Source organism: Salvelinus alpinus, chromosome 10 (assembly GCF_045679555.1).
Source record: "Salvelinus alpinus chromosome 10, SLU_Salpinus.1, whole genome shotgun sequence".
In the NCBI taxonomy this organism is placed as follows: Eukaryota; Metazoa; Chordata; class Actinopteri; order Salmoniformes; family Salmonidae; genus Salvelinus; species Salvelinus alpinus.
The window spans coordinates 58,095,783-58,216,362 of NC_092095.1; the positions used below are offsets into that span (position 1 = coordinate 58,095,783).

The 120,580-nt window shown below is 45.7% G+C and overlaps 8 protein-coding genes across 46 annotated transcripts; 4 read left to right on the forward strand and 4 right to left on the reverse strand.

The window, feature by feature from the left end:
• The first annotated feature begins 4,009 nt into the window (after window positions 1-4,009).
• Window positions 4,010-45,416, forward strand: inpp4ab (inositol polyphosphate-4-phosphatase type I Ab). Of its 19 annotated transcripts, none has more exons than XM_071329874.1 (25): window positions 4,010-4,167; window positions 22,522-22,734; window positions 22,975-23,019; window positions 23,107-23,225; window positions 23,674-23,790; window positions 24,037-24,098; window positions 24,396-24,413; window positions 28,172-28,286; window positions 28,422-28,512; window positions 29,069-29,216; window positions 31,136-31,266; window positions 31,423-31,527; window positions 31,613-31,721; window positions 32,414-32,431; window positions 33,247-33,433; window positions 34,047-34,265; window positions 34,548-34,854; window positions 35,250-35,282; window positions 35,574-35,746; window positions 36,444-36,567; window positions 36,643-36,910; window positions 36,991-37,088; window positions 37,202-37,314; window positions 37,489-37,643; window positions 38,776-39,757. In XM_071329874.1, the coding sequence occupies exons 2-25, from the start codon at window positions 22,629-22,631 to the stop codon at window positions 38,954-38,956; spliced, it is 3,042 nt and encodes a 1,013-aa protein (XP_071185975.1). In that variant the 5' UTR covers window positions 4,010-4,167; window positions 22,522-22,628; the 3' UTR covers window positions 38,957-39,757. The 19 variants fall into 19 exon arrangements, with proteins under 19 accessions (XP_071185975.1, XP_071185978.1, XP_071185977.1 ...); XM_071329877.1 differs by lacking the exon at window positions 24,396-24,413 and adding an exon at window positions 26,519-26,536; XM_071329876.1 differs by lacking the exon at window positions 24,396-24,413 and adding an exon at window positions 26,944-26,961.
• An 834-nt stretch (window positions 45,417-46,250) lies between these two features.
• On the forward strand, window positions 46,251-51,003 carry LOC139532386 (inosine-uridine preferring nucleoside hydrolase-like). Of its 6 annotated transcripts, XM_071329900.1 has the most exons (9): window positions 46,295-46,576; window positions 46,844-46,952; window positions 47,102-47,390; window positions 47,912-48,003; window positions 48,097-48,296; window positions 48,426-48,605; window positions 49,719-49,830; window positions 49,992-50,128; window positions 50,425-51,003. In XM_071329900.1, exons 4-9 carry the CDS (start codon window positions 47,916-47,918, stop codon window positions 50,773-50,775), a joined length of 1,068 nt encoding a protein of 355 aa, XP_071186001.1. In that variant the 5' UTR covers window positions 46,295-46,576; window positions 46,844-46,952; window positions 47,102-47,390; window positions 47,912-47,915; the 3' UTR covers window positions 50,776-51,003. The 6 variants fall into 6 exon arrangements, with proteins under 6 accessions (XP_071185997.1, XP_071185996.1, XP_071185998.1 ...); XM_071329896.1 differs by lacking the exon at window positions 47,912-48,003 and having other exon boundaries at window positions 46,251-46,576; window positions 50,452-51,003; XM_071329895.1 differs by lacking the exon at window positions 47,912-48,003 and having other exon boundaries at window positions 46,253-46,576.
• Window positions 51,004-51,091: 88 nt separating this feature from the next.
• unc50 (unc-50 homolog (C. elegans)) lies at window positions 51,092-55,808 on the reverse strand. The gene is made up of 6 exons (XM_071329901.1): window positions 55,599-55,808; window positions 54,694-54,962; window positions 52,819-52,939; window positions 52,462-52,601; window positions 52,269-52,376; window positions 51,092-51,547 (listed from the first exon to the last, which is right to left on the reverse strand). Exons 1-6 carry the CDS (start codon window positions 55,712-55,714, stop codon window positions 51,411-51,413), a joined length of 891 nt encoding a protein of 296 aa, XP_071186002.1. The 5' UTR covers window positions 55,715-55,808; the 3' UTR covers window positions 51,092-51,410.
• Window positions 55,809-58,118: 2,310 nt separating this feature from the next.
• cracdlb (cracd like b) lies at window positions 58,119-77,803 on the reverse strand. Of its 4 annotated transcripts, none has more exons than XM_071329903.1 (11): window positions 77,609-77,803; window positions 64,502-64,579; window positions 64,135-64,291; window positions 63,862-63,997; window positions 63,603-63,764; window positions 63,276-63,344; window positions 62,951-63,145; window positions 61,348-62,809; window positions 61,017-61,061; window positions 58,947-59,560; window positions 58,119-58,783 (listed from the first exon to the last, which is right to left on the reverse strand). In XM_071329903.1, the coding sequence occupies exons 2-11, from the start codon at window positions 64,548-64,550 to the stop codon at window positions 58,619-58,621; spliced, it is 3,054 nt and encodes a 1,017-aa protein (XP_071186004.1). In that variant the 5' UTR covers window positions 64,551-64,579; window positions 77,609-77,803; the 3' UTR covers window positions 58,119-58,618. The 4 variants fall into 4 exon arrangements, with proteins under 4 accessions (XP_071186004.1, XP_071186003.1, XP_071186006.1 ...); XM_071329902.1 differs by having other exon boundaries at window positions 61,017-61,085; XM_071329905.1 differs by lacking the exon at window positions 63,276-63,344 and having other exon boundaries at window positions 61,017-61,085.
• Window positions 77,804-81,427: 3,624 nt separating this feature from the next.
• On the reverse strand, window positions 81,428-91,096 carry tsga10 (testis specific, 10). Of its 5 annotated transcripts, XM_071329910.1 has the most exons (19): window positions 89,997-91,096; window positions 89,822-89,887; window positions 89,548-89,700; window positions 89,249-89,457; window positions 88,120-88,275; window positions 87,820-88,005; window positions 87,612-87,689; window positions 87,331-87,482; window positions 87,053-87,168; window positions 86,688-86,842; window positions 86,406-86,461; window positions 86,080-86,248; window positions 85,571-85,681; window positions 84,856-85,041; window positions 84,467-84,634; window positions 82,664-82,845; window positions 82,390-82,494; window positions 82,081-82,233; window positions 81,428-81,653 (listed from the first exon to the last, which is right to left on the reverse strand). In XM_071329910.1, exons 4-19 carry the CDS (start codon window positions 89,327-89,329, stop codon window positions 81,623-81,625), a joined length of 2,085 nt encoding a protein of 694 aa, XP_071186011.1. In that variant the 5' UTR covers window positions 89,330-89,457; window positions 89,548-89,700; window positions 89,822-89,887; window positions 89,997-91,096; the 3' UTR covers window positions 81,428-81,622. The 5 variants fall into 5 exon arrangements, with proteins under 5 accessions (XP_071186011.1, XP_071186007.1, XP_071186010.1 ...); XM_071329906.1 differs by having other exon boundaries at window positions 89,548-90,198; window positions 90,679-91,096; XM_071329909.1 differs by having other exon boundaries at window positions 89,548-89,887.
• Window positions 91,097-92,361: 1,265 nt separating this feature from the next.
• lipt1 (lipoyltransferase 1) lies at window positions 92,362-93,713 on the forward strand. Its single transcript, XM_071329912.1, has one exon. The coding sequence runs from the start codon at window positions 92,551-92,553 to the stop codon at window positions 93,688-93,690; it is 1,140 nt and encodes a 379-aa protein (XP_071186013.1). The 5' UTR covers window positions 92,362-92,550; the 3' UTR covers window positions 93,691-93,713.
• Window positions 93,714-95,425: 1,712 nt separating this feature from the next.
• LOC139532395 (putative nuclease HARBI1) lies at window positions 95,426-98,489 on the reverse strand. Of its 6 annotated transcripts, XM_071329924.1 has the most exons (10): window positions 98,410-98,483; window positions 98,146-98,322; window positions 97,994-98,055; window positions 97,825-97,911; window positions 97,696-97,737; window positions 97,454-97,627; window positions 97,339-97,374; window positions 96,686-97,240; window positions 96,293-96,404; window positions 95,426-96,198 (listed from the first exon to the last, which is right to left on the reverse strand). In XM_071329924.1, the coding sequence occupies exons 1-7, from the start codon at window positions 98,471-98,473 to the stop codon at window positions 97,339-97,341; spliced, it is 642 nt and encodes a 213-aa protein (XP_071186025.1). In that variant the 5' UTR covers window positions 98,474-98,483; the 3' UTR covers window positions 95,426-96,198; window positions 96,293-96,404; window positions 96,686-97,240. The 6 variants fall into 6 exon arrangements, with proteins under 6 accessions (XP_071186025.1, XP_071186021.1, XP_071186020.1 ...); XM_071329920.1 differs by adding an exon at window positions 96,501-96,616 and having other exon boundaries at window positions 96,686-97,627; window positions 98,410-98,489; XM_071329919.1 differs by adding an exon at window positions 96,501-96,616 and having other exon boundaries at window positions 97,339-97,737; window positions 98,410-98,489.
• Window positions 98,490-99,258: 769 nt separating this feature from the next.
• Window positions 99,259-119,601, forward strand: eif5b (eukaryotic translation initiation factor 5B). 4 transcript variants are annotated; one of them, XM_071329915.1, is made up of 24 exons: window positions 99,259-99,628; window positions 102,984-103,106; window positions 103,262-103,328; window positions 105,851-106,595; window positions 106,730-106,759; window positions 106,941-106,979; window positions 107,109-107,329; window positions 107,448-107,697; window positions 107,796-107,882; window positions 108,017-108,088; window positions 108,196-108,497; window positions 108,660-108,878; window positions 109,555-109,622; window positions 109,709-109,850; window positions 111,233-111,364; window positions 111,873-112,055; window positions 112,298-112,459; window positions 114,805-114,936; window positions 115,554-115,685; window positions 115,812-115,888; window positions 116,020-116,184; window positions 117,715-117,853; window positions 117,975-118,136; window positions 118,371-119,601. In XM_071329915.1, the coding sequence occupies exons 1-24, from the start codon at window positions 99,594-99,596 to the stop codon at window positions 118,476-118,478; spliced, it is 3,792 nt and encodes a 1,263-aa protein (XP_071186016.1). In that variant the 5' UTR covers window positions 99,259-99,593; the 3' UTR covers window positions 118,479-119,601. The 4 variants fall into 4 exon arrangements, with proteins under 4 accessions (XP_071186016.1, XP_071186018.1, XP_071186017.1 ...); XM_071329917.1 differs by lacking the exon at window positions 106,941-106,979; XM_071329916.1 differs by lacking the exon at window positions 106,730-106,759.
• The last annotated feature ends 979 nt before the right edge of the window (window positions 119,602-120,580 follow it).

Consider the following 120,580-nt stretch of genomic DNA (forward strand, 5'->3'; position numbering starts at 1 on the left):
GTAGAAGATAACAACGCCTTGGATTGACTGTCTAAACAAAATGATTGATAATAAATTGGTTATCCAGCTAGCCAGCGCTCTACCTTCCCTGATGTGAACCTTGACATTAATGGTGTTTATGTTGCGATTGGTCATTAGAATGTGCACTAATTCCATCAAGGGCCAATTGCCGATACCCTGTGTGAAAGGTCAGAAGTCACACAACTGAAATCCTCTTCATATCATATTTGCATCAACTTGTTTTTGTGCACCGCAGTGTTCTGAATGGACTAGCAGTATATATCCACGGGCTGCCATGATCAGATTCCATACCTGGACGAAGACAGTTAAAATGATGGTGGCGATGGATGCAGTAACAAATCAATTATTTTGCTGGATGTTGTCTGGCAAGGTAAAGACTATGGCAAAGCAGATGGCCCCTCGCAGGCCATGTTGAAGGGAACGGTACAGAAAGGGTTAACGATTTTAGTCAAGACTCGCACACCAGGAAGAGAGCGAGAACACAGAAGAAGGAGTGGAGCTGTGTGTAGAGTATATGAGCGCACACGCACGCACACACACACACACACACACACACACACACACACACACACACACACACACACACACACACACACACACACACACACACACACACACACACCCATTAAGTGACATCAACAAGGGATCATAGCTTTCACCTGGATTGACCTGGGCAGTCTATGTCATAGAAAGAGCCAGGTGTTCATAATGTTTTGTACACTCAGTGTATATGTGTGTGTTAACACACTCCCACCATGATGCTGGAGATGGAGAACAGCTCAGCCACCAGATAGGCCGGGTAAGTGTACATGAAGACATAGAGCGGTTTGATCTTGAGGACGTTAGCCGTAAAGCGCATAGAGATGGAGGAAGAGAGCGTCATCATCAATTATTGACCTTTATTCTATCGGGTGCAAAATTCTATCGGTTGAGAAATATTACACTTTATAGTCAGGAATCAAATACCACCCACTGCAAAAAAACTACACTTTCACTGACTAAAGGCATCTGAAGCATCTGAGGGATCTGTCTCAGAAAGGTACAGTGTCAACCAAAGCCTTCGCTCCTTTTGGTTTACTGTTCCAGTGTTCAGGTCAAACCGTAGTGAAAGTAATAGATGTATCACTGTGGAAGAAGGGTAAAGCTGCTGAACAATTCCAATTAACAATTTATCTTTTCCAGGCTTAAACTCAGGGGCTATGTCTTAATCAGTGTTGAATGGCTTCTTTACCTCCTCTCCTTATCTCCTCTCCTTTCTGCCTCTCCTATCTTCCTTACCATCGATCTGAACGAACATGAAATGTGAAGGCAATATGGTGGAAATATATCCAATTGTTTCAGTTTTTAGTGATCACGAAGCAAAGGAAAGGAGGCAAGGGGGCGTGGAGGAAAGGAAGAATTTAAGGAGCATTGAGACACGGCCAGGGCCTCTCCAGTTTATAGTGAAACTCCTTGTCATGCTGAAACTGCAGCGCAACAAAGACAGCGAGATACCCACAGCCATTCACTCTGGGGAACAGGGAACAGCATGACGACCATCCATGGAAATACACGCTTTGTAACTGTACGCCTGAGGCTACTGAAGCTACAAGCTTAGACCACTGAGGCCCGACCCTAATATCTTTAGACACCGCAAACATAGCTACCGGGTCCATCACAGAGATGATGGAGGCAAACAGCAGGTTCTCCTGCAGATCGGTGTCCTTCAACCAGAATGCCTTAATCCGGCAGATGACATAGAGAGACAGGCCAATGCCAATGCTGTTCCACAGGGTGCACACCACGGCATAGCACAACACCGTGCCCACGTTCTCTAAGAAGGTCCGGGTGGGCAGGAAGTAGCTGTCGTTGAGGACGATGAGGGGCAGCATGTAGAGGAAAAAGACGATGGGGCTGAGGACCGCAGGGGGCTCCTCCTTGAATGAGTGCACGCCAAGAGTGTGCTAAGCTGTCATCAAGGCAAAGGTTGGCTACTTTGAAGAATCTAAACTCTAATATCTATTTTGATTTGTTTATCACTTTTTTGGTTACCACATGATTCCATATGTGTTATTTCATAGTTTTGATGTCTTCACTATTATTCTACAATGTAGAAAATAGTAAAAATAAAGAAAAATCCTTGAATGAGTAGGTTTGTCCAAACTTACAGTACCAGTCAAAAGGTATGTCCATCCAATGGAATGTCAAAATGAAAAAGAAATGGCATCACATAATTATGCACAATAAAGTTGCCGTTCTAACATTATCGCTGACCTATCAAATGTTGATATAACTTTTGTCCATCCAATTTAATGTCAATATGAACAAACAAAAATTGCATGACATAATTATGCACAATAAAGTTGCCTTTCTAACATTATTGCTGCCATGTCTGTCACTCTGTATTAACATATGAAAGACTACAAGGTTATTGAGGAGGTGCTCCCCACCTAAGTTTATTAGCTTTCTAGTGATGTAGGCTAGCTCAGAAAGCACAGGAGCTTGGCTGAATACAAAAACACTAATTCCTTGAGTTCATTTTACTGAAGAAGATGTTTGTACTATTCAAATCATATTGTTTGTCAGGTTTAAAGGAAAATGATTACACCATAATACATTATTGATGTTTCAATGATAAATCACAGAAGGCTACCAAAGGGTTCTTCGGCTGTTCCTAGTAGAACCCTTTTTGGTTCCAGGTCGAACCCTTTTGGAAAGCGTACTACATGGAACCCAAAATGGTTCTACATTGAACCAAGAATGGTTCTTCAAAGGGTGCTTCTATGGGGACAGCCGAAGAGCCCTTTTAGGTTCTAGATCAGTGTTCACCAAGCCTTGTACACCCAATAGTACACATTTTTATTGTAACCCTGGACCAGCACACCTCATTCAACTCATTGAGGGCTTGATGATTAGTTAACAGGTTGAAGCAGGTCATCTAATCATCAAGCCCTCATTGAGTTGAATGAGGTGTGCTGGTCCAGGGTTACAATAAAAATGTGTACTGTTGGGTGTACTCGAGTACCAGGGTTGGGAAACACTGCTCTAGATAGTACATTTTCTTTTAAGAGAATAGAGACCACACAAATGTGAAAGCTGCGACTGCAAATTGTGGCCACATGATGGTAGTACAGCTTAATCTAACTGTGAACTGAAGAAGAAGAACGCATACTTAATCAATAAGGCCCGAAGATGTCCAATATACCACAGCTAAGGGCTGTTCTTACGCACGACGCAACGTGGAGTATACTGGTATATCGGCCATATATCACAAACCCCCAAGGTTCCTTATTGCTATTATAAACTGATTAGCAATGTAATTAGAGAAGTGAAAATACATGTTTTGTCACACCGTGATATACCAAGGCTTTCAGCCAATCAGCATTCAGGGCTCAAACCACCCAGCTTGTAATAGTAATAACCAGTGATATGCTCAGATAATGACATATGATAACATTTGAAATTACTGTAATAATGACTGTCTATGCAGGGCAGGAACATAATGCTGGACCATGCCTTACTGGAGCCAAGATGTTGCAAAGATAGTCTTAAAACAAGGATTTAGCCTTCCTACAGGATTTAGCCAGGATTCATCACAGGCCTGACTGAGCTACTGTACAGCATCCCTCAATCACAAGAGAGTGACACCATTTTTATTTGATACAGATAACTTTTATAATAATAATGATAATTCTAATAATAATGTATGCCATTTAACGGACGCTTTTATCCATGTAAGTGTATTTGTATCAGTTCAATCATAGCATAGACTCATATCTTGATTATATTCTGTAGCCTGATTTTCCCAATGTCATTGACTTCTGTTTTGAATCTAAATATAGTTCTTCATCATGCCTTTTATTGGTCATTCCAAAATCTAATTCGATTTTTCCCAGGACACTGTACAAAGATGTAGCCTATCATGATTTACTGAAAATAGATTTGTCTTCAATAAAGTTGTGTCCTTCTGAATGTGCCTCAGACTCAAGTAAGGGGAGGTTCCTTTGATGAAGTTGCAACGTCACATGATACAATGTAGCAGAGAGGCGAGGCGAGATCACACTGCGGAGTTAACAGACAGGCTGGAAACAAATGGAACAAGCGAGCGTCAACACCAACGGCTGTCTCTTTCCCACCAAATGAATTGTCATCAAACGTCGTAGAAAGGTTTGTGTCTTCATCTTGAAATGCAGTTATCTGGTTAGTTATAGAGGCAGGAAAAATCGCCATGAGAAGGTTAGCATAATAGCTAATTTGCTCATTAATTCTTTACACCTCCTTGCAAAAAAGCTTCAACTTCAAAGTTGTAGTCTTCTCTGTATAGTCAGTTATCACCCATATGCTTTTTATTTATTGTGGTCTAAAGCTAGTTATTGCCTGTGATACGTTTAGGTATGAACACCACCTGCAATTTAGGCTAGTCGTCTTATTTTCACGCAATGTTTTCATATGGGAAGAGAGGAGCGAGCAGAGGATGCGCACTGCATCCAATGACCAAGACATACGGGTCTTTTAATGTCGATGGACATTGTATTCTTTCCTAGGCATCCTATGTATTCTTTTTTATGACTGTATCTGCAGTCAGGCTGTGAAGTTATATCCGTAGCCCACTGAGTGCCTGTCTCATTGTTCATCCACTTAAACACTCTTGGTCCATGATAAACCATATTCTAGTATTTTATTAAATAATCTATTACCATGAAATTCTCTCAGCTAACATTCATTATCAACATGACGGGTTCTTGGCGTTGCCAGAGAACAGTTGCCACAGTCTATGACGACTGTGTTTTGTGTTGGCTGATCTTGAATGGTGGAGTTAAGGGGGTTCTAGTTACTGAAAGTGGAAGTGGTGGGTTATATAAGCCTGTTGGCAGAGTGGTGGTGCGGTTGACAGCCCTTTCCTACAAGCCTCAGTTCGTTCCACATGGCTAAAAGGAAAACAAACGGTGCCATGTGTCAGCTATACAGATGGGTGCATTATTGAACACTCTCTCAGCATCATCATCACCACCTCCTCCTGTGCAGTCTTCTACCAACGCTTTAACTGTAACTCTGTTTTCTTGTAAGATCACTATTGAATTTATTTTATACATTTATGTGTGTGTTATCAGTATCAACACAGCCACTGTAATTGTATTGTAAATCATCCCGTTGTGACACAGGCTGAAGTGGACAGTGAGCGTCCAGAAGAGTTCGTTATGAACCGGTGAAACCTCATCAATGTGATTTATCACCATTCATCCTCAGCAGTGTTATCTCTGACCTGGAACTGAGAGTGTAAATTGTGTATATGCATGGCTCCCTTGTAAAAGAGACCTTGGTCTCAATGGGACTCAGCAACAGGCCTACCTACATAGGCTCCTATCACACAGCTTGTTGAAATCCCTGAGAATACCAGGAGGCTGGTGGCACCTTAATTGGGGAGGATGGGCTCATAGTAATGGCTGGAACATGATCAATGGAAGGGTATCAAATTCATCAAACGCATGGTTGCCATGTGTTTGATACCAGTCCATTTACTCCATTCCAGTCATTATTATGAGCCGTCCTCCCCTCAGTAGCCTCCTGTGCTGAGAACCCAGTGTCTCTGTCCCATCACATCACTCAACTGTTTGTCTACGTTCAAATTGGCACCGTATACCCTAGTATATTTTGCACAACTCTTGACCAGAGCCCATAGTACACTATATAGGGAATAGGGTGCATTTCAGTTCACTAGGGAATAGGTTGTCGTTTCGGACACAGCCTTTGTACTGCTGGATTAGCTCTGTCTCACATGGACCAGAGTGGAGATAATGTGTTAGTGGTGATATGATAAGAACAACTGATGAACAAGAACATGACCAAGTGAAAAATGACATCAGTTTGAGAGGCATACTTCAGTGTGTAACTGATGTGAAATGGCTAGCTAGGTAGCGGTGGTGTGCGCTAGCAGCCTTTCAGTCGGTGACTTCACTTGCTCTGAAACCTTGAAGTAGTGGTTCACCTTGCAGAGGGGCTGCGGCTTTTGTGGAGCGATGGGTAACGATGCTTCGTGGGTGACTGTTGTTGATGTGTGCAGAGGGTCCCTGGTTCGCGCCCGGGTTGGGGCGAGGGGACGTACTAAAGTTAAACTGTTACAAGTGCATGGCCAGAGGCGACGGCCCTTAGCTGCCTTTGCTGTGTGCTAGTTTGTGTGCATAATCACATTAGCATTATTTACTAATAATTCATTCAACTTTTGTAGTGCTATTTATTCCATAATGATTCTCAAAGAGCTTTAAAGAAAGAAAAAAAAGACACCAGTCATGAGATGGACAGTCATTAGAGGGTTGGGAAAGTCCATGGCTTGAGTGGTTATCTGAATTGATGATCACTATCTGATTTGTAGTGAAGACTAGAGTGGAGTGAGGTCGTAAAGGCAGACTCAGTCAGTGGTTTCCTGGTAGGAGCCATCAGAGCCAAGGTCAAGGGGAGGGGACATGCTTATTGATTGAGAGGAAGCTTACGAATTACGACCAGGCCTCTGGAATGACCAGGAACCGTTTGTGAGACTACTCCCAGTTGGCGACTAGGCTATTGCGCACATGATTCTACAGTGATTTGTAAACAACTACAGTACTACATTGTACTAAGTTGGGCACTGTAGTTTTGCGATTCACTATAGTAGCTAGCTACCTCGCGCGCGCATACAGACCCTGAGACCACTGTGTATGTACTGAATTAACTATGTATGGGGGAGTGCTGTGACTCAGCGATGGGATTTTTCTCCCACTGGGCTCAGAGGGCAACCAGGAGCCTGTTGATTCATCCTACACTCTCTCTCTCTCAACAAACAACACTCACTCTGTAAACAAGCTCAGAGAAGACACTTAAGATTCATATCAGTATTAAACACAGTGAATCTGACACACACACAGCCAGTTGAATGCTCTGCCTACTCTGTTGCTCTTATAAGCCAATAATAGCTTCCCACATAAACACACGCTCAATCCTGCAACACACTACACTCAACTCCTCTGCACTCTCATGTCGTCATACACTCTTCTCCAACACACACACACACACACATTGACACACTTTATATGGTTGCTATCTTACTAATTACTCTGCTATAATAATCATGTATTTTTTTTCTCCGGAGCCTTTGTCATAAAAGTCTGCTAGTAAAACTCTCCTTTCTCTTTCATTAATTTACTTATGAGCGACATTGTAAATCCTGCTACTTGGTGGATAGCCGGTGCCTCAGACAGCAATAGCTAATCTGCCTCGCTGCATTGCCTTGCCTGTCTTTGCTGTTTTACACTGAAATCGATTAGACCTGAACCAAAGTTGTTGTTTTGGGGATCTGCGCTGACGGGTCTGTAGTCAAGTAGTGGCGGGTGCTACCCCGAGTCCACTGTCTCTGGCTGTGTCTCAAATGACACCCTGTACCCTAAGATGTGCACTACTTTTGACCAGTGCCCATAATGCTCTGGTCAAAAGTAGTGCACTTTATGGGAATAGGGTGCCGTTTGGGACATAAACCTCTGCGTTTCCCTCTTATGCAACAGACTGAATTATTGATGATGGCATGCTAAATGGAGACCATAAATCCACATGTGCAGAAAAGTGAAACCTGCCGTTGGTCAGTCGGTCTGGCCCTATACAAAACAATACTAAGGATAGGACCCATGGAGAGAGGGAGAGCGTGACTGCAAACATGACACAGTGCAGGGAGCAGGGAAATGTTCTCCAGCCACCACAGTTGAATATTTATTGGTCTGGGAATCAACATGTGACAGGCCTACAGCATACAGCCCTTTCACAGTTTCTTCCTGGAAGTTTCCCAAATCACTGAGGAGGTTCTGGAGCAGGGTTTAGGATGGGAACAGTGACACCTCTCCCCTTCATTCCCTTCCTCGTCTGGACAAAGCCCGTCTGGGTCCTGTCAGCCCAGTTTGTCACGAAGCATCCACAGTCCCATCTCTCCCTGTCCCACTCTGTCCCTTCCTGTCCCTCTCCCTGTGTATTTCTGCTGGTGAACAGTGTCAGCCAGAGAGAAAACAGGACCTTATCAGTCTGCTTCTCTTAGCTACTGCAGGAGTAAGGAGGGAGAGAAATAGAGAGGGACAGGTGGGGAGAGGGAGGGCGAAGGAGGCAGAAAGTACGAGAGCAAGCGAGGAGGGGATGAAGAAAGTGGGAGGGAGGGAGAGAGATGGGGGAGAGTGTAAGCAGTGATGATGACGCTGCTGCTGCGTGTGGGTTTGTTTACATGCTGCTCTGCTGTGAGGAGACCGCATCCACCGTCGGGCCCTTCACTCGCTACTCAGACTGTCATCTTACCCTATAGACGAGGAACCAAGCTCAGCTGTTAGGAGCAGAGATGTACTAGTCTGTCTGTACAGCTGTGACATGCAGCCGGATATGGATTAGCCCTTCTACAGGCCTGCACTGTGCTGTGTCACTCGCCACCATGCTGCTTCATTTACTAGCTGCTATGCTAATGCTACTATCTACAGGCTGCCTGTAGCATTCCCTGGATAAAGGTAGGGATTTTTGAGGAGATTTTAAATATAGTCTATGTATTGTATCTGATTTATGTGCTGACTGGACTGGAACCATTTTGCAAAGATTACTACTTAGCATCCCTTCTGTCAGTCTGTAGAATTAGGCACTACTCTAACCCCCTATGGTGGTTTTGGCTGGGGTGATGCGCTCAGATGGGCCGTTGACAGGGAATAAATAATACCCAGAGTCCTCTGCATGCTGTTCTAAACGGCCGCCTTCGTTGGCCGTAATGAGTGAGTCCTCTTCAGACTGCCTATGAAGGAGGAATCTTATGGCAGAAACATGCATTTATCATAGTGTGGGTTTATCTATTGATTAAATAGGAAAACAGCTCCTTGCTGCTCTGTGGCAATGTTTATCTAGTCTTTGTTGCAGTGTTCAGTGTTTGTCTGTTAATCTCACCAGTGGGAGTTATGTGCCTAGCTTCTCGGCTACGCCAACATTGGGTTGAATCGGATGGGTTAGCGCTGAACAGTAACAAAAGCCTACACTCACTGGGTCCCCACGACCAGGCTTGAAGAACACTGGTCAATGCCAACATTCAATAACGTGACTAATGCCAGTGATCTGAAGACGTTTTTAGACTGTCGGTTAAATTGGGGATGTGTTTCTTCCTTAAAGTAGACTCAGCGGCGAAATGACGTTGCCACAAGCAGAACCGGAGATATTGAGATGAGTGAGATGTAACACTTCGCTGTCACACACTGTATCTTCGAATGTGCATGAGTTTGCTTCACGCTGTGAACAGTGTGGTAGCCAGGGGTCCCAAAACAGTGGAGAAGTTGAGCCTCGCACTTCAACGCTCTAAGTTTTAGCAGAAATGTACCCACTATGCTGTACACTTTCTGCATATACAGTTGCAAGAAAAAGTATGTGAACCCTGTGCAATTACCTGGATTTCTGCATAAATTGGTCAAAAATTGTGATCTAATCTTCCTCTGTCACAACAATAGACAAACTGTGCTTAAATTAATAACACACAAATTATTGTATTTCTCGTCTATATTGAGACATCATTTAAACATCCACTGTGTAGGTTGGGGAAAGTATGTGAACCCCTAGGCTAATGACTTCTCCAAAAGATAATTGGAGTCAGGAGTCAGCTAACTTGGAATCCAATCAATGAGACAAGATTGGAGATGTTGGTTAGAGCTGCCCTGCAATATAAAAGAAACTCACATAATGTGAGTTTGCTACTCACATGAAGCATTGCCTGACGTGAACCAATTGTTGACTTGCGTAAAGCTGGAAAGGGTTACAAAAGTATCTCTAAAAGCCTTGATGTTCATCAGTCCACAGTAAGACAAATTGTCTATAAATGGAGAAAGTTCAGCACTGTTGCTACTCTCCCTAGAAGTGGCCGTCCTGCAAAGATGACCGCAAGAGCACAGCACAGAATGCTCAATGAGGTTAAGAAGAATCCTAATGTCAACTAAAAACGTACAGATATCTCTGGAACATGCTAACATCTCTATTGACGAGTCTACAATAGGTAAAACACTAAACAAGAATGGTGTTCATGGGAGGACACCACGGAAGAAGCCACTGCTGTCCAAAAATACATTGCGGCATGTCTGAAGTCCGCAAAATAGCACCTGGATGTTCCACAGCTATTCTGTGGATAGATTAAACTGAAGTTGAGTTGTTTGGAAGGAACACCAACACCATGTGTGTAGAAAAAAGGCACAGTACACCAACATCAAAACCTCATCCCAACTGTAAAGTATGGTGGCGGGAGCATTATGGTTTGGGCTGCTTTTCTGCCTCCGGGCCTGGACAGCTTGCTATCATCGACGGGAAAATGAATTCCCATTTTGCAGTAGAATGTAAGGCTGTCTGCCAATTAAAGCTCAACAGAAGTTGGGAGATGCAGCAGGACAACGAAGTAAATCAACAACAGAATGGCTTGAACGGAAGAAAATACGCCTTCTGGAGTGGCCCAGTCAGAGTCCTGACCTCAACCCAATTGAGATGCTGTGGCATGACCTTGAGTTGTTCACACCAGACATCCCAAGAATATTGCTGAACTGAAACAATTTTGTAAAGAGGAATGGTCCAAAATTCCTCCTGACCGTCGTGCAGGTCTGATCCGCAACTACAGAAAACGTTTGGTTATTGCTGCTAAAGGAGGATCAACCAGTTATTAAATCCTAGATACTCCTACATACTTTTCCCACCCTGCACTGTAAATGTTTACATGGTGTGTTCAATAAAGACACAAAAATGTATAATTGTTTGTGTTATTAGATTAAGCAGACTCTTTGTCTATTGTTGTGACTTAGATGGAAGATCAGATCAAATTTTATGACATTTATGCAGAAATCCAGGTAATTCCAAAGGGTTCACATACTTTTTCTTGACATTTTGTTACGTTGCAGCCTTATTCTAAAATGGATTAAACGTTTTTTTTGTACTGGGCTCTGTAGCGCCATACGAACAATCAGATGCCGAGCAGTTGCCATACCAGGCGGTGATGCAACCGGTCAGGATGATTTCGATGGTGCAGCTGTAGAACTTTGAGGATCTGGGGACCCATGCCAAATAGGGGAAAAGGTGTTGTCGTGACCTCTTCACAACTGTCTTGGTGTGTTTGGACCATAATAACTTGGGAATAGGGTGAAACTCTCGACCCGCTCCACTTCAGCCCCGTTGATGTTAATGCGGCCTGTTCGGCCCGCCTTTTCCTGTAGTCCACGATCAGCTCCACTGTTCTTGGGGCCCTTAAATGCTGCAGACATTTTTTGGTACCCTTCCCCAGATCTGTGCCTGGACACAATCTTGTCTCGGAGCTCTACGGATAATTCCTTTCGACCTGGTTTGGTTTTGCTCTGACCTGCACTGTCAACTGTGGGACCTTTTTTTATATAGACAGATGTGTCTTTCCAAATCATGTCCAATCAATTGAATTTACTGCAGGTGGACTCCAAGTTGTAGAAACATCTCAAGGATAATAAATGGAAACAGGATGCACCAGAACTCAATTTCGAGTCTCATAGCAAAGGGTCTGAATACTTATGTAAATAAGGTTGTTTTTTTTATTCGAAAAACCTGTTTTGACTTTGTCATTATAGGGTATTGCGTGTAGATTGAGGGGGAAAATTTTTAGAATAAGGCTATAACGTAACAATGTGGAAAAAGTCGAGGTCCTGAATACTTTCCGAATGCACTGTAACATTCACTGAGCTCCCATCCGTATACAATAACGGTTATTCTTGTGTTTCAGTTTGTAAAAGTTTGTCACGTCCAGCTCACCACATTGAGTTAGGCATTTAGGATAAAATCAAAAGAGACAGACGTTTAATCATAATAGTTCAGAGCATTTCCATAGTAATGGAATGTAAAAAAAAATGTATACCAAACAAAAACCATTGATTTCAACATTTAACAAACGTTAGAATTGTATGCACAAAGACTACTTTTTAACAATTTAACACAGAACATTTTACAACACATTTACAGGATGAACTGTGCAGGTACAAAACTTGGTAACAGAATAAAACTGAGGGAGATTTTACCCTAATTCTGTTACCAAACCTTGCATCTGCTGTTTTAAATCATTTTATTCATTTATTTACTGTGTAAATTGTTCAAAGTAGTCATTGTGCATAGATTTGTATGGCTTGTTAAACTTTGAATCAATGTTTTTTGTTTGGCATACATTTTTAAAGTGAAAAATTGGGGTCCCTACCTGGCCTGTGCCCAAATGTAGGCATATAAATGTGTCCATTTGCGGATCTGATTTGCTTAATGCACCACAACTAATGAACTGTGGAGCTTCTCAGAGTAATGTTTATTTCACCTCAAACAGAAAGCAAACAAAGTCTGTTTTTACATCCATTGAGAATTACAATCGTTCCTCAATGTATTTGAAAAATCTTTTCCATCTCTCTCCCTTTTGGTAACCGCTCAGCGTGAAAGGGAAAAATGTCATGCTCTGATCCAGTGGAAACTTTATGAAATAGACCTCCTGATTACTTCTTATCAGTGCGGGACTTGGACTGAAATACGTTCAGTAACTCATTTTGGGTTCTGGTACTGTTCATATTTAGGTGCAGGAGCTCCATAATACTTTTGAGCTAATATTCTGTAAGAGGAACAGGAGCTCAAGCAGTAGACCATTTGAGGTGCCGGGACTCAGCGTCAGTGAGCTTTTGCCCAAGTCCTGCTTCTTATCCCTTGCACAAGTAGCCTACAGCTGTGTCTGTCCCGAGGTCACTGGTTGGGGAAACTCTGACAGCCCAGAATATTACATTCAATGTTGCTAGCAGCGCAAGCTTTGGGCCAGACTCAAGTTAATAGTTGATACAATGTTTCAAGTTCATTGCAGACGTTGTAGCCAATGTGATTTATAGGATATTTATTTTTATCGGGATATTTTCTTCCTGCAGGCTGCAATGTTTTTATTTGTTGGCTTAATGTAGGCTGTTTTTACATAGTTGGCAATGGCAGTAACTTTTTAGGCGTTTCATTTAGATTTGAATAGAATTTTGATTAATCACATGACAATGATTTTGAGATATGAAGACGTTATTCAATTGGTTGAAAGAAAAGACGACTTTCGGTCGACAATATATATTTTTTCTCCCGAGGACAGCCCTAACACACACCGTGACAAAAAAACACACACACACTCCTATTGTGTGTGGAGAGGGTGGTCCGGCGGCTCCAGTCCATTGATCAGTGTCTCTGACTGATGATGCAGGGACCATCTGGACTGAGATATGCAGGACTGCTTCTGAAATAGAAGGAAGCACACACTTGCCTTAATCGAGTTGCCTGGGGAGCAGTTGGTGTTTAACTGCCTTGCTCGAGGCCAGAACAGAAAATGTTTCCACTTTGCCAGCTCAGGGACTCGAACCAGCAACCTTTCAGTTACTGGCCCAACGCTCTTAACCACAAGGCTACCTGCCACTCTCTGCCTTCACCACTGACAGTAAGTACACCTGCACACATCTCAGGCACTTTGTTATGGTGTATATGAGGATGCTGTTGGGATGTGGCATCCTAACATGACCCTGAGAGAAGGCTGGTGACTGGAAAGCGAGAGAAATGGAAAGGGGGGGGCAAGTACAGCCTGAGCTGTTGAACAGTCCCCTCACGTCAGTCCCTCAGTCTCCCTGACATGAACAAGGCCTTGATTTGTAAGTAAGGCAGACAGAGCCTACTGTAGGAACTAGGCAGCTAGTCTGGAGGGCTACTCTCACTACTGTAGGAACTAGGCAGCCAGTTTAGTCTGGAGTAGAGGTCGACCGATCATGATTTTTCAACTCCGATACCGATTCTTGGAGAACCAAAAAAAGATTAATCGGACAATTAAAAAAATTAAAAAATAAAATATATATAAATGTGTATATATATATTTTTTAAATAATATATATTTGTAATAATGACCATTACAACTACTGAATGAACACATATTTTCACTAAATATAATACATAAAACCAATTTAGTCTCAAATAAATAATAAAGTGTTCAATTTGGTTTAAATAATGCAAAAAAGTGCAATATGTGCCATGTAAAAAAGCTAACGTTTAAGTTCCTTGCTCAGCAGCATACCACCCTGCATACCACTGCTGGCTTGCTTCTGAAGCTAAGCAGGGTTGGTCCTGGTCAGTCCCTGGATGGGAGACCAGGTGCTGCTGGAAGTGGTGTTGGAGGGCCAGTAGGAGGCACTCTTTCCTCTGGTCTAAACAAAGATCCCAATGCCCCAGGGCAGTGATTGGGGACACTGCTCTGTGTAGGGTGCCGTCTTTCGGATGGGACGTTAAACGGGTGTCCTGACTCTCTGAGGTCATTAAAGATCCCATGGCACTTATCGTAAGAGTAGGGGTGTTAACCCCGGTGTCCTGGCTAAATTCCCAATCTGGCCCTCAACCATCACGGTCACCTAATAATCCCCAGTTTACAATTGGCTCATTCATCCCCCTCCTCTCCCCTGTAACTATTCCCCAGGTCGTTGCTGCAAATGAGAACGTGTTCTCAGTCAACTTACCTGGTAAAATAACGGTAAAATAAAAATAAATAAAAAAAAACATGAGAATATATGAAAGCTGGTGGTTCCTTTTAACATGAGTCTCAATATTCCCAGGTAAGACGTTTTAGGTTGTTGTTATTATAGGAATTATAGGACTATTTCTCTCAATACCATGTTGTTTTCCATGTACCTTTGACTATTGGATGTTCTTATAGGTACTACAGTATTGCCAGCCTAATCTCGTGAGTTGATAGACTTGAAGTCATAAACAGCGCAATGCTTGAAGCACAGCGAAGAGCTGCTGGCAAATGCAGGAAAGTGCTGTTTGAATGAATGCTTACGGGCCTGCTGCTGCCTACCACCGCTCAGTCAGACTGCTCTATCAAATCAGACTTAATTATAATATAATAAACACACAGAAATATGAGCCTTAGTTTCCGGATTTGACCATGTTAATGACCTATCATTTCGGTTTCAGTGAAATATGGAACCGTTACGTATTTTATCTAACGGGTGGCATCCCTAAGTCTAAATATTGCTGTTACATTGCACAACCTTCAATGTTATGTCATAATTATGTACAATTCTGGCAAATTAATTACGGTCTTTGTTAGGAAGAAATGGTCTTCACACAGTTCGCAACGAGCCAGGCGGCCCAAACTGCTGCATATACCCTGACTCTGCTTGCACAGAACGCAAGAGAAGTGACACAAGTTCCCTAGTTTAAAAGAAATTCATGTTAGCAGGCAATATTAACTAAATATGCAGGTTTAAAAATATATACTTGTGTATTGATTTTAAGAAAGGCATTGATGTTTATGGTTAGGTACACTGGTGCAACGACAGTGCTTTTTTTCGTGAATGCGCTTGTTAAATCATCACCCATTTGTTGAAGTAGGCAGTGATTCGATGATAAATTAACAGGCACCACATCAATTATATTCAACGCAGGACAAGCTAGTTAACCTAGTAATATCATCAACCATGTGTAGTTAACTAGTGATTATGTTAAGATTGTTTTTTCATAAGATAAGTTTAATGCTAGCTAGCAACTTACCTTGGCTCCTTGCTGCACTCGCGTAACAGGTAGTCAGCCTGCCACACAGTCTCCTCGTGGAGTGCAATGTAATCGGCCATAATCAGCGTCCAAAAATGCAGATTACCGATTTGTTATGAAAACTTGAAATCGGCCCTAATTAATCGCCCATTCCGATTAATCGGTCGACCTCTAGTCTGGAGGGCAACACTAACTACTATAGGAACTAGGTAGCCAGTCTAGTCAGGAGGGCAGCTCTAACTACTCTACATCATACAAATGGTGAAGGTGAAGAATATGTAAGACTTTTTGCACCTACAAATTCATCTGGATATTTATTCAGGAAATGAAAATGGCAGGGAAGTCTAAGATTTTAGAGATACTATTTTGATAGAGATTGGCTATTAAATTATATGATGAATCCAGTGCTATTTGACCCTGATACAGGGCTTACTCACAGCACCTCATTTAGACAGATAAAATAAGCACTGTTGGTGTCAAAAGAGATTTTTATTTTTTTAATGAATGTACTCTGTTTGCTCTCCAGCAGTGTTTACCTTCTCCATAGTCAGTGACACAGATACTGGTGTGGTGCAGAGTTGAAGTCTGTTTAGACAAGGCTGGGGCTATAAAAATAACTAATGTGGGCTGGGAGTGCAGGAGGACGACAGTAAGATGGAAACTAGTGACATGGAGGGAGAGCCGTTATCCTGTCTTCTGTATATGTGTGTTTGATAAGGCAGAGATGGGAAGTCAAGATCTGAGGAAACTGAGACCGTATGTTTTTAGCTTGTCGTCGTTTGTGTGCGTGCGATGATGCCTGGCCTGGACAGTCAGCACCTTGGCAGTCAGTCAACACAGAAACTGTTTTTTGCCTTTTAAGGGCAACAGGACCGAGCTCTCCTCCACACTGCCCTTCTTAGGCTTGGAGACTGAGACTGAGAGCAGAGAAACCCTTGATACAAACATGTCCTCATTTCCAGGTGTGGTTGGACAAGACCCCTCTGTGTGATAGTGTCAATCACACTCAGAGGAGCTCTGGAGGGAGGGTCCTGAAACCAGCACAGAGTGGGAAGAAACACGGAGCCTTGAGGTGCTTTCACAACCAAGGCAAGCTGAGATTTTTAGATTCAAGACAAATTAAAGAATGATCTTGTCGCTTGGCTGGTAATCCTGATGGAGTCACTGAGTCACACGGCTGAATTAGACTCATTAACGGTGGAATTAGCAGGAGTGTAGTCTGCTGGGAAGGAGAGGGAGTAAACAGGGAGAGAAAGGAGAAATCTGATTTCAGGCAGTACCGTGGACGCCTCACAGGGTCCTCAATGTCACAAATGCGCTCACTCACCCGGTTCCTTCATAGAGAGCTTTCTGGTTGCGTGTAGCATTAGACTTAACATAACAGCAGAAGTGAAATCCACTAAACCCTGCCAGTCAGATCGGACGCCAGTAAGACCAGCTGTTGCCGTTGGTGTCACTCCCCCCCCCCGCCCCCCCTTTAAAAAAAAAGTTAAATCAGGTAGAAACATATGCTTCGCATTGTAAGTCCTTAGCTTCTCTGGTGAGGACAATGTCACAAGTGTCAATGTCTTTGTTTACTCATATCTGGTTAACCTACAGTGCCAGGTGCCCAGGGTAAAATGAAGACATCAAACCCGTATTCGCAAAAACCTAGAAACCGGTTTGAACTGAGTCTGGTTCCGGACCAGTCTGTGCGGTATTCTCCAGTTGTTACTGGGTGTGAGAAACTACGTCAGAAACCCAGCAAGGATTTGTTAACCTAGCCGTGGAAGCTCCGAAAGCCCATGTGTCCCAGTTCATGTGATTTTACTAATCATCAGGGTCTCCTCACTCTGGTGCTATAAATCAAATATTATTTGTCACATGCTTCATAAACAACAGGTGTAGACTAACAGTGAAATGCTTACTTACCCTTCCCAACAATGCAGAGAGAAAAATATAGAAAAAATTTGTAAAACAAGGAATACACAATGGGTAACAATAACATGGCTATGTACACGGGGTACCAGTACCGAGTCGATGTGCAGGCTATGTACACTGGGTACCAGTACCGAGTCGATGTGCAGGCTATGTACACTGGGTACCAGTACCGAGTCGATGTGCAGGCTATGTACACGGGGTACCAGTACCGAGTCGATGTGCAGGCTATATACACGGGGTACCAGTACAGAGTCGATGTGCAGGCTATATACACGGGGTACCAGTACCGAGTCGATGTGCAGGCTATATACACGGGGTACCAGTACCGAGTCGATGTGCAGGCTATATACACGGGGTACCAGTACCGAGTCGATGTGCAGGCTATATACACGGGGTACCAGTACCGAGTCGATGTGCAGGCTATATACACGGGGTACCAGTACAGAGTCGATGTGCAGGCTATATACACGGGGTACCAGTACCGAGTCGATGTGCAGGCTATGTACACTGGGTACCAGTACCGAGTCGATGTGCAGGCTATGTACACGGGGTACCAGTACCGAGTCGATGTGCAGGCTATGTACACGGGGTACCAGTACCGAGTCGATGTGCAGGCTATGTACACGGGGTACCAGTACCGAGTCGATGTGCAGGCTATGTACACGGGGTACCAGTACCGAGTCGATGTGCAGGGGTACGATGTAATTGAGGTAGATATGTACATATAGGTAGGGGTAAAGTAACTAGGCAACAGTATAGATAATAAACAGTAGCAGAAGCGTATGTGATGTGTCAAAAGATTTTGTGCAGGGGCGTCAATGCAGATAACCAAATAGCTACCTTGACTAACTATTTAGCAGTCTTCTGGCTTGGGGCTAGAAGCTGTTAGGGTCCTGTTGGTTCCAGACTAGGTGCATCACTGCTTGCTGTGGTAGCAGAGAGAACAGTCTATGACTTGGGTGGCTGGAGTCTTTGACAATTTTTAGGGCCTTCCTCTTACACAGCATGGAAAAGAGGTCCTGGATGGCAGGAAGCTTGGCCCCAGTGATGTACTGGGCCGTACGCACTACCCTCTGTAGCGCCTTACGGTCAGATGCCAAGCAGTTGCCATTCCAGGCGGTGATGCAGCCAGTCAAGATGCTCTCAATGGTGCAACTTTTTGAGGTTCTGAGGGCCCAGGTCAAATCTTTTCAGCCTTCTGCGGGGGAAGAGGTGTTGTCGTGCCTTCTTGACTGTGTTCGTGTGTGAGGACCATGTTACTTCCTTAGTGATGTGGACACAGAGGAACTTGACTCTCAACCCGCTCCATTACAGCCCTGTCGATGTGGATGGGGGTGTGCTTGGCCCTCCCTTTCCTGTAGTCCACGATCCTGGCACCATTGTCGTCTGTGATCAGGCCTACCACCGTCTGCTACCATTTGGCTCTTACCAATGTGGCCCATATTCCCATGCAATTACAGAACAGTTGTAGATAGTAGCCAAAGAACCTGACAATGAATTCAATCAATGTTGATCCATTGTACAGAGAGCACATACAAGACATTTGGATTCATTCCCTGAAGTGCACCCTATTGCCTATATAGTGCACTTTATTTGACCAGAGCCACATGTGCTCTGGCAGGGCAGAAGAGGATCTGTGATGAGTGTGCTAACCAGACCTGTATCTGCTGAGCTTTTCACCACCAGCAGCATCCGCTAGCTATCGATGGGCTCTCCTCCAGCATTTCTGCCTGATTAGACAAGACAGGCCTCCAGCACCTTGTACTCCTGCCAGGAAAGCCCCCAGCCCAGCCTCTGTGGAAGGATGCCCAACTGACGGCACTCTGAGGATGTGTGTCTCTACGACAGGGTTTCCCCTATGAATGCTTAGGCGGGACGCCCACCCCCCCTTCCCTAGCTCTGTTGCACACCCCTGCCTAAACATAGACCAAAATATTTGAGGCTATGCAGTCCGGGTATTTAGTTCCCTTCCTTTCTTTTGATGCAACCTAGGAGAAACACTGGCCTGCAGGGGAAGTTTACCTACTTGATCAGAGCAAACATCATTAAGCTAGCAGGATGTCCTTGATGTAACCTAGGAGAAACACTGGCCTGCAGGGGAAGTTTACCTACTTGGTCAGAGCAAACATCATTAAGCTAGCTGGATGTCCTTGTCCTTCTGCTCCTACTCATCATAACACACAGGAATGTGCCTTCCAGTCAAGCTGATGACCAACCCTTCTGCCATGTCTATGTCCTTACAGTCCAACTAAATAAGTAAACCTTTTTCTTCAGGAAACCTGCTCAGTGTGTTTCATTGAGCAAGGCCCAGAGTGATACTTTGAAGAGCGCACTGTTGTTACCATGGAGACGATCGGGGGCAGATGGAGTGGTTCCATCAGAATCCCTAGAAAAAGATCCTGCTGTTTGTATTATCTCGCCACAGCTGAATCTCTGGGATAGTCCACATGCAGGCTTGAAAGGCTCTCTGCATAAAGGATGCCCTACATATCAACCCAACACTTGTCATTTAACCCAGCAGTGGACCTGTGGTATCACAGAGGAACAAAGCGTTCAACGGAACCTTGATAAGTGGTTTTGTTCATACGGTACACCCAGGCAGTGTTGATCATCTTGACTAAGCTGGGTATTGTCAATAGACGTATGTGAAAGCACGCAGCTCTGACTTATTCCTCCTTGCCTGACCTAGTCTCTCTGAGGTGTTCTAGCCTTGGTGCTGTGGGCTGTTGATAGCTACTATACTCCAGCTGTTAGCAGTGACAGAAATAGTGTGGATCTCTATTGAAGCTGTTAAGTAGACCAGGGCTGGTCTATTACCCACAGCCTCAGTGTAAATGGGCTAATTGTTCCTGTTTGAGGAGAGGCCAGGTTCCTGGGCTAACTGGCCAATGGCTGAGGGCCTTCCCTGGACGAACTATGTCCCCTGAAAGGGAGGTGTGGGGAGAGGATGAGGAGTGGGAGGGACATTGGATGGTTTTGTGATGAGGAGTGAGAGCAGAAATGCGCTCTATATTTGGAATACGCATTACTGACATGAAAGTGTCAGTTCAACATTGAGAAAAACATCTGTCACCACTCATTGTTATTTTGTTTGAAGGGCACCTGTTGCTCCATTTATCCCTATTCAGACCCTTCTTCAGTTGATGCCAGCTTATACAGTGCATTCGCTGCACAGCTATTCTCAGGTCTTTCCAGAGATGTTCAATCGGGTTCAAGTCCTGAAGAACATTCAGAGACTTGTCTCGAAGCCACTCCTGCGTTGTCTTGACTGTGTGCTTAGGGTCGTTGTCCTGTTGGAAGGTGAACCTTCGCCCCAGTCTGAGGTCCTGAGCGTGCTGGAGCAGGTTTTCATCAAGGATATCTCAGTACTTTGCTCCGTTCATCTTTCCTTCGATCCTGACTAGTCTCCCAGTCTCTGCCGCTAAAGAACATCCCCACAGCATGATGCTGCCACCACCATGCTTCACCGTAGGGATGGTGTCAGGTTTCTTCCAGACGTGATGCTTGACATTCAGGCCAAAGAGTTCAATCTTGGTTTCATCAGACCAGAGAATCTTGTTTCTCATGGTCTGGGAGTCCTTTGGGTGCCTTTTGGCAAACTCCAAGCGGGCTGTCATGTGCCTTTTACTGAGGATTGGTTTCCGTCTGGCCACTAGCATAAAGGCCTGATTTGGAGGAGTGCTGCAGAGATGGTTGTCCTTCTGGAAGGTTCTCCCATCTCCTCCCTGACCAAGGCCCATATTCCCTGAGTGCTCCATTTGGCACGGCGGCCAGCTCTAGGAAGAGTATTGGCGGTTCCAAACTTCTTCCATTTAAGAATGATGGAGGCCACTGTGTTCTTGGGGACCTTCAATGCTACAGAAATGCTTTGGTACCCTTCCCCAGATCTGTGTCTCAACACAATCCTATCTCGGAGCTCTACGGACAATTCCTTCAACCTCTTGGCTTGGTTTTTGCTCTGACATGCACTGTCAACTGTGGGACCTTATATAGACAGGTGTGTGCCTTTCCAAATATATATATTTTAGAAAAATCAAAACCTTCTCACTTTGTCATTATGGGGTGTTGTGTGTAGATTGAGGGGACTAAAATATCGTATACATTTTAGAATAAGGCTGTTGCGTAACAATGTGGAAAAAGTCAAGGGGTCTGAATACTTTCTGAAGGCACTATGCTGCCATTATTTAAGATGATACGTTTTATAACTCTCAGTTCCTCTATGCTATCAATTAACTGATGAAATATGTGCGATTTGACACCTACTCCATCGCGGCTTCTCTCTGAATTAATGTGATAAAGTGCCCCTTGAAATAATAGTGTGAAATTGTAAGCGACAGTTTTGAAATAACGGGAGACCGTTGTGTAAACAGGACGAATAACATTGTCGTATTCAGAGCTTGTCCCTGTCTGCTGGCAGGCTAAAGGACAGTCTGTGTTTACTGCATGTTGTACACTTTGTGCCCAAACAAAGACAGTGCATCCACTGTATCAAAACTCTGATATCTATGAATAATGTAGGACTCCATGGACGAAAGCCTTGCTAGACAGTCAGACTCGAGTACACATATAGACACACACTGAGGGACAGACGGACGCGTGTGCACACACACACACACACACAAATAAGCTAATTTGTCAGATGTGGTTGAGAGCAGATTGTGCAGCAGAGGGATAGATGCAGTGCCCTCGGGATGCTGCTGAAGCAGAGTAACGATATCTAACTGCATGTTCACAGACACGTGCTGCTCTCTCTGTCGATGTCCCTCCATCCCTGTCTCTCTCTATATCTTTCCGTCCATCCCTCTCTCTCTCTGTATGTGGACTAGCCTCTCCTCTGGGAGTCCAGCCACCTCCACAGCCTGCAGTGCTCCTGCACCAAAAGCGAAATGTGAGCGGGGTAGGTGAAGGGGAGGTACAGAGATGGAAAAGAGAGAGAGAGAAACAATGGTCAGAGTGGAGATGTGAATGGACGTATAATTGGTGTGGTCCCTTATGTTTATCATTGTCCCTTCTCTCTCCCTCTCTCTCTCCTTCTCTCAGCTCGTAGAGGAAGGCCCAGGCGGGGCCCTGGAGTGGCTCAGTACAAGGGTGTGTGTTCTCACCACCACCACCCGCGCCTCTCCTCCCCCCTGGAGAAGACCAGCAGGATGTCGGAGGCTAGAGAGCGTAGCCCCCGCCACCAGAGACCCTGGTCAGTGTACCGGGCCAACACCTTTGACCTCTCCTCTGAGATGATCGGCCTGGCGCTCGCAGGTGAGAATGGGAAAGGGTTGTGTGTTGGACACAGACAATATCAAGGAAACAAACAATATGAGAGACCATGTGATGAACAATTGGTAATGGAATTACTTCCTGTCTTGTACACATCCTGTTTATCCAGTCTGTATATCAAGGTACACCGACATGTTTTTATCACTGTTGTCCTTTCATTTCTGCCAACTGAATTAGTGGAAAATGACTTGTATGAGTTAATGCTACTTTGCTGTTTTGTAGGAAACAGCCAGGATCCAGATGAGCCTGTTCTAGAGTTCAGTGTGGGTGAGTACAGTAAATTAACTTCTATAGGAATTTGTCTTTCATGTCTTGTTCCGTGCGTTCCAACGTGCTGTGTCCCTCCCTCCCCAGCCTGTAATGAGTTGGTGACCCCAGCTCTGGAGCGGAAACCCAACAGCTTTGTGGCAGTGAGCTGCACCACCCCTCCCCAGGCCTTCTGGACCAAACACACCCAGACTGAGATCATCGAGGTGAGACAGACCATCATCCCTCTGCCCCCGAGGGGCCGTCGTCCCTCTGCCCCCGTGGGGCCGTCGTCCCTCTGCCCCCGAGGGGCCGTCGTCCATTGCACTGCACTGTTGTGTTCCTATATGATTGTAGAATGTTGTTATCCGGCAGGTAGCCTAGCAGTTCAAAGTTTGAACCAGGAACTGAAAGGTCGCTGGTTTGAATACCCGAGCCGACAAGGTGAAGAATCTGTCGATGTGCCTTTGAGCAAGGCACTTAACCCTAATTTGCTCCAGGGGCGCCGTACTACTATGGCTGACCCTGTAAAACAACACAATCTACTGCACCTATCTGGTGTATGTGACAATAAAACATGATTTTAGCATGTTGTTAACTAATATCTTTCTTTATGTGTACAGTTTAGAAGAAGCAACAATGAGAGCTTCATGGATTGGTTGTTTCCCCCTACAGGGCACCAATAACCCTATATTCCTGAGCAGCATAGCCTTCTTCCAGGACTCTCTGATCAACCAGCAGACGCAGGTCAAGCTGTCTGTGTACGACGTCAAGGACCGCTCTCAGGGCACGGTGAGTAAAATGGTATTGGATAAGATGACATTAAAACACCAAGTAATATGTCCTGCTCACATCAGATAATAAACCAGTAGGTCAGTCCCATTCCTCTCATCACCTCCCTTCCCTCACCAGCCACCTTGGGAGTGTTGTTTTCTTCGACGTCTGTCTCTGTATCCTTTCTCTCTCGCTCACTCCCTCGTTCTCTCCCTCGCTTTCTCTCTTTTTATTCTCTCGCTTTCTCTCTTTCTCCTGACCTAGATGTATTTATTGGGCTCAGCTCTGTTTCCTGTGAAGGAGTTGCTGCAGGAGAAGAACCACAGGTTAAACCTGACCCTGAGGTATGAGAGACACAGGTTAAACCTGACCCTGAGGTATGAGAGACACAGGTTAAACCTGACCCTGAGGTATGAGAGACACAGGTTACACCTGACCCTGAGGTATGAGAGACACAGGTTACACCTGACCCTGAGGTATGAGAGACACAGGTTACACCTGACCCTGAAGTAGGAGAGACACAGGTTACACCTGACCCTGAGGTATGAGAGACACAGGTTACACCTGACCCTGAGGTATGAGAGACACAGGTTACACCTGACCCTGAGGTATGAGAGACACAGGTTACACCTGACCCTGAGGTATGAGAGACACAGGTTACACCTGACCATGAGGTATGAGAGACACAGGTTACACCTGACCATGAGGTATGAGAGACACAGGTTACACCTGACTCTGAGGTATGAGAGACACAGGTTACACCTGACCCTTAGGTATGAGAGACACAGGTTAAACCTGACCCTGAGGTATGAGAGACACAGGTTACACCTGACCCTGAGGTATGAGAGACACAGGTTAAACCTGACCCTGAGGTATGAGAGACAGGTTACACCTGACCCCGAGGTAGGAGAGACACAGGTTACACCTGACCCCGAGGTAGGAGAGACACAGGTTAAATCTGACCCTGAGGTATGAGAGACACGGGTTAAATCTGACCCTGAGGTATGAGAGACACGGGTTAAACCTGACCCTGAGGTATATGAGAGACAGGTTACACCTGACCCCGAGGTATGAGAGACAGGTTACACCTGACCCCGAGGTAGGAGAGACACAGGTTACATCTGACCCCGAGGTAGGAGAGACACAGGTTACACCTGACCCCGAGGTAGGAGAGACACAGGTTAAATCTGACCCTGAGGTATGAGAGACACAGGTTAAACCTGACCCTGAGGTATGAGAGACACAGGTTAAACCTGACCCTGAGGTATGAGAGACAGGTTAAACCTGACCCTGAGGTATGAGAGACACAGGTTACACCTGACCCTGAGGTATGAGAGACACAGGTTAAACCTGACCCTGAGGTATGAGAGACACAGGTTACACCTGACCATGAGGTATGAGAGACACAGGTTACACCTGACCCTGAGGTATGAGAGACACAGGTTAAACCTGACCCTGAGGTATGAGAGACAGGTTACACCTGACCCCGAGATAGGAGAGACACAGGTTACACCTGACCCCGAGGTAGGAGAGACACAGGTTAAATCTGACCCCGAGGTATGAGAGACACGGGTTAAACCTGACCCTGAGGTATGAGAGACAGGTTACACCTGACCCTGAGGTATATGAGAGACAGGTTACACCTGACCCTGAGGTATGAGAGACAGGTTACACCTGACCCCGAGGTAGGAGAGACACAGGTTACACCTGACCCCGAGGTAGGAGAGACACAGGTTAAATCTGACCCTGAGGTATGAGAGACACAGGTTAAATCTGACCCTGAGGTATGAGAGACACAGGTTAAACCTGACCCTGAGGTATGAGAGACAGGTTACACCTGACCCTGAGGTATGAGAGAGACAGGTTAAACCTGACCCTGAGGTATGAGAGAGACAGGTTAAACCTGACCCTGAGGTATGAGAGACACAGGTTACACCTGACCATGAGGTATGAGAGACACAGGTTAAACCTGACCCTGAGGTATGAGAGACACAGGTTACACCTGACCCTGAGGTATGAGAGACACAGGTTACACCTGACCCTGAGGTATGAGAGACACAGGTTACACCTGACCATGAGGTATGAGAGACACAGGTTACACCTGACCCTGAGGTATGAGAGACAGGTTACACCTGACCCCGAGGTAGGAGAGACACAGGTTACACCTGACCCCGAGGTAGGAGAGACACAGGTTAAATCTGACCCTGAGGTATGAGAGACACAGGTTAAATCTGACCCTGAGGTATGAGAGACACAGGTTAAACCTGACCCTGAGGTATGAGAGACAGGTTACACCTGACCCTGAGGTATGAGAGAGACAGGTTAAACCTGACCCTGAGGTATGAGAGAGACAGGTTAAACCTGACCCTGAGGTATGAGAGACACAGGTTACACCTGACCATGAGGTATGAGAGACACAGGTTAAACCTGACCCTGAGGTATGAGAGACACAGGTTACACCTGACCCTGAGGTATGAGAGACACAGGTTACACCTGACCCTGAGGTATGAGAGACACAGGTTACACCTGACCATGAGGTATGAGAGACACAGGTTACACCTGACCCTGAGGTATGAGAGACACAGGTTAAACCTGACCCTGAGGTATGAGAGACAGGTTACACCTGACCCCGAGATAGGAGAGACACAGGTTACACCTGACCCCGAGGTAGGAGAGACACAGGTTAAATCTGACCCCGAGGTATGAGAGACACGGGTTAAACCTGACCCTGAGGTATGAGAGACAGGTTACACCTGACCCTGAGGTATATGAGAGACAGGTTACACCTGACCCTGAGGTATGAGAGACAGGTTACACCTGACCCCGAGGTAGGAGAGACACAGGTTACACCTGACCCCGAGGTAGGAGAGACACAGGTTAAATCTGACCCTGAGGTATGAGAGACACAGGTTAAATCTGACCCTGAGGTATGAGAGACACAGGTTAAACCTGACCCTGAGGTATGAGAGACAGGTTACACCTGACCCTGAGGTATGAGAGAGACAGGTTAAACCTGACCCTGAGGTATGAGAGAGACAGGTTAAACCTGACCCTGAGGTATGAGAGACACAGGTTACACCTGACCATGAGGTATGAGAGACACAGGTTAAACCTGACCCTGAGGTATGAGAGACACAGGTTACACCTGACCCTGAGGTATGAGAGACACAGGTTACACCTGACCCTGAGGTATGAGAGACACAGGTTAAACCTGACCCCGAGGTATGAGAGACACAGGTTAAACCTGACCCCGAGGTAGGAGAGACACAGGTTACACCTGACCCCGAGGTAGGAGAGACACAGGTTACACCTGACCCCGAGGTAGGAGAGACACAGGTTACACCTGACCCCGAGGTAGGAGAGACACAGGTTACACCTGACCCCGAGGTAGGAGAGACACAGGTTACACCTGACCCCGAGGTAGGAGAGACACAGGTTACACCTGACCCCGAGGTAGGAGAGACACAGGTTACACCTGACCCCGAGGTAGGAGAGACACAGGTTACACCTGACCCCGAGGTAGGAGTGACAGACTGGTTCCACCTGACCCTGACAGTCACGTGTCTACCATAAACACCTCGCTGATCAGTCCCAACAATGGAATTGAATCAGAGAGGATTCGTATGTGATTATAATTATCTTCATATTGCTCCCGAGTGGCGCAGTGAACTAAGGCACTGCATCTCAGTGCTAGGGGTGTCACTACAGACACCCTGGTTCGAATCCTATCACAATAGGCCGTGATTGGGAGTCCCATAGGGTGGCGTACAATTGACCCAGCGTTTCCGGGGTAGGCCGTCATTGTAAAATAAGAATTTGTTCTTAACTGACTTGCCTAGTTAAATAAAAATTAAATATGCCATGCCTTTGGTAAGGCGGCAGGTAGCCTAGCGGTTGGAGCGCTGTGCCAGTAACCCGAGCCGGCAAGGTAAAACAAAATCTATGTGCCCTTGAGCAAGGCACTTAACCCTAATTGTTCCAGGGTTGCTGTTGTATCAGGTGTGTCCTGCTTGCTGCCAACGCTCACTAATCCTGTTTCATTCTTTAGTTATCAATGGCTGACCCTGGCCGTGACCCCGCTCTGTGAGGGGGGTGTCAGGAGGAGTGGGGATATGGGAGAAGGGAAAAAAATCAATTTCACACATGTATAATATATTCTTGTACATTTGTGAAATAGGACAAGTGTAAGCACCCAAATTATTATTGTCTTATAACAGACGAGGATGCTTAAATGTATGGCTCCATAGTAATGTAAATATGAAGCCTATACATTTTTCCGCTAGATTGTTTTGGGTCTGTCATAGTTTTTTGCTGTTTGATCGTTGCTGCTTGACTGTAGACTGTGTGATCCTGCGGGATGCCGTTGACATTCCTATTGATGTGTGTTATTGATGAACAGATCTGCAGAGAACAAGCTCGTGGGGAACATCACCATCATTGCCTGGCAGATAGAGGAGAAGAGGGACCAGAGGACTCTGCCTGTTGCCAGGTTACCAGACACCATCAACGGCAGGGTGAGCTTCCGAGACTCTCGCCGGATCCCTACCGCTGACACCAAATGTCAGACACCCGTGACCTGTGAGACCGTGGCCAGGGTCGTGTGTGTGTGCATCCTGATTGTGTGACTCTTCTATCCCTGTGTGCCACAGACCGTGCTTCCGGTGGATGAGAGCCTGACAGAATCCATGGGCGTCAGAGCCAAATATGCATCTTTATGCAAAGACACCCTGCTGACATCAGGTAGGAGGGACATCTGGGTCTGTCCCATTATCTCAGCCCACTGGCACCACCTCTACCAAAGCCCACTAGAAGAGTCTGTCTCCCCACTGAGATGCCTTGTAAGCAGGCGTGTGACCTGAGACGAATGCAGTTCGGTATCATCTTCCGTAACATTTCACCTAATGTCATTGGCTGTTCTAAAAAATAATTTCTGCTGCTCTAAATGATTTGATTGGACATCCATCCGATCCGTCCCTCATGGCGGGATGTTAGCAGGTTTCACAGAGAAATGTCATTACCCGTACGCTCAGTGAGAGATTGTTGCTTTTCTTAGTCACCACTCTCAGATGTGAGTGTGTGTGTCTGGACAGACATCTGTATACAATGGAATGGCTTATTGTCCTCTGGGAAGGAAATACTTTTTCACACGCTCCTCTTACACTTTAAATCATCACCGAGACAAAATATCACCTTCGAAATATGCAGGTCCTTTATCATGTATTACTCGACTGTGGAGCAAAATAAATGATTCAGAGATCGTGTTAGATGATGAGTATTTTCCGTGTGTGTCTCTCAGTGTTTGGAGGCACCATGTCCAGAATGTACCGTTTCCCCACCACGGACGGTCACCATCTGCGGGTGCTAGAACAGATGGCTGAAAGTGTGTTGTCTCTCAACATCCCCAGACAGTATGTCAAACTACTGCTGGAGGAGGACGCTGTCAGGTACACTACACACACACACACAGACATATACATACATACACACACACACACACACACACACACACACACACACACACACACACACACACACACACACACACACACACACACACACACAGACAGACACATATATATATACACACACAGACACATATATATATACACACACATATATACACACACACATATATATACACACACACATACACACACACACACATATATACACACACACACACACACATATATATACACACACACACACACACATATATACACACACACACAGACATATATACACACAGACATATATATACACACATACACACACACAGACATATATATATATACACACACACACACACACATATATACACACATACACACACACACACAGACATATATACACACATACATACATACACACACACACACACACACACACAGACATATATACACACACACACAGACATATATATACACACACACACACACACACACAGACATATATACACACACACACACACAGACATATATACACACATACACACACACACACAGACATATACACACACAGACACATATATATACACACACACACACATACAGACACATATATACACACACACACATACACACACATATACACACACACACAGACATATATACACACACATATACACACACAGACATATATACACACACACACACACACACAGACATATATACACAGACAGACATACAGTGGGGAGAACAAGTATTTGATACACTGCCGATTTTGCAGGTTTTCCTACTTACAAAGCATGTAGAGGTCTGTAATTTTGATCATAGGTACACTTCAACTGTGAGAGATGGAATCTAAAACAAAAATCCAGAAAATCACATTGTATGATTTTTAAGGAATTAATTTGCATTTTATTGCATGACATAAGTATTTGATCACCTACCAACCAGTAAGAATTCCGGTTCTCACAGACCTGTTAGTTTTTCTTTAAGAAGCCCTCCTGTTCTCCACTCATTACCTGTATTAACTGCACCTGTTTGAACTCGTTACCTGTATAAAAGACACGTGTCCACACACTCAAACAGACTCCAACCTCTCCACAATGGCCAAGACCAGAGAGCTGTGTAAGGACATCAGGGATAAAATTGTAGACCTGCACAAGGCTTGGATGGGCTACAGGACAATAGGCAAGCAGCTTGGTGAGAAGGCAACAACTGTTGGTACAATTATTAGAAAATGGAAGAAGTTCAAGATGACGGTCAATCACCCTCGGTCTGGGGCTCCATGCAAGATCTCACCTTGTGGGGCATCAATGATCATGATGAAGGTGAGGGATCAGCCCAGAACTACACGGCAGGACCTGATCAATGACCTGAAGAGAGCTGGGACCACAGTCTCAAAGAGAACCATTAGTAACACACTACGCCGTCATGGATTAAAATCCTGCAGCGCACGCAAGGTCTCCCTGCTCAAGCCAGCGCATGTCCAGGCCCGTCTGAAGTTTGCCAATGACCATCTGGATGATCCAGAGGAGGAATGGGAGATGTGGTCTGATGAGACAAAAATAGAGCTTTTTGGTCCAAACTCCACTCGCCGTGTTTGGAGGAAGAAGAAGGATGAGTACAACCCCAAGAACACCATCCCAACCGTGAAGCATGGAGGTGGAAACATCATTCTTTGGGGATGCTTTTCTGCAAAGGGGACAGGACGACTGCACCGTATTGAGGGGAGGATGGATGGGGCCATGTATCGCGATATATACACACACACACAGACATATACACACACACACACACAGACACCCAGACATGCACATTTATGACCATGTCCAGGGATTTGTTTTATGGAGTGTGCATTAATAAAATGTCACTTAATGCCTAAATTGCCAAAGTGTGTGTGTTTGATGTGTGTTCAGGGTTTGTGAGCTGGAGGAGCTGGGGGAGTTGTCACCATGCTGGGAGAACCTACGACGACAGATAGTCACTCAGTACCAGACCATCATCCTCGCCTACCAGGAGACTCTCTCTGACCTCACCAACTACAAGGGTTAGTACTGTACACACACACGACTACAAGTAACACACTCACTAACTTATTTCAGCCTCAGATAACTATGTCTAAGGTGCTTGGTTTGTTGTGGTTTAACATGAGAATCCTACTCTGTCTATTCCACCCCTCTGTTTTCTCTGGTCTTTCCTCCAGGTCCGTCGTTCAAGGCCAGTAACCTGAAGGCAGAGAGGAAGCTGGAGTTCATACCCACCAACCTTCATGTCCAGAGGATGAGGGTGCAGGATGAGTCTGGCTTTGGTGAGCTGAGCCCCATTCCCTGTTTTTCCCCTCCTGGATGTTCATGCATCTCTCCACTTTGGCCTTAATAGTTGTGTTCCCCCAGACCACACGTATGACGTGGTGACTATCGGGGCTCCCGCCGCCCACTGCCAGGGCTTCAAGAACAGCGGCCTGCGCAAGCAAATCACCAAGTTCGAGGAGGCCAAGAAACAGTGAGTACAGAACCTCACAAAGAGGTGGAACCCAGGTGGAACTGTGGTAGAACCTTGGTTAGACCTTTGTATTAGGTGTATCCTTCTTGCTGCCAATGCTCACTAATCTACTCAGCTAACAACCCTACTGACTATCTGGCTGTGTACTGGCTTGGCTTTTTAAGTCTGCTTTTTAACGGACACATTTCTAATCAAGTGAATCCTAAGTCTGCTTTTGGTAGAGAAACACCCTTGTACCTCTCCCCATCCCCTTTTAAAATGGTATTGTAACGTTGGACTACATCGAAACATGTTTACAGTGTTTTAACAGGTTTTAACCATTAGGCAGAATGAATACCTGCATTAAACACAAACCACTGCTTTCGTCGAAACATTAACGTCATTATACAGTTGAGAATCACGTCCTGCGAATGATATTATTTATGTGGTTAATGAATGATACCCCACAACATGCTGTCAAATGCAATGCTTCATTTATCAAATCCGTGTACGTCTGTTTTCCCTTGTTCCTGTGCTACTGCATGGTCCGTATTTTGACGGCCGACTTCCTGTCTGTTTTGCCGTTTTCTCATTGTACACTACATGCTATGCTGCTTTTAGCCTGGGCATTTCCCGTTAATTATATTTCAAAGACGATTTTCAGTTTTCTGGCTTTTTAATTTTTTCCAATTGCATCTTTATTTTCTAATCAGCGTTTATGAGGAAGAATGGTGAGTTCCTATGTACTCTGATTCTGTTCTTTAGTCATTTTATTCTCCCCACTGTTTGTTTGGTTCTTTCTGCACGGAAATGATTGTTTGTTCGCCGTCACTGAGTTTGTCGTTTAGCTGTAAGGCTGAGTCACTCAGTCACCTACCTGTGTTTCACCACTGTTAGTGTGAATCCACAATGGCCGCCTGTGAGTACCATCGTAAGCTACTGTGTATGGACAGAGGGTGATCTACAGTAGAGCGCTTGCTATGGGGTTTGAGGCATAGAACTACAGAGACCAACAGATCCATAACAATAGCATTGTACATACTACATCTTAAACAGAGTCTGTCTCACTCTGAACATCTGTGGTTCTATGTCTAGATAGTGTTGTCTGTGTTCCAGGTGAGGAACAGGCTTGTGCAGCAGATGTGGATGCTCACCTTAGTCCCAGACCTGCAGAGTAGAATATTCTAACAGAGTTGAATTATTCAGATATGAATTGTATGCAGCCAGGTGTGTAATCTGTCAAGCAGTGTGAGAGAATGTTGCAGAAATACAATCTCCTTCAGTTCCCAGAATGCAGTGCACATTCAGTCTCACGATCCTGTGTGTGCTCTTACCATCTTTGTCTACACATCTGCGTCTATTGTCTCTTGTCTGTCTCTGTACGTGTCTACTGTCTCTGTCTGCGTCTACTGTCTGATTACTGTCTGTGTGTCTGACTACTGTCTCTGTGTCTACGTGTCTGTGTCTACGTGTCTGTGACTACTGTATGAGTGACTCATGGTAAATGCTGTGTTCTCTTAACACCCCACCCTGTCCGTCCCTGCAGCAGTGCCCTGTCCAGCTGTCAGTCTATAGTGTACATCCCCCAGGACATTGTCCGGGCCAAGGAGATCATCTCCCACATCAACACCCTGAAGACCCAGGTCAGCTACTATGCTGAGAGGCTGTCCCGCGCCGCCAAGGACCGCTCTGCCAACGGTCTGGAGAGGACCCTCGCCATCCTGGCTGATAAGGTGAGGGAGAGCCTCTAGCCTGGTACCAGGTCTGTTTGGGAAGGAGAGCCCCTGGCCTGGGTCTGTTGGGGAAGGAGAGCCCCTGGCCTGGTACCAGGTCTGTTGGGGAAGGAGAGCCCCTGGCCTGGTACCAGGTCTGTTGGGGAAGGAGAGCCCCTGGCCTGGTACCAGGTCTGTTGGGGAAGGAGAGCCCCTGGCCTGGTACCAGGTCTGTTGGGGAAGGAGAGCCCCTGGCCTGGTACCAGGTCTGTTGGGGAAGGGGAGCCCCTGGCCTGGTACCAGGTCTGTTGGGGAAGGGGAGCCCCTGGCCTGGTACCAGGTCTGTTGGGGAAGGGGAGCCCCTGGCCTGGTACCAGGTCTGTTGGGGAAGGAGAGCCCCTGGCCTGGTACCAGGTTTGTTGGGGAAGGAGAGCCTCTAGCCTGGTACCAGGTCTGTTTGTGCTGTTTTACTGACCTTTGTGGGGTGTGTATTTTGTCTTCAGTCATAAACCCAAAGAGATTCATAAATTATTTGACCAATTTAATTTGTCATCATGTGGACAGAAGAGAATACAGAACGGCCTCTCGCTTGGCTCAATTCCCGCTGTGTGGTTCGTATGACCTTTACCCTCAGACTCGCCAGCTGGTGACGGAGTGCGACTGCAAACTGCTGGCGTCGGCCATCCAGGCACTGAACGCTGCACGCCCCGAGTTTATCGCCTCCAAGGCGTCACCCTCCGCCGACGCCACCGATCAAGTTGTCCTGCGCAACGACCGAGACACGCTGCTGGCCAAGTGGAGCGGATGCAACAGCCGCTCCTCGCTGCACGTCGGCTGGCACGAGGAGGAGTGGGTAAGGCAAGGGGTCACCAGGGCTCAGGGGTTCACAGGTCAACTCCAGTTTAGCCTTCGTGGTTTAGGAGCACTTAAATACAGTTCTAGTATGTAAGGAAGAAAGCAGTGTGAGGGATTTGTTGTGTTTTTGTTTGGTTTGTTGGTCCATCAGATGTCTAGACTGGAACTCTAGATTTGATTGGCTTTTGTTTATTCTCCTCTCTCGTCTCTCCTCCCTTCTCTCCCTTCCCCTACACTATTCTTCTCTTTTGTATTCCTCCTCTTCATTCCCTCCCCCCAGGAGAAGGTGTGGGTAAATGTAGACAAGAGTCTGGAGTGTATCATCCAGCGGGTGGACAAACTCCTTCAGAAGGACCGTCTGCCTGGCGACAGCAGCCAGGGGGACACTACCCCAGACCACCAGCAGGGCGGCAGTAGTAAAAAAGGTAACCAGAGTACCAGGGCGTTCTGGATCAACCCCGACTGCATGACCCAGGAGGAGCCTTCATCATCATCATCATCACTACCTTCCTCATCATCCTCCCTCCTGCCTGCTCTCACCCTGAATCTGACTCATGCATGCCCACCCAGCACTGACAAAAACCCATGTAGGTTTCTTTCTTTCTTCACTTCACTTCACTTGCTTTTTTGCTTTGTCATGCACATTTGTCCTATCATCATACTGCTATCATATTCATCATATCTCAACCTATTAGAATTGGTCTACCTTGTTTTTGTGCAGTATTTTTTCTTAAACATTCCAAAGATGTATATTTCCTATTTGTGAATGGTTCATTTCTCTGTGTTAGGTAGGTCTGTCAGTGCTTGTTGTGTCCTGGAGGCCAGCCAAAGTCCCGTTGCTGTGGCCTCCTATGTGTCAGCTCAGCCTATGTACTGTAGCCAGCTAGCTTATTATGTGCTTACTGTACTGTACTGTGTGTGCTGTCTGCCATGTTGCGGATGGCGCTCCCTAACATGCATGTGGCACCTCCACCCCTTCCAGATGGCAGCCCCAGTGGCGAGGAGGCTTTCCCAGGTAAGAGCTCTGTCCTCTCCCCAGCTTCTGTCTCTCTGACTGCTTCTAGCCGCAGCCCAGCTCAGTGCTACTGCTTCGTCTAGCTCTATATATATCACTGTCTGTATGACACCTCTGTTTCTAGTACCTTATCAGAAATGAAGGACTTAAAGTCCAATGTGTTGTCACATGTTATTGTCTCACATTATATGAAGGAGTTGCAGCAGCAGTTCAAGGGTCTCTCAGGATGCTTTCAGTGCAGAAGAGTACATAGTGTGTGTGTGTTACTGTTGTTGTTTGTGTGTGGCCCAGGGGAGTGGAGCGAGGCGCTGTACCCTCTCCTCACCACGCTGACAGAGTGTGTGGCTATGATGAGTGACAAGGCGAAGAGCTCCATGGTGTTCCTGTTGATGCAGGACAGTGCTCCTACCATCGCCATGGACCTCTCCCTGCAGTACAGACGAGACGTGGTCTTCTGCCAGACGGTCAGCACAGGACACATGCAGATGCATACACACGTGTGCACGGACACCCATTAGCAAACACACATGTGCGCGTACATACAGACACACAAGCAGGAAAGTAGAATGTGTGTAAATAAATTAAAAATGTATGTGACGTTGAAGTGATTGCTGATTGTTAATTTACACTGAGGATACCAAAATTAGGAACAATTCCTAATATTGAGTTGCACCCCCCCTTTTGCCCTCAAGTCTCAATTCGTCAGGGCATGGACTACAAGGTGTCGAAAGCGTTCCACAGGGATGCTGGCCCATGTTGACTCCAATGCTTCCGACTGTTGTCTTGTTGGCTGGATGTCCTTTGGGTGGTGGACCCTTCTTGATACACACAGGAAACTGTTGTGTGTGAAAAGCCCAGCAGCGTTGCAGTTCTTGACACACTCAAACCGGTGTGCCTGACACCTACTACCATACCCCGTTCAAAGGCACTTCAGTCTTTTGTCTCGCCCATCCACCCTCTGAATGGCACACATACACAATCCATGTCTCAATGCTTAAAAATCCTTCTTTAAACTGTCTCCTCACCTTCATCTACACTGATTGAGGGGGATTTAACAAGTGATCATAGCTTTCACCTGGATTCACCTGGCCAGTGTCATGGAAAGAGCAGGTGTTCCTAATATTTTGTATACTCAGTGTTAATGTTCATATCGGTTTCCAGCTCACTGCCCTCATCTGTGGCTTCATCATCAAGCTGAGGAACTGTCTCCGTGACGATGGCTTCCTCAGGCAGCTCTACACCATCGGCCTGCTGGCCCAGTTTGAGTCTCTGCTCAGCACCTACGGTAAAGTACACACTCTCTCATTCTCTCTCTCTGTTTAATAATTGTTCACTTTCTCACATACCTCCCACCTCCCAGGCGAGGAGCTGTCCATGTTGGAGGACATGTCGGTAGGCATCATGGACCTACGGAACGTTACCTTCAAGGTGACCCAGGCAACCTCCAGCTCCTCCCCCGACATGCTGCCGGTCATCACTGGCAACCGGGACGGCTTCAACGTCCGCATCCCGTTGCCGGAGACCATGTTTGACGCGTTGCCGCGGGAGATCCAGAACGGCATGCTGCTGCGCGTCCAGCCGGTGCTCTTCAACGTGGGAATCAACGAACAGCAGACGCTGGCAGAGAAGTGAGCGGGGGGGAGGAATGATAGAGGGATGAAGAGTGGTGATGTCCCTCTATTGTTGACATGTGTCCTGTTTGTGACAGGTTTGGAGACACGTCTCTGCAGGAGATCATTAACCTAGAGAGTCTGGCCAGACTCAACTCCTACTATCAACAGTTCAAGGAGGTCTTACCTGAGGACTGTAAGTCACCATAAAGTAAATGGCCCTATATGGTCCTACCTGAAGTAAATGGCCCTATATGGAGAATATTGTTAAGATGTAGCCTATAACATCCCCCCCTCTCCTGGTCTCAGGCCTGCCCAGGTCCCGTTCCCAGACGTGTCTACCAGAGCTGCTGAGGTTCCTGGGACAGAACGTCCACGCCAGGAAGAACAAGAATGTAGACATCCTGTGGCAGGCAGCAGAGGTAGGCCCATTTTTCGCTGCAGGGCCATGAATGAATTATTGGAGATTATCCTTTCGAGTCCAGTCCATTTCATTCCGTATGGATGTTACTAATGAGGATCCAGAGCAGGCCTGAAGAATAATTTTGTAGTGAGCAGCCTGCTGTCTATTATTTCCTGGTGTCTCTCCTCCCCAGATCTGTCGTCGTCTGAACGGTGTGCGTTTCACCAGCTGTAAGAGTGCTAAGGACCGCACGGCCATGTCTGTCACCCTGGAGCAGTGTCTGATCCTACAGCACGAACATGGCATGGCCCCACAGGTCTTCTCCCAGGCCCTCGACTGCATGCGCAGGTAGGTGTCCAGCCCACTGCCTGAACTAAAATGAAACACATACATATTGCTCGCTCCATATGCTGGGACAGTGCCAACTACAGGGTCCCCTCTCCCCCATTTAAAAAAAAAAATAAAAAAATAATCATAATATATAAAAGTTATATTTTAATTCTCTGTAATTAGCATTGGTTTCTCACGCAGCATCTGCTTGTCAGTTTGTCCAGCCAGTTTGTGGAGAATGCTCCCCCATGATGACAGAGCTCGCTTTCCATACCCCCACATCTTCCCCCTATCCAGCTCTCCTCCAACCCCATCCCCCTGTTCTGACACTGCTTGCTGAGAAGATAAGAAGGGCTAGACGAAGTGAAGGAGGGTAGAAGGAACAGAAACCTTGTGTAAGGATGTGACGACTCCCAGAACAGAAGCCCTGTAGAGTACAGTAGGTTATGTGAAAGATCTGTTGGGTAGTAATGCAATGCTGTCCTGCAGCTCCGTGCATGGTCTCTCGCTCCTCTCTTCACCTGCCCACTTCCTGTTCCTATTTGGTATGGGGAATTTTAAGTGCATGGCTTGAGGCTGGCATACCCCCCCACCCCACCTGCTATTCAGGAAGTGAATCCAAATTCAATGACTTGACTGAAATGAAATGGATTGGAGTACAACCCCCCCCCCCCCCCCCCCATATATGTTGTCTGTGGTATGAACATGGAGAATCATCACTGTCTTCTCTTCTTACATCTTGATCTTTTCTTTCCTAAAGATGCAGAACATTTCTCTTAATTTTCTCCTTTCTCTCTTTCTCTTCCTCTTTTATGACAATGTATTTGTCTATAATTTCTCATGTTTTGGTTGGAATGATTTCCGTTATCCGTTTTTAATTTGGTGTGTTTCTTATCCTTGTTTGGGAATGGAACTTTTCACGTTCCATTCCACTGGCTTTGTCCCTAACCTTAATGTTATCACACCCCACCTGCACCATCACTGGTATCTCTCTTTGTTATCCATGGCTGATCATGGCCACCACATATCATTCATATTGTTTATTACCGTCTCCTCCACTCTTATTGGCCACTTCATCCCTGTCCTATCCATCCATCCATGCCACCTGTACTTTTTGGCCCCGGCTTCTCCTCCCTCCCCCTCTCCGCAGCATTGGGACCAGGGAGGGGGTCACCCAGAAGAACCTGAGTGGCCTGTTGCCTGTGCGTGATTTCAGGCTGGACCCCAGCCTGCTGTACTCCCTGCCCCTGCTGGCTCTCAGCCCCAACCTGCTGGTCGTCTGGCTGTTCCTCAGCGTCGCCTACTTCCTGGCCAAGCTCCGCTGCAGCTGAAGGCACAGCCCCTCTGCCACCCAGCCCCACCTACTCTCGACCTCTACTCACCTCTTCTCTCTGCCCGTTCCCCCCAGTGTGTCCGTCAGTCAGTCAGGAAGAAAGGCAAAAAGTTAGTTTGTCAGTCAAGGAGGAAGACAGGCAGTCAGGGAGTCAGTCAGTTGCTCTATGTCAGTCTGTCTGGAGCTCAGCCGGGAGAACCCTCTGATTGGTCGAGGGCAGACCGTGTGTACCTGACTGGACTTTATGTGCGTCACTCGGGCTAAACTGCCAGCTGTTCCACCTAATGGGCAGCCAGCACTCCTCCCGCCCTGCTCTCTGTCCTAACCAATCCAGTCAGAGCAGGAGGCTGGTCTAAAGGTCTATGTGCAGTACTGTATGAGACTGTTACTGTCAGTGTTCTGACATATTTCTCAGTTTAACACCCATTGTTTTACAACAATCAAATACAAACAGAGTATGGGGAGAAACTTTGAAATAAAGACGGTAAGAAGTTTTAGCTGAATTTAATGGAAGTTTTGTCCCAGTTGTCCTTGAGTATTTATAATGCAGCTTCCCAACTCATGACATGATTATAACCATGCTATTATGATAATGTGATGTCATGGATCCTTTGGTTTTGCACAGAGCTTATTTTCAGTCATGCAAATGTTCTGGCTTGCTTGACGTTTACGTCTTCCATAAGGTTTGCATACAGCATAAGCCAAGGGATGGCTTGGCCATGCAATATCAAGCTGATGTTGTTTTGATCTGGCCATTTTGTTGTTGTTCCTCAGGCCTTCCTACTCTTACAGCAGGAGAGACTTGCACTTTAAACCAATGCACTTTATTTATCAACGTTGTCATCTTAATGAAGGTTATTCGCTTGTCTTGCCAATTGACACAGTTTCATCTTGGTCGGAGCAATTTGAATTGGCTAAATTTGGGAATGTATGATATTTCAGGGGAGCTTTGTTGGCTTGTTTGATAATGCAGTGTAGTGTTTCCGAGGTGTTTATTTTTTTAGTTGATATCAGATATATTTGTTTGAGAACCTATAAGTGTTGCAGTTCTAGGGAAATGACAGAGAAGATGAAGAGAATGTACATGGGCAAACCTCAAATGGCTCCCTACCACCAAACGATGCACTACCTCTGACCAGTAGTGCACTAAATATAGGGGATGATTTGAGACACAGCCCATGCTTGTTGTGCCAAATGATTTAGCCAGGTCTCAGATGCTAGATACAGGTCTTGGATCTTTATTCCAGGTCAAAGTGTTACTTCCAGATCTCCCAGCAGCCCAAATCCATCCCGCTTCCACAGAGAAGTGCCCTAGAAAGGGAGATTTGATATCAGACTCTTTGGGTTACTTCCAAGCCTTGCACTCTGGACTTCCTGGTCTCTGCTGAGAGTCCATACACCATTATCATATACAGTAGTTGCTATCTAGTCCCATAAAAACATGATTAGCTATCTAATGGTATATGCACTCATTAATATGTAGACTAGTGGTATTATCGTTTTCCAGCCCCATAGCCTCTCTCCATTTGAATCAGTATAATACCTGTCTTCAGTGCTGTGTTACGTCCCAAGACGGCCACACTCAATCCAATCTAAAGTGACCTACTAAAGAAATGGACCATCCGTCCCAAAATAGCCTCTGTGAGATTGTCACGCTTGTATTACATTCCCTCCACCCCCCATTTCCAACTTCTAGACCCCCACAATGGAAAACTGGAGGGATTCTTTTGTCCTTGTTGGTTGAGCTATATGCAAGCTTCTTATAGGCCTCTCACCTGTGTGACTGGTATGGGAGAGAGGCTGGGTTTAATGGTGTATTTAGGTTAGTTCAATGGTTTGGTTTTGAATATTCAGAGTTTTTTTTTTTTACTGATTTTGTGCAATGTTACTGTTTTACATTATCGACAAATACGTAGGTACATGCAGTATTTATTTCTCAGTATTCTACAGTATTTACTTTTTCAATCTTGTAAATCCATATTGTAAATAATAGAAATGTATAAAGTCAGATCATCTATTGATAAGTATGCTGGTGTAGAACTACCTCTATTGTCCCATAAAACACCATCTGACTGTCAGCCAGGGGAGGAGAGCTGAGGGACAGCCAGGGGAGGAGAGCTGAGGGACAGCCAGGGGAGGAGAGCTGAGGGACAGCCAGGGGAGGAGAGCTGAGGGACAGCCAGGGGAGGAGAGCTGAGGGGCAGCCAGGGGAGGAGAGCTGAGGGGCAGCCAGGGGAGGAGAGCTGAGGGACAGCCAGGGGAGGAGAGCTGAGGGACAGCCAGGGGAGGAGAGCTGAGGGACAGCCAGGGGAGGAGAGCTGAGGGGCAGCCAGGGGAGGAGAGCTGAGGGACAGCCAGGGGAGGAGAGCTGAGGGGCAGCCAGGGGAGGAGAGCTGAGGGACAGCCAGGGGAGGAGAGCTGAGGGACAGCCAGGGGAGGAGAGCTGAGGGACAGCCAGGGGAGGAGAGCTGAGGGACAGCCAGGGGAGGAGAGCTCTGAGGGGCAGCCAGGGGAGGAGAGCTCTGAGGGGCAGCCAGGGGAGGAGAGCTCTGAGGGGCAGCCAGGGGAGGAGAGCTCTGAGGGGCAGCCAGGGGAGGAGAGCTGAGGGGCAGCCAGGGGAGGAGAGCTGAGGGGCAGCCAGGGGAGGAGAGCTGAGGGACAGCCAGGGGAGGAGAGCTGAGGGACAGCCAGGGGAAAATGTGCTCCATGAGAGCAGCACCCAAGGTCTGTCCCAAATGGCACACTATTCCCTACGTAGCACCCTATAGGCCATGGTCAAAGTAGTGTACTATATAGGGAATAGGGCACTGTTTAATAGGGAATAGGGCACTGTTTAAGACGCAGCAGTATGTACAATATTAGGATGGCGTTTGCTTCAACCAAATGTGAAATAGCTCATCCTGCTGGTTGGTAATGATACTACAGAAGCTTGTCACCCAGTAGGTCCTATGAAAAGTTGGATTGCTCCGTTCTGGGGATACATGCAATTAGGAGACCATTCTTCAGTTGTAGAGAATTGCAGAATGTGCTGGTGACAGTTTGTTCTGCCGGTGTATTTAATTCCGATGAAGAAACCCACTGCGTTAAATATGTTGTAACCATAGTGATGCTAAATCCAGGAATATTCCAACTAAAACCAAGTTCATGACTCAATTCTCAAGTTTTATTTTTCTGTTTCTCTTGAATTCCTTAGCGCTTTTGACTATGGAGAATATATTTATATTGCGTTGCATTATATTTCCATGCTTGTATGTCTAAATGCTCACGTTTGCTAAATATATGTATTCTTATAGAGAGTTTGATGTGATTACATCATCTTCATGCAGGTGTCACTTTATAATGAGAGGGAGAAATTCTAGTTGCTGTTCCAGATATCTTTGTATTAACCCTTGTCTGGTACTTTGCCAAGTTCCAACCCAATATCAGGATTGCTTGGATAACCATTTATGAATATGCTCTGAAATACTATACGTTTCTCCCTTTCTCTCTAATGCTTCTCTCTGAAATAGACTTTTCTCCCTTTCTGCTTCTCTCTGAAATGGTATGCATTTCTCCCTTTCTCTCTGAAATAGTAGACTTTTCTCCCTTTCTCTCTAATGCTTCTCTCTGGAAAGTGCAATAGCAGTCAATTAGTCAGCAGCCCAAAGAATCAGCTTTAATGTTGTTATATAATAAACGTCATGCCAAATGTATCAGAGGAGAAGGTGTATACTTCACTATAGAGTATTTGAATAGTGCAGTTCTGTTTGTTTTCCCTGGAATGGAACTGTTGCATTGAAATTAGAATGTAGAACATTTAAGTCAGTGCGTTTTGCTATTGCTCTTGTTTCACTTTATCTGTGGTGCTTGTAACTCCATGTAGAAAGCACGTCTTCTGTACACAGTATTAGTGTTCTGTACCCCTCCCTCCAACATTCCGATATTCCCCATGTCCCGGAACCATCCGTCCGACCGTTCGCTTTAGCTGTTGCCCCCATGTTTCTCTGACAGTGGCGTCAATGTGTTGGTTGGTTTTTGGGTTTCTCATTGTCTTTTAACACGAGCCCTTTTTTGTTTTGTTTTCTTCACTTTGCTGTCATCCTCTCTCTCTGTGCTTGCCCTCCCTCCCTCCTCCTTTTTCCCAGTGAGGGCTGCAGACGGGAGAATACCATGAAGAACGTGGGATGTCGCAAGTATGCTTTTAACTGTCTGCAGCTCAAGGCCTTCCCCAAACATTACAGGCCCCCCGACGGAACGTTTGGGAAGGTTGAGACTTGATTTGGATCATATTCTATTGTAATAGGGACAGCAACAACAATGGCAGCATTAAAAAAATGAATCAATGGTTAGATGGTCTTCAACCTACTGTAGCTGCGGAAGTCCTGTGGTAAATACCTGTGCACAGAATCGATGCATATTTTCCATTTCGAAGACAAATATCAAAAACTATAGAATTGGGAAAATGCCAAACCACTACTAGTTGAGAAACGATATATAGAATTTATTCAGACCTCACATACATACCTTTCTAGATTGTTCTGAAGTTGTAGATAAGTCAGGTGGGACTAGTAACAACACTGTCTGGTTACTCACGTTTTTAGGGTAGTCAAGATACAGCAAGGAGGTCGTTTTCCTGAAAAGACGGTCACTGATTCTTTACCACTATACACAGTGATGACTTTTAGTTCTTTTCAGAGCCTCAGGCAATCTATAGGTCACCAAACGTTCATACTGGGACGATGCTACTTCATGCTGACTATGTTCAAAGTTGTCTCTCAACCCATAGTTAACATGTAAACTGGGATTTGTACATTTGGTTGGCGTCATTGGCCAGAGCCTATGCATTTCAGAGTCCTTATTTAGGGAGTGTTTTACGTATGGACTACACATTGTGGAAGTCAAGCCAGTCTGATGGACTTGATGAAGGATTCCTTCCCCACGTGGATTTAGCAGTACTCTAATCCTGTAGAGCAGGGGATCTTTCAACGGTTTCAGCTCCAGAACTAAATAAGAAATTGACCATCCTCCTGTGACCCAAATGGTTCACTGGCGATCCAAATGAAGATAAAATAGTGCGTGATTAGAGATGTATTCTCATAACTCACGACCCACCTCTTGCATACCCAGGGCCCACTTTGGAACCCGACCCATAGTTTAAGAAACCCTGTAGAGAGACGTCCCACAGACTGCAATGGCAACCCAAGACCAACCAGAGCTTTCAGTGTCTGATGCGTACCTCACCTATGTACTGTTTCCCTTTTCATATCTGTAAAGCCTGCGTTTAACTTCTTTGCCAAATGAAGGGTTGTGATTGTGAATGGATTTAGCTGGGTGGCATTATCTGGCAGCGCACTGTGAAGTCTTAGCACTGTCTTAAAGGGATAGTTTGGGATTTTGGCATGAGTTCACCCGGGAGTCGGGTGAAGTTAGCTCACCCGTGAGTCGGGTGAAGTTAGCTCACCCGGGAGTCGGGTGAAGTTAGCTCACCCGGGAGTCGGGTGAAGTTAGCTCACCCGGGAGTCGGGTGAAGTTAGCTCACCCGGGAGTCGGGTGAAGTTAGCGAGACAATGCTAACTAGCTTAGCACAAAGAGGGCCCCATTGCCAAAATCCTGAACTATTCCTTTAAGACTTAAAGAGGAATATGAAAAAGCTATGAATGTTCTAGAAAGATCCACTTCCCTCTTTTTCCAAGTTCATTTCTGGAAAAAGTTGGGTTTGAGGGTAACAAAGGAAACATAATACATTATATAACATTGACTTGTAAAGGAAATCGAGTAGATTATTTTCTGTTCTAATGTTGAACCAAGTAAAGGCCAGTAGTAAACCATTTAAACACCCAAGAAGCACTTTTCTTTAAGATCATTTTCTGCATTTGTTGCACTGTTATTTTAGGATTGTCTTGTTGGCAGGCGTTGACCAGGGTAAAAATAAATAGTCAGTAGAATGTTATCGGTATGGGAGTTACATTGTACGTTAATCTGGAAACTGTGCTGCTCAACAACTACATATTTGTCATGTCTATTTTCACCACCAAGCGGCAATGTCGACTTTCTGTTTTGCAACATTTAATGAGATTGCAATTTGATACACAATTGAGCCAGAGGAGACTTGACCCTACAAATGAGTCATATGTGTGTGTGTATGTATCAAAGCTTCACATATGTTTGCTTTTCAACAGGCACCCATAAACTCAACTGTGAGATGCAGTTTGTGTACGTTTACTGTAGTGTCTTTTCATGCTCATAAATATTTTTAGTATCATTGGAAACATTCTGCTATCTGCAGACTTTATTTAGCATTTATGTACTATACTATAGGGTATAATTCAATAAGTGTTGGGATTGGATTTGTATTTCTTTCTATTGTAATGAGCGCATATCTTGTATCCTGCACAAAGAGGATAACTGTATAGGCCTGACTGTTGCTTTAGATGAAGCTTTCATCAATATCTGACGCTAATAAAATAATGTTCAACGTCTTTGTTTTGTCTTTGTAATGGAAGACTTGAAAGTTTACATCAAGATGTTGGAATGTTCCGTTCTTCTCATTGCAATTCATTCTATTCCAGAATCTTATCTGGGTGACTCTAGCTAGAGTGAAATGTCATCCAGCTAGGTCACAGCCACAGTAAAACAAAAGACCTTGTGTCTGGCTACTAGGATTTGTTTTTGTTCTCTGCAAGATGCCACTTGTTATACAGTAGCAAAGCTGTAGAGATATGAAGCCTGTTATAATGTCTGTGGCGTGATCCAAAGACGTACTCATAGTCACAACTAGAAAGAAACCAGGTTCAACACATTTTGATTCCTAAAATACAGTGCTACTTGAAGACAATGGCAGCACCATTGGCATACGGCACACTATGGAGATCAGCGTCTCATTTCCAGAGGTGGAGGTAATTGGGTTTATTTTTCACTTCTCTTACAAAGGAGTGCCGGGTTGAATTCCTTGGACAACTGTCAGGCCCATAATGGTCACGCACAGTGAATGCACATCTACTCAGCCTTAAGCCCCATTTGTAACCCTGTATTCTTTCTATTTGATCGTTAATATTGGACACATTTTATTTTGACTAAAACATCTCTGGAATGTATAGATATTTTCTTCCACTGTTCAGGATACGTCCATTGGTATTTTAATACGTTTGACTGCGTTAGGAAAAGGTTTTGGGGAACTACACAGTCTGCTAAGAACACAACCTTGGCAGACATAAGCAGTCCACATTCATTGTCCACTATTACGCTCAATCACACTCCAGTCCAGACGGTGGCAGTAATGCACTCAACATCTGGTTTGCACACTTCGGAACGAACAAAAAGGGGGTAATAAGAAGAACTCGGTAGTAGTGGCTGCGGTTCCGTGAAAGGACGTCTTTGTTTCGCGCAGAGGAATGGCTTCTCTTAATGTTGGATCGTCATACTCAAATTATACAGACTTTAATAATGCGGTCACCGCATTCGAAAATGAGAATTTTGTCCAGTTTTACCGCCGCGACGCAAGAACAATTGAAAAAGTCAAACGATTAAATCCAAGGCACCATTACAATCCTGAGTTGAAGTATGTGAACATACATCTGACTTGTATACACGGTGGCAGAAATTTCTTATCACATTCTAAAGGAGTGCGTCCGAAAACGAGGTAGCTAACTTCCATTTCTAGATGACTTTTTTTGCTTGTATCCATGGTCATGTAGCCTACATATCTGCTAGATCTGCTGACAGGGGGCACTGTTTTGCAGCCACCGTCCGTCATAATAAGAGTAGTTCAGTGTAATGTTTTCCAGGACAAGAGAGCATATTTTTTGTTGTTGTAGTGGGGACAGTATAAAAAAACTGTTTTTAATTAGAAATGTATTTCGTTTTACATTGTTCGAACAATGTTAAAGTAGGCTCGTTGTCTCTACAGTACCTGCAGGGTTGGATGCCCAGCTTTAATCAAAGTCAAAACTACAGAGGATGGAGAGAGATTAGTTGTAAAGGAAATGGTCAAAATACACAACCATGAAGTCAGTGAGGTGAGTGGTCAACATAATGGGTTCAATTCCAGTTGGCAATACCATGATGCATTTTATAGTCTTCCTGTTATGATAAAATACAGTAGGACTATCACATAATTACTGGTTGATGGTTGTTCACACATGTATAAAGGAATGTTCTTGTACAGGCTGCATTCAAGCACTACCCCAAGAGGAGACAACTATGTCCGGCTGAACGCGCCAAGTGTTCAGAATTGCTGACAAAGTACGATGGCAACAAAAGTTTGGTGATCGAAGAGCTCACCAAAGTAACTGGAAAAGTCATCCTACCGAAGGACATTCACAACATTGCAGCGACAATGAACTGTCCTCCAAAATGTGAGCGAAAGAAACAAGAGGTGACCAAAGGGATTCGAATGGTGATGGACACCGACACAAAGCTAAGAGAACAGGCAAGAAAAAGGCGGCCTGGATCTGGTTAGTATTTCTGACATAATACGGGATATTATGTTAAGGACGGAGCATTGCCATTACGTTGCCACTACGTTGGGGATGTTACACCCTCACATACAGCGGCGTAGTGGTGGTGGTTTATTTTTTTGCCTGACCTCGAACAACCACCCGGAAGTCTGGTGAGCTTACACTCCGGTTCGCTACGTGGACTCCAGTGGTAATCACCTTGGTAATAACAGGCTACAGTTTACCAACCTTTTGACCTGTGTATCCACCTACGTGCGCAGGACATTGGTCCATGGGTTTCGTGTAGCACAGAACCATGAGAAATATAGTTATATTTCTATGCACAGAACGTTAGCCCGGTCAATTCCAAAAATGCATTGAGAAGCCAGTTCCAACAGCAAAATGTATAGCTGGCAGGGTTACACATGGGGTTTCCATATAGGCAATAACAGATCATCTTTACGGCTGCTCGACTCAGCCTGATAACTTATGATTCAATTCCCATACTGTGTGTCTTCTCCATTCATTCCGATATCAAGGTGCATGACAAGGTGTAGCAGACATGCTTTAGTCTTTCAAAGAAGACACGTCCGCAGCGACAGTCAAACTATCGTCAAGCACAATCTTGCGGGTAAAGAAATTGTTGACAAACTTAGATTTTGGAGTGTAATGTCCCATTTAATGTCACTGCTGTGCTGACTATGTCATTGAATGCACCTCTAAGCGTTCAAGGATCCGAGGAGGTCCGAGAAGAAACTGGTGCTTGACGTGGACACGGGGGTGGATGACGCTCAGGCCATCATGATGGCTCTCGCAGCCCCCAACGTGGAGGTCCTGGGGATCACCTGCGTAAGCGGCAACACCTCCCTGGAAAACTCCTGCAGGAACACGCTGCGCGTCCTCAAGGTCTGCCAGAGACTTGAGGTAGGCCTGGTGGAAAGACTGCTCACTTCGTATCAAATCGTTGTTTAATGATCATACAATTTTGGTGGTAAGCTTATGCTCTATTATAGACTAATATCAGTGTGTATTATATCTGCTGTGTTGCGTTAGATCCCAGTGTTCGGTGGAGCTGCGGAGCCTCTGATGGGCCACCCCCTGTCGGCAGGCTCCTTCCACGGGCAGGATGGGCTGGGGGACGCCCCTGACCCAGATGCCCCGGGCCTGGAGCTGCTGCAGACAGAAGGGGCTGTGGAAGCCATCATCAGGCTGGTCAATGAGAACCCTGGAGAGGTCGGTAACAAAGGGGTTAGGTTCCTAGGCTAAAACCAAACCCCAGCACCCCTAGATCTATAAGAAATGTCTTTGCATTGGGGCTTGGAATCCAAACAACAAGGTATTTTGGTATTTTACTAGGATCCCCATTAGCTGTTGCAAAAGCAGCAGCTACTCTTCCTGGGGTCCACACAAAACATGAAACATAATACAGAATGACATAATACAGAACATCATTAGACAAGAACAGCTCAAGGACAGAACTACATACTTTAAAAAAGGCGCACGTAGCCTACATATCAATGCATACACACAAACTATCTAGGTCAAATAGGGGAGAGGCGTTGTGCCATGAGGTGTTGCTTTATCATTTTTTGAAACCAGGTTTGCTGTTTATTTGAGCAATATGAGATAGAAGGAAGTTCCATGCAATAAGGGCTCAATATAATACTGTACATTTTATTGAATTTGTTCTGGATTTGGGGACTATGAGAAGACCCATGGTGGCATGTCTGGTGGGATAAGTGTGTGTGTCAGAGCTGTGTGTAAGTTGACTATGCAAACAATTTGGGATTTTCAACACATTGTTTCTTAAAAAGAAGTGATGCAGTCAATCTCTCCTCAACTCTTAGCCAAGAGAGACTGGCATGCATAGTACTTATATCAGCCCTCTGATTACAATGAAGAGCAAAACGTGCCGCTCTGTTCTGGACCAGCTGCAGCTTAACTAGGTCTTTCCTTGCAGCACTGGACCACACGGCTGGACAATAATTAAGATTAGACAAAACTATAGCCTGCAGAAATTGGTTTTTGGAGTGTGGTGTCAAAAAAGCAGAGCATCTCTTTATTACGGCTAGACCTCTCCCCATCTTTGCAATCATTGAATCTATATTTTTGACCATGACCGTTTACAACCGAAGGTAACTCCAAGTAATTTAGTCTCCTCAACTTGTTCAACAGCCACACCATTCATTACCAGATTCAGCTGAGGTCTAGCACTTAATGAATGATTTGTACCAAATACAATGCTCTTAGTTTGAGATGTTCAGGACCAGTTTATAACAAGAAGGTCTAGTGCTTCGTTGTCCCTTCATTGTAGATGGATTGACTCAGTGTTGTTTCTCTGTCTAGGTGTGCCTGGTAGCTATGGCCCCGTTGACCAACCTGGCCCTTGCAGTGAAGATTGACCCCACCCTCCCTCAGAAACTCAAAGGTCTCTTCATCATGGGAGGCAACACTGACTGTAAGGGCTTTGTGTCTATAATGCAATTTGCATAGGCCTAGTGACTTGTTATCAACATACTTTGTCATACAGTCAATTGACCTGGTAGGATGTTATGAAATGATGTAAATAATAATGACCTAATAATAACGTATTTGTTTCTTGGATATTGTTATTTGCAGCGAGGGGGAACACCACAGTGTGTGGAGAGTTCAACTTTGCTGCCGACCCGGAGGCTGCTTACATCGTCCTGAACCGCTTCTTCTGTCCAACCTACATCGCTACCTGGGAGTTCTGCTGTGAGAACAAGCTACCATGGGTAAGACCACAGGTTCTGGTCATCTACCTATACAGACTAAATAAAGGCTCTCACACTACCAGGCTAATTGTAAGCACTGGTCAAGCTCTCACATCAGAGCAGATGGGAGGAAATGAGACAAGGAGAGGTGGCCACATTCAATTATTGAGATGCATCCACTGGCTTACTCAGACAATTCATTACTATCGAAATATCTCTTGGAGCCTTTTTACAAAGATTTTACATACATTTTGTTTGAGCAAATTGATTTGTCTTTTCTCCAAACCCACTTGTCCCATCCGTCTCTAATCTGCAAGTCGTTCTGTGACAACTGGCTGGCCCAGGACTCAGACAAGGCCCGCTTCATGAAGAGCATCTTCAAACACACCATGGACACCGTGGCCACTTGTGCTCGCTACCAACGGGAAATGACGGCTGGCCCGGGTTTCGTGTCGTGCGACTCGTACGCCATGGCGGCGGCCATCGATGAAGGTTTCATGTGGGTGTCTGAGCCGGTGGCCGTTACCGTGGAGCTTCAGGGGACCTACACCCGGGGCATGATGGTCCTGGACAAGCTGGGAGTCCTGGAGAAGGAGCACCAAGTTCTCATCATGAGGACGGTGGACCTGGAGAGCTTCAAGGGGATGTTGATGGACTCCCTGAAGTAATAAGCACTGGGCTGGGAACTACACCTATACCGCTGTCCCATATTGCTTTCAATTGTTTATTTTTGGGGAGGGCTCAAATTCCACTCTTCGTAATGAGTTTTGTACAGATAGATCTTGATAAGAGGGACAGTTTGAGGTGGTGGATATGTCTGTTTTGACTTGCCATTATGTTCTGAATCACCATCAATCATTTTACATTATCAGGAAATAAATGTTCTACAATGTTAATTTTTTGATATTGTCTTACTATATTACAGCAAATGTCATCAGTTACTTGTTTTAGATTGCATTTCTTTCCTGTTAATGAAAAGGGGGATGAAGTAAAACCTCTTTATTGAAAGTGCTCAGGAATGTACACTCAGAGAAATGCCCCTTAATCCAATTGAAATACAAATTCATTACTTCTATTTCTCTTCAATAAACAAGATTTTCAGTACGTCATATTTAAAAATAAGAAAAGAAAACAAACCGAGATATAATCTTAAAAACAATCCACGATTTGTGTATCTTACAGCCAAAGTATTATTTACAAAGTATACAAAACTGCATCACCCCATCCAATCACATTCCAGAATGAAAGCATTGTCCATGAGTCCCCCGCCTGTCTGTGGGCTCTGGTCCTGACTCCAGAGTGTCTACTGGACGCGGTACTTGTAGAACCAGCAGAGGCCCTTGGTGAAGTTCCATCCCAGGGAGAGGGAGAGGATGTAGAGGAGAACTAGCAGGGCGAAGGGGTAGAGCAGAACCACTGTGTTCTGCAGTTGGGGCAATGCTGAGGGACAGCGAGAGAGGAACTGGAGTAAATATACAGTTGGTAGACGTAACCATTGTTAGAGGGTCTGATGGTTTCACCCCCAGTGAACTATCCCTTTAAAGGTGAAGCATCCGCTCGTCGTTTCCACTCACTACCAAATATGGCAGTGAGAGGAAGCGGCAGGTAGCCTAGTGGTTAAGAGCAATGGGACAGTAACCGAAAGGGTCCTGGTTTGAATCCCTGAGCCGATTAGGTGGGGGAAATATGTCTATGCCCTTGAGCAAGGCACTTAACCCTGATTACTCTGGATAATAGCATCTGCTAAATGACTGAAATGTAAAATGAAGCCCAGTGGCCAGCAGAGGAAGGATGACCGACATTCTGCAAGTTTTGATCTCAATACAGTTTTCTGTTCCCAAAACTAGAATCTGTTATGAACAGTGGACTAAGTCTTGTAGACTTTACCCTTTGCCAAAGTTGTAAAAAACCACATTGTTTAGAAGGAGTGCAAAGGCGAATTGTGTTACAGCACATGGGCACTTAACAGAGTAGGTTTTCTCTAACGGAAATATGCAGATGCATGCTAGAACGGGCCAATAGGATCTCGCTGGCTCTGCCCACCTCCTTGCTTGTTCTGCCCACTATGACTCATTTGTTCCCATTGGAAACGACAGGCTGTGGTCTATCTTGGTTTAGTTATAAAAAAAAGATTTGATAAAACTGTTATAGGGGGCCTCACCGTTGTATCCCAGGAATGTGATGTATAGATAGTAGCTGATGGCTGTCAGCCACAGACTGTTCCCTACAAAGTACCCCAGGAACCAGTCTGAGTTTATCACTACGATATCTGAAACAAACAGCAGAGATCAGACACCGTTAAACAAATAACACCTTAACATGTTAGAAATGTGGAATAACAAGTCTGCACTCACGGTTTATAAAGAAGAGCTGTAGGAAGTGCAGGATGACAAGCAGGGGGTAGAAGGCATTGAGATGCACATCGAATGCGTAGCCCCACTCTACATCATAGTCCTTACTGGGCGGCTTCAGCAGGTACTTATTGGTGATGAACCTGGGGATACAGCAGACAGGAAAGGGCCTTTAGAAGAGCATGGGGAAGGACCAGCATTTAAACATTTGCACAGCCCGAAGACAACCTCTAGCCTGTATCTGAAGGGACCAGATAGACATACACACAATATGATGCTTCTGGCTCCATCTGGCCTCAAGCTTCCAGCCATTCCATATACCTTACGTCCATCTAGCTCTTTCTGTAAATCTCTACTCACCACATGAGTGTGGAGATGAGGAGACCCACGCCGATGCAGTCTATGAACACCACCCACAGCAGCAGCTTCAGAGTCTCCACAAAGCCCATGTCCAGCACCAGCCCAAAGCCCACTGTGGACACTACACACAGAGGACGAGGGACAAAAGCATAAAGATGATAATATTGTAAATTGTAATATATTTGTTATTTATTAGGATCCCAATTAGCTGCTGGAAAATCATCAGCTACTCTTCCTGGGGTCCACATAAAGCATAGTAAAGGACTGAAATACAGGCATTTAAAATGACACACAGCGTACATATCAGTACATACAATATCTAGGTCTAATACATAGTACAATGCAAGTTACAATACAAGCTATATAAAATGGCTGTCTCTTCACAGTCCCCTTTGTGCAGTAAGGTGTGCTATCTGTTTTTTTTAAACTGGTTTTATTTCTAGCTTGAGTTACCTGGGGTGGCAGAGAGTTCCATGTAGTCATGGCTCTATTTAATACTGTGTGTTTCCCAGCCTCTGTTCTGGACCTGGGGACTGTGAAGAGACCTCTGTTTGCATGTCTAGTGTTGTACCGGTTAGTGTCCGAACTGGTTGAACAGACAGTTTGGTACCTTTCAACACATCAATATCTCGTACAAAGACCAATAGTGATGCAGTCAATCTTTCCTCAACTTTGAGCCAGGAGAGACTGGCATGCATGTTACTGACACTTTCCCTCCAAGTACATCTAAGTGAGATACGGGCTGCTTTGTTCTGGACCAACTGCAATTTACCCATGTCTTTCTTTGCCGCACATGACCACACAACTGGGCAGAAGTCCAGGTGCGGCAAAACTAGGGCCTGTAGGACCTGTCTGGACGACAGGTGTCAAAAGGCTGAGCAACCCCCTATCACGGACAAACCTCTTCCCATTTAGTCTATATGTTTTGACCATGACAGCTTGCTATCTAGGGTTACACCCAGCAATTTAGTCTCCTCAGCTTGCTCAATAGCCACATTATTCAATAATAGATCTAAACGAGGTTTAGCATTGAGCGAGTGATTTGTCCCAAAAATGGTGCTTTTCGTTTGAGATATTTAGCACCAGCCTATTGCTAGTTACCCGTTGTAAAACTGTCTGGAGCTCTGTGTTAAGTGTCTCAGTTATTTATTTTACTGTATAAGTCTAACAAACAGCTCCCACAATCTTCTTACTATCAATTTCTTTCAGTCATTCGTCAGTTTTTATTTTATTTTACTAGGCAAGTCAGTTAAGGACAAATTCTTATTTTCAATGACGGCCTAGGAACAGTGGGTTAACTGCCAACTGCCTTGTTCAGGGGCAGAACGACCGATTTTTACCTCGTCAGCTCTGGGATTCGATCTTGCAACCTTCCGGTTACTAGTCCAACGCTCTAACCACTAGGCCACCTGCCGAGCATGTGGAGTAACTGATCATCAAAACATTTCCTTGAGACTGCATAGTCTCATCACAACCTCTTTATGTCTCTGATCTGTTTTAATCACATGTGAGATGAGACCAAGTCAATGGAAAGAGGGTCCCATAACCAGGCATTAATACTCCAAACGATACATTCATTCCTGTTTGATTGCTGGTTACATCCGATACAGAAAGCCTTATTGCATCCTATTTTGAGTTGGTTAATGATTTCTGTTGCTGCTTCATTTCTAATCAAAGCTTTAATATGATGCTTTAAAGGTGCTTTGCTTTTTGTTGGGTTGTGCATTTTTATACTTTCTCTAAATTGCAAAGTTATTTTAGTGGTCAAACTATTGCTACACAGTTCCCACTTCTTGTTTTTATAAAGCACACTTGTTCAGAAAGGTCAGTGATTGTTATAGATCGACTGCTGTGAAAAACACCCAAGATACTGACCACAGAGCCAGATGCTGAGTAACACCAGGAAGGCAGGGTCGTCTCTGGCCCACTGGTCCTTGGTCTGCTTCCTGTAGTGGAAGTTACGATAGACTCTCTGTGGGGAGGTGAACAGGTAGAGCATCTGCCACACAGCAAACTCAAAGTCCATGGCTTTGAAGTGCAGCAGCCTCCTCAGGTATTTGTAGCGCTTGGCGCCCGCTGTGTGGCGTGCCGCATCGCGGGCGCTCAGGCTTCCGTTCTGCGGCGAGGTGGTCGGCAACATAGTGCTTGGAAACACAGAAAGCATCACGATGACCAAATCAGAGCCATAGATATACAGAATTTGATTTACAGTGGAGGTGCAGTCTTCCCTTTCTCCCTGCATAGGCCTCACCTGGTGACACAGTACTGTCAGCTTATGTCAACATCCAAGAACCTGTACAATATTGACTTTTACCATGCAATTACATTAAGTCATTGCAACAGTCACATTGATTATCTCCTAAATGACCTTGTCCATCCTGTCAGTCTGTCTGCGGTAGCTATCTGATATGTCTGTAACAGACTCTCCAGCAGTCACGACAGATAGTGTGATATACTGTGCTCAGATCTTTGTTGACATGCCAGGCTAACAGACTAGTAGTAGCTAACTAGATGGCTCTTGAAAGCTAACGTCAGCTGGCAAATTGTGGTTTTCCGTGCCAACAATATTGTTTAAACTAAAGTAATTTGTGCCAGCGAGTATCAAAAGACAAACGTTAGACTAAACAAAGTAGCTAGCTATGGCTAGCTGACGTTAGGTCGGTGGCATAGACCCTTTGATGTACATGTAATTGGCTGGCCTTAGTAGCACGTTAGACAAGACTACAACTGAATGTATGGTTTAGTTGCAAACTGAGATAAGAATGTTGGAATAAACGTACCTACTGAACCTCCTATTTTTAGAAGAAAGTTCCTTTTCCTCAGTAAAAAAATATCTCTTCCGGACAACTGAAACACGTAGAAACTTCCGGTAAGGGACCAAGAGGTGCTTCGACATTGCATCTTGGGAATTGTAGTCAGAAAGAAATTAAACAAGCTTTGTTGTAGTACAATCTATCATAACATATCACCACTCCCCTCTGACATAGCCAAAATAAAAGTATGGATATGGATTTTTGCATGTGTTTTAAAATTAAACAGACAGTATAATGAATATGCGTGTGAAAGCAGTATAGGTGATTCAGAGTGTTTATTAGTCACATGTACAGGGTTGCAGGTTCACACCTATGAAAATCCAACATGCAGGAAATGTCGATGGGTGGAGTACTGGGGGGCGGTGCGAATGTCCATAGGTGGAGTAGCAGGGGGGGAGGGGGGAGCGGGTTGCAGGTACCTGACTAGTGGTGGCTATTCAGCAGTCTGATGGTCTGAGGGTAGAAACTATTGGCCAGTCTTTCAGTTTTTGCCATGATGCTCCTGTACTGCCCACTTCTGAGTGATTGAAGCAGGTAGAACAGGGCATGGCTTGGGTGGCTGGGGTCCCTGATGATCTTCTTGGCATTCCTGCGACACCTGGTCTTGTAAACTCAGCAAAAAAAGAAATAGGACCCTGTCTTTCAAAGATAATTCGTTAAAATCCAAATAACTTCACAGATCTTCATTGTAAAGGGTTTAAACACTGTTTTCCATGCTTGTCCAATGCACCATAAACAATTAATGAACATGCACCTGTGGAACGGTCGTTAAGACACTAACAGCTTACAGACAGTAGGCAATTAAGGTCACAGTTCGAAAGTTTAGGACACTAAAGAGGCCTTTCTACTGACTCTGAAAAACACCAAAAGAAAGATGTCCAGGGTCCCTGCTCATCTGCGTGAACGTGCCTTAGACATGCTGCAAGGAGGCATGAGGACTGCAAATGTGGCCAGGGCAATAAATTGCAATGTCCGTACTGTGAGACGCCTAAGACAGCACTACAGGGAGATAGGGCGGACAGCTGATCGTCCTCGCAGTGGCAGACCACGTGTAACAACACCTGCACAGGATCGGTACATTTGAACATCACACCTGCGGGACAGGTACAGGATGGCAACAACCACTGCCCGAGTTACACCAGGAACGCACAATCCCTCCATCAGTGCCCAAACTGTCCGCAATAGGCTGAGAGAGGCTGGACTGAGGGCTTGTAGGCCTGTTGTAAGCCAGGTCCTCACCAGACATCACCGGCAACAACATCGCCTATGGGCACAAACCCACCGTCGCTGGACGAGACAGGACTGGCAAAAAGTGCTCTTCACTGACGAGTCGCGGTTTTGGCTCACCAGGGGTGATGGTCGGATTTGCGTTTATCGTCGAAGGAATGAGCATTACACCGAGGCCTGTACTCTGGAGCGGGATCGATTTGGCGGTGGAGGGTCCGTCATGGTCTGGGGCGGTGTGTCACAGCATCATCGGTCTGAGCTTGTTGTCATTGCAGGCAATCTCAACGCTGTGCGTTACAGGGAAGACATCCTCCTCCCTCATGTGGTACCCTTCCTGCAGGCTCATCCTGACATGACCCTCCAGCATGACAATGCCACCAGCCATACTGCTCGTTCTGAGCGTGATTTCCTGCAAGACAGGAATGTCAGTGTTCTGACATGGCCAGCGAAGAGCGTGGATCTCAGTCCCATTGAGCACGTCTGGGACCTGTTGGATCGGAGGGTGAGGGCTAGGGTCATTCCCCCCAGAAATGTCAGTCAATTGCAGGTGCCTTGGCGGAAGAGTGGGGTAACATCTCACAGCAAGAACTGGCAAGTCTGGTGCAGTCCATGAGGAGGAGATACATTGCAGTACTTAATGCAGCTGGTGGCCACACCAGATACTGACTGTTACTTTTGATTTTGACCCCCCCTTTGTTCAGGGACACATTATTCCATTTCTGTTAGTCACATGTCTGTGGAACTTGTTCAGTTTATGTCTCAGTTGTTGAATCTTATGTTCATACAAATATTTACACATGTTAAGTTTGCTGAAAATAAACACAGTTGACAGTGAGAGGACGTTTCTTTTTTTGCTGAGTTTAGGTGCTCTGTAGAGCATGCAGTGTGCACGCAATGGTGAGTTCGGCTGCACATATCAACCTATGAAGAGTCTTGCGGTCCGCGGCGGTGGAGTTGCCGTACCAGGCTGTGCTGCAGCCCGACAGAATGCTCTCGATGGTGCTCCTGTAGAACACTGTGAGGGCCCTCGGGGACAGGCCGAATTTCTTCAGCATTCTGAAGTTGAAGAATCTCTGTCGTGCCTTCTTCACTATGGTGTTCGTGTGGTTAGACCATTTCAGATTCTCTGAGATATGTACGCCAAGGAATTTGCAGTTATTGACCATTTCCATGGTGGCCCCATTGATGAGGCAGCCCCATTGTGGTTGATAATAGCTTATTGATGGTTGAATGAGCCCACACAATTCAAACTAGTCAGAATACAATTGACAGTATATTTATTCCAGACAACAGGGATCTAGCATGGAGTGATATGTCAAAAGCAGTGAAAAAATTGAAGCGGAGTTTGAACCAGCAACTTTTATGGCCCTCTTGTGCCATAAAAGTCCAGACCTCTTGGTTTAGTGTTGTTATACGCCGAAGTTTAGCATCAGTCTGGCTGATGTGAAATATAAGTAATTTTTTTAATGTAATGGTTAGAAGAGTAAGGCACAGTAATGGGAAATGGGTTTTAAACTCATACTCTGTATCCAGTAGGTTCAAGTAACACAGTCAGCAACAAATCATGATTTTATTTCAGTCTTCTTCTTACTCTCTTTAGGAACCCCTTTACCTCCCTCCCACACACACACACACACACACACACACACACACACACACACACACACACACACACACACACACACACACACACACACACACACACACACACACACACACACACACACACACACACACACACACACACACACGTGCACTTCTCAGTCCATAGTCTTGTCACTCCAGGCCAGAGATTTCCTCTTGGCAAGTTCCATCCAGGTTGGCTGACCCCGGTGTGACAATGATGATGATGATGATGATGATGATGAAGAAGGTATCTCAGGCTTTGCGATGTGAATCTCAATTTGACCATTGCTCGATTCCTCCTAAGATAAAATACAGAGATGACATATTACTAACTAAACTGACCACATTACATCTTAGTTACAAAATGAAGACTTAATCTGATTGAGTCAGTTGTTTTTCCTCACCACGTGAACTGACCGGGAAAAACGTCTGACCCTAGTGGGGGCACAGTCAAATATTTACCATAGTCCCAGTCGGGAGCGCTCTTTCTGTCCATTTCTCCACAGGCATCTTCTCAGCTCTCTTCAGAGACCTGGAGGATCTCTCAGATGCTCCTCGTAGAGTTGGTCTGGTTGGCATGTGAGGTTGGGAGGACGGTTGTGTCAGCTGTTGAGCAGTTCCTTGTGGTGTCGGTTGTGATGCTGTTTGTGTGTTAGGCTGATCTGAAGGCAATGTTTTGAGTTTAGCTGTCAGTTGCATTCCCCGTAGGATTGGTCTACCGCTTGGTATTGGTTGAGATGGTGGTTGTACCACTGGGGGTGATGTTTGTTTTTGCGAGGCTGTTTTTGTGCTTGGCTGTGATTGTGATGGAGGTTGTGTTGATGGCTGAGCTGTTGGTTGTAATCTAGGCTGTGGGGTTGGAGCTGGCCGTGGTGCTGGGGTGTACTGGGGCGTTGTTGTCCCCCCTGCCCCCCCTGTCCCAGGCTCTGTCTCTGGACTGAGATGCTGTTGGAGACTCCTGGTCTTTTCCCGGGCCATGGACATCCAGACAGGCTCCGATCCAGCTGACCCATTAGACCCAGGGGTCTCAGCCCCTCTTGGGAGCCCCAGAGCAGGTCTGGAGGATGGGCCTTTGTCTGAAGAACAATGGGTGACATTATTGAAATCAAATCAAACTTTATTTAAAGTGTATTTAAAAGATACTGTGGTGTTTGAGGACTGGAGTTGTGAATCCATTATTTAATCAGATCATCTTAATTTATTCTGTGGTTAATTTGGTTTGGTTCGATATTGGCAATATTATGATTGAGGTGAAACAGAGATCTTATTACAAACAGTGCCCCTGTAATTATTTGGACAGTGACGCATGTTTTCTTCTTTTGGCTCTATACCCCGAATTTTGGATTTGAAATTAAACAATGACAATGAGGTTAAAGTACAGACTGTGAGCTTTAATTTGAGGGTATGTTCATCCATATCGGGTGATCCGTTTAGAAATTACAGCAGTTCTTGTACATACCCCCCCCCCCCCCATTTTAGGTGAGCGAAAGTATTGGGACAAATTCACCTATGTGTATTAAAGTAGTAAAAGTATTTGGTCCCATATTCATAGCACGCAATGACTACATCAAGCTTGTGACTGCACATTTGTACATTTTTTGTTTCTTTTGGTTGTGTTTCAGATTATTTTGTGCCCAATAGAAATGAATGGTAAAAAATGTATTGATTCACTTTTATTGAAAATAAGAATAGAATATGGTTCTAAACACTTCTACATGAATGTGGATGCTACCATGATATATGGATAATGCTGAATGATTCATCAATAATGATGAGTGAGAAAGTTACAGATGCTCAAATATCATACCCCCCAAAAATGTAATGGTGAGAGGTTAGCATGTCTTGGGGGTATGATATTAGTGCATCTGTAACTTTCTCACTCATCATTATTGATGAATCATTCAGCATTATCCATATATCATGGTAGCATCCACATTCATGTAGAAGTGTTTAGAACCATATTCTATTCTTATTTTCAATAAAAGTGAATCAATACATTTTTTACCATTCATTTCTATTGGGCACAAAATAATCTGAAACACAACCAAAATAAGCAGCAAATGTATGCATCCAGCAAATTTGTAGAGTCACAAGATTTATGTAGTCATTGAATGCTAGGAATATGGGACCCAATACAAAACATTTTATTACTTTAATAAACATATACATGAATTTGTCCCAATACTTTTGCTTACCTAAAATGGGAGGACTATGTACAAAAAGTGTTGTAATTTCTAAATGGTTCACCTGTAATGGATGAAAATACCCCCGAAATTAAAGCTGAAAGTCTGCACTTTAACCTCATAGTCATTGTATCATTTCAAATCCAAACTTTTGGAGTATAGAACCAAAGGACGAAAAAATGCTTCACTGTCCCAATAATTAAAGAGGGCACATATTATTATACAGATCTGGATCCAGTTTTGATTGGAGGGGAAATTGCCCACTCTGATTCAGAAGTGCTCATTATACTGTAACTACTATTGGAGGATTATTAGAGAAGTGTTCAGTGGTTCAGTAGATATATGTTACCTGGGTCTAAAAAGGCATCTACTACCAGGTCAGTATCATCATCATCTAAGGATAGAATCAAGACAGTGCCTAGAGGTGAGTAAATGCTATTGAAACAGGGCCCTCGGTAGACTGACATAGCTGCAACCGTGTGAGCTAGAACACCTTCTTAGTGCAAAGTTAGTTAGTGCATAGTCCAAGTTAATTGTTGTTCAATATAGACTCAACGATATGACGTAGATTCAGAAAGTAAACAGCATAGTGGGTCAATTTCCGCAACAACTCAGAGCGTTGAACGCGAGGCTCAACTTCTCCGCTGAACCATCGACAACGTTTTAGAGAACATACGTACCTTGGTTCTCGTTGAGTCTGTTTCTATCAGGGGTGTATGAGGGGGGGCAGTCAGACACTTGTGACGGGCCCTTCCTCGAAGCCTTATTTGCCAAGTCACCCCTGACCTTTAAACTTGTGCCAATTTCGCCTTTGACTGGTTCTGCAGTTGTTGAGACAATATGACACTTAACCCTGAATTCTTGGTCCCTTTGCAAGCGATACTTCAGAGACTGAGAAGTGGTGCGCAGCTTCACTCCGAAAGCACTCCTCCTCTCCTGCTCCTGCTCCTGCTCCTGCTCCTGCTCCTGCCCCTGCTCCTGCCCCTGCTCCTGCCCCTGCTCCTCCTCCTCATTTCCCTCACTCTGCCCATCTCTTTTCTCTCCTCCCTTCAGTCCTGTCTCCTCCACTACTTTTACTTCTGTTTGTACTTTTCTCTCCTGAGGCGCGGGTTGTGGTTGGTTTTCCTTCAGGCCTTTAAATGTGGCCTGCTCTGGTTTTACCTCTTGCCTTCTGACAGACTCCTGATGAGGGTTTTTGGCCACCAAACCCTCCCCTCCTTTTCCTTCTGCATTCATCTCCTTGTTTCTCGTCCCTGTGTGGGCACTGCCAGTGGCGCTCTTGGAACGCTGTCTTGAGGAGGAGGTGGAGAAACTGTTTGCTCTCGGCAGTGTGTCTTCGTGGCCAGTAGGTAGCCCTCTCCTCCTCTGCACCATGTCCAATTTGGAGGTTTCTTCATTAACGCCCGACAGTGGGACTGCTGTAGTCTCTCTGACAGACTCTCTCTCAAAAGCAGGTCTCTGTGTTTGTCTTATAACGCGAGGGGCAGGGGTAGGTAGAGCAGAGTGGTGTGTAGAGCTGCTGGTGTCTGCTAGGCTCACACCCTGTGTGTTTCTGCTCAACCTGTCTCCCTTGTTAGAGGTGGCTGGGGTCATATTCTCTTCTGGCTTCTCTTTTGATGGCAGTTGATTTGTGGTGGAAGTGACATTATCTGATCCATAGACAGGACTGAGAGGCCTGGAGAGGGTCTTTTCAGATGTAGACCCAGGCCGACTTCCCTGGTCTGAATTATCCTGGATGAGAGTTCTTGGGCGTTTGACCCGGATAGGTTCCGGGGGCTTCTGTGGCTCCTCCACTGCTGCTGAAGGGGGAGTGGGCAGGCTCGGGGTCTCCAGGATGGAGGTCTTGGTCATGGGTTCTGGTAGAGGAGAGGTCATAGCCTGGAGGTAGAGAGGGTTGGTGGTGACGCGTCCCTCTGTCTCGGAGGACTCTTGTCTCTGTAATACCTCTTTCTGACCACCAGGGGGTACTGACTGCCAGGGCTTCTCCTCAGAGTCTTTTGGAGATGAAGAGAACGGTCGCTCCCTCTCCTCCTCTTCCTCTCTGTCCTCGTCCTCCGTTCCATCCTGCTCTTCCTCCCTCTCAGACAGGGGCTGGTCTGGGTCCAGGTCACTCAGGCTCTCTGAGCCAAGTCTGCTTGCTCTCTAGTAATGACACAGACAAGATAAACAGCCCGTTAAACCATGGTCTTATATTTACACTGTAATCAAGGTATTAGAGATTGAAATGCTGCCCAGTACCCACTATGTGGTGTTTTGATGTTACACTATACAGTGAGATCTTACCAGGGGACCTTTCCGTCCCTTGGCGCTGGCCCTCTGGTTCCTGGGTTTAACAGACATGCGGTGACGGGCGGCAGAGCTGTCCAGGCTAGGAGTGTACTGGGCTGGGCTGGTGAAGTCCACTGCAGGGGAGGGCTCTGGATCACAGGGGGAAACAGGATTCGGGGAGAGAGGACGGGAGGAGGGCTGGGAGAGGCACTGAGGAGAAAGTAGAAAAGCACATTAACAACTGAAATGGACCCAACAAACATGTTTTCGGTGAATGTTGTTAGGATGATCAGTATGTGAATGTGGGATGTGGTGTAATGCAGACAGGAAGTTGCATCACCTGCTCCTCCTCCTCACTTCCTGTCCCTGCTAAACTCAGAGAGCTATGGTGCCTGTGAGTGTTAGGGAACTAGGGATGGAATGGAGGGAGAGGTGTCAATCAGTCAGTCACACAAGGTGGTGGAAGAGTAATGCAGCATGATGATAATAATGATAATGGTGATGATTACATTGTGTTTTGTTTGCAAGTGTACCAACAGATATTACTGACTACAGCAAGGTTTATTCTCTAAAAATAGATATTATCTCAATGAGACTATCCTGGATAAATACAAGTTAGATCAATTGTATCCATGTGTGTGCAGTATATGTGATCAGCCCCATTCACCTTGTAGGAAGGCCCCTGTGCTGTTCGGTCATGGAACAAGATCTCTGGAGGGCTCTGGGGTAAACCATCATCCTCAGAGGTGGCTCCGGAATCTTCCATTCTCTTTCCAGGGATCAGCAAGGGGGGAGGGCCCAGACACATGTTCTGCCGCTGCAGTTTCAGCTGCCCAATCAGAAACAGTGCATGTGTGATGAGCACACTCCGGGACCAATCACAACAGTAGATTAGACTATAAGGACCCTCCCACCTACGGATTCACCTGCAGTTCTCTTATCCTGCTGTGTATGTTCTCCTGAGACAGAACCCTCGTCGGCTCAGAGGAGCTCTGTGATTGGTCAGCCAGGAAGATGCTGTCATGTGACAGAGCTCTGGACCCCAGTGTATTTGGACCGCCCCTGTAAGTGACACAGGTCAAAAAATATGTTTACTACATACATACAGTATTTCCCAGTGGACATGCTACTTAAACTTGATAATTTGATCAACTTGATATGCTACTATTTCCAGTGAGTGAAAGAGGTCAGATGCTTACAAACAGTCATCCTCTGAGTCGTTGTCCCCCAGAGCTATGACATCAGCAGTGACATCACTGGCGGACTGGCTCTGCTTCATCAGTCCTTCAGTCTCCTTCCTCTTCAGACGGCCAAACAGACGACTCTTCAGCAGCTTGAACCGAGACTTCTTCCTCCCTGAAACCACCACGAAGTTACTGTCCTACATTTGGTTTTGTTTGCAGTCAGACATGAGACTTTTGCTGTGTAGTTCATTCCTGTTTGCATTGCATAATGCACTGTATATGAATGGTGTATTGGGAATGAATGATTTGCCAGCTACGTATGTCTGTTTACATTGGTTTAGGCATGTCAATCATTTAAAAAGAAAGAAGACAGGTGTTCTACCTGTAAGCTCTTCTCCTGAGTCCTCCACTTCCCCAGCGTTAGTATCCATGACAGGAGACTGGAGTTAGCTGCTCTTACCTAGGAAGAGAGACAGGGCAAGACAAAAACCATTCAACAACGTCGTATTTAGCAACGCCAGAGGGTTGTGTTTGAACAATGGCTATTCCTGTGAGCCATTCAGGAGCCAGTAGACTGCAGGTTACAGCTCACCTCTATCACACCACTCCCTCCCTGGACAAAGTGTGCTTTCAAGACTGGCCTCAGACTTACTGCCTGAGTATCGGTACTGTGCACACACTGCCAAATATACCTCTCTATACCCCCTTGGCGATGTGGGTTGGAGCCCTGTCTCAGCCACCCTCTGTCTATGCCCCCCTGGCGATGTGGGTTGGAGCCCTGTCTCAGCCAATTTCTGTCTATACCCCCTGGCGATGTGGGTTGGAGCCCTGTCTCAGCCACCCTCTGTCTATGCCCCCCTGGCGATGTGGGTTGGAGCCCTGTCTCAGCCAATTTCTGTCTATGCCACCCTGGTGATGTGGATTGGAGCCCTGTCTCAGCCACTCTCTGTCTATGCCCCCCTGGTGATGTGGGTTGGAGCCCTGTCTCAGCCACTCTCTGTCTATGCCCCCCTGGTGATGTGAGTTGGAGCCCTGTCTCAGCCACTCTCTGTCTATGCCCCCCTGGTGATGTGGGTTGGAGCCCTGTCTCAGCCAATCTCTGTCTATGCCCCCCTGGTGATGTGGGTTGGAGCCCTGTCTCAGCCACCCTCTGTCTATGCCCCCCTGGTGATGTGGTTTGGAGCCCTGTCTCAGCCAATCTCTGTCTATGTCCCCCTGGCGATGTGGGTTGGAGCCCTGTCTCAGCCACTCTCTGTCTATGCCCCCCTGGTGATGTGGATTGGAGCCCTGTCTCAGCCAATCTCTGTCTATGCCCCCCTGGTGATGTGGGTTGGAGCCCTGTCTCAGCCAATCTCTGTCTATGCCCCCCTGGTGATGTGGGTTGGACCCCTGTCTCAGCCACCCTCTGTCTATGCCCCCCTGGCGATGTGGGTTGGAGCCCTGTCTCAGCCAATCTCTGTCTATGCCCCCCTGGCGATGTGGATTGGAGCCCTGTCTCAGCCACCCTCTGTCTATGTCTCCCTGGCGATATGGGTTGGAGCCCTGTCTCAGCCACCCTCTGTCTATGCCCCCCTGGCGATGTGGGTTGGAGCCCTGTCTCAGCCACCCTCTGTCTATGCCCCCCTGGCGATGTGGGTTGGAGCCCTGTCTCAGCCTCCCTCTGTCTATGACCCTCTGGTGATGTGGGTTGAAGCCCTGTCTCAGCCACTCTCTGTCTATGTCCCCCTGGTGATGTGGATTGGAGCCCTGTCTCAGCCACTCTCTGTCTATGCCCCCCTGGTGATGTGGATTGGAGCCCTGTCTCAGCCACTCTCTGTCTATGCCCCCCTGGTGATGTGGATTGGAGCCCTGTCTCAGCCAATCTCTGTCTATGTCTCCCTGGTGATGTGGGTTGGAGCCCTGTCTCAGCCACCCTCTGTCTATGCCCCCCTGGCGATGTGGGTTGGAGCCCTGTCTCAGCCACTCTCTGTCTATGCCCCCCTGGCGATGTGGGTTGGAGCCCTGTCTCAGCCTCCCTCTGTCTATGCCCCCCTGGCGATGTGGGTTGGAGCCCTGTCTCAGCCACTCTCTGTCTATGCCCCCCTGGCGATGTGTGTTGGAGCCCTGTCTCAGCCACTCTCTGTCTATGCCCCCCTGGCGATGTGGGTTGGAGCCCTGTCTCAGCCTCCCTCTGTCTATGCCCCCCTGGCGATATGGGTTGGAGCCCTGTCTCAGCCACTCTCTGTCTATACCCCCTTGGCGATGTGGGTTGGAGCACTGTCTCAGCCAATCTCTGTCTATGACCCCCTGGCGATATGGGTTGGAGCCCTGTCTCAGCCACCCTCTGTCTATGCCCCCCTGGCGATGTGGGTTGGAGCCCTGTCTCAGCCTCCCTCTGTCTATGCCCCCCTGGCGATATGGGTTGGAGCCCTGTCTCAGCCACTCTCTGTCTATACCCCCTTGGCGATGTGGGTTGGAGCCCTGTCTCAGCCACTCTCTGTCTATGCCCCCCTGGTGATGTGGGTTGGAGCCCTGTCTCAGCCACTCTCTGTCTATGTCCCCCTGGTGATGTGGGTTGGAGCCCTGTCTCAGCCAATCTCTGTCTATGCCCCCCTGGCGATGTGGGTTGGTGCCCTGTCTCAGCCACCCTCTGTCTATGCCCCCCTGGTGATGTGGATTGGAGCCCTGCCTCAGCCACCCTCTGTCTATGCCCCCCTGGCGATGTGGGTTGGAGCCCTGTCTCAGCCACCCTCTGTCTATGACCCCCTGGTGATGTGGATTGGAGCCCTGTCTCAGCCAATCTCTGTCTATGTCCCCCTGGCGATGTGGGTTTGAGCCCTGTCTCAGCCACTCTCTGTCTATGACCCCCTGGTGATGTGGGTTGGAGCCCTGTCTCAGCCACTCTCTGTCTATGTCCCCCTGGTGATGTGGGTTGGAGCCCTGTCTCAGCCAATCTCTGTCTATGCCCCCCTGGCGATCTGGGTTGGAGCCCTGTCTCAGCCACCCTCTGTCTATGACCCCCTGGTGATGTGGGTTGGAGCCCTGTCTCAGCCACTCTCTGTCTATGCCCCCCTGGCGATATGGGTTGGAGCCCTGTCTCAGCCACTCTCTGTCTATGCCCCCCTGGCGATGTGGGTTGGAGCCCTGTCTCAGCCACCCTCTGTCTATGACCCCCTGGTGATGTGGGTTGGAGCCCTGTCTCAGCCAATCTCTGTCTATGCCCCCCTGGCGATGTGGGTTGGAGCCCTGTCTCAGCCACGCTCTGTCTATGTCTCCCTGGCGATATGGGTTGGAGCCCTGTCTCAGCCACCCTCTGTCTATGCCCCCCTGGCGATATGGGTTGGAGCCCTGTCTCAGCCTCCCTCTGTCTATGCCCCCCTGGTGATGTGGATTGGAGCCCTGTCTCAGCCTCCCTCTGTCTATGTCCCCCTGGTGATGTGGATTGGAGCCCTGTCTCAGCTTCCCTCTGTCTATGCCCCCCTGGTGATGTGGGTTGGAGCCCTGTCTCAGCCAATCTCTGTCTATGTCCCCCTGGCGATGTGGGTTGGAGCCCTGTCTCAGCCACCCTCTGTCTATGCCCCCCTGGTGATGTGGATTGGAGCCCTGTCTCAGCCACCCTCTGTCTATGCCCCCCTGGTGATGTGGGTTGGAGCCCTGTCTCAGCCAATCTCTGTCTATGCCCCCCTGGCGATGTGGGTTGGAGCCCTGTCTCAGCCACTCTCTGTCTATGCCCCCCTGGCGATGTGGGTTGGAGCCCTGTCTCAGCCTCCCTCTGTCTATGCCCCCCTGGCGATATGGGTTGGAGCCCTGTCTCAGCCACTCTCTGTCTATACCCCCTTGGCGATGTGGGTTGGAGCCCTGTCTCAGCCAATCTCTGTCTATGCCCCCCTGGCGATGTGGGTTGGAGCCCTGTCTCAGCCACTCTCTGTCTATGCCCCCCTGGCGATGTGGGTTGGAGCCCTGTCTCAGCCACTCTCTGTCTATACCCCCCTGGTGATGTGGGTTGGAACCCTGTCTCAGCCAATCTCTGTCTATGCCCCCCTGGTGATGTGGGTTGGAGCCCTGTCTCAGCCAATCTCTGTCTATGCCCCCCTGGCGATGTGGGTTGGAGCCCTGTCTCAGCCACTCTCTGTCTATGACCCCCTTGGTGATGTGGGTTGGAGCCCTGTCTCAGCCAATCTCTGTCTATGACCCCCTGGCGATATGGGTTGGAGCCCTGTCTCAGCCACCCTCTGTCTATACCCCCCTGGTGATGTGGGTTGGAGCCCTGTCTCAGCCACTCTCTGTCTATACCCCCTTGGTGATGTGGGTTGGAGCCCTGTCTCAGCCACCCTCTGTCTATGCCCCCCTGGCGATATGGGTTGGAGCCCTGTCTCAGCCACTCTCTGTCTATACCCCCTTGGCGATGTGGGTTGGAGCCCTGTCTCAGCCACTCTCTGTCTATGCCCCCCTGGTGATGTGGGTTGGAGCCCTGTCTCAGCCAATCTCTGTCTATGACCCCCTGGTGATGTGGGTTGGAGCCCTGTCTCAGCCACTCTCTGTCTATGTCCCCCTGGTGATGTGGGTTGGAGCCCTGTCTCAGCCAATCTCTGTCTATGCCCCCCTGGCGATGTGGGTTGGAGCCCTGTCTCAGCCACCCTCTGTCTATGCCCCCCTGGTGATGTGGATTGGAGCCCTGTCTCAGCCACCCTCTGTCTATGCCCCCCTGGCGATGTGGGTTGGAGCCCTGTCTCAGCCAATCTCTGTCTATGTCCCCCTGGTGATGTGGGTTGGAGCCCTGTCTCAGCCAATCTCTGTCTATGTCCCCCTGGCAATGTGGGTTGGAGCCCTGTCTCAGCCACTCTCTGTCTATGCCCCCCTGGTGATGTGGGTTGGAGCCCTGTCTCAGCCAATCTCTGTCTATGTCCCCCTGGTGATGTGGGTTGGAGCCCTGTCTCAGCCAATCTCTGTCTATGACCCCCTGGTGATGTGGGTTGGAGCCCTGTCTCAGCCACTCTCTGTCTATGTCCCCCTGGTGATGTGGGTTGGAGCCCTGTCTCAGCCACCCTCTGTCTATGCCCCCCTGGCGATGTGGGTTGGAGCCCTGTCTCAGCCACCCTCTGTCTATGACCCCCTGGTGATGTGGGTTGGAGCCCTGTCTCAGCCACTCTCTGTCTATGTCCCCCTGGTGATGTGGGTTGGAGCCCTGTCTCAGCCACCCTCTGTCTATGCCCCCCTGGCGATGTGGGTTGGAGCCCTGTCTCAGCCACCCTCTGTCTATGACCCCCTGGTGATGTGGGTTGGAGCCCTGTCTCAGCCACTCTCTGTCTATGTCCCCCTGGTGATGTGGGTTGGAGCTCTGTCTCAGCCACCCTCTGTCTATGCCCCCCTGGCGATGTGGGTTGGAGCCCTGTCTCAGCCACCCTCTGTCTATGCCCCCCTGGCGATGTGGGTTGGAGCCCTGTCTCAGCCACCCTCTGTCTATGACCCCCTGGCGATGTGGGTTGGAGCCCTGTCTCAGCCACCCTCTGTCTATGACCCCCTGGTGATGTGGGTTGGAGCCCTGTCTCAGCCAATCTCTGTCTATGCTCTTACTAGCTGTCTCCCTCTACATTTCCTGCACTACTGTCAAAAATACTAAAAAACCATTCAAAAATATATATATATATATATATTCAACAGCTTTTGGAGTTGTCGTATTTTAATAACATGTATTTATTTATTTTATATTTAATTATAGCACATTTGATTATCCAGCCAACATACCAGTAAATTACTTTGTCTTTCCAGAGACAAAGACCCTTCATTGATAATAAATAGTTTCACACACTCTTTTCCTTGAACAAGCTGATAACAACGTTTAAGAAACCTAACAATCCTGAAGAATTGTCTGCTTTTTGTCAGGCGTTAGATATTAGCTTTTCTATTGTCATTGTTCTAGCTATTTATAGTTAATAAATAAGCGTTTTTCATTTGAAGTAACATCTTCTCAAGTCAAGTTTGCCAGTTGAGTGATTATTGTGTCAGCAGTTCCAATTAGTTTCAACAGTATTTCTCTTTCAGCAGATATCATGGAGCGTTTGATTAGAACAAGCGGACCAGACAAGAGGCTTTCAGCTCCTGTGTTGACTTTGTTCCTGGACCTGAATAGGAGTTGCCTAGCAGTCCACTGATGACGTGACGTGACATTAAATAACAAGGAGACAATTTAAACACGACCTGAGTTCAACCTTTCCCAGACTCATCATGCTTACACACACACACACACACACACACACACACACACACACACACACACACACACACACACACACACACACACACACACACACACACACGCACACACACACACACGCACAGCTCTTTCACACAATGTCTGAAAGAAGACAACAACAACCAGAGGTTCACCAGAGTTCTAAGCACGCCCAAACTCCCACAATCCATCTTTCTCCAAGACGTCTACAAGCAGGGAGAACTCAGGGAGAAGAGTGGGTTAGTGTACTGAACCCAGCCAGTAAACCACATGCAGCAACCCAGTCTAATACAACAACCCTGTCTAGTACAGCAACCCAGTCTAATACAGCAACCCAGTCTAATACAGCAACACAGTCTAAAACAGCAACCCAGTCTAATACAGCAACGCAGTCTAATACAACAACCCTGTCTAATACAGCAACCCAGTCTAATACAGCAACCCAGTCTAATACAGCAACCCAGTCTAATACAGCAACCCTGTCTAATACAGCAACCCAGTCTAATACAACAACCCTGTCTAATACAGAAACCCTGTCTAATACAGCAACCCAGTCTAATACAGCAACCCTGTCTAATACAGCAACCCTGTCTAATACAGCAACCCTGTCTAATACAGCAACCCAGTCTAATACAGCAACCCAGTCTAATACAGCAACCCAGTCTAATACAGCAACCCTGTCTAATACAGCAACCCTGTCTAATACAGCAACCCTGTCTAATACAGCAACCCTGTCTAATACAGCAACCCAGTCTAATACAGCAACCCTGTCTAATACAGCAACCCAGTCTAATACAGCAACCCTGTCTAATACAGCAACCCAGTCTAATACAGCAACCCTGTCTAATACAGCAACCCTGTCTAATACAGCAACCCAGTCTAATACAACAACCCAGTCTAATACAGCAACCCTGTCTAATACAGCAACCCTGTCTAATACAGCAACCCTGTCTAATACAGCAACCCAGTCTAATACAGCAACCCTGTCTAATACAGCAACCCAGTCTAATACAGCAACCCTGTCTAATACAGCAACCCTGTCTAATACAGCAACCCTGTCTAATACAGCAACCCAGTCTAATACAGCAACCCTGTCTAATACAGCAACCCTGTCTAATACAGCAACCCTGTCTAATACAGCAACCCTGGCTAATACAGCAACCCTGGCTAATACAGCAACCCTGTCTAATACAGCAACACAGTCTAATACAGCAACCCTGTCTAATACAGAAACCCTGTCTAATACAGCAACCCTGTCTGATACAGCAACCCAGTCTAATACAGCAACCCAGTCTAATACAGCAACCCTGGCTAATACAGCAACCCAGTCTAATACAGCAACCCTGGCTAATACAGCAACCCTGTCTAATACAGAAACCCTGTCTAATACAGCAACCCTGTCTAATACAGCAACCCAGTCTAATACAGCAACCCTGTCTAATACAGCAACCCAAACTGCTACAGACCTATATCTATATCTATCCTACCCTGCCTTTCTAAGGTCTTCGAAAGCCAAGTTAACAGACAGATCACCGTCCATTTCGAATCCCACCGTACCTTCTCCGCTATGCAATCTGGTTTCCGAGCTGGTCATGGGTGCACCTCAGCCATGCTCAAGGTCCTAAACGACATCATAACCGCCATCGATAAGAGACAATACTGTGCAGCTGTATTCATCGACCTGGCCAAGGTTTTCGACTCTGTCAATCACCACATTCTTATCGGCAGACTCAACAGCCTTGGTTTCTCAAATGACTACCTCGCCTGGTTCACCAACTACTTCTCAGACAGAGTTCAGTGTGTCAAATCGGAGGGCCTGTTGTCCGGACCTCTGGCAGTCTCTATGGGGGTGCCACAGGGTTCCATCCTCGGGCCGACTCTTTTCTCTGTATACATCAATGATGTCGCTCTCACTGCTGGTGATTCTCTGATCCACCTCTACGCAGACGACACCATTCTGTATACTTCTGGCCCTTCTTTGGACATTGTGTTAACTAACCTCCAAACAAGCTTCAAATCCATATAACACTCCTTCTGTGGCCTCCAACTGCTCTTAAATGCAAGTAAAACTAAATGCATGCTCTTCAACCGATCGCTGCCCACACCTGCCCGCCCGTCCAGCATCACTACTCTGGACGGTTCTGACTTAGAATATGTGGACAACTACAAATACCTTGGTGTCTGATTAGACTGTAAACTCTCCTTCCAGACTCACAATAAGCATCTCCAATCCAAAATTAAATCTAGAATCGGCTTCGTATTTCGCAACAAAGCATTCTTCATTCATGCTGCCAAACATACCCTCGTAAAACTGACTATCCTACCGATCCTCGACTTCGGCGATGTCATTTACAAAATAGCCTCCAACACTCTACTCAGCAAATTGGATGCAGTCTATCACAGTGCCATCCGTTTTGTCACCAAAGCCCCATATACTACCCACCACTGTGACCTGTATGCTCTCGTTGGCTGGCCCTCGCTTCATATTCGTGGCCAAACCCACTGGCTCCAGGTCATCTATAAGTCTTTGCTAGGTAAAGCCCCGCTTATCTCAGCTCACTGGTCACCATAGCAGCACCCACCCGTAGCACGCGCTCCAGCAGGTATATTTCACTGGTCACCCCCAAAGCCAATTCTTCCTTTGGCCGCCTTTCCTTCCAGTTCTCTGCTGCCAATGACTGGAACGAACTGCAAAAATCACTGAAGCTGGAGACTCATATCTCCCTCACTAACTTTAAGCACCAGCTGTCAGAGCAGCTCACAGATCACTGCACCTGTACATAGCCCATCTGTAAATAGCCCATCCAACTACCTCATCCCCATACTGTTACTTATTTTATTTATTTTGCTCCTTTGCACCCCAGTATCTCTACTTGCACACTCATCTTCTGCACATCTATCACTCCAGTGTTTAATTGCTATATTGTAATTATATCCCCACTATGGCCTATTTATCGCCTTACCTCCCTTATCCTACCTCATTTGCACACACTGTATATATACTTTTTTTATTGTATTATTGACTGTATGTTTGTTTATTCCATGTGTAACACTGTGTTGTTGTTTGTGTCGCACTGCTTTGCTTTATCTTGGCCAAGTCGCAGTTGTAAATGAGAACTTGTTCTCAACTAGCCTACCTGGTTAAATAAAGGTGAAATAAAATAAATAAATAAAAAATAATACAGCAACCCAGTCTAATACAGAAACCCTGTCTAATACAACAACCCTGTCTAACACAACAACCCTGTCTAATACAACAACCCTGTCTAATACAACAACCCTGTCTAATACAACAACCCTGTCTAATACAGCAACCCTGTCTAATACAACAACCCTGTCTAATACAACAACCCTGTCTAATACAACAACCCTGTCTAATACAGCAACCCTGTCTAATACAACAACCCTGTCTAATACAACAACCCTGTCTAACACAACAACCCTGTCTAATACAACAACCCTGTCTAACACAACAACCCTGTCTAATACAACAACCCTGTCTAACACAACAACCCTGTCTAACACAACAACCCTGTCTAATACATCAACCCTGTCTAATACAACAACCCTGTCTAATACAACAACCCTGTCTAATACAACAACCCTGTCTAACACAACAACCCTGTCTAATACAACAACCCTGTCTAATACATCAACCCTGTCTAATACAGCAACCCTGTCTAATACAACAACCCTGTCTAATACAACAACCCTGTCTAATACAACAACCCTGTCTAATACAACAACCCTGTCTAACACAACAACCCTGTCTAACACAACAACCCTGTCTAATACAGCAACCCTGTCTAATACAACAACCCTGTCTAATACAACAACCCTGTCTAATACAACAACCCTGTCTAATACAACAACCCTGTCTAACACAACAACCCTGTCTAACACAACAACCCTGTCTAATACAACAACCCTGTCTAATACAACAACCCTGTCTAATACAACAACCCTGTCTAATACAACAACCCTGTCTAATACAGCAACCCTGTCTAATACAACAACCCTGTCTAATACAACAACCCTGTCTAACACAACAACCCTGTCTAATACAACAACCCTGTCTAACACAACAACCCTGTCTAATACAACAACCCTGTCTAATACAACAACCCTGTCTAACACAACAACCCTGTCTAATACAACAACCCTGTCTAATACAACAACCCTGTCTAATACAGCAACCCAGTCTAATACAACAACCCTGTCTAATACAACAACCCTGTCTAACACAACAACCCTGTCTAATACAACAACCCTGTCTAATACAGCAACCCAGTCTAATACAACAACCCTGTCTAATACAGCAACCCTGTCTAATACAACAACCCTGTCTAATACAGCAACCCTGTCTAATACAACAACCCTGTCTAATACAGCAACCCTGTCTAATACAACAACCCTGTCTAATACAGCAACCCTGTCTAATACAGCAACCCTGTCTAATACAGCAACCCTGTCTAATACAACAACCCTGTCTAATACAACAACCCTGTCTAATACAGCAACCTTGTCTAATACAGCAACCCTGTCTAATACAGCAACCCTGTCTAATACAACAACCCTGTCTAATACAGCAACCCTGTCTAATACAACAACTCTGTCTAATACAACAACCCTGTCTAATACAGCAACCCTGTCTAATACAACAACCCTGTCTAATACAACAACCCTGTCTAATACAGCAACCCTGTCTAATACAACAACCCTGTCTAACACAACAACCCTGTCTAATACAACAACCCTGTCTAATACAGCAACCCAGTCTAATACAACAACCCTGTCTAATACAACAACCCAGTCTAATACAACAACCCTGTCTAATACAACAACCCTGTCTAATACAGCAACCCTGTCTAATACAGCAACCCTGTCTAATACAGCAACCCTGTCTAATACAGCAACCCAGTCTAATACAACAACCCTGTCTAATACAACAACCCTGTCTAACACAACAACCCAGTATAATACAGCAACCCTGTCTAATACATCAACCCTGCTCTGCATCTAGCTGTCAACTGGAACATAATCTCCCAGCAGAGTAGAAGACTAAAGGTCGGTGCAGCTCACTGAGCAACCCAACTACCACACACAGCAACCAGGCCTTGAACCCTGGTGCCCAGCAGAATGGATACCTGCAGAGAACAAGCCCAACAATAGGGAACAGCAGGGGTACTGTCTCTGGTGAAATCCTATCCTGCAGCTACAGGATATTACTGAAGCTGGCTGGCCAGTCCTAATCCAGCTGGCTACAAACAGCACAGTACAGACGCCGTATCTTAATTTGATCATCCTGTTGTTGAAGGAATTGTAATTTCCACTTTAAAATGTCAGATTCGATTTGCCCTAATGATAAATGTATCAACCCCTACAAAACATGTTCATTAATTATAATCCACATAACAATTCACATTTCCTGTTGCTGCAGGAATGCTGTTTTAACTGGCTCAAATGAAGATACGGCAACTGTATACTACGTATGCACTCTGTGGTAGAAGAGCCTTTAAGAGCTATAGAGTTCAGCTAACTATCCTCCTTGTTGGCACCAAACGTTCCATGATTAAAACATTCTAATTTGCGTTGTAACTAGAAGTGTCAATGTCTCAGGTGTAACTTTAAGTGTCAACACGGTGTCTATTGAGATTCTAAATCAAGCCAAGGGACTGTATATGATGGCTGGCTATCCATGGCTCTGTCTATCTGTGGATCTGGTGAGGATAAGCCTGTGTATTACTGTTTAATGAGATGATGAACTTGTGTAACCTTTTAGACCTCACACACACACCTGCGGCTGCGACACCTCAGGTCCTCGAGTGCCTGTAGTGACGTCAGCATGGCCAGCTGTTCCCCCAAGGCTATAATGGAACCCCACAGCTGAGCTACTGTATAGATAAGAGGAAACCATCTACTTTTTACAGCGCCACGCATACAATAAAATAATCAGATTAAATGCTTCCGGAATGTAAATGAATCGGGCCATTTGAATAGAAATAGATTTCAGCTGTAGACAATGAGTGAATTGTTAACTGGAAATGGCTGTGAAAATACACCTGAATGTCTAAAGAACAATAAACAAAGAAATAAATTGATGTAAATTATTTAAAATGTTCAAAGTATAGAAGATCTTAACATCGTATGACCTGCTTACCACAGGAGGCTGGTGGCACCTTACCTGGGGAGGACGAGATTGTAGTAATGGCTGGAGTGGAATGGGTGGAATGGTATCAAATACACCAAACACATGGTTTCTATGTGTTTGATACCATTCCATTCGCTCCGTTCCAGCCATTATTATGAGCCGTCCTCCCCTCAGCATCCCCCACTGCTGCTTACTTACCATGTAAGTAAATAGAAACCAGGTACCAACATGGTCCCTCCCTGGAAAAAGCCTCTAAAAAGGAAGTGTGACTGATAAGTCCTACGTAACAGCACTGCACAATGAGAGCCAAGGGACTCCTCAGTGAGCCAAACAGCACAAGCCCAGGGGACCTGACACTTTCAGCAAGTCTCCACACACCACGGCAGTGCAGTGAACACATGGAGTATTACCTGTTGATAATGGAGGGACTAAGGTAGAGAGCTACCCCCTATAATCGATCTCTGGGTACTAGACTAAAGCAATATGAACCGGAACTCAATGGTTTTGTGCTCTCCCTTTAATAAAGGTATTTTAACCAAACAGCCGTTATGAAATCTGATTGTCCAGTGAATGATCAGCGATTACTCTGGTCCTGTTCACAAGCAGCATGATGCTTTATATACAGAGCAGTGTTGTTTACCAAAGGCAGTTTTATTAGATGACAATGAAGGATGACTTAGGAAAGACAAACACTGTAATGGAAATCATCCTTCTTGCTGGATGAGTGCATAGTGTTGGTTTGACAGAAACAGGTTGAAGCCTCTCTGTAGGCAGTGGAATAATCACACAGAATCTGGACTTTTCAAAACCCTAGCACGTCATTTTTTATACCTGGAAAAAAACTCTCGAGATCATACCAGTTGTTATTGTTTAGGTCGTCGGGCACGATTTGATTCTTATCAGTTAATCCCATTTAGGAATGCAGAACTCGTGCTCAACACACTGTCGTTAAAAGTTCAAAGGTTATGGAACAAGAAACAGTTGAAATACTGTACAACAGCATGGAAGATCATATGTTGCAAATTATCTTATCAATTATCATTTTTATCAACAGATACAACTGTTTGTGGGTGGTTTCTGGTTCATTTACAGTACGAGTCAAGTTCAGTCGGGTGGAATTGTCTTACCCTGTTACTGGAGAGCAGCTGCTTCTTCTTCCTCTCTCTCTTTCTCTGTTTTCTCTTTCTCTCCGAGGGGAGGATGTGTCCTTCCACTCACTCACACACATACTAGTCCTCAGCCACCTCACTCCACCGCCATCGGCAAATGAAGGGAACGAGAGAAGGAGAGGTGATAGGAGAGAGGTGATAGGACAGAAAGGGAGAGAGGGAGTGGAGAGTGAGAGAGAGTGGCACTGCAAGGGTAGTGTTCATAGGATCAGTGACAGGAGTGGAAAGCTGTCTTAAATGAACTGTGTACAGAGAACAAATGTGTTGTGTTGTCCTGCATCATTTATCCCCGCTATACCTTTTAGGGTCTTTGGCAAATGTCTACATTTAAAGACATTTCCTAAGTACTCCCATTCAAAAGTATTTAAATGTCTGAATGCAGTTACGTATCTCAGTATGTGTTCATAAAGAGTTAATAATTAGAGTGAATGAGTCACTTTTCTCATAAGTTGTAATTAGTGACCCGTTGTAGGCATTGGGTCTACCTTATAGCCTCCTGGGCTTACCAGGTTTCTACAGGCTTGAAAGACGAGACCCTACAAACATTGATGTTTTCACCCCTCTGTGTACTTTACTGTTTAATCCGGTGTCCTGTGTGTTATCTAACATTATTCTGACTACTCCAATTCAAGTACACTGTTACCTGAGTGAAACATTAGCCCCGGTCCTTACAAAAGCAGCTCAGGCAGTCCCACCCACCCAATCAACGGTCAGGAGTCAGACAGCTCACCTTTCTGACACCACTACCTCCACTCCCTCCCTCCCCGGACAAAGTGTGCTTTCAGGACTGGCCTTCTGAAAATCATTGTGAAATACAAACATGTAATAATACTACCTCTAAGAGTGTGGCCTTATGTTGCCTGTACAAGCAAAGGAGGAACCTGCACACCTCAGCCCAGAAGACATTGACTACCAGAGTTAGAAATGTCCAATGTCTTGAGTGTTGCTCCCCAACAAAGAAGGCGTGTGTAAACATTAACCTCGCTGTCATGGTTTCCAGATGAATGGTGTGGCAAGGGAGAGACTAGCTAGCAGCTGTTCGATTATTAACTATCCTTACTGAGACCCACTTCTTTCTTTCATATTTATGAAGAATATGGGGTGAATTCCAAATTCAGGTATTGCAAGGTACAGTATCTTCCCATTTCAAAGCTTTTCACATTCATCTCTCAGAGTTCAGTGCATTTCTCAGTGTTCTTCACATACATGGAACAATGAATGGCAACTTCTGTTGATCCACTATAATGGGAACACCACTGTCATTTTTACATGTTACATTTGAATCATTTAGCAGATGCTCTTATCCAGAGCGACTTCCAGTTAGTGCGTTCATCTTAAGATAGGTGGTGGGTCAACCACATATCACAGTCATAGTAAGTACATTTCTCCTCAATAAAGTAGCTATCAGCAGAGTCAGAGCTAGTAAGAGGGAAAAAGTAAAGTTCACGATGGGGTGTGATTATTTAAGATACTCCTTGAAGAGGTGTAGTTTTAGATGTTTTCGGAAGATGGGCAGGGACTCTGCTGCCTTGGCTTCAGGGGGAAGCTGGTTCCACCATTGCTGTGCCAGAACAGAGAAGAGCATGGACTGGGCTGAGCGGGAGCTGCCCTCCTGTAGGGCTGGCAGAACGGAGTGCTCCGGTTGGGGTGTAGGGTTTGAGCATAGCCTGACGGTAGGGAGGGGCATTTCCTCTTACTGCTCGGTAGGCCCGTTCCATGGTCTTGTAGTGGGAAAAAATCCCATTGATATCCATTCTACTCTTTCTATTTCTATGTAGATGATTTCTGCCACTCTAGAGACCCGCTAGAACAGACATCATCAACCAGATTCGGCCTTGGGACGATTGTTTCTTGAGCGGATGGTCAGGGGGCCAGAACATAATTACAAATCATTTGTAGACTGCAGATTGACCGCAAGAAGCCGAAACAGATCTAATATTTCACTAAAACATCATAATTTCAACCCTTGTTTACATGTCTGTAGGATCACATACACTGTGTATCTCTATCATGCATAGGAATTTTTTGTAACAGATTTCCAAATTAACAATAAAATGAAATACATTTAAAAAATTGCTCAGAAAACTTGGCGGGACTAGAAACTCTGCTCTCCTGCATCCTGTAGTCAGGCAGCAGCCTGGCAGCAACCTGGCAGCAACCTGACAGGAGCCTGGCAGGAGCCTGGCAGCAACCTTTGGATAGTCATTACCTTGGGCAGGACGCAGACATTCAGCCTACCCAATCTACTTCTGAGACAGAACAAGAGTATTATGACACACCTGGCACACTGCTAGTCACACCATGAAACTACACACACACACACACACACACACACACACACACACACACACACACACACACACCAATACTAATTTCTACAGAACACCCTCCACAAGTATAACTAGCTGGTACCCCCCACTGTGTCTTCACTGCTCTCTCTCTTCCTCTCTGTCTCTCTCTCGTTCTGTTCTCTTTCCCTCTTCAGGACTTATTATTGGTCTTATTTCATCTCTCAGAGCACATCTTTCCACGCCCAATGAACCATAATATTACACAATGCCATAAAATAATGCTGGATAGAAACAGTGCAAGTTGATTGATGTGTGATGTGAGAGTATCGGTTTATGCCATAGATACTGTATATTCAAATAGATTGCCGCTTGTGTTTCACAAACCCCTGTGATATTATCTTTGCTAATGATTGTAAATGCTGTTTCTCATGTTGGGTGTACTGTGCCTGTCCTATCTGTTTAGTTTATTGCAGGATTATCATGTTTCTGTCAAGTCATACAATCAACTTGGTGATCGGTCATAGCACTTGGATATAACCTACTGTACCTGCCTTCTGTTGAGTTAGAGTAGGGATGGGCAACTTTGATTGGGGTGGGGGCCGGGAAAAAACTGAACTCATCATGTAGCTAGCAGGTCTGCATACCGAACACATGCAGTCATAGCACTTTGGGGGCCCTGGCGAGCAAAACATTTTAGTGGCAGCAGAGAGAAAACATTTATGTTTTAGTTAATTTCCTGCAGTTTTCCACATTTTGCCATGGGGCGTAGAGAAAATGTTGCAGTTTTAAAGCAAGATTGAGGCAATTATAAACATTTTGCCATTGGGCTGAGAGAAGACTTAGAAATTGTATATTTTATTTAAAAAAAATGTATTTAACCTTTAGTTAACTAGGCAAGTCAGTTAAGAACAAATTCTTATTTACAATGAAGGCCTACCGGGGAACAGTGGGTTAACTGCCGTGTTCACGGGCAGAACGACAGATTTTTACCTCGTCAGCTCGGGGATTCGATCGAGCAACCTTTCGGTTACTGGCCCAACGCTCTAACCACTAGGCTAATTTCATGCAATTCTGCTCATTATGCAATGGGGCAGAGAAGAATTAGCAGTGTTACAGCTCATTTCCTGCAATTCTATGAATTTTGCCATAGGTTGGAGAGAAATAATTGCAGTTTTTAATATATCTGAGTGAGAGTGAATTACAATATCAATGGTGGCCCCCAGTCGGTAATCTGACCATGATTACTATAAATTTAGATGGCTCGACTAATTTACCAATCATAACTCAAATTTGCTGACGGGCTAATTAAGTGACCATCAGTGACTGACATTACAAGAGAAAAACTACTGATGCACAATTGCACCGTCTACTATTCTAACTCTTAACAGTAAGTTGAGGCAACAGCAACAATAAATCAAATCTTCATCAAAAATATACTGAATGGTCACTCATTTTACAGATCAATGCACACAACCAAACACAGTGATGTCAGTTCATTTGTAAAATTTTATAAAAAATACATTTGAGATAACACTTGTTGAAATTATTTCCGGTCTAGGAGGGTTGTTCTGAACCTGAGGTCCTGATCATGACATCACAGGGTTTGAGTTGAAGAATGACATCATAGCACAGTAGGACTAGAGAGAAGGTTGGGTTGTCTTTCCTCCAGAGGGAGATCTGTTCAGTCGTAGAGGTCCTTGAACCCCAGGCTCCTGTCACCACACACACACACACACACACACACACACACACACACACACACACACACACACACACACACACACACACACACACACACACACACACACACACACACACACACACAGAGTGAGATGTAGAAATATATGTGTGCTGTCATCAAAAAGAAAGGAGGACCAAGACACTCTTCATATAATTAATTAAAATGCCTGTATTAGTATGGCATGTTCAATAGAAACAAAGTTGTTTAAAACCGACGCGTTTCGGCTGCATGGCCTTCGTCAGGGAGTACAGAAAAAGGAGAATACAATGTCCTCCTTTTACCAAAGAGCACCTTCTATCTACCAAAATATACTATAGTGTACCTTAGTAGCGCTTCCCTTCCTCCTCTTTCTATATGTGTGCTGTATTCAATGTGCGGTGTTCAGGGAGGGGGCCCACCTCTCTGGGGATCTCTCTCTGGCCAGGTGGTCTGGGGTGGACCACAGGGGCCTGCTGGGGCTGAGGGAGCGACGCAGGTGAGGGGAGGAGGGATGCAGGCCAGAGGACGATGACGACAGACCCTGACGACGCAGCTCCTGCACTGCCCTCTCCCTACGAGAGAGAGAGAGAGAGAGAGAGAGAGAGAGAGAGAGAGAGAGAGAGAGAGAGAGAGAGAGAGAGAGAGAGAGAGAGAGAGAGAGAGAGAGTAAGTAAAGCAAAGCACAAGCCAAGCCTTTACGACAAGCAAGGAGAGACAGACAGACAGACCTCTCAAACCGCTCAGTAGATAGCTGTCTTTTGGTCATGTCCAGGTCAGCCTCTAGCTGTGCCGAACGAGTACTCAATGTAGTCACCTCTCTACGCTGAGAGCTCCTGAGAGAGAGAGAGAGATAGACAGAACGAAATGTAGAGAGAGCGAGAATTGAGTTGGAGGTGGATAGATGAAAAGAAGAGAAAGAGGGAGAGAAACAAAGAGGGAAGCTGTCAAAACAGGCAACCGAACAAATCAGAAACCCTTCCAACAGCGACCAAGTCTGCTCACGCCTTGCTGTCGGCCGCGGTGAGTTTGTCCCTGAGCAGCTGGATCTCCGTGTGTCTCTCCTGGGAGCTGAGCTGTCGATGTAGCTCCTTCTCCCTGGTGGACACCAGCATGGATTCCAGGCTCTTCATGCTCAGACGCTCACTGGAAAGCTGCTTCATGAGCAGCTCCAGCTCACACTGCACCTACAAGCACACACACAGTGTACTGTTAACACACACACACACACACACACACACACACACATGAACATGTTGACATACACTACTGATGAAAAGTTTTAGAACACCTACTCATTCAAGGGTTTTTCTTTATTTTTACTATGTTCTACATTGTAGAATAGTGAAGACATCAAAACTATGAAATAACACATATGGAATAATGTAGTGACCAAAACAGTGTTAAACAAATCCAAATATATTTTAGATTCTTTAAATAGCCACCCATTGCCTTGATGACAGCTTTGCACACTCTTGGCATTCTCTCAACCAGCTTCACCTGGAATGCTTTTCCAACAGTCTTGAAGGAGTTCCCACATATGCTGAGCACTTGTTGGCTGCTTTTCCTTCACACTGCGGTCCGACTCATTCCAAACCATCTCAATTTGGTTGAGGTCGGGGGATTGTGGAGGTCAGGTCATCTGATGCAGCAGTCCATCACTCTCCTTCTTGGTAAAATAGCCCTTACACAGCCTGGAGGTGTGTTGGGTCATTGTCCTGTTGAAAAACAAATGATAGTCCCACTAAGCTCAAACCAGATGGGATGGCGAATCGCTGTAGAATGCTGTGGTAGCCATGCTGGTTAAGTGTGCCTTGAATTCTAAATAAATCACAGACAGTGTCACCAGAAAAGCACTCCCACACCATAACACCTTCTACTCCATGCTTTATGGTGGGAAATACACATTAGACCATGAAGGCCTGATTCACACAGTCTCTTCTGAACAGTTGATGTTGAGATGTGTTTGTTACTTGAACTCTGTGAAGCATTTACTTGGGCGGCAATTTCTGAGGCTGGTAACTCTAATGAACTTATCCTCTGCAGCAGAGGTAACTCAGGGTCTTCCATTCCTGTGGTGGTCCTCATGAGAGCCAGTTCCATCATATCGCTTGATGGTTTTTGCAACTGCACTTGAAGTAACTTTCAAAGTTCTTGACATTTTCCGTATTGACTCACCTTCATGTCTTAAAGTAACGATGGACTGTCGTTTCTCTTTGTTTATTTGAACTGTTCTTGCCATAATATGGACTTTATCTTTTACCAACTAGGGCTATCTTCTGTATACCACCCCTACCTTGTCACAACACAACTGATTGGCTCAAACGCATTAAGGAGGAAATAAATTCCACAAATTAACCTTTAACAAGGCACACCTGTTAATTGAAATGCATTCCAGGTGACTACCTCATGAAGCTGGTTGAGAGAATGGCAAGAGTGTGCAAAGCTGTCATCAAGGCACTGGGTGGCTATTTGAAGAATCTCAAATATAAAATATATTTAGATTTGTTTAACACTGTTTTGGTTACTACATGATTCCATGTGTGTTATTTCATAGTTTTGATGTCTGCACTACTATTATACAATGTAGAAAATAGTGAAAATAAAGAAAAACCCTTGAATGAGTAGGTGTTCAAAAAATTTGACCGGTACTGTATGCGCGCATACACACACACACACACACACACACACACACACACACACACACACACACACACACACACACACACACACACACACACACACACACACACACACACACACACACACACACACACACACGCGCACACCATCCCCTCCATGACTCACAGCCTCCTTGCTGGCGTCCAGTTTGACACAGAGCTCCCTGGTCTTCTCCAGGTCAGTCTGAGTGGCGGTGTGTTCCCCCTGGGCCTGTCTCAACTGCTCCTCAGTGTGCAGCAGACTCCTGTTGAGCTGAGACACCTGGCTGCTGCAGCTCCGCTCTGCAGACAACGCCTAGGATACACACAACTATAGGAGTCCAGGGTCATCTTCATTACGCACAACATGGTAAAACGTCGCAAAACCTTTAACAACAGAAAACTAAACTGAGCTTTTGTTATTGGACAACTTCAGGTAGTCCCACCCTGTTTCAGTCCGTTTGGTGTCTAATGAATATGACCCAGTGTGTAACCAGTGATAATCCCTAATGATAGAGACAGTAGGGTTAGACAGACCTCCTGCAGACTGGCCTCCAGAGCCTCCACCTTCTCCTTGAGTCTGCGTCTCTCCATGTCTGAGGACATCAGCTCCAGCCTCAGCTCGCTGATGCTCCCCTCTGCCTGCCGCGCCTGCCCCTCCCAGCTCTCGGCCTGGGCCGACGCACGCCGCCGAGCCTCCTGGTGCTCCCTGCACTCCCGCTCCTGGTGGACACACACACACACACACACACACACACACACACACACACACACACACACACACACACACACACACACACACACACACACACACACACACACACACACACACACACACACACACACACACACATACACACATTTGGATTATTTGTTTAGCTCCACAAGGAATCAGTGCAAGTGAAAAGGTCTTGGCTATCAGTCCCTACCCAACTCCAGTCTGAAAACGTTGATTGCCGCTTACAGTAAGCACAAGGAGGAAAGGAAAAAAACACATTTTCAAAAAGGAATTGATCTGGAACTCAAAAGGCTGCGTTTACACAGAACCCCAATTCTGATTATTTTTCCACTAATAGGTATTTTGACCAATCAGATCAGCTCTTTTGACAATGTTTGGGCTAAATATCAGAATTGGGCTGCCTGTGTAAACGCAGCCATAGCTACTCTGGATGAGTGATAATTAGTTCGACAAGACATAATTAACAGATCACAAATTGAAATATCATCCATTCACAGTTACAGCAGAGGGTACCTTGGTGGACAGCAGGTTCTCGATGCGGGAGATGTCAGCCACATAGTCCTGTACCTTCCTCTGCAGCTCATGCACCTCCTGGGCAGAGTCCTCAGAATTCAGCTCCAGGGCCTGGACAGCAAAACAAACTAGACCTTACAAAGTGTTTGTGAGATTCTAAAGAGATAATGGCCATGAGGTTTGGTATATCATGAATAATATGGCGTCCTAGTGTTTTCTACTACTGTTTGCCCTAACCAATCACCTGGGATGAAAAACTATTCTGGACCATGAGCCCATGGCATCTAGTCTGGGTTCCAGTCTTTTTAGCTAACATTCCAATCCTTTCCACTCCTGTCACTTGGCAAATGACACAGAGTACAAGGAGTGGAATGTAATAGCTGAACAGAGACAGATACCAGGCTACATACCATCCTCCCTAAACAATATGAACCCTGAAAGGTTGATCATTTCAAAGTTAAAAAATAATAATTGTGCTCCTGGTTTGGTCAGAAAGTGCTGTATCTGACCTGGTTGTTGAGGCGGCTCCTGTCCAGTTCCTCTCGGAGTTGAGCATTCTCCCTCAGGGTGGAATCCTTCACCTTGGCCAAAGCCCCCAGCTCCTCCCCCGCATCCCCCAGCCTCCTCCTCAAAGCCTCCAGCTCCCTCTCCCGCCCTGCCAGCTCCTCACGAACGCTCCTGGGGAACAGAAAGGTCACAGCCAGGGGTCAGAGTTTCGAGGTTAACTTACACAGGTGGTGCAATCCGTATGCGTCTCTGAGTGAACCTTAGTATGGTGACTTGGCATCTGATGCTGCTGTGTGAAGCTTTGTGGTACTGGACAACTCAGACTCACTCTGCTGATTTCTCCAGATCCTCAATGGACAACCTGAGATTCCTGATGGTTTTCTCCTGAAGAAAAACACATAGAAACCAAAGAGACCATCACTCAATCACTGATATTAGACCAATGTGTCACATCTCATGAGGTGATATCCAAGTGGGCATTTCAACGTCCTAAACATAGTGGCTGGCAGGTAGGCTGGCAGGTAGGCTGGCAGGTAGGCTGGCAGGTAGGCTGGCAGGTAGGCTGGCAGGTACAATTGGCTGTGTGTGTAGTTAGTGTTCAGTTGATTACGTTGTCGTCCAGCTGGTTGTGGGCTGAGTTAAGGAGGTCAGTCTTGTTCTCCAGCTGCTCCTGCAGGGAGTCTCTCCTCTGGTCCAGGTCAGTGATGGTGGACTGTAGACTGCTCACCTCCTCTCTTAGACCAGACATCTGCCTCAGTAGAGAGTCTGACACAACAGATAAGGCTCAGTTTGGTAAGGTTATCTGAAATAGTGTTACCACACACACACACACACACACACACACACACACACACACACACACACACACACACACACACACACACACACACACACACACACACACACACACACACACACACACACACACACACACACACACACACACACACACAGAGGCAGACCTTGTCTCCTCACCGTTCTTCTCGTCCAGCAGTTTGTTCCTCTCCTGTGAGGTCTGTAGTTCTCCGATGCGGGAGGTCAGTCTGCGCTGGCTGTCACTCAGGGCGTTCTGTGTCTCACTGTTGGACAGTCTGAACACACACGTGCGAGCACACACTTAATAGGATGCTATAAAAGGGATTAGATGGACGCTATAGAAGTAACAGTTCCCACACATGTCCAGTATGTGGCTGATGCAGGAAGTGAATCCCCAACCACATGACTTCATATATCAGTGCTGGTTCCTTGCTTACCTCAGCATGACACACTCGTTCCTGGTCCTGCTGTGTTCGTCCTCAGCAGCGGCCAGCTTCCTGCCCAGGGTGTGGACCTCCTCCTCTAGCCCCATCATGGACTCCCTCATCAGGGCAAGACGGCTCTTCTGGTCCCCCCGCTCATGCTCCAGCTACAGCAAGGAGAATCACCATGAAATGGAATTAGCAGAACGGACATTCCATTCCAAACTAAGGACATTTAAAGAGTGTGTCTGTTCTAGTCATTGTGTTTCTATGGAGGTTTTCTCCTCCTCACTCACAGTGAGAATGGCTGTCTGCAGGTCCTCCACCCTCTGCTCCAGATGAGCCCTCTCACTGATGGCTGTCTCCTGAGAGATCTGACAACACGCAACACACACATAGACACTTTCTCTCAGCAGGACACACACACTTTCATTGGTAGTCAATAGATGGCCATGCTGGAACACTCAGAAGTAGATTATTGTCCAATCTGGTTAATATATTGACCTTGAGTCTCTCCCTCAGACTGTCCCTCTCTGTGCTCATACGGTGGAGGTCGACCTTGGCCTCGTCTCTCTCCGCCTCCACGCGCTTCAGGATGCTCTGAGCTGACACAGTGACACTGCTCTTAGCTGCGCGCGACGACTTGGATTTCAGTACCTCGCGACGCAGCGACGCTATCTCCTGCTGGGCCTGATGAAGAATGGGATTGTTATCAGCAAAATGATTTCCCATTCATTTGGAACTGAGCGAAGAAAAAGTTGGAGTTTTGTTGGAGTTAACTATTCCTTTAAGAATGGTACTGGCCTGCTGGTAGTGCATGCTGGTCTTGTCTCTGTCGGCAGTCAGAACTTTCACGTTGGCCTGGATCTCTGACAGGTGGCGCTCATACTTATCCAGCATGTTCTGCATCTCATCCCGCTCTCTCAAGACCCTGATCAGCTCAGAATCATAGCTGCCCCCCTGCCCAAAACAGGGGAACGAGACATGATGTCAGAATCATAGCTGCCCCCCTGCCCAAAACAGGGGAACGAGACATGATGTCACATTTCAAAAGAAAACATCAGCTGTTACATTAGTATTATGACAAAGTGCTTGCAGTCCAGGAGACATTGGTCAGAAATTCGATTTTTTTTCTGATTAATATGGAAAAAGTAATATTTGAAGAGTTTATTTACAAAATGCTATGTCCACCAATTTTTCACATTTGTATTTTTTCATCAGAAATGATTGCTCACGGGTACCTTCATGCGTGTGTAAAATATTACTGTTCTCAGATGTTTCATTAATAGATTTTAGTGTGTATGAAAATGTGTTTCTTTTGCTTAACGCTATATTGTTTCGCTGGAATGCAATGTTGGTATCCTGTATATTTGACTGTGATATGTGGTTGTCTCACCTAGCTACCTTACGATGAATGCACTTACTTAAAGTCGCTCTGGATGAGAGCATCTGCTAAACAACTAAAATGTCAAATGTAAATGTTTCACAGGTCTTATATTACTGAATACATTTTTATTTAATTGTTTTATTATATTGATGTAAAAAAATATATAATTTCTACAGTTCTTTATTAAAAATGTTACCATGTATTACATTTGACTGTGTAAAACCTAGCAGTACTACTTATTTCTCTGAGAGTGAGCCGGATATATAGCATTTTGCTAAGAAATATGATTATTTGTCTCTCTGAAATGAAACCATCAAGTAATATATTTTAAACAAATACACGTCTGTCAGTGAACAACCCCATGCCATGATTAGATAGTGAAATAACACACCAATCTTTTTCATCATTTCTTTAAGCAATCAAAGATAATTTACCAACATTTCTGAAAATTGATATATAGCGTCATTTATACATTTATAACACTGAAGATGGTGTAACAAATCCCTATTTACATTTCTAGTTAATATTAGACAGCCATTCCTTTACCTTGACAGGGGACTGGCGAGTGGGGCTGCGGCTCTGGAGGTGCCCCCGACAGGGGCTACAGGAGCACCTGCCCCTCAGCATCCTCCTCAGGCTGTCTGCTTCCTGTCTGTAGTAGTCCCTCTCCTCCTCCACGCTCCGCAAGAAGCTGTCCAGACGAGAGCCACGTTTCCCCCTGCCGCCTGGCTCTGTGAACAGGACCTGCTCTCTCTCTGTAGGATAGCCAACAATGTTACATCACATTCTGGCATCTCGTTCTCCACTACCCTCTCTCCTCTCAGTCCAGCCCCAGAGTAACTCACCTGTGAGGCTGAGCTTCTGCACCAGTCTGTTCAGACTGTCTCTCTCCTGGTGCAACTGGTCCAGTAAGGCCTGCAGGTCCTGCTCCTGATTCTGCTCTTGGGGTTCAGCTGGTTCTCAAGTTCTATTGGTTCAGTGTCTGCCGACTCGCTATCCTGAGACATAGCCCAGAACCCAGAAGCCAGGGTGGATGGTAAATGTAGGCTATTGATTATACTATTTTCTTTATGCCTGTTGAATTAGAATGCAATATAGTGGTACCAGTCGTGGTCTTACAGGTGTCACTTTGGTGATAGCGCCCTCTAGTGACGTGATCTTCCTCTGCAGGTTTTCGATGATGCTCTACAAAACCAGACCCCAAGAAATCTTGCATTGATTCAATCAGACATTCACTCATCCATTGTGTTCAGTATTCACATCGCATCCCCTCTTAGGCACACAGTAAGTCTACCTCTGCATGCTGTGTGTGGTCCTCTGTTGTCTCCAGTGTGGGGCCCTGCTGGTACTGCTCTTCCTGCAGCTGAGCTGGTGTACTGATATGGCCTGGCTCCTGCTGGTTCCCCAAAGACAGCTCCTCCCCCCTCTCCTCCCCTCACCCCCTGCTGAAGCTGCACCTCCTCAGCCTGCACACCAGCCACACTAACCTCTGCAGCCTGACACAGGAAGGGCAATGGGGATTAGGTGAAAATAAATAAAATAAGAAAATGTGTCTGTATCAAGCTGATAGATAAAAAACTAACAAGAGTGCCTGATTTATGACACACTGTTCTAAACAATTTACGTTGTCATGGTAACCAAGCATATTCAAACTTGACCTTGCTATCCAAAACATTACATTAAAGTTCCTTATTTGGCGAACAGGTGTTTTTAATCGAGCTACTGATTATGAATGTATTATAAACAGCACTGTATTGGATTTCAAAAGGTTGCTAGTTTGCAAAGTAGTCTTCCAAATCACAGCAATCTTGCTAACGACGCTAGCCTTGAATTGTCGAAAGCGATACTGATTTTATTATGGCAAGATTGCTCGCTAAACACTTAATTAGAATTAGGCTAAAGCTACTGCTTGTCTAAGTAAAACATTAGATGTAAACAAAAACAAATCATGGTTGAGAGAGAGATCTTCAACTTACTTTATGGATGAAATAGCTGTAGCTAGCAAATAGTTACGTGAGGTTATCTGGATAAATCACTGGGGTTTGCTGTTGTAAACCTTGAATGGTTCCTAAACCGCTTTCCATACGGGATAAACGATCTGACCAATCAGATGTCAGGATTCGATCGAAATTCGAGATGTCGCAAGCTTGCAAGCCAATCAGCAAAGGCCCTTTCTTCACAGTGTGCGTCCATTACCTTGACAACGTAGTGACCCGGTCCTCCACCACACACTGACAAAACGTGCTGATAATGTTAGCAGAAGATAATGTTAGTTTAGTGTAATTCCAAGTCTAAATGCAAAAGTATTATGCATCAGAATGACTGATTTGACTGCATTGCTAAATGCATTGCAGTGTTCTATGCAATTTATGCTACCATTTTAAAACAAAAGGAATGCACCCCAGGCTTCAAATAAATCAAAGTTATTTTGCCTTCGTCAGGATTAAAAAGTAGGCTACTATAATAAATTGCACTGTCAATCTGTTTTGTCAATCTCCAAAACCCTACTCAATAAATTGGATGCAGTCTATCACAGTGCCATCCGTTTTGTCACCAAAGCCCCATATACTACCCACCACTGCGACCTGTACACTCTCGTTGGCTGGCCCTCGCTTCATACTCGTCGCCAAACCCACTGGTTCCAGGTCATCTACAAGACCCTGCTAGGTAAAGTCCCCCCTTATCTCAGCTCGCTGGTCACCATAGCAGCACCTACCTGTAGCACGCGCTCCAGCAGGTATATCTCTCTAGTCACCCCCAAAACCAATTCTTCCTTTGGACGCCTCTCCTTCCAGTTCTCTGCTGCCAATGACTGCAACGAACTACAAAAATCTCTGAAACTGGAAACACTTATCTCCCTCACTAGCTTTAAGCACCAGCTGTCAGAGCAGCTCATAGATTACTGCCCCTGTACATAGCCCATCTATAATTTAGCCCAAACAACTACCTCTTTACCTACTGTATTTATTTATTTATTTATTTTGCTCCTTTGCACCCCATTATTTCTGTCTCTACTTTGCGCTTTCTTCCACTGCAAACCAACCATTCCAGTGTTTTTAGTTTTTATTTTACTTGCTGTGTTGTATTCACTTCGCCTCCATGGCCTTTTTATATTTTTATTTATTTATACATATATTTGTTTGCCTTCACCTCCCTTATCTCATCTCACCTCACTTGCTCACATTGTATATAGACTTATTTTTTTCACTGTATTATTGACTATATGTTTGTTTTACTCCATGTGTAACTATGTGTTGTTGTATGTGTCGAACTGCTTTGCTTTATCTTGGCCAGGTCGCAATTGTAAATGAGAACGTGTTCTCAATTTGCCTACCTGGTTAAATAAAGGTTAAATAAATAAATAAATAAAATTGTGGGAGCCTAGCTGTTGTCCCTCTGCGGTACATGATACTTCCATATAGTGAGCCTTTTGTGGCTGCTTTTGCAGAGGGGCAAGTGTTAACCTGTTAGTTTGTTGATTTAGAAAAATAAGCCAAAAATAATATTTTAAATCCAACCCAGCCCATCATGGACTAGTAAATCCTTTTTGACTCAATATACGATTTATACCGCTGGGTGGCGTTGTAAAACCAGCATCGAAAATCACTTGAGCAACACGGAGTCGATATCGCTCCAGCACTGCAGATGGCAGTGTTACAACAAGGGTACATAAACCGTGTCTTTAAGAAAAGAAGAAGAAGAACAGCGGAAGTATGTGTGTAAAAACGAATTGGATCTGAAAACGTATTCACTCTAAACGTTTCCATTCATGTATTTGGAAAAGTTTCATTCAACAAAAGTGATAAACTATTTTCAGATGCACAGAAGAAACGACAGATAGAGGCGCGATGATTTTAAGAACATTCTCGAATTTGTTCGCACAATCCCAAGCCTGTTTTCGATCGGCTCGAGCCAAGAGCACATTGTCAGCTGTCATTGACGAGACTGGTAAATCAGGACTTATCCTCAAATCTTTGTCAACAGACATATTTGAAAACTTAGCATTGGAGGACTGGATACACGATCATGTTGACCTCCAAAACCGGAGTATGCTCTTCTTATGGAGTAATGCCCCAGCGGTGGTGATAGGGAGACATCAGAACCCGTGGCAAGAGTGCAACCTTCAGGCCATGAGACAGAAAGGGATACCGCTCGCCAGGCGACGCAGTGGGGGCGGGACTGTATTCCACGATTTAGGAAATGTCAATTTGACTTTCTTCACGTCCAAGAAAAACTATGACCGTCACAGGAATCTCCAAGTCGTGACAAGTGCTCTGAAAGGACTCAGGCCAGACATGGATGTACGTGCAACAGAGAGGTTTGACATCTTGCTGAATGGCCACCACAAGATTTCAGGAACCGCTGCTAAATTGGGAAGGACAGCAGCTTACCATCACTGCACTCTGCTGTGTTCGGCTGACAGGGCACTTCTGTCCGAGGTGCTGAAACCGACCTGCCAGGGTATCAAGAGCAATGCAACGCAAAGCGTGCCATCCCCTGTGAAAAACCTGCTGGATGAGGACCCGACGTTGGACTGTGACACTATCATGGATTCAGTGGCATCCCAGTACAACACAGAGTTTGGTTTCAGCAGCCCTGTAACACTTGTGGACCCAAGTGATGAGCTGTCCTTGCCTGGTATCCAAAGAATGGCCCGTGAACTGTTGGCATGGGAGTGGACATTTGGAAGGACTCCTAAGTTCAGTATCTGTACGACTTTTGAGTTGAAAAATGACACGTCTATCTGCAATGCAACTCTAAACATGGACATCAAAAATGGCATTATAGAAACATGTGACATTGAGGTTCCCTCGGACTGGCTACCTGTGGAATTGTCTCGAGAGTTCTCCTTACACCTGATAGGTGGGAAATTATGTCCCTACAAGACATCAGTAATCACAGCAGAATTTCTGAGGACAATCCCACAAAATAAAGAACTTGAAAGAAAGATGTATAATCTGTGCCGAAGAGTTGTCTTCATGATGTGAATAAAGCACTGCTGCATGACATACTGAGTTGTCCAGTGTTTTGTTATTGGGATAGTTTAATCACCAATTTCTCTGGACAAAGGGAAGGGGTGCTCTCTGCTTAGCCAATCTAGAAAGTTATCTGTAGACCCTGACTTTATATGCACACAAAGTATTTCCATAGCACAAATTCTGCATAAACATCTAATTACGCTGGTAACCAGTTTATAATAGCAATAAGGCACCTTGGGGGTTTGTGATATATGGCCAATATACCACAACTAAGGACTGTATCTAGGCACTCAGCATTGCGTTGTGCGTAAGAACAGCCCTTTGCTGTGGTATATTGGCCATATACCATACCCCCTCTGGCCTTATTTCTTAAATATACCCTTTAGAAAATAGGTTACATCCTTTTCCGGAGTGCAATAAATGCTGCCTCTGTAATGGGGGTCAGTGTGATGCTAACAACTTAGCTTCCCCCACATCCTTCAACCAGTGATCTTCTGCTTTGAAAAACAAGTGATGAGAAGAAGCCCAGTGGCGGGCAGTGTGGGAAGATGGAGCGATATGGATTTTGGCTGACATTCTGCAAATTTTGTCATCGATGAAACATTTGATCCCAATACAGTTTTCTGTTCCCAGAACTAAAATCTGTTACGAACAGAGTGGATTAAGTTTTATAGACTTTACCCGTTGTCAAAGATGTAAAAAATAGCTTTGTTTAGAAGGAGTGTAAGGGCGAAATGCCAATTGACTTATTTCACACGCACACTTCACAGAGTGGCGTTCCCTAACTGAAATATGCAAATACATGCTAGAACGTGCCAATAGGAACTCGCTAGCTCGTGCTTGGCTCTGCCCACCGGTTGCTTGTTTTGCACAGTGCCCACTATGATTAATTTGCTCTGATTAATTTGCTCTCATTGAAAATGACATGCTGCTGTCTATCTTGGGTTGATTATAAAACTCTTTGGCCTAGCGGTTAGTGTTGGACCAGTAACTGAAAGGTTATTAGTTTGAATACCTGGGGCCTGTTGCACAAAACTAGGATAAGGGATTAAGCCAGGATATCTTGGTGATCCTGGCTCAATTGATTCGTAATCCGGTTGCACTAAAGATGGATAGGGGGCAGGAGGATATGTTATGGTATAAATTACCATGGAGATTTATTCTGTGGAGCTAGCCTGCTCCAGACCAGGCTAAATTCCAGGATCTATTTAATCTCATCCCTAATGTCAGTCAGCAGTCACCACAAATGGAAACCAATAGTTATTTCACTGCTCACTATACATTGTTATCACATATAACTAGACCCACTGTTATTATTTAAACGTTTGTGATCATTAATTTCAATGATTTTGGATAAAAAATGATTTTTAGATGATGTTGCTATCATTAGATAATTTACAGTTTCCCATAGACTATAAGGCTTTATATATAAAATGATAGAATATTAGGGCCACAGAGGGGGAAAAAACACAAGTCATAATATTGTAACCAGTTGTTTTAAAGGAGGACAGTTGTTAAAATGACAGATGTGGGGCATTTCGTGAAATTGTACTTCAGTATGGTTTCATAAACAAAGACATGCTGATGTGCCAGAATATTAAGTATCACATTGTCATAAGTATCAAAACTGTAAAAACAATATGTAGCTTTTCTGCAGAAAGAACCAGCCTCAAATGTATGACTTTATCCTTTTTCTTCAGTGTGGCCCTAGTACTCTGTCATATAAACAAATACACATTCCATATGAATATAAAAACACAATGTGTAACATTATGTTCCTTTATTGAATAAGGACAAAACAAAGCAGGTAAACCATCAGCTCCTTTCGAAACTGAAGTCACAGTGACTCTACAAGATGGAAAGCACAGAATCCAAGCATATTATACAAAATGATACATACACATTCAAAGGTCTGTATATAACACACCCTGCATGTCTGCACACTAAAATAAATGCAGGACAAATCCATACACATCAACTGAACAGACAAATGAATGGATGCAGTAGCCTCCCTGCAGCCTTGTATTACACACAGTATACCGCACAAACATCATAAGAGGCCAAATTCGTCAAAAAACGAACCCAAAAAAACCCAAATTCCTCTGCCACCGCAGGACATATTTAACCAAAATTGAAAGCACACATACTAACTAAAATAATTCAACACATATTGGTCCCTCAGCAGCCGACCACTGTCGTCATCAGGGAAGATTGCCGGATTGTCCCAGTCCATGGCTGGTGGCACTCTGGGGGCCCTCTCCTTCCTCAGGCAGGCCACATTGTGGAGGACAGCACAAGCCACAGTAATATCACATGCCCTAACAGGGCTGACCCTTAATTTGTGAAGGCAGTGAAAGCGTGCCTTCAGGAGGCCAAAGGTCATTTAAACTCTGGCCCTGGTCCTGGCATGGGCATGGTTGTAGGCCTGCTGTGCTTCCTGGGGGTCTGTGAAAGGTGTCAGGAGAAAAGGCTGGCAGCCATACCCCCTGTCTCCCAGCAACACACCAGAGAATTCACCTGTCAACACAAAATCTCATCATTACTACCTCATAAACACAGTGATATTCTTGACACAGCCATGATGGTTATAAATAGGGGTTGTGTGGCTTACCTTGTGATAGGCACTGATAGATTTCAGAGGCCCGAAAGATTCTGGAGTCATGGACTGAGCCAGGCCATTTTGCCACAACATTGCTGATCACACAGTCAGCATTGCAGACCATCTGAAATCATAAGATGAGGAATATTACACCAATCAATGCACATCACTGGCAATGCAGAGTGTTCGTCAATGGACAATATCAAAAAGTTATGTTCACCTGAACATTAATGCTGTGAAAGGATTTCCTATTCACAAAATCGGCCTCATGGGCACCTGAGGGGGCTTTTATCCTTATGTGTGTGCAGTCCACTGCACCAATGACATTGGGGAAACCTGTCACACAAAGTAATGAGTATCCTACTATGTGTTAACAGTTGTCCTGTAATTTGTAGATCCTCTTACCTGCAATCCTATAGAACTCCTCTTTGATGTCACAGAGTCTTCTGTGGCCAGGGAAGGAGATGAAGACATCTGCTAATGCTTTGATAGCCAGACACACACTCCTTATTGTGCGGCAAATTGTGGCCTTGTTCAGCTGTTCTGCATCCCCCACTGAGTACAGGAAGGCTCCACTAGCAAAAAAGCGCAAGGCCACACAAACCATTTGCTCCACACTCAGTGCATGGCTCCGTGCAGTGCGGTGCTTAATCCTGGGACCCAGTAGTCTGCATAGATACCTGATGCCATCTGCAGAAAACCTGTATCTTTCATATAGATGGTCATCAGGGAAGGCCAGTGGGTCCAACCGGTCCCTGAAGACCCTTTCTCGCCTGAAGGCTCTCCTCAGCACAAGTGCTTCTTCATCCACCACATCTCGCACGAATGGGCATGCCATTGTCAGAGCAGAAAGGAACACACAATTTTGGGCCTTCATATAGGCTAGTGGCCACACCTGGTGCTGGGGGGGTGGGCAAAAGAGGGCGATGCCTTATAACGATGACTTGGTTGTACTGATTGCTGGGAAAATAAAAAAAACCTTAGAAAGATGCCACCGTCCTGTGTGCTCACAATAAGAGCTCATATGTCATGGCTCACCTGACTTTACGAGAATATACCTAATTTTTATTTTGAGCTGTGTCATCTTCTTGGAGCTGGGGGAGGAAAGAAAAATAATGATTAATACATTTGTGTTACAGTTAGCATACAGTGTACATTGAAGGCATATCTCACCTCCCTCTCAAGTTTTTTTATTTCAAGGTCCAGTTTCCTAATTGTCCTCTTTTTTATTTCGGACTCCAGTGCAAGATTTTCCATCTTTTTCTTCTTGTACTGAATGTCTATGTCTGCCAGTTCTATTTGGCGCCGGAGGTGGTTGCCATACAACTTTCTGATAGCTTGTGAGCTCTGTGAACACAATACAATTAGCGCAGCTGGAATTTGGCAGGATGTGGTGTCCTTTTATTAATACGCACTATGTTGCCAGGCTGGTTTTCCCACTGTATAGCATCTGGGTCCTGTAAAAGAAATTAGATTTTTTGATTTTGATGAGGACTCCTCACCATTGTAGAGTAAATAGTACTTTCACAGTCTTAACATGATACCTCATGCCTTCTGGAATCCAGAGAGATGGTCTCCTCCTCATCATCGTCTCCATCATGTGCTGTTGCTGCTGCACTGGGGCCTTCACCCTATCACATTTAATCGGATTCATATTGAAGCTAGTAGACAAGACATGCCAGGCCTACAGTATGCCTTTGATGGAGTACTCACTGGATCAGCATCGTCTGGTGCTTGTGCTGGTGGCTCTAACAGGAACACAGTGCTGCCAGACACTGCAAGGCAATAGGTAAACCAAAGTCAGACAGTCCAAATTGATTCAATATGAATGTGGTTGTATCCCATGTAGAGATGGAAGGACATACCTTGAATGAAGCGGGTGGCATCTTGGGAGGAACCTATGCTCGTCTCTTTCCCCCCAGGGATCCCCTCTAAGACGGGCCTGCCTTTATTTAGCTCCAAGGCCATGTCCTCTGCTGGGGTAAGGTCAGCCTTTGGTGACCCACCACCCGTGCCTTGTCTGTGGGTATTCTTTTTCACTGCTAAAACAGTACAGACAATGTGTGAGCAGGCACCTTCTGGGTACAATATATGCTTGTGCTTTGTTAAATATTAGTCAGGGACCATACCATTCTGCAGAATGTTCTTGTATTTGATTTTGACCTGCTGCCATGTCCGTTTTGGCCCGTTCATGTTTAATCTCACACACACACACACACACACACACACACACACACACACACACACACACACACACACACACACACACACACACACACACACACACACACACACACACACACACACACACACACACACACACACACACACACACACACACATTTAATGGAGTCACACTGCAAAAAATTACTTGGTATTTTTGTCTTGTTTTCAGTAAAAATATCAAAAAATTTATCATAGCTTTATACAGTGTGATGGAGTTACTTTACACAATTTCACTCATATCTGCAGTGCATTTCAATTAAAAATTTAACCGTTTCATAATTACAGTACAACTGCATTTTTGGAGATGTGAATTAAATATTTGAATTGTAATTGTGATGTTTCAGCGGAGCGGTGAGTGTGTAATTGTGCACTACTTACGCATTCAGGCGGTCTGCAATACTTTGCCACGCTTTTTCTCTTTGCTTTATCACTGTGGCGGTGTTGCCTTTCTTCTTAATTATATCTTTTACCTCCTCGTATGCCTCCATGAGGATTTGTTCTTCCGACGGGGAAAAGTACGCGGCTCTAGTTGCCATGGTAAATCAGTTAATCTGTGATCTGTGGCGGGGTCTATTTGAGTGAGCCGTGAGCGCGCACCTATCCAGGATTGGTTTCACCTGGCTTAATGAATCCGTGTCTGCTCATCCTGGCTTGGTCTTTGTGCAACCAATTAAGCCTGGACGCACATGTTTTGGCTTCATTGAGCTCAGCTGAGTCATTTATCCCGGATGTCTTAATTCTACTTTTGTGCAACAGGCCCCTGAACCGATAAGGTGAAAAATCTGTCGATGTACCCTTGAGCAAGGTACTTAACCCTAATTTGCCCCTGGAATGCGGTACTACTGGCTGACCCTGTAAAACAACACATTTCTTTGCACCTGTCACAATAATAATAATATTAATAATGTGCTACTCCATTATACCTGCGCAGTTTGCGCAGTGAAGATGCCCTTCACTTCAGTACAGGCAATAGAAAATGCTCTGCAACTGCGCAGGATGTGTGACCAACCCCCATTGGACCAACCATATGTGCTGTATCCGCGAACAACGAGGCTGAACATTGTGGATAAAAATAAAAACAAGGAGAATGGGGAAGAAACAGAAAAAGTCAGGCGATGACAGGTACACGATAGTGTGGCCCGTGTGTCATACGATTTGAGAAAGTTGTGATGTATGCAACAGACTTCTATGAATATAGCTAGCTAACGCTAGTCGTACAGGCTGAGCTGGCTAGCATTAGCATGATACTGAAGCCATGAGCTTCATGTGGCGGCAGGTTGCTTTGGCTAGGCCTCCCGTCTCGGGCTTATTAATAAGCTAACGCTATCCTCGCGCACTTATTTTCTACCTTTCATATTGACAATGAATTAACCAATTTCTATCTCGTATAAACATACTTGATGCTGAACAACAGAGACACGAAACCGATTTTTCTCGCTATTAGCTAGCATATGTTATGCAGCTACATTGGCATCCTACTACCAGCTAGCTAGCCAGGCTCCATGCAGTCACATAATGAAGTTAATTTCCATTAGCTTGTGAGCTATCTAACTTAGCTAGCTTGCTCGCCCACTAATAGGGAAACGCAGATAACTAGCTATATATGATGCAATTCTAGGAGGACATTGTCAGCGAACTATTGCTGAATCTTTGAGTCACTGACAGCACAAGTGAGGACCTCCAGCCTGGCTATGCCCCATGCCTGCAACAGCATCTATTTTCATTGTGCTGTCAGAAAGGGCCCTCATTCATTGTCCCAACTGTCGCCTCTATGGCTTGAGTATCCATCCAATGGCTGTGTCCCCGTGTGAGTAAACATGGTCATTTGCGATTGATACCCCAGAGATTTGTTGGGGGGGGGGGGGCTTCAGAATAAAGCAGAATACTGATCTCAATGGCTAGAATATATATACTATTTCCATTGCCAAGTATTAGGCATTACGACCAAAAGTCTTAACCAATGTTGTTGTTCATAAATTATGATACATTCCTGAATAGAGATGTCAATTGACACTGACTCATGTCTCATTATGACAAAGCCCTACAATGGATGCTTGTCTGCCAAGTGCACAAATTTACACTCGCTCCTTGTAGTAGGCACTCTTATCCACCCTTTGTAAGTCATGACCAGGTGTCTGCTTTTGACTGTGGGAATGAGCCTTGACAGATAATAGACAGAGAGACAGTAGGCTAAGTGTCGCTGGCTTGGTGGCGGCAGCTGCCATTTAAGTTGATTATTGAGGGATATATATTGACTGACCTGCCGTGATGGTGAGCTCTCACTCCTTGTACTGTATACTGCTGATCTGCAGCCTGCTCCTGCTCCAGTCAACTCTGCTGTGAGGTCAAGACGATACCAGGCCAGGGCTAAAGATGATGCTGAACAGCAATGGCGGAAGGATATTAAAGATTGATTAACTATGGTCCTCTCTGTTCCCCATAACCAACAACTATTACAGGTCTGGTCCAGAAACAACCACTAGCCCCTAACCCTAAAGGCACTTGTATATAAGCAATATTCATAGTAGTTATTACAGGTAAATAAGTGAAAGGAATAACATTGATAGAACAGGATAACTCCATCAACATTCTGTCTATCAGCTGCTTCTTCATGATTTTATTACCCAGAGGCAAAGGCGTGTGCACTGTGCACCCTGTGTGTTTTACCCGGGGTTGGCCCCTGTTCATTCTAACATAGAGGTGCTTTCCACTGCTGATGCAACAGGCATGCAAGGAGGCTAGCCTCACCCTCTGTATAAAGTCTGAGGCTGAGCAGACGTAGGGCTTTTAGTCTCAAAGATCCATGTGCTGCTACAGGTAAGGTTATTGTGGTTGGATTGTGGATGGTTAGTAGTTGAGATGATCATTAGGTTCATAATGGTCATTACAGGTTAGGGACTGAAGTTGTTTGTCTTTCATGTTTGGTTTTCATCTTCACCCGTCTGACATAAGACGGAAGGTCTAGAATTAGTTATTGCATTTTCTGGACTGAAGGCGTAACAGTGTCAAGTGTGCAGCTGCCATTCAGGTGGAGGTGTTGTTCTTGTTGGATGCACACGTCCCACTGTCAGGGTTGATTTGTGGCCACCAGCGAGTCATTTTAGGACCGCAGTAAAGCCTTCAAATCTGTCAACGTTTTCTGTTGACAGACTTTTTAGTGTCCTGTGACTGCTTGGGTCTGTCTTTGTCGGACTGACTGACTGGGTCTGTCTTTGTCGGACTGACTGACTGACTGGGTCTGTCTTTGTCGGACTGACTGACTGACTGGGTCTGTCTTTGTCGGACTGACTGACTGACTGGGTCTGTCTTTGTCGGACTGACTGACTGACTGGGTCTGTCTTTGTCGGACTGACTGACTGACTGGGTCTGTCTTTGTCGGACTGACTGACTGACTGGGTCTGTCTTTGTCGGACTGACTGACTGACTCGGTCTGTCTTTGTCGGACTGACTGACTGACTCGGTCTGTCTTTGTCGGACTGACTGACTGACTCGGTCTGTCTTTGTCGGACTGACTGACTGACTGGGTCTGTCTTTGTCGGACTGGGTATGAAAATCATATTTGTGTGAAATGTGCTAATTTGATCAAGGCTGCAAATATTTGAAATACCACACATTCATTGCTAGTTTGTATCATTTTGCTGCTAACATGGAACCCAAACCTGGCTACGCGCCTGCGCCATCGTGCATAAATGTATTTTGTCCCCCCACACCAAACGCGATCACGACACAAAGGTTAAAATATCAAAACAAACTCTGAACCAATTATATTAATTTGGGGACAGATCGAAAAGCATTAAACATTTAAACATTTAGCTAGCTAGCTTGCACTTGCTATCTAATTTGTCCTTTTTAGCTAGCTTGCTGTTGCTAGTCAATTTTTCCTGGGATGTAAACATTGAGTTGTTATTTTACCTGAAATGCACAAGGTTCTCTACTCCGCCAATTAATCCACACATAAAACGGTCAACCGAATCGTTTCTAGTCATCTCTCCTCCTTCCAGGCTTTTTCTTCTCTTGACTTTATATTGCGATTGGCAACTTTCATAAATTAGGTGCATTACCGCCACTGACCTCGTTCGTCTTTCAGTCACCCACGTGGGTATAACCAATGAGGAGATGGCACGTGGGTTCCTGCTTCTATAAACCAAGGAGGAGCTGGGAGAGGCAGGAGTTGCAGCGCGAACTGCGTCCCAAATAGAACTTACTTCTATTTTATCCCTTGACAACGCAGACGCTTGTTGGCGCGTGTGAGCAATGTTGGTGCAATAATTTACAAACATAGATTTCTACATTTATGTTGCATGCTCGCTCACGCGACGCGAGCGGTGTAGTCAGCCTGTAAGGCTGCATTTTTTTGTGACATAGCATATGGCAGAAATCTGCATGGAGAAGCATGTGGTTCCCAGATATGCTTGATAATGCTGTCTTTTACCATGTGTAATGTGCATCATATGTGATTTGCATGACTTTGTTTCAGTGCCAAAGACGATGGCATCGACCTTGACGCCCTAGCAGCAGAAATCGAAGGAGTGGGAGCCTCCAAGGAGCAAGGGAAAGGAAAGGCCAAGAAGAAGAAAGACAAAAAGAAAGACGATTTTGAGTAAGTCTTTATTTCTCTCTCTTCGACAGTAATGAACGCTCCATTTTAAAATAACTAAGGAAATAAGAACCAACTGCTGGATGGAAATATTTCTAAACTTGCCTTGGACTTTGCAGCCTACTGTGTATTGATCATAATGATTTTATCTTTAACAGTGAAGACGACATCCTGAAGGAGCTGGAGGAACTGTGTCTTGAAACCACAGGAGCTAAAGGCAGCAAGGTGAAGTGTAGCCATAGGCTAATCTTCATATGTAATGACCTAATACCAGGCGATAGCCCAATGCTAATCTGCATATGTAATGATCCTATACCAGGTTATTGCCCAGTGCTAATCTGCATATATAATGACCCTATACTAGGCTATAACAGGGTTTCAGTAATAGCCGGCTTAAACAAATAAATTAGAAAAGCTGATCATGCATTTTAGCCTATTGACGGAAATACCAATTGATGTAAATACATTTGACCGTTCATGCTTATTCTTTCTATGGGTTAATTAGCATAATTTAGTGTATATTCGTTATGTATCTTCTTAATCACATGTGCACAGCATACAGATACTGAGCCTTTAACCAGGAAAATCTGTCAGACAGAGCTTTTATAAGCCCAATCATTGCACAACAATTGTAAATGCAATCGTGTGTTGAAAACATTTTTGTGGCCACGATTAAAAATACCTGCTATTTTTTTATTTCTCTTCTGGTAATTGAAGCGTGCTTCCCATTCGTCATTCAAATGCACAGGAAACGGAAGGCAGGCTTCACCAGGCTTCACACACCACTTTGCAATGAGCTGGAGGCAGTAAGCCTTTTGAAAACGTATAGCTACTTAATAGTTTGAAACCTCAACGTTTTACTACATATTATGAGGCGTGTTTTACCTTGCTTCAAAGTAGACTAGGCAGAATCCGACCATATCCGTGGAGGAAAATATGTTATACAGACTATAGACTATTTCTCTTATTTTCTATTGGTTATCAACTTTCTTTCATTGTCCGGTAGCCAAATGCACATTCCCGCCTACTGCCTTGTGCACATTGCTGACTTAATAATCTTAAAAAATCTTTTTTTTTTAAACACTTAAGCTAAATGTTCTGATCTGTTGCGTCCGACTCGTTGCTTTTTAAAGTATGTTTTATGTATCCGAGGCATACTGGTTGTATGAATTTGGGATCTATCGTTCTACAACTGTCCCAGAGTCTGTTTGGGCTCTTTCTATCTCAACAAACTGTACAATAGAATAGGTCAACTTCTCTACGATGGGGGGTAGTAGATTGACAGGCTCATGCACAGTGATAAGGCTAGGGGATGCTAAGGTTTCGCTAAGTAAATTTAATTAAATTTCCAAAATGATATAGCCTAATTAGCCTAATCCTGTCTATACAGAAAGAAATAAAATCATTCAAAATAGGCTACTAAGCATGATTTGGCCACAGAGGATCATTAGCTTCCCCTAGACTTAAAAAATTAAATAAGTTGTGGATTGTTTTAAATCCCGTTGCCTACAGTTGGAAGGAAAGGCAGTGCGCGGAATTTGGGCAGCACACGTGGCAAATGCCAACTAGATTATTGTTGAGTTATGACTGTCAATGAAAAGAGGCCCAGCCAGGCACGTCGGAATATTTCGAAATTCAATCATGGGAAAACATAGTTTGGAAAGAAGCATGGCTAATGCTGTAAAGAGAAGACAATGAAAAGACTCTTATCTGTAAATTCTCAACTCAATTGAGCGTACAACCGTAGGCCCGTAGCCTATCTTATTGGCACCAGCAGAGAGCATCGGCCATATCCCCGTTGAGTGCGCTTTGCTCATATTCACTCTTTATCATTGTCGTGTCAGTGTCACTTAAAAGTTTGTTTTTGGACTATAATTTCCTCCTCCAGTTTAGATGGACGTCATATTCGGTCACCCCTTCTGGTAGACCTATTATATGGACAACGTGGTTTCATTGGTCTGTTTGTCAGTGTCAGCAGAGTAGGCTACCCTGTCATTTGTCATTTCAAAAAATTCTGCTAATGTCTGCAGTCATATAAAGTGTAATAGAATTGCATGAAATGTGTTTTTATAAAAGGCCCAAAAAAATTACGCGCACAGAAAGAAAAAAGGTATCTGATATAGCCTAGGCCTCTACGCTATACGCGCTCCGCCACGCATTGAACAGTCTTTTTTGCGGACAGTGATTGAGTTATATTATTAATCAAAATGTTGACTGTCCGATTTACTCCTTAAGAATAGTACGTTATCTTACATAAATCTGCTAATGCGATGATTCATGGAATGCTTTATTATAAAGGTGCATTTTTCCTGGGAAAAATAGCTTCCCCAAACTTGAAACTCGCCGCCTATTTTTGCTGTTCGTCACTCGTCTTGTTGGCTGAGGAAAAGTTCATGTAGACAGTTATTCTAACATCTTCAAAGTGCGCGGTAAGAAGGACACTGGTCACTGCATCCTGGACTTGTTCTGTTAAAATTAATTACCATCATCTACATGTGATGACTGTTATTCTGAGCACGTGGGTGGACGCCTAGTCAGGGTATGCACACAATGCATAGTCCTATGGGTCCAGTCATGTCTGGCGCCACATTTTCTAACCGGAAACCCTGGGCTAATAGCCCAATGCTAATCTGCTTATGTAATGACCCTGCACCAGGCTATAGCCAAATGCTAATATGCATATGTAATGACCCTGTCTGGCAAAGCACATGCTTCTATGGAGTACTCATCACTTCCGCAATCCACAGAAACCAGACGCCACAGACGAGCCGGAGAGTGCCGCCGAGCCCCCACCGCCCACCAAAGCGGAGAAGAAGAAGACGCGCAAGGGCAAGCGAGCCAGCCTGGAGGATGACGACGGGGACGACGAAGAGGTTTCGGGTACGGGTGACGTGGAAAACGAAGACAAGCAGAAGGACAAGAAGACGTCTGCTGCCCCCGCTGCTGCTGCTGCTGGCTCAGACTCTGAGGACGACGCCTCACGGACCCGGAGAAAACCCAAGGCAGGGAAGAAGGGAGGCCGCAAGGAGGCCTCGGACGAGGAAGAGGAGGATGACGATGGAGGTGCGAGGAAAGGAGAGGGGGGAGGGGAGGATGATTCAGATGATGACGACTCGGTGGATGCGTCGCAGGCCGGAAAGAAAGGCAAGAAGAAGAAGGGCAAAGCCAAGGCAGACAGTGAAGAAGAGGAAGAGGAGGAGGGAACCTTCAAGATGAAGACGGCAGCTCAGAAGAAGGCAGAGAAGAAGGAGAGAGACCGCAAGAAGAAAGAGGAGGACAGGGCTAAGCTGAAGAAGCAGAAGGAGAAGGAGGAGGAGAAAGAGGGGAGTATTGAGGTTGCAGCAGTGCCTAAGAAAGAGAAAGAGGTAGTGAAGAAGAGTGAGCCAGCGGTGGCCCCAGCAGCGGCCCCAACCCCAGCAGCAGCCCCAGCAGCAGAGACGGAGGCAGCAGCAGAGATTGAAGATCAGGAAGGGGCTGATCCTCAAGGAGAGGGTGAGATTTACAATTGGTTTATATTGTATCCATTCCACAGTCTAAACGGCAACACTTTACAATTAGTTGCCCATATGCCATGTAGGAACTACTTTCGTTTTAAGAATGTGTAAATGCTTATCTGTACCCATTAGCTGCCGATGAGGTGCTTGAAGCAATTAATGGTAAGGGAAGGAAACAAACAGATTTCTGCTTCAAGGTAGCTTGTTACATGCCTTAATTTTGCTGGACCCCAGGATGAGCAGCTAATGGGGATCCATAATACATACTAATACACGTGTTAATGTGTAGTTGCATGCAGTTACAATAGTAGAAGTCTACTCATCTTAATTCTGTACCCATTAGCTGCCGATGCGGTGGTGGAAACAATGAATGAACCCAATGGTAATGTTTTCAAAGTAGTTAAAAGTGGCGTTACTGTGTAGTTACATGCAATTAGTCCAAAATGTAGAAATGACTTGCATAGTTACTGTGCTGTGACTGATTTCTGTCGGGGGTTTTGTGCTACTTCAGAAGAGGAAGGGGGAGACAAGAAGGGCAAGAAAGACAAGAAGAAGAAGAAGGGGGACAAGGAGAAGGAGAAAGAGGAGAAGAAGAAGGGACCCAGCAAGGCCACAGTGAAGGCCATGCAGGAGGCTCTGGCTCACATGAAGGAGGAAGAGGAGCGCGCCAAGAAGGAGGAAGAAGAGAACCTGCGTCGCCTGGAAGAGCAGGAGGCTCAGAGACTGGAGCAGGTTAAGCACACACACATATACACACACACACACACACACACACACACACACACACACACACACACACACACACACACTGACCTCTTACCAACTGACATCTTCAATGTAACACCTACAGGAGCGTCTGGAACAGGAGCGCAAGGAGAAGAAGAAACAGAAGGAGAAAGAGAGGAAGGAGAGGCTGAAGAAGGAGGGCAAACTGCTGACCAAAGCCCAGAAAGAGGCCCGGGCCAGGGCTGAGGCCACACTTGAACTCCTGAAGGCCCAGGGTATTGAAGTGCCATCCAAAGACGACTCGGTGCCAAAGAAGAAGCCAGTGTACGGAGACAAGAGGAAAAAGAAGCCCCAACAAGCACAGACCCCTGAAGGTAACACCCTCTTCCAATCCACATCAACATGTCCAACTGCAAAATCATCTATCTATTTGTTTGTGCCTCATCCCTCATTCCTCCTCTTCCCCGGTCAGAGATCTCAGAGGTCATGTCACCCACGTCGGAGACGGCAGAGCCAATCATCTCACCGATGGCGGTGGAAACTCCTGAAGTAGCAGCAGGTAAAATGGACCATAGATCTTGGAGACGGAGCCTGCCTTAATGTCCTCCGGTTGTCCAGATCTGGGTGTAACGCCAGACAACTTTCATTGCCTCAGTCACATTTTGTGTCATGTCTTCTTGTCCCTCCCCCCAGAGGTTGAGCAGAAAGCTGAGTCTGCAGTTGATGACTGGGAGGCTATCGCTGAGACCATCGATCAGGACAAAGGTAAGACAGGACAGACTTTAGGTTTTAGCAATATGGCACTCTCCCAAAGGCTTGGTGGAATTTTCTCCGCGCTTACACCTCACATAACGTCTCTTCTCCCTCTACAGAGCTGAAGACGGTCCACATTGAGGTGAAGCCAGAGACGCCAAATCAGCCCCAACAGAAACCCTCGTCACAGCCGGAGGAAGAGGAGGACGATGAGGAAGAGGAAGATGAGGAAGAGGATGACGAAGAGGAGGAGAGTGAGGAGGAGGAGGAGAAGGAGAGTCAGCCTCACACACCGCAGCAGGCCCCAGCCACTAAGAGGAAGGGAGGGAAGGAGAGCTCAGAGTCCAGTAGTGACAGCGACTCCGATGACGATCGCACTAAAGAGGAGCGGATCTACAACAAGGCCAAGAAGCGTATTGAGGTAGTCTCACACACATACACACACACACACACACACACACACACACACACACACACACACACACACACACACACACACACACACACACACACACACATCCCGTCAACATTGTTAAACGGTAGAGAAGTCTAATGTTGTTCTCTCTGTGCTCCTCCTGTGTAGAAACGGCGAGCAGAGAACATAAAGAACATAAACCTGGACAAGCTCCGCTCCCCCGTCGTCTGTGTACTGGGCCACGTAGACACAGGCAAGACCAAGATCCTGGACAAGCTGAGGCATACACACGTACAGGACGGAGAGGCAGGAGGGATCACCCAACAGATCGGAGCCACTAACGTACCGCTGGAGGCCATCGTAGAGCAGACCAAGATGGTGAAGAACGTGAGTACTGCTGCGCCTCTCCCTTCAGCTCAGACCCAGTCATACACTGAACAGTGACCGTACACTGAGTGTACAAAACATTAGGAACACCTTCCTAATATTAAGTTGTACCCCCTTTTGCCCTCAGAACAGTCTCAATTCGTCGTGGCATGGACTCTACAAGGTGTCAAAAGTGTTCCACAGGGATGCTGGCCCATGTTGACTCCTATGCTTCACAGTTGTCAAGTTGGCTATATGGCCTTTGGGTGGTGGACCATTCTTGATACACACGGGAAACTGTTGAACGTGAAAAACACAGCAGCGTTGCAGTTCTTGACACACTCAAACCGGTGCGCCTGACACCTACTACCATGCCCCGTTCAAAGGCACTTAAATCTTTTGTCTTTCCCATTCACCCTCTGAATGGCACACATACACAATCCATGTCTCAATTGTCTCAATGCTTAAAAATCCTTCTTTAAACTGTCTCCTCCCCTTCATCTACACTGATTGAATTGGATTTAACATGTGACATATATAAGGGATCATAGCTTTCACCTGGATTCACCTGGTCAGTCTGTCATGGAAAGAGCAGGTGTTCCGAATGTTTTGTACACTCAGTGTATGTAGGGGATTGGATTTGAATAGATAGTTGGTGTTTAATGGCTCTTTAATCATTTCATTGTTTCCTCTTCAGTTCAACAACGAGGCCATTAAAATCCCAGGAATGCTGATCATCGACACCCCAGGCCACGAGTCTTTCAGGTAAACCCTCATTCAGGAAAATGTGTGTCCACTGCCCTAAATGTGTTGGTCTGACTGCATCTCGCTCCATCTCTCTGTGTGTCCAGTAACCTGAGGAACCGGGGCAGCTCTCTGTGTGACATAGCCATCCTGGTGGTGGACATCATGCACGGCCTGGAGCCTCAGACCCTGGAGTCCATCAACCTGCTCAAGGAGAAGAAGTGTCCCTTCATTGTAGCACTTAACAAGGTCAGTCTGTCTGGTCAGACATGCTCATAGCTTACCTCTGGGATAGATGTCTAGTAGAGGACTTGCATGTATTAAAGCAGGGGTGTCAAACATACGGCCCGCGGGCCGGAACCGGCCCCCAAGGAGGTTCGATCAGGCCCGCAGGATAATTTGAAAGTGGAAAAAATGCATAAAAGACATGGAATTAATATTTTTAATTCGCTGCAATTCATGGATTATCCGCTAAGGGGCGCACTCTTTCCATCAGAGTAGAAGACAAGCCGCATCACTGAGACAGACTGAAAACAGCAGACGGTATCAATGCGCCATCTGCTGCTTGTTACGACGTTGTTAATACCTTGGTCTCTACCTCTCCGCTACACCCTCATTAGCCAAAATGTCGTTTCTCCAAACGGAGAAAAGTAGATAAGGAGTGTAGAATTTTCAAAGAAAAATGGACCACGTCCTATTTATTTACAGAGATGCACGGAAAACCTTCGTGCTTGGTGTGTTTGCAACAAGTTTCGGTATTTCGGTACCTTTAAAATGCTGCCTTAGATACTGTTTGCATTGAAAGAATACAGCTCTGTGAAGATGAATCCTTACTGTGGTGATTTAAAAAATGTGCACTTTAATGTTAGTCAGCAGCTTCAAAACAAAAGTTGTGTGATGGAATTCTACTGTTCATACAACTCCATAAATTTTCAGTATGTATTGTATGTGTATGTATGTTTCATGTATGAAGTTTACAGATTTACAGGACAGGCGAACACTTTCTTCATTACACATTTAAAATCACTCTCCTTAGTTTGTAAGGTGTACGCAGGGATTACATTTAGATTTTATATGCGTATGTGTAAGTGGTTTAAAAATTCCTTTCTTTAAAAGTCTCATTTAATCTTAAAGTGCATTACTATATTTTTCAGTACCAATTAAAGTTTTGTGCCTTTGTACAATCAGTGGGATCAGTTGCAATGCATATTTGTGAATGATAAAAGTAAATTGCACATTTGTCTAAGGAAATATGAGGTGTTTCATGAAATGTTTTGTAAAAGGATAGTTCATTAAATTTCAATATTTTCCTAATGTTCTTGTGCTTCTTTACACCAAAACAAAGGAAAGACATGATATTTTGGTTATTTATAGCAGAGTATGGTATAATTTTAATGGTCCGGCCCACTTGACATCTCCCTAGGCCGTATGTGGCCCACGATGCGAAATGAGTTTGACACCCCTGTATTAAAGGCACTCAATGGCCCACAATTCACTGGGAATAAAGCTACCAGGTTACAATAGCTTGCGGAAGTCTTTTTTTTGCACTAGTAGTTAATTGGTTCCCCATCCATGTGACATGATGTGTATTTTTGTCCCTTCTATTCGTTCCATTTCTATGTCTTCTCCAGATTGACCGTCTGTACGACTGGAAGAAGAGTCCGGACACAGACGTGGTGGCCACACTGAAGAAGCAGAAGAAGAACACCAAGGATGAGTTTGACGAGAGGGCCAAAGCTGTCATCGTGGAGTTCGCCCAGCAGGTCACTAACTATATGATAAAAGGAGGGGGAAAGAGTTTTGGAGTTGACAGCACTTTTCACTATTGCGATGCACCTATTGTGTGAACCCTGAGTGACCCTGCACCTTAGAGACTGCTGCCCAATGTACATAAACATGGAACACTAGTCACTTTAATGATGTTTACCTACTGTTTTACCCGCTTCATATGTATATACTGTATTCTAGTTGAGATTCATCAATAGAAAAGGTGTGTTATATAACTACTGCTGTACAAACCTTTTCTATTGATATACTGTCCATACTGTATACACACTATTATATGTGTATACATATATTTATATTCTGGTCTCTGACATTGCTCGTTCTGATATTTCTTCATTTCATTCGTATGTTGTTATTGTGTTAGACAGTACTTCACTTGTAGAGCTAGAAACATAAGCATTTCACTGCATCTTAACATCTACAATTCTGCGTATGCGACCAATGAACTTGGATTTGATTTAATGTCTGTCTTGTGTATTCGTACAGGGTCTGAACGCAGCCCTCTTCCATGAGAACAAGGACCCTAGGACCTTTGTGTCTCTGGTGCCCACGTCGGCCCACTCCGGGGACGGCATGGGCAACCTGATAGCTCTGCTGGTGGAGCTCACCCAGACCATGCTGGCACGACGCCTGGCACACTGCGACGAGCTCAGGGCGCAGGTCATGGAGGTGAGGGACAATTACTACATTACGGTCACAGTTTATGGGCCGTGTTGTTGTCAAGATTGCTGTTATTTTAGGGTCGTTTCCGTTACACCAGTCACACTACCGTTACATCAGTGTCATTACCGTTGCGTCAGTGTCACTACCGTTACGTCAGTGTCATTACCGTTGCGTCAGTGTCATTACCGTTGCGTCATCTAACACTTAATGTTGTATTAAACTCAACATGTGTCCCTGTCCATCCTCAGGTGAAAGCCCTGCCTGGTATGGGCACCACTATAGACGTGATCCTGATCAACGGGGTTCTCCGGGAGGGCATGACCATCATCGTCCCGGGGGTGGAGGGACCCATCGTCACCCAGATCAGGGGGCTGCTGCTGCCTCCACCCATGAAGGAGCTCAGGGTCAAGGTCTGGAGGAAATGTTTATGTTGGGCCTTTCTTTATTAAAGAGCACTTGTAGGAGCAGCAAACAGTTGTGACCTGGTTTCAACGGAATGTCATGCTGTCCATGACTTGGCTAGGGGTTAATCCTAACTTCCATTTCCATGTCTCATTTTCACTAAATAATTCACTGTCAATGGCAGACTAAGCGATACTTTGACGGTGGAAGTTAGAATTAGCAGCAGGTAGCCTAGCGGTTAGAGCATTGGGCCAGTAACCGAAAAGTCGCTGGTTCGAATACCCGAGCCGACAACGTGTAAAATCTGTCTGTGCCTTTGAGCAAGGGGCGCCGTACTACTATGGCTGACCCTGTAAAACAACACATTTTACTGCACCTATCTGGTGTATGTGACAATAAAACCTTTAAAAAAATATATTGTCCCCATAATGATGATCTGTGTGTAGTATGAAGGAATGATCTGAGCCCCTGTCCTCTTTAGAACCAGTAGGTAGTATTAATGAATGATCTGACCCCCTGTCCTCTTTAGAACCAGTAGGTAGTATTAATGAATGATCTGACCCCCTGTCCTCTTTAGAACCAGTAGGTAGTATTAATGAATGATCTGACCCCCTGTCCTCTTTAGAACCAGTAGGTAGTATTAATGAATGATCTGACCCCCTGTCCTCTTTAGAACCAGTAGGTAGTATTAATGAATGATCTGACCCCCTGTCCTCTTTAGAACCAGTAGGTAGTATTAATGAATGATCTGACCCCCTGTCCTCTTTAGAACCAGTAGGTAGTATTAATGAATGATCTGACCCCCTGTCCTCTTTAGAACCAGTAGGTAGTATTAATGAATGATCTGACCCCCTGTCCTCTTTAGAACCAGTAGGTAGTATTAATGAATGATCTGACCCCCTGTCCTCTTTAGAACCAGTAGGTAGTATTAATGAATGATCTGACCCCCTGTCCTCTTTAGAACCAGTAGGTAGTATTAATGAATGATCTGACCCCCTGTCCTCTTTAGAACCAGTAGGTAGTATTAATGAATGATCTGACCCCCTGTCCTCTTTAGAACCAGTAGGTAGTATTAATGAATGATCTGACCCCCTGTCCTCTTTAGAACCAGTAGGTAGTATTAATGAATGATCTGACCCCCTGTCCTCTTTAGAACCAGTAGGTAGTATTAATGAATGATCTGACCCCCTGTCCTCTTTAGAACCAGTAGGTAGTATTAATGAATGATCTGACCCCCTGTCCTCTTTAGAACCAGTAGGTAGTATTAATGAATGATCTGACCCCCTGTCCTCTTTAGAACCAGTAGGTAGTATTAATGAATGATCTGACCCCCTGTCCTCTTTAGAACCAGTAGGTAGTATTAATGAATGATCTGACCCCCTGTCCTCTTTAGAACCAGTAGGTAGTATTAATGAATGATCTGACCCCCTGTCCTCTTTAGAACCAGTAGGTAGTATTAATGAATGATCTGACCCCCTGTCCTCTTTAGAACCAGTAGGTAGTATTAATGAATGATCTGACCCCCTGTCCTCTTTAGAACCAGTAGGTAGTATTAATGAATGATCTGACCCCCTGTCCTCTTTAGAACCAGTAGGTAGTATTAATGAATGATCTGACCCCCTGTCCTCTTTAGAACCAGTAGGTAGTATTAATGAATGATCTGACCCCCTGTCCTCTTTAGAACCAGTAGGTAGTATTAATGAATGATCTGACCCCCTGTCCTCTTTAGAACCAGTAGGTAGTATTAATGAATGATCTGACCCCCTGTCCTCTTTAGAACCAGTAGGTAGTATTAATGAATGATCTGACCCCCTGTCCTCTTTAGAACCAGTAGGTAGTATTAATGAATGATCTGACCCCCTGTCCTCTTTAGAACCAGTAGGTAGTATTAATGAATGATCTGACCCCCTGTCCTCTTTAGAACCAGTAGGTAGTATTAATGAATGATCTGACCCCCTGTCCTCTTTAGAACCAGTAGGTAGTATTAATGAATGATCTGACCCCCTGTCCTCTTTAGAACCAGTAGGTAGTATTAATGAATGATCTGACCCCCTGTCCTCTTTAGAACCAGTAGGTAGTATTAATGAATGATCTGACCCCCTGTCCTCTTTAGAACCAGTAGGTAGTATTAATGAATGATCTGACCCCCTGTCCTCTTTAGAACCAGTAGGTAGTATTAATGAATGATCTGACCCCCTGTCCTCTTTAGAACCAGTAGGTAGTATTAATGAATGATCTGACCCCCTGTCCTCTTTAGAACCAGTAGGTAGTATTAATGAATGATCTGACCCCCTGTCCTCTTTAGAACCAGTAGGTAGTATTAATGAATGATCTGACCCCCTGTCCTCTTTAGAACCAGTATGAGAAGCATAAGGAGGTGTGTACGGCCCAGGGAGTGAAGATCCTGGGGAAAGACCTGGAGAAGACCCTGGCAGGGCTCCCCCTGCTGGTGGCCCACAAGGAGGATGAGGTGGCCGTGCTCAGGGTGAGACTGGCACATTTAAGCAGTAAGGCCCGGGGGGGTGTGGTATATGGCCAATGTACGGCTAAGGGCTGTTCTTATGCCCGACACAACACAAATTGCCTGGATACAGCCCTAAGCCATGGTATATTGGCAATATACCAGAAACCCTTGAGGTGCCTTATTGCTATTATAAACTGGTTACCAACGTAATTAGAACAGTAAAAATAAATGTTTTGTCATACCCTGGGTATATGGTCTGATATACCACAGCTTTCGGCCAATCAGCATTCAGAGCTCGAACCACCCAGTTTATAATGTACTGTGCATCAGGGGTTCTTAAAAATGTTCAGCTCGAGACCCAAATGAGAAATTGACCCTGTGACCCAAATCGTCCTCCAACGACCCAAATTAAGAAGAAATAGTGTGGGATTATGGATGTATTCTCATTATTCGCAACCCACTTGGAACCCGACCCATAGTTGAAGAAACCCTTCTGTGTATGAAAACAGGGCTGTGTGTCAATAGTGTTAGACTGGATCCCTCTGCCACCTACGGCTACATGTCCATCTCTGAGTTAGTTACTAGTACACACACACACATGGTGTATTGAGATCCTCTGCGTTGTGATCCCCCTGCAGGATGAGCTGGTGCGGGAGCTGAAACAGACTCTGAACTCCATCAAGATGGAGGAGAAGGGTGTGTACGTCCAGGCCTCCACTCTCGGATCCCTGGAAGCCTTGCTCGAGTTTCTACGAGTGTCCAAAGTGCCTGTGAGTATCACTCACATATATACACACACACACACACACACCGTATCAAACTACAATATAGTTTTGAGATAACTAGTTTTGAGATAACGTGCTGTAATGTTCATGTTTTTCCGTCTCCTCCAACAGTACGCTGGCATCAACATCGGTCCAGTCCACAAGAAGGACGTGATGAAAGCTTCCACTATGCTGGAGCATGACCCACAGTGTGTGACCTCTTCTGTCTTCTCTCCTTTCTATACCCTGTCATACATTTGTTTGATTGGTTACTGTCTCAGCGTAATTAACCCTGTCTGTGTAAACTGGACAATAGAAAATCAATGCTGTTCTGTTGTAGGTATGCAACGATCCTGGCGTTTGATGTGAAGGTGGAGAGGGACTCTCAGGAGATGGCTGATAGTCTGGGGGTCAGGGTGTTCAGCGCTGAGATCATCTACCACCTGTTTGATGCCTTCACCAAGTACAGAGAGGACTACAAGAAGGCCAAGCAGGACGAGTTCAAGTTTGTGAACACACACACACACACACTACATGATACAACCATAACTTTGTTTTGCTGTCATAGGCCATAGCACAAGTGATCCACACTCAGCCCATTGGAAGGCTACACCTGTCCTGCCTTGGCTAGGTTTCCAGACAGGACAGTAGGTGTGGGTTATGCCTGGGCTAGGTTTCCAGACAGGACAGTAGGTGTGGGGTATGCCTGGGCTAGGTTTCCAGACAGGACAGTAGGCGTAGGGTATGCCTGGGCTAGGTTTCCAGACAGAACAGTAGGTGTGGGTTATGCCTGGGCTAGGTTTCCAGACAGGACAGTAGGCGTGGGGTATGCCTGGGCTAGGTTTCCAGACAACAGTAGGTGTGGGTTATGCCTGGGCTAGGTTTCCAGACAGGACAGTAGGCGTGGGGTATGCCTGGGCTAGGTTTCCAGACAGAACAGTAGGTATGAGGTATGCCTGGGCTAGGTTTCTAGACAGGACAGTAGGCGTGGGGTATGCCTGGGCTAGGTTTCCAGACAGGACAGTAGGCGTAGGGTATGCCTGGGCTAGGTTTCCAGACAGGACAGTAGGCGTAGGGTATGCCTGGGCTAGGTTTCCAGACAGAACAGTAGGCGTGGGTTATGCCTGGGCTAGGTTTCCAGACAGGACAGTAGGCGTGGGGTATGCCTGGGCTAGGTTTCCAGACAGGACAGTAGGCGTAGGGTATGCCTGGGCTAGGTTTCCAGACAGGACAGTAGGCGTGGGGTATGCCTGGGCTAGGTTTCCAGACAGGACAGTAGGCGTAGGGTATGCCTGGGCTAGGTTTCCAGACAGAACAGTAGGTGTAGGTTATGCCTGGGCTAGGTTTCCAGACAGAACAGTAGGTGTGGGTTATGCCTGGGCTAGGTTTCCAGACAGGACAGTAGGCGTAGGGTATGCCTGGGCTAGGTTTCCAGACAGGACAGTAGGCGTGGGGTATGCCTGGGCTAGGTTTCCAGACAGGACAGTAGGTGTGGGTTATGCCTGGGCTAGGTTTCCAGACAGGACAGTAGGTGTGGGTTATGCCTGGGCTAGGTTTCCAGACAGGACAGTAGGTGTGGGTTATGCCTGGGCTAGGTTTCCAGACAACAGTAGGTGTGGGTTATGCCTGGGCTAGGTTTCCAGACAGGACAGTAGGCGTAGGGTATGCCTGGGCTAGGTTTCCAGACAGGACAGTAGGCGTGGGGTATGCCTGGGCTAGGTTTCCAGACAGGACAGTAGGTGTGGGTTATGCCTGGGCTAGGTTTCCAGACAGGACAGTAGGTGTGGGTTATGCCTGGGCTAGGTTTCCAGACAGGACAGTAGGTGTGGGTTATGCCTGGGCTAGGTTTCCAGACAGGACAGTAGGCGTGGGGTATGCCTGGGCTAGGTTTCCAGACAGAACAGTAGGTGTTGGTTATGCCTGGGCTAGGTTTCCAGACAGGACAGTAGGCGTGGGGTATGCCTGGGCTAGGCTTCCAGACAGGACAGTAGGTTTGTGGTGTAGTAACAGTCGTTTTCTCTGTCATTCTCCACAGACACATTGCTGTGTTCCCCACTAAGCTGAAGATCCTGCCTCAGTTCATCTTCAACTCTAGAGACCCCATAGTCATGGGAGTCAACGTGGAGGCTGGGGTCCTCAGACAGGGAACCCCAATCTGTGTGCCCAGCAAGGGGGTGAGTGTGTGTGTGTATATGTAGAGTAGAGTGCAGTGTGTGTTTGTGGGACCTGTTTCTATCTTGGTAGGACGTAGAAACAGGTGTAATAATATTATCTCACTGATTTCCTCCCTGTCAGTTTGTGGACATTGGCATCGTGACCAGCATTGAGATCAACCACAAGATGGTGGACAGTGCCAAGAAGGGCCAGGAGATCTGTATAAAGATCGAACCGATCCCCGGAGAGGCACCCAAGATGTTCGGCCGACACTTTGAGGCCACCGACATCCTCGTCAGCAAGGTACAGTCACAGAGAGGAGAAAGGCAACACTTTTCTTTGCAATGTTCAAATTACCGTGTGGTGGGTTTTCAGGTCAATACAGTGTATCAGATGTTGTAAGTACTCACTGTTACATTGTACTGACAGCAGGTACCCAAACTCTAACAACATTGGGCTCTGTACTAGAAGTAGTGGACCATAATGAGAATAGGGAGACTTAGGAGTTCTGAATGTGGTCTTTCCTTTGTTCTCCAGATCACCAGAGCGTCCATCGATGCCCTGAAGAACTGGTTCAGAGACGAGATGGGCAAATCTGACTGGCAGCTCATCATGGAGCTCAAGAAGACTTTTGAAATCATCTGAACGGAAGAACGGGCACACACCTTCATGTCTTCAGACGGCCGCAGCACACTTACACACAAACACACACACCACTGATCATGTGACACCTGATCAAAGACACACACACACACACACTTGTTCATCACACCCAAGTATGCATACATCCATAAATGGTGGGAGCAGTGCAGTGTCCCACTTTCCCCCTCTCCCCCATCCCCTCCCCTCTGGTGGGTGGGGGAGTGTATTTTTAGAGGGGAAACAGTGTTTTTCTGTGAGAAACCAAACTATTTCCTGCTGTTGTTAACAGTGACAGTTTAGACAGCATCGACACACACACTATTCCAACCTGCCTGTTGTTTGGAATCATCTTGAGTTTTGTTTTTCATTTTGCCTCTCACTCTCCACATCCGTCTGCTGCTGGAGTCCTGCCCCCTGTAATCACTCTGGTGTTCAGGCTGGGGTGAGACAGGAGAGGGGGCGTGTGGGAGTGAGGAACGCTGGGTCAGGCGTCACCGGAACCACAGATCTACAGAATTCAGCAAACTGGGTTTGACAAGTTTCCGTGGGTGCCATGTTGGCACCGGAAGTCGCAAGGAGAATGACATTCCACTGAGAATGCAAATGAGAACCTTATTGTTATGACACGTTGGTTGCCAACATGGAGGCTAGTTTGCTGAACTCTTTATATCTATCACGGATCAAGGGGAGCTGTGCGCCAAAGGCCTGAGCCAATTAGAAGAGGGGAGAGGGGAGGCATTCTTACCAGAAGTTTTAGACGTCTGAATAATACGACCTTGTCAGTGTTTTCTCTTTTCTTGAATGCAGTTATTTTATGGTCCTTTTAAAAAGCCCCTCCCTCTCTGACATCACCACCACCCATCACCAGCCCCCCTGTCAGCGCAGTTCGACTGGTGCTTACGGACGTTTTTTACCATGAATGAACTAGGTGACAAAATAGGCGGTCCCTCTCCTCTCTACTTGAGTTCAAAATGTAAAAGATAATAAAAAATCTACATCAATAAAGACATATTTATAGAAGTCGCAAACTCTACCCCCTCTGCCTTGTTGTATATTTTGGATAATGGTATGAATGGAATATGCATTGAATTCAATTCTATGAAAAATAAATATGAAGTGCTACTTCCCCTGGTTTCATATGTTGTTATTAGTGAGGTCGAGTTCCCCTGGTTTCATATGTTGTTATTAGTGAGGTCGAGTTCCCCTGGTTTCATATGCTGTTATTAGTGAGGTCGAGTTCCCCTGGTTTCATTAGCTGTTATTAGTGAGGTCGAGTTCCCCTGGTTTCATATGCTGTTATTAGTGAGGTCGAGTTCCCCTGGTTTCATATGCTGTTATTAGTGAGGTCGAGTTCCCCTGGTTTCATATGCTGTTATTAGTGAGGTCGAGTTCCCCTGGTTTCATATGCTGTTATTAGTGAGGTCGAGTTCCCCTGGTTTCATATGCTGTTATTAGTGAGGTCGAGTTCCCCTGGTTTCATATGCTGTTATTAGTGAGGTCGAGTTCCCCTGGTTTCATATGCTGTTATTAGTGAGGTCGAGTTCCCCTGGTTTCATATGCTGTTATTAGTGAGGTCGAGTTCCCCTGGTTTCATATGCTGTTATTAGTGAGGTCGAGTTCCACTGGTTTCATATGCTGTTATTAGTGAGGTCGAGTTCCACTGGTTTCATATGCTGTTATTAGTGAGGTCGAGTTCCCCTGGTTTCATATGCTGTTATTAGTGAGGTCGAGTTCCCCTGGTTTCATATGCTGTTATTAGTGAGGTCGAGTTCCCCTGGTTTCATTAGCTGTTATTAGTGAGGTCGAGTTCCCCTGGTTTCATATGCTGTTATTAGTGAGGTCGAGTTCCCCTGGTTTCATTAGCTGTTATTAGTGAGGTCGAGTTCCCCTGGTTTCATATGCTGTTATTAGTGAGGTCGAGTTCCCCTGGTTTCATTAGCTGTTATTAGTGAGGTCGAGTTCCCCTGGTTTCATATGTTGTTATTAGTGAGGTCGAGTTCCCCTGGTTTCATTAGCTGTTATTAGTGAGGTCGAGTTCCCCTGGTTTCATATGCTGTTATTAGTGAGGTCGAGTTCCCCTGGTTTCATATGCTGTTATTAGTGAG

What these genes read in the sequence shown, in the direction of transcription:
- inpp4ab (XM_071329873.1), top strand. Translation starts at nt 22,629, where the DNA reads ATGTCGGAGGCTAGAGAGCGTAGCCCCCGCCACCAGAGACCCTGGTCA. An exon ending in CCCAGACTGAGATCATCGAG is followed by an intron (nt 23,226 to 23,673) that starts GTGAGACAGACC and finishes TTCCCCCTACAG; the next exon opens with GGCACCAATAACCCTATATT. An exon ending in ACGTGGTCTTCTGCCAGACG is followed by an intron (nt 35,747 to 36,443) that starts GTCAGCACAGGA and finishes ATCGGTTTCCAG; the next exon opens with CTCACTGCCCTCATCTGTGG.
- LOC139532386 (XM_071329895.1), top strand. Translation starts at nt 46,329, where the DNA reads ATGGCTTCTCTTAATGTTGGATCGTCATACTCAAATTATACAGACTTT. An exon ending in CATGGGAGGCAACACTGACT is followed by an intron (nt 49,831 to 49,991) that starts GTAAGGGCTTTG and finishes TGTTATTTGCAG; the next exon opens with CGAGGGGGAACACCACAGTG. An exon ending in GTGAGAACAAGCTACCATGG is followed by an intron (nt 50,129 to 50,424) that starts GTAAGACCACAG and finishes CTAATCTGCAAG; the next exon opens with TCGTTCTGTGACAACTGGCT.
- unc50 (XM_071329901.1), bottom strand. Translation starts at nt 55,714, where the DNA reads ATGTCGAAGCACCTCTTGGTCCCTTACCGGAAGTTTCTACGTGTTTCA. An exon ending in ACAGCTCTTCTTTATAAACC is followed by an intron (nt 52,377 to 52,461) that starts GTGAGTGCAGAC and finishes TGTTTGTTTCAG; the next exon opens with ATATCGTAGTGATAAACTCA. An exon ending in CACATTCCTGGGATACAACG is followed by an intron (nt 51,548 to 52,268) that starts GTGAGGCCCCCT and finishes GCTGTCCCTCAG; the next exon opens with CATTGCCCCAACTGCAGAAC.
- cracdlb (XM_071329902.1), bottom strand. Translation starts at nt 64,550, where the DNA reads ATGGATACTAACGCTGGGGAAGTGGAGGACTCAGGAGAAGAGCTTACA. An exon ending in GACTCAGAGGATGACTGTTT is followed by an intron (nt 63,998 to 64,134) that starts GTAAGCATCTGA and finishes TGTCACTTACAG; the next exon opens with GGGCGGTCCAAATACACTGG. An exon ending in CACAGGGGCCTTCCTACAAG is followed by an intron (nt 63,345 to 63,602) that starts GTGAATGGGGCT and finishes TTCCATCCCTAG; the next exon opens with TTCCCTAACACTCACAGGCA.
- tsga10 (XM_071329906.1), bottom strand. Translation starts at nt 89,329, where the DNA reads ATGCTGAGGGGCAGGTGCTCCTGTAGCCCCTGTCGGGGGCACCTCCAG. An exon ending in GATCTGGAGAAATCAGCAGA is followed by an intron (nt 86,249 to 86,405) that starts GTGAGTCTGAGT and finishes TCTGTTCCCCAG; the next exon opens with GAGCGTTCGTGAGGAGCTGG. An exon ending in ACCGCGGCCGACAGCAAGGC is followed by an intron (nt 82,495 to 82,663) that starts GTGAGCAGACTT and finishes TCTCTCTCTCAG; the next exon opens with GAGCTCTCAGCGTAGAGAGG.
- lipt1 (XM_071329912.1), top strand. Translation starts at nt 92,551, where the DNA reads ATGATTTTAAGAACATTCTCGAATTTGTTCGCACAATCCCAAGCCTGT.
- LOC139532395 (XM_071329920.1), bottom strand. Translation starts at nt 97,157, where the DNA reads ATGAAGGCCCAAAATTGTGTGTTCCTTTCTGCTCTGACAATGGCATGC. An exon ending in GGAGTTCTATAGGATTGCAG is followed by an intron (nt 96,617 to 96,685) that starts GTAAGAGGATCT and finishes TTTGTGTGACAG; the next exon opens with GTTTCCCCAATGTCATTGGT. An exon ending in CTATCAGTGCCTATCACAAG is followed by an intron (nt 96,199 to 96,292) that starts GTAAGCCACACA and finishes TTGTGTTGACAG; the next exon opens with GTGAATTCTCTGGTGTGTTG.
- eif5b (XM_071329915.1), top strand. Translation starts at nt 99,594, where the DNA reads ATGGGGAAGAAACAGAAAAAGTCAGGCGATGACAG. An exon ending in TGAAGGAGCTCAGGGTCAAG is followed by an intron (nt 112,460 to 114,804) that starts GTCTGGAGGAAA and finishes TGTCCTCTTTAG; the next exon opens with AACCAGTATGAGAAGCATAA. An exon ending in TCTGTGTGCCCAGCAAGGGG is followed by an intron (nt 117,854 to 117,974) that starts GTGAGTGTGTGT and finishes CCTCCCTGTCAG; the next exon opens with TTTGTGGACATTGGCATCGT.